The 144,065-nt window shown below is 46.8% G+C and overlaps 1 protein-coding gene, 2 long non-coding RNA genes and 1 pseudogene across 3 annotated transcripts; all 4 read left to right on the plus strand.

The window, feature by feature from the left end:
• Window positions 1–6,833: 6,833 nt before the first annotated feature.
• Window positions 6,834–32,557, plus strand: LOC142279224 (uncharacterized). The gene is made up of 3 exons (XR_012741920.1): window positions 6,834–6,989; window positions 32,276–32,399; window positions 32,483–32,557. It is a non-coding gene; the product is annotated as an uncharacterized LOC142279224 (long non-coding RNA).
• Window positions 7,063–11,527, plus strand: LOC142279223 (uncharacterized). The gene is made up of 3 exons (XM_075332672.1): window positions 7,063–7,195; window positions 7,279–7,392; window positions 10,416–11,527. Exons 1-3 carry the CDS (start codon window positions 7,063–7,065, stop codon window positions 11,525–11,527), a joined length of 1,359 nt encoding a protein of 452 aa, XP_075188787.1.
• LOC142279225 (uncharacterized) lies at window positions 28,045–31,790 on the plus strand. Its single transcript, XR_012741921.1, has 3 exons — window positions 28,045–28,093; window positions 28,587–28,698; window positions 31,737–31,790. It is a non-coding gene; the product is annotated as an uncharacterized LOC142279225 (long non-coding RNA).
• A 6,128-nt stretch (window positions 32,558–38,685) lies between the features above and the next one.
• On the plus strand, window positions 38,686–75,693 carry LOC142279230 (uncharacterized; annotated as a pseudogene).
• Window positions 75,694–144,065: the final 68,372 nt, after the last annotated feature.

Here is a 144,065-nt window from a genome sequence, read left to right on the forward strand (position 1 = left end):
CCCCAACATCCCGAGCAGAGGACCGAGCCCCCCACTGCCCCCCAGCACTGGACCCCCAACATCCCCAGCAGAGGACCGAGCCCCCCACTGACCCCCCATGCCGAGAAGCAGCGTCCACACATGCCGAGAAGCAGCGTCCACACATGCCGAGAAGCAGCGTCCACACATGCCGAGAAGCAGCGTCCACACATGCCGAGAAGCAGCGTCCACACATGCCGAGAAGCAGCGTCCACACACGCCGAGAAGCAGCGTCCACACACGCCGAGAAGCAGCGTCCACACATGCCGAGAAGCAGCGTCCACACATGCCGAGAAGCAGCGTCCACACATGCCGAGAAGCAGCGTCCACACATGCCGAGAAGCAGCGTCCACACATGCCGAGAAGCAGCGACCACACATGCCGAGAAGCAGCGACCACACACGCCGAGAAGCAGCGTCCACACACGCCGAGAAGCAGCGACCACACATGCCGAGAAGCAGCGACCACACATGCCGAGAAGCAGCGTCCACACACGCCGAGAAGCAGCGACCACACACGCCGAGAAGCAGCGTCCACACACGCCGAGAAGCAGCGTCCACACACGCCGAGAAGCAGCGTCCACACATGCCGAGAAGCAGCGTCCACACATGCCGAGAAGCAGCGTCCACACATGCCGAGAAGCAGCGTCCACACACGCCGAGAAGCAGCGTCCACACACGCCGAGAAGCAGCGACCACACACGCCGAGAAGCAGCGACCACACACGCCGAGAAGCAGCGTCCACACACGCCGAGAAGCAGCGACCACACATGCCGAGAAGCAGCGTCCACACATGCCGAGAAGCAGGAGGAAGTGGCGTCTCCTCGTGCATTGTGACATTAGACCACGCCCCCGAACACGCCTCTAACACGTGACCGTGGTGACGTCATGCCGGGAAGGAGCCTGTACACTCTAGCATTTACCGTGCGGCTCTGCAGGTGGAGGTGTGTGGAGATTCTGGGGCGGGCGGCATTAACCCCTTCAGCTCTGAGACTTTCTTTGAGTTTTTCTCTCGCTGATTTCTATGAATCGTGAGGTTTTTGTTCCTTTTCCTCTGATAGATACAAACGCCCCAACTATGAGAGGCCGGAAGTGAGGAAACCCGTCTGCCCTCAGTCCTCGGCCCCTTTCTGCCCTCAGTCCTCGGCCCCTTTCTGCCCTCGGTCCTCGGCCCCTTTCTGCCCTCATTCCTCGGCCCCTTTCTGCCCTCGGTCCTCGGCCCCTTTCTGCCCTCGGTCCTCGGCCCCTTTCTGCCCTCGGTCCTCGGCCCCTTTCTGCCCTCGGTCCTCGGCCCCTTTCTGCCCTCGGTCCTCGGCCCCTTTCTGCCCTCGGTCCTCGGCCCCTTTCTGCCCTCGGTCCTCGGCCCCTTTCTGCCCTCGGTCCTCGGCCCCTTTCTGCCCTCGGTCCTCGGCCCCTTTCTGCCCTCGGTCCTCGGCCCCTTTCTGCCCTCGGTCCACGGCCTTTTTCTGCCCTTGGTCCTCGGCCCTTTTTTCCCCACACAGTATTATGTTCCCCAGAATGTTCTCATTATATGTTTCCCCTTATTCTCTCCAGTAATTGTATTATTACAGCGGATTCTCTATGATGTTACATCGTCATCTTCTCCCCATTCAGGTCTCTACAATATCGGATCCTCTCAGTGGAGATCTTCTATAGAAGAGAATTCTCCTGATTGCCCCGTGAAGGATGGATATGGACAGGGACAAGATGGCGGAGAGGATATTACACCTCACCCTAGAGATCCTCTTCCGGCTTACTGGAGAGGTGAGAGATTCTGATGACGTCACATTACATCATTCTTATCTATGGGAATAACAGATGGACAGAACTGGAGAGGTGAGGACTCTGGAAATGTCTGGAGTGAGATTTATTACTGTGTCTCTCTATATCCAGGATTACACAGTAGTGAAGAAGACCTCTAGTGAGCGCTGTCAGGCCCCTGTGTCTGAGGGATGGGGAAGACCCCTGAGCCCAATCACGGGGCCTCCACCTCACCCCCCGATACATGAGGACATCAATGACCAGAAGATCCTAGAACTCACCTACAAGATGATTGAGCTGCTGACTGGAGAGGTGACACTGCTGGGAATGCTGGGACATTATACAGTAACGCTATGAAGGGATCGGGGGTGACGGTATCATTGTATATGTCAGGTTCCTATAAGGTGTCAGGACGTCACCGTCTATTTCTCCATGGAGGAGTGGGAGTATTTAGAAGGACACAAAGCTCTGTACAAGGACGTCATGATGGAGGTTCCCCAGCCCCTCACATCACCAGGTAATAGACAGGACTAAATACACACGGCCTATAATTATCTGTATGTAAGGAATGAATTCAGTCCCTGTATGTGTCTCCTCCAGGTCTATCCAGTAAGAGGACAACACCAGAGAGATGTCCCCGTCCTCTTCTCCCACAGGACTGTAAACAAGAAGATCCCGATGTTCCTCAGGATCATCAGGTAGATGGAGAGAAGGAGCCGTGAAATCTCCCTATGATGTGTAGACGGCTGTGAAGGTCTTGTGCTCAGTCTTGTTTTATCCTCCAGTATTATATGGTTTATACTTGTAATGAGAGCCAGGGTTGGTCTGGCCCACCAGGGTAGCGGGGAATCCCCCGGTTGGCCCCGTGCCCTTAGGGGCCCCCGTGCATTATATAGTGCGGGGCGGCTGTACAGGGCTGCGGGGCCGCCTGTGTCTCAGAGCCGGCGTTTATTGGTGGGCAGACTCAGCAGCTCATCCAGGGCCCCCACGCTCTAAGGGGCCCCCAGCCTTTCAATCATTAACTTCAGTGATCGTACAAGTTCTGTACGATCACTAAAGTTTCTGCAGTTGCAGGACTTTTAGTGACATCACATGTGTCATGTGACTCACCAAAGGTCCTAGCGGTGCACTGCGGGAGTCCCCAGGCCTGCACTGATGAGGTGTGCAGGCCTGGAGACCGCTCCGGTATTCAAATGTATGCGCGTCTTTCAGGCGCGCGTACATTTGTACAGTGCGGCCAGTGACAGGAGGCAGAGCAGCGCTGCAGAGCCCGCACCGCAACGGGACGTCATCACCAGGGGAGGAGGACGCGACCGGACTGAGGCAGAGGAGCGCGCCTCAGTCCTGCACCGACATCATCATCACCGGGGCTGCAGCTGCAGGGATGAAGAGGAGGACGTGCAGGCACAGGTAAGCGCTCCAGAGGAGCCGAAGATGTACAATAATTTTACATGAGGGGCTGCGGGTGGGGGAGGGACGGTGTTATTTTACAAGGGGCATAAAGAAGCGGTGGGGGACTTTATGGATCATATTATGGGTCAGTGTGGGACATAATAGGGCAGTGGGGGACATTATAGGGCAGTGGGGGACATTATAGGGCAGTGGGGGACATTATAGGGCAGTGGGGGACATTATAGGGTAATGGAGGACATTATGAAGCAAATTGGCGCATTATAGGTCAGTGGGGGATGTTATGAAAGAAATTGGGACATTATAGGACATCACGGATTGTGGAAGGCAGCGTAGTATAATGAGGCGTGGGGGGGGATTTATACAGCAATTTAGTATGGGGGAGATATTATAGAATGAGCAAATTTTTGGGGGACATTTTGGAAAGGGGCTCTTTGTGGGGCTATTTTGGAGAGGAGCAGTGTGTGGGGGATATCTTGTGCAGGAAGCAATTAACATCCCCTTCTGATTCCACTTTGTTTCCCCAGACATTAAATAAAAGGGGCCAGGATGAGAAACATACATTATTTGTTTATGGTGGCACGTGGGGCATCATTACTGTAGGGGCAAATAAGGGGACATTATTACTGGTGAAATTTGGGTTAATTTTGAGGATATTGTCTTCCGTGGGGGAACAAGAGTCTGACGTGGTGTAGAAATTAGGGAAATAGTGAGGAATGTGCTCTGGGAGTGATCGGCTATAGGTGACTGTTATTTTCTGCCGAGTCGCGTCATGGCAGGAAGAAGTGATGGCGGTCAGCTCCGGATGAAGAGAAAATGTGAAGATGAATAAAGTCAGCTAGAGACGTCACTGGTAAGTCAGTGTGTTACACATACACACACACACACACACATACACACACACACACACACACACACACACACACACACACACTATACTGTACACTGTATACAGAGCTCCTGTGTATAATGTCACTGGTGAGCACTGTATTACCTATACACTATATACAGAATTCCTGTGCCTTATGGCACTGATGATAATATTAGTGTTATTAGTGTTGTAGTTTTTATTCCTGATCGTTATTGTAGTATTATATGTCCTTGTGTGGTAGTAATATGTTCTGTGGTCATGTTGTACTGATATTTGTCTCATGTGCGGTATTATTTGGTCAGTATGTGGTGTGGTTAAAGTGTTGTGGTATTTCTCCCTTGTATGTGGTAATATTCGGTTACTATGTGGTCTAATTATGATGTGGTGGTTTTACTCTCTGGTATGTGGTTGCTTTTGATCACTATGTGTTGGTAGTATGTTATCTGGTCATAGTGTCGCGGTATTTCTCCCTTGTATGTGGTATTATTCAGTCACTTTGCGGTCTGGTCATAGTGTGGTGGTATTTCTCCCTTGTATGTGACTGTATTTGGTCACTGTTTGGTGGTAATATACGGTCTGGTCACTGTGTGGCGGTATTTCTCCCTTGTATGTGGAATTATTGGTTGTGTTGTGTATGGAGGTCACTTTTTCTCTCTATAAGGGGGAGATTATTTCCAATAGAAATTAAATACTTAAACATTTAACCCCTCCCTGTCCTGTGACTATTACACTGCAGCACATATGCAGAGGTACTCCAGTGAAAGAAAGTAATCACCTTTACTAAGGCTACGTGCACACACTGAGTATTCAGTGCGTTTTTTACCCCAGTTTTTTAAGCCAAAACCAGGAGCGGTAAAATCAGAGGAAAAGTGTAATAGAAATACGGGCACCACTTCCTTATTTATTACCCACTGCTGGTTTTGGCTACAAATACTGATGTAAGATACTGACCAAACACTGAACGTGGCCTAAGGATAAGTGATAACTTATTCATCAGTGGGGTCTGATTGCTGGGACCTGCACCGATCGTGCAACTTTTATCCCCCATTACACTGGAGCTTGTGTCCGACTCGACCCCTGATCCATTCATTCCCTCAGTGGCTGCGAGCGCTGGGCTTGTTATTATCTGGCTGCTCCACAGATGATGAATGGAGCTGCGGTCACACACCCCACCCCACAGAGGATGTATGGAGCTGCGGTCACACACCCCACCTCACAGATGATGAATGGAGCTGCGGTCACACACCCCACCCCACAGATGATGAATGGAGCTGCGGTCACACATCCCACCCCACAGAGGATGAATGGAGCTGCGGTCACACACCCCACCTGCCGCTGCAAAAATTTCCCCAATCTTCCGATTGGTGCGGTTTCCACTGGTCTGGTTCCACCGATCAATAAGTTATCACCAACCGAACCTGTAGATCAGTGATAACTTATTTTCACCAAAGACCCCATTACTGCAAACTACTGTAATTGTACATCCCAGTTATGGTGCACAATATAGATGTGCAGGATCCGCCTGTGTATGTGCCGCCCCCACGCCTGTAGCAGCCTGGCTGCTCGGATCCGGACCCGCTACGTGGCTCGAGGGATCCTCCGGACCCAGGGGTCACGCGGACACGCCAAATAAAAGAGGGATGTAGTTGTACAGGCTTGGCTGTACTCTGTTCGTGACACCACCCATGGTGTGTGATGAAGTGAGACACCACTGCTGCTGTTGTGGGGCACCTGGGGGAGATGTAGTGGCAGCTGGATGTTAACCCCTTCGTGGGTAGCGATGGTTGCCCCGGGGCCCAGTGTCTCTGTGCAGGGTATGGCGAGGACAGGGGGCTGCACGCCCGAACGTATCAGGGGACAGTTTGTTACTCACAGTCACTGAACCACACGAGTCTTTTAGTAAACCAAGGGTGCCGGTGGCCAGCTGCCGCGGCCAGTTGTACTCTGGTCCCCCACCCGGGCTGGTGGTCGCCGTCTTTCGCCTCTGCACTGTGTTTCCGTAGATTTGGACTTCCCGGTCCTTTCACTACAATTGCTGCTCCCAGTCTCTTGGAGGATGTGTCTACCAGCTTTGCACATCTAGAGGTCACATTTTTGCCCCTGCTACTTTATAAAACAGCTCTATCTCAGGTAAATTGGATGAAGGCGTCTGTGAAGAAATTTTCAATTCTTATTCTTTTGCTTTTAAAAATATCCATTATTCTATAAAGACCAAATTTGTAAAGTTTATGACTTGTAGTTGTCCTGTGGACAGATTCTCCCCCTGAGCTCTGGATCGCTCCTGCTTTTCCTCTGACCATAGGCCTCTTGGCTGCTTCTCTATAATTAGTGCTCAGGACCAGACCAGGACTTGTCTTCTCCTTCATGTCATATATGTTAGCGTTATTTCAGCGGCCAGTGATCGGATATAAAGTCTCCAGTAATTATGTTACTATACAGGATTCTTTCTGATGTCACATCGTCATCTTCTCCCCATTCAGGTCCCTACAATATCGGATCCTCTCAGTGGAGATCTTAGAATTCTCCTGATTGACCTATCAAGGATGGATATGGACAGGGACAAGATGGCGGAGAGGATATTACACCTCACCCTAGAGATCCTCTTCCGGCTTACTGGAGAGGTGAGAGATTCTGATGACGTCACATTACATCATTCTTATCTATGGGAATAACAGATGGACAGAACTGGAGAGGTGAGGACTCTGGAAATGTCTGGAGTGAGATTTATTACTGTGTCTCTCCATAACCAGGATTACACAGTAGTGAAGAAGACCTCTAGTGAGCGCTGTCAGGCCCCTGTGTCTAAAGGATGGGGAAGACCCCTGAGCCCAATCACGGGGCCTCCACCTCATTCCCCGATACATGAGGACATCAATGACCAGAAGATCCTAGAACTCACCTACAAGATGATTGAGCTGCTGACTGGAGAGGTGACACTGCTGGGAATGCTGGGACATTATACAGTAACGCTATGAAGGGATCGGGGGGTGACGGTATCATTGTATGTGTCAGGTTCCTATAAGGTGTCAGGACGTCACCGTCTATTTCTCCATGGAGGAGTGGGAGTATTTAGAAGGACACAAAGATCTGTACAAGGACGTCATGATGGAGGTTCCCCAGCCCCTCACATCACCAGGTAATAGACAGGACTAAATACACACGGCCTATAATTATCTGTATGTAAGGAATGAATTCAGTCCCTGTATGTGTCTCCTCCAGGTCTATCCAGTAAGAGGACAACACCAGAGAGATGTCCTCGTCCTCTTCTCCCACAAGACTGTAAACAAGAAGATCCCGATGTTCCTCAGGATGTGTTTCCTCCAGCTCTATCCTGTAAGAGATTTCTACTCATGTACTTTCTGCACTAATTTTGTGTTTACATTTTTAGGCTTTCTGCTGTTTTTTTTCAGCTGTATTTTCTTTGCTTCTGCTTCTTCTGATGTTTGTTTCTAGTGCCTTCTCTATGTTGTTATGAAGGCAACTCAAAGACCTGCAGAGGGTTCATGAATACCCTGTTTCCCTGAAAATATGACCTAGTTACAGTCAGGGCCAGCATCAAGAGGAGTCAAACTGCGCTATTTCTTAGAAACCCCAGTCTCTTAGGGACCCCATCAGTTGTAATCTAAGGTTGATTGCTTAAGGACCTTTGATGATGTTGCAGGCGGGGAATTGACCTTCAGCAGGAGGGGCGGCGCTCGAGACGCTCGGATCCGGGCGGTTCATGTGGCTCTAGTGGCAGCCAGACCCGGGCGCAGCCATCCGTCACCCGCAAGTGAAAAGGGGGTAGTTATTATACAGGGGAGGTTTGTCAGTGACGCCACCCGTGGGTTGCGGTGATTGTTGGTGACACCGCCGCTGCCTTGGTATGGGGGTGCTCGGGGCTGATGGAGCGGAGCAGCAGGATGTTATCCCCTCCACGGGTATGGGAGGTGTTGTCCCGGGGGCCCAGGTGTTGGTGGGATGGAGTGATGGGGCACAGTCTGCGGGGTTGGACCGGATGATACCAGTGTGCTCACTGTTTGAATAAAGTCACACAGAGTCCAGATAGTAAACCAACTGACGATAACCGGTAGCCTCCGGAGGGGTGTGCTTGGGTCCCGCACACCAGTTGACAGAACAGGGGCCCTTCCTCCTGCACTTTTGGTTTGTGTCTTGTGTGTTGACTAGTCCGCATGAAACGGGGAAGTCCACTCCCGGTGTCTTTTCTGTGGGAGCTGTGGCCCGCGAGAACTGACCCGTGGGATCTTAACAGGAACTTGCAGACGCCCTATCCCCCTCATTGGGCTTCCGTCTCGCTCTATCTGGGCTGTCGGTGGGACAAGACTTGGAATCTTGTCCCCTGCTGGTTAATTAGAAAGGTGCTTGAAGCTGTCCTCGCTCCAGGGTCCAGGGACCCCGACTGTGCACAGCCTCCGGACCGGATTCCCGCTGTCGGCACCGGCGAGCTACAACCCTGCCCCGGTCCACTTAAGGTCTCCCTCGACCGGATCTCCATCGCCTGTGGCCCAGCTCTGCCGTTTGCCACCTAACCTAGTCAGGTTAAGTAGTCCGGGGCTCCAACCCCTGAGCACCACTTCACAATCCTCTCACTTCAACTGTCTAGCACTGTTCTGTGTGTTTCCCTCCCCTGACACCTCAGAACCCCTAGGTGGGCGTCACCATCTGCCTGGCCCCACCCACTGGTGTGTCCCTATTGTCTTGGGGGGTGACTAGGGTTTGATGGCTGGTGTTGGATACCTGTGTGTGGGGTTTTGTGTTGGAAGGCCAAGGAGGAGGGAGTCCTGCACCTGGAAGATGGATGCAGTCCTCTGTGACAACCTGATTTTGTCAGGGCGTCACAATGACTTCAAAGTCATGTGGCATGATGTAACCAAAGGTCTTTTAATTGCAGGAGTCTAAATGAACTGAACAGGACACAGGCTGGTATGTAGGACTGGCATTAGGGGAAAGGGAGAGTAAACTGGGCAATTTCAGAGGGCTCCCATTTTCCTAGGGGCCTTAGTGTTTATATGCCAATTATAGGACTGTTTAAGGACCTTATTGACAACACGTCATGTGACCAAATGTCTCAGTTGCAGGAGTTTCAAGCAGAAGAGGAGACAGGCTGGTGTGTGTGTGTGTGTGTGTGTGTGTGTGTGTGTGTGTATATGTGTGTGTGTGTATGTCAAATGTCAAAATGGGCAGAGCTTGGCCAGAACAAGGGTGTGATGCCACCGGTTCTCTAATTCGTAACAATTGCTGCGTTCCCTATGCCAGAAATCGTACTCCAGTCCCTAATGTCATTTTCAGTGTACATAGCCGGTCTTGATGAATTGGAGCCCAAATGTCTATCTGCACAGACAGCAAGACCCTGCTACCTGCTTTCGTTACAAAGCCTAAGAATAGGCCATCAACGTTACAGTCCTGGACATCCCCGTTAAATTTTCACCATTTGTCTTTATTTTATTTTCGTCTTGGAAAAAAAATCTCTTTAAAATTGTTTATGTTGTGGATCAATGTCACAGATGTTTGCAGGTTATTCAACTGTCAAGGCGGTGTCAGGATCTGTGGAAACTACACTCTGCCTGCTAACGTCTCTTATGTCTGTGAGCAGCGCAGGGAGACACAGGCATCAAACCACAGATTTAGGCAGGCTAGCAAGAGTTAACCTCTGCTGGTTTGCTAGTTAGTGTATTTGACCAAATGCTGCGGGAAGCCAGTATCATTCTCTCCCCTCCTGTATAAGCTGGCTGGGCTATTCCATTAATGCTAGCTATAGGTTACCTATACTGGTCTGGTGAGGTGTTGTGATCCAGACTTACGATTGGTTGTTGTGCATTATTACTGTGAACTGTTGTGGTGTTAACCCTTGTTGTCTTTTTGTTGCTGCCTATTTATTTCTGTGAGTTTGCTATTTGTCTCGTCTGTCTTAATTTGTGTTTCCTGTCTGTTTTAATCTGTGTTTCCATCCTACTCCTGCCAATCAAACGCCAGGGTGTATGCTATGGACAATTATACGCTTCTGTCGTTGCCGGAATCGTTGGGAGGAATGCTGTGTGACTGTGTCCACACGACCTCCTTGGTCAAACAATATATTGCTGAACGATGTTGCGTCGTTTGTGAGATGGGTACGTGTGACCGCTACAAAACGACCTATGAGCGATCTCGGCAAATCGTAGCAGCGATCTGGGCGTGTCACATCGCTAACGAGATCGCTAGCAATATCGTTGTGTGTAAAGCGGACTTTAGATGTCGAAATTGGACAACAGATTCAGAATACATTTTTTCCTAATTTAATTTCTGATGTTATGGTTTAAAAAAATAAATATACTTTCAAGATATTAAAAAAATAATAACATTGTGTTTTTTATTTTTAGCAGATGACTGTATTGGGAATTCAGATGGAAATCTAATATCTTCAGAATTTATAACACATGATGAAAATATCACACGTGATACATATGACGAGCAAGTCCAACAGAATTGTAAGCAAAATAAAAGTTACAGAAGGGATGTGGAAAATGAAACGGCTTCCACAGGAGAGAAGCCATTTTCATGTTCAGAGTGTGGGAAATGTTTTATTCAGAAATCAAGCTTTGTTAGACATCAGAAAATTCACACAGGAGAGAAGCCATTTTCATGTTCAGAGTGTGGGAAATGTTTTATTCAGAAAACAGCTCTTGTTATTCATCAAAGCTCTCATACAGGGGAGAAGCCATTTTCATGTTCAGAGTGTGGGAATTGTTTTATTCAGAAAACAGCTCTTGTTAGTCATCAAAGATCTCACACAGGGGAGAAGCCATTTTCATGTTCAGAGTGTGGGAAATGTTTTATTCAGAAAACAGCTCTTGTTAGTCATCAAAGATCTCACACAGGGGAGAAGCCATTTTCATGTTCAGAGTGTGGGAAATGTTTTATTCAGAAAACAGCTCTTGTTATTCATCAAAGATCTCATACAGGGGAGAAGCCATTTTCATGTTCAGAGTGTGGGAATTGTTTTATTCGGAAATCAGATCTTGTTATTCATCAAAGATCTCATACAGGGGAGAAGCCATTTTCATGTTCAGAGTGTGGGAATTGTTTTATTCGGAAATCAGATCTTGTTAGTCATCAAAGATCTCACACAGGGGAGAAGCCATTTTCATGTTCAGAGTGTGGGAAATGTTTTATTCAGAAAACAGCTCTTGTTATTCATCAAAGATCTCATACAGGGGAGAAGCCATTTTCATGCTTGGAATGTGGGAAATGTTTTATTCAGAAAACTGCTCTTGTTTTGCATCAAAGATCTCATACAGGGGACAAGCCATTTTCATGCCTGGAATGTGGGAAATGTTTTACTCAGAAATCAGATCTTGTTAGGCATCAAAGATCTCACACAGGGGAGAGGCCATTTTCATGCTTGGAATGTGGGAAATGTTTTATTCAGAAAACAGCTCTTGTTAGCCATCAAAGATCTCATACAGGGGAGAAGCCATTTTCATGCTTGTAATGTGGGAAATGTTTTATTCTGAAATCACAACTTGTTAGGCATCAAAGATCTCATACAGGGGAGAAGCCATTTTCATGCTTCGAATGTGGGAAATTTTTTATTCGGAAATCACAACTTGTTTCGCATCAAAGATCTCATACAGGGGAAAAGCCATTTTCATGTTCAGAATGTGGGAATTGTTTTACTCGGAAATCAGGTCTTGTTAGTCATCAAAGATATCATACATAGGAGAAGCCATTTTTATGTTCAGAGTGTGGAAAATGTTATTTTACGAAATCAGAGCTCGTTAAACATCTGAAGAAGCTGCACAGGGAAGAAACCTTTTTCATGTTGTGAACATTTGAAATGTTTATTTAGTAAAACAATTCTTGTTGACCATGAGAAAACCCACACAGTAAAGGAGACATTCTTGCATTCAGAATTTGGTAAATGTTTTTATCATTAATCAGGTCCTGTTGTCAGATGAGTCACATGGGAGAAGGATTCATGTTATACCGTGAGTCAAAGGGTTTTATCCTAAAATCAATTGCTCAAGTAAGAATTGGTCAGGGAAAACACCATTTTCTTTTTAAACTTACCGTATTATTATGACCATAAGACGCACCTATGTTTTAGAGGAGGAAGATAGAAAAAAAATTGAAACAAAATATGTAGTCATGACGCACTGTTGTGAGGGGGAACCTGCTGCTGACATGGTAAGGCTGCTTTCACACATCCGGTTTTAGCAGAGCCGGCCAATCCGGTTCTAAAACCTATGCAACGGATGCGGCGAAAAAAACGCATCCTTTGCATACGTTTTTACATGCGGTCCGTCCAGTTTTTGCCGGTTGCGGCTGGCTACTGAGCATGTGTAGTGCAAAAAAACGGATGCGATTTTTGCCGCAGGACGCTTTATCCGGCGTCCATAGGCATGCATTGGAAATCGCGACGCATCGGCCGGATGCGGTGCGATGCGTTTTTTTTCGCCGGACAAAAAAACGTGCCAGGCAACGTTCCATCCAGCCACCGCATCGGCTAAATATGCCGCATCCGTCAAAAACTGGACGGAACGCAAGGCCATGCGGCACAATATGGCGCTAATGTAAGTCTATGCGGAAAAAACGCAACCGGCGGCAAAAAAAAAGGTTGCGTTTTTTCTGCAAAGCGCCGGATTGTGCCGCACAGGAAAAACGGATATGTGAAAGCAGCCTTATAGGGGTAATATCCCCCCCCGATTCTGTACTAATGTTCCCGATTTAGGCCCCTTCCAGTAATGTTTCTCTCTTCCTGGTGTATATGTCCCTCATCCGGGCATATATGTTCCCCATCTTTGTCCCATAATAGTATACATGATCCCCATCCTGGTATATATGGCTCTCATCTTTGGTATGTTGGTGTTGGGGTGGTTTTCGTGACGCTACCCACGGGTTGTGGTGATGCTGGGCACCACTGCTGCGGTGAAGGTGGCGGGCTTCCGGGAGCGGTGTCGGGGCGCAGCTTTGGTGTTAACCCCTCCGTGGGTAGGGGCGGTGTGTCCCTGGGCCCTGTTGCGGGGAGATATGGTGCGGGGCACAGTGCTGTGGTGTGATGCGGTGCTGCGGTACTCACGATTTAGTCACTCAGGGTCTCTGGTAAACCAAACAAGATGTAGAACGGGCAGCCCACAGCCGGCTGCAGCACTGGACGGTGTGACAGGGTCCCCTTTCTCCTGCACCTAACGTAAGTGGACCACGGTGCCTAAGCACGGGTGGTCCGCTCCCCGGCGGATATGTCGTGGGAGCTCCTTTGCCCGCAGGCGCTGGCCCTTGGATTTATGGCCTCTGGTGGTGGCTGCTATCCAGTCGGGTTGGGCTGTTGCCTTCAATCGGGTCTTTGGTTGGGAAAGGACCCCGTGAGGTCCAGACCTCAATCAGTAAATTCGACTATATGGTGGCCTACGGCCTAGTCAGGGTCTGAGTACCCTTCCTGGTGCTCCGGTAGACTTGTGGCTCCCCGGTTCGGGTCCGGCGGGCTCCAACCCGGTTCCGGTCCCTACGGTTCCACCGGTCGTGTTCCAGGTCTCCTGCAGGCGGCCCCTGCCGTCTGCCTGCCTGACTGTGTGAGGGTCCTAGGCTCCGACCCAGGCCCCTTGCAGCGCTGTGTGTCACACTCTGCTCTCCACTCAACTGTGCCAACTGTACTCCTCACTGTCCACAACTGGACTCTACTCCTTACTGTCCAACTCTGAACTTCACACTGCACTACTCAGACTACTGTCCACGACTGGACTGAGATGCTTCCCTGCCTCAGGCCAGCAGACTTCTCGGTGGGTGTGTCTTTCCGCCTGACTCCGCCCACCCGGTGTGCCTGTCTAACACTGAGAGAGGCAATCAGGTCTTGATTGACAGATGTTAACTTCCTAGTGTGGGGGGGTGTGTGTGTGGTGTCTACTAACCTGTGACCCCTGGTTGTCCAGGGCGTCACATATATGTTTCTCATCACGCTGCAGACATAAAAAAACAACTGATTATACTCACCATCCCTCTGCTCCCCCAGTGTGCGGTGTTGTCTTTGATGCTGGCAAGTGACTTCAGTGTATAAGCGGCACATCGCATGACGTCACTGCCATGCACCTACAGGTACACGCGGACGTCGGCTGCCGGAATATTCACTGGTCCCCACACCTAGGATTATGGGCGTGTGGAGCAGTGAATATTCATTCTCTAATAAAAAAACACGTGATCACCGAGCTGCAGCAGTTAGCTGGTGACTGGGTGATCATTTGTGCCTGCTATTAATGAATGAATATTCACTACTCCCCATGCTCATAATCCCGCTCATCTCTCGATGCCGGCTTCAGTGCGTTGAGGTAGACTGGATTATAAGTGAGGGGAGCAGTGAATATTCACTTTTATTATTAGCGGGCACACTGTTAGCCCTGGTTTCTGCCTCCTGTGACCCACTCCTCCACCGCCACCCCTCCAGTCACAGTCATATCAGGACTATGATGCACCCCCCCTTTCCCTAAGACCCCCCCCCCTTTTCTACACAATTTATTTTGGGGGGGAGGGTGTATCTTAAAGTCCGAAAAATATGGTAATTGGTTAACAAATCGTAAGAGTAAAAAAATTACAATACAATCAAAATCGTATAACATAAAAGTGCACAAATAATTGTGAATCTGTCTGACCGTTTCAGGTACCACTCTCTTTCACTAAACTTCTCTTACATTTCAGACTAAAAATGTCAAAACTCACTAAATGTTTGAACAGTTAAGGTGTGTGATGCACAAAATGTGTGACTTTTACACAATAGTTCTTGCGCAGTGAGATAGATGGATTTCCCCTTAAATAGTGCTTATCACAAATCTGTGGCTGCCTTTATTATTTACTAAAACAGTGGAGAGCCGCAGATAAGTGAATGTTCTGAATATAATCCAGCACAAAAACTTTTGGAAGTGTTCCTAATGTCCCCAAAAGGAACTTCCAGGTTGTGAGATCCCACAACCCTCAGCGATAACTGATCGTGTAAGAGTGAGCTCTACGACCCCAGCTATGCGGCATCCTTCTTAAGCAGTTCAGTAAAATCTTAACGGGAAGGTGTCGTCCAAAAAAAAAAAAAAATAATAACTTAAAAATGTAAAGTATTAATGTTTTGCTCAAATATTATTTGTTTTTAATTCAGCAAAATAAAAAAATAAAAAGTTTGATATTTTCCACTCTTAAACACTAGAGGGAGCAGCTGCTGAAATCTGAAACTGTAGAAATAGCCTGGATTACAGCTGCAGTAAAGTGGGCGGAGTCTACTCTCCTGTGTGTGATGTCACCTCCCCTCCCAATCTGAGGGTTTCCAAAGGATAACACAGAATGAAGTTTAGATCACAGTGCGGAGCCATTTTGTTGGTGACAAGAAATGTCTAAAGTGTCACCAAGGACAGCAGGAGTATCACACAGGATAGGATTAGATACACGGCTCAGCAAACATGTATCACAGAGGAGAGTATTAGATACACAGCTCAGCAGATAGTATCACTCAGGATAGGATTAGATACACAGCTCAGGAGACAGTATTACACAGGAGAGGATTAGATACACAGCTCAGCAGACAGTATCACACAGGATAGGATTAGATACTCAGCTCAGGAGGCAATATCACACAGGAGAGGATTAGATACACACCTCAGCAGACAGTATCACACAGGAGAGGATTAGATACACAGCTCAGCATACAGTATTACACAGGAGAGGATTAGATACTCAGCTCAGGAGGCAGTATCACACAGGAAAGGATTAGATACACAGCTCAGCAGACAGTATCACACAGGATAGGATTAGATACACACTCAGCAGACAGTATCACACAGGATAGGGTTAGATACACAGCTCAGTAGACAGTATCACACAGGATAGGATTAGATACACAGTTCAGCAGACAGTATCACACAGGAGAGGATTAAATACACAGCTCAGCAGACTGTTCCACACAGCACAGGATTAGATACATGGCTCACCGAACTCTTATCACACAGGATAGGATTAGATACACAGCTCAGGAGACAGTATTACACAGGAGAGAATTAGATACACGGCTCAGCAGACAGTATCACACAGGATATGATTAGATACACAGCTTACCAGACAGTATCACACAGGACAGGATTAGATACATAGCTCAGCAGATGGTACCACACAGGACAGGGTTAGATACACGGCTCACCAGACAGTATCACACGGGAGAGGACTAGATACACAGCTCAGCAGACAGTATCACACAGGATATGATTAGATACACAGCTCAGCAGACAGTATCACATAGGAGAGGATTAGATACCCAGCTTACCAGACAGTATCACACAGGATATGATTAGATACACGGCTCACCAGACAGTATCACACAGAATAGGATCTAAATACACAGCTCAGCAGACAGTATCACACAGGACAGGATTAGATACCCAGCTTACCAGACAGTATCACACAGGATAGGATTAGATACACAGCTCAGCAGACGGTACCACACAGGATAGGATTAGATACACAGCTCAGCAGACAGTATCACACAGGAGAGGATTAGATACACGGCTCACCAAACACGTATCACACAAGAAAGGATTAGATACACAGCTCAGCAGACAGTATCACACAGGAGAGGATTAGATACACAGCACAGCAGGCAGTATCACACGAGAGGATTAGATACACGGCATGGGGGGTAGCGAGGGGTGTCAATGGAGACGGTAGCAGCAGCTGCGGGGGAGGGGCAAGGAGAGTGGGGGGTATCATTGGAACATTGGAGACAGTAGCATCGGCGGTGGTGGGGGGAGGGGCGTAGGTACTCACATCCTCTGCATGCACACGCACACAAACACACACAGTTCTGCTGCATGCTTGCCGGCAGCGGCGGAGGGGGAGGAGAGTGGGGCTTGGTAGAGCGGGGGGAAGGGGTGTCATTGGAATTGGTAACGGCGGGGGGAAGGGAGGCGGCCCGGCGCCCCGTACTCATACATCCCGGTGGTTGACAGGGGTAAAGTGGAGCAAACATCATACGCTGTGTGCGCCACAATGATGGTGCTGATCTCCTCCCTCTGCTGTGATCTGGATAGCCCAGGGGGCGCGTGCATTTCACAGCAGATGCCTTCTCTAATGTTACTAAATGGGGTCAGAGCCCGACTATCAGTCTATGCACAGAGGGCTGCCATAAAGGAGGTATCTGTCGTTACAAACACCAAATCCAAGATGGCAGCGCCCAGTGCCTCCAGTAAAATTAGAATTAAATAAAAAATAAATAAGCAGTGATTTTAATTTTGTATTAAAAATACTTGTTTTCATAATCACTATTATTAATATAAAAATAAAAAACTGCGACACCTTTCCTTTAGACAAGTATATGACCGCGCTGGATTAGTAGAGAGAGCAATGTATCGTGCTTAGAGCAGCTGCAGAGATTTGTGGGATCCCGCTCTGCACACTGAGATCCCACAAAATGGAAATTCAGGTTCCACTTTGCAAGTAAGTTGGGTATTTTGAGAGCCTTTAGGAACATTTGTGAAAGGTTTTGATACTGGATTATATTTAGATAATTCACTAATCTCAGGTTGCCCACTGCTTTATTTACTAAAAAGCGCAGCCCCAGATTGGAGATAGGAACTCTGAAGTATATCACATTGTATATAATTGCATTTCAAAGCTTGTTTTGTTAATAAATGCTTGTAAATATATATTCTTCATGCCTGTCTTTCTCTATTGTCTAGATGTGATGATTTTGCCTCAGAACCTCTGGAGCTGAGGCAGAGCTGTAGACATTTCACACCAAAATAATGAGGGGAGAATTGAATCACACTGCATCCTAGATATGTGGAAGTTGTTAAGATGCTCTGATCCCAATTTATCAAAGCTTTTATGCCAAAAAATTGTCACAAAAACTCTGAAAAGTCTCAAAAATTTGGATCAATTCAAAGTGGTGCCAAATTTTGGCGGCTTTTGGCATTTTCACTTTAAAATTGGCAAAGTTTGGGTGGGACGGTGGCGTGACAGCACAGCTCCTTTGTCATTTTACCTGTTTACCAAAACATTTTCAATATACAGTTATGTAATCGATATGCGTTTTTAAGTGCTGATTCTCAGCTTTAATTTGAGGGTATTAACATACTAATTGGAGCCAGGGCTTAGGAATTACAGCCCATAAACATGTAGCGGTCTCTTTAAAAAGAGACCAAAAGTAACTGGACAATTATCTTAAAAGCTCTTTAATGGGCTGCGTAGGATATTCCCTCATGAATCCATTATAAATTAAGCAGATAAAAGGTCTGGAGCTGATTCCAGATGTGACATTTGCATTTGGAAGCTGTTGTTGTAAACCCACAACATGCGGTCAAAGGAGGAGAACATCATTAGGATAGAAATTGAGAGCTAGTAGTAATGTTAGGGGTGGCCAAATCATAAATTTGGTATAACAAATGAACGCACTCGAGAGCATGGGAACTCAGAGGTCTGGATGTTCAAGGAAGATAATAGTGATGGGTGATCACAGAATCCTTTCCTTAGTGAAGGAAAAGTCCTACACAACATCCACCCAAGTGAAAAAACATTCTCAAGAAAGTAGTCGTTTCAGTATCTAAGTGTGGCACCTGCTTTGGGAGCGATCTATAGAATTCCACCCACATTCACCTCTACAGATGTTGCTTCTTTGGTTGAACTGCAGAATACTACAACTCCCAAGGTGCCATGCAAATCTGGGGGAGGAGGAAACAGGACGGGGGGGGGGGGGGGGGGGGGGAGGGGGTGGAAGGAAGTTGAGCCATCTTGCAGGGGTGAAGCTGCCACTCTGTGTGATGAGAGACTGAGTTCTGAAGCTAGAGGATGCACTATTGGTAGGAGCTGCTGTCCTCCAGGTTTATCATGCCGAAGAAGGATTTTGCCTGCTGTACCCACTACTCTCTGCAAGCCATTGAATCCAGAAGCTCCAGTGTGGAATAGTCTGAGAAAACAGACCTGCTGCAGACAGAAGTGAGTAGGACATTGCTGTGACTTGTAGTTCTACAGTTTGAGAAGTGAGAACAAAAGAGAAATACGAGTATATATGCAAATACAAGAATTTTATTAATGGAGATAACACGCAAGACAGCACAAAATCACACTTAAAATTATTACAGAAAATCAAAACATCACAAGGGGTACAAGGTTTATATTCAGTTGGTTAATGTAAAAGTTTCCTGTCTGTCTGAAGTAGCCGTGGAAGAGGTGGGAAAGTCTAAATGACCGGACTAAATATAATGTAAGCAAGACACTTAATGACATGGACCAGACTCCATTGCATGATTTAATAAAATTACTAACAACTATGAGGTTGGGAATAGAAGGTCCTACAATGAGGTGACAGTAACAGGGGAAACGACAATGTCACCAGGTATGTATAAAACATAACCCATTCACTCATGCATAAGATTTGGTTAGAGGATTCTGACCCTCGAGTTCGAGAATCAGAATCATGGGAGGATAATCATCATGCAAGGAGAGTTTAGCCCCAGTATCAATAGACACCAATTAAATACAAGGATGTATGGAACAAATCAGGGGCCCAAGTACAGAGTACTAGTGTAGATGTTAACCTAGATTAACCTGTAGTATACCACGTGATAACAGGGTAAACCTGGATGAGATCATGACATTAAAATAGTAAAGTGCGTGTGCACATAGCCATCCATGAATAGTGGTAAGTATCTATACAAATACAGGTTAAAATAATTACCTAGAAAAACTGTGGTTCAGGTAATAAAACAGGGGACCCTGAGGCATAGTAACACCTATGTACACATACCCAGAAGAGTTAGGATCACCACCGACGCGTGTTTCACAGAGGTATTGTTGCTTTCTCAAGGAGGAAGACCCTAATGGCAGTATAAACCCAGTAGGTATAAATAGCCTCTGTTAATTATCATTGCTGTCAGGTGTAACAATCCCTCAGCCGAGGGATATGTGATGGAGAGAACAATAACGCCCATCAAGCAGGTGATAGGGCATCACCTAGATAGTGGGCGGAAACCTAAGACGGGTCACATGATGATCACTGAAAAAGGCGGATTATACGAAGATCACAAAGATTGTTAATAGTAATCGCAATCTGACGTGGCAGCACTAGTATCAGGGTACGCTACTGATAATGAAAAACAAATGTACAAGAGACGTGAAACATCTAGTGTAAGGTGAACCGGGGAGTATCTCACATTACCCAGATGTCCCGCCCTCCAGCCAAGTCAGGAAGGAACACGTGGTGCCAAAGACGCGTAACCCCGGCAATCACGCGATCCAACCCGGCATTAGACATAACAGGGCGTAACACAACACATGGTGGATATACTTCCAGGAGTCACGCCTCCAGCCAGTCACAAAGCAGACACGTAAAACGTAAGAGGTACATCTCCACAGTGACCACCCAGCCAATCCCAGATTGAGGACAAGTTTATAGAAAACATATATTAGTATAGATCAGCATGTTCTTCTGCCAACATATCATAACAAAACATAAATCTATCACATCCGATTCACGTCCCCACCGGGGCAGGTACATAAGATCATAAGTCACTTAGTGATCGCTTATAGGACACAGATTATAGAAAAAGCACACACCTTGCTAACCGCAATCACAGCAAGGCATAATAATACTAGTAGCACAGTGCACCGCTAAGGTAAGGGGACAGTTATATAAAACGGAAATCATTTAGCGCCAATGGTCTGGAAGTGTCCCACACTGCTGGAGTATCCAGCCCTCAGGCTGAGTCAGGAAGGCACACGTGCCGAGGACGCGTAACCCCGGCAACCACGTGAGCCAACCCAACATCAAGCATGTCAGAGCGTGAAACCACTCATAGTTGACGTAGTTCCAGAAATCCCACCCCCAACCAATCACAGAGCAGGCGACTATAGCGCCGGAGACGCATCAACACAGCAACTTCCGGGCCTATCCCCGATTGAGACGGGCATGAAAGGGGGTGTGTAGTAAGTGATGTAAATTAATACATCCTATTATCAGCAAAACACATTGCAAGACACAAATGCACCGCCCCAGGTGCACATTACGAGCGGGGCAAAACAATAGCCCCTGCGACGAACTGCCAGCAGACTAAGAACATTTGTATAAACATAGAGGTACAAAAATACCAAAAATAGTAAACATTAATGCTGCTTCAGCAGACTAAACTTGTAAAGTAGGGGGAATGAGATATATATTAAGGATAGAAAGATGGCTTATAAAGAACATGCTGATCATTAGATTATATGTCACGTTAAAAGTATACCATTGGTCATAGAGTATAAATACTTCAAATATAAATATAGTAAAAGGCCAATAGAAAAATAGATCAATATATATATACAGATAGGTCCAGAAATATTTGGACAGTGACACAATTTTCGCGAGTTGGGCTCTGCATGCCACCACATTGGATTTGAAATGAAACCTCTACAACAGAATTCAAGTGCAGATTGTAACGTTTAATTTGAAGGTTTGAACAAAAATATCTGATAGAAATTGTAGGAATTGTACACATTTCTTTACAAACACTCCACATTTTAGGAGGTCAAAAGTAATTGGACAAATAAACCAAACCCAAACAAAATATTTTTATTTTCAATATTTTGTTGCGAATCCTTTGGAGGCAATCACTGCCTTAAGTCTGGAACCCATGGACATCACCAAACGCTGGGTTTCCTCCTTCTTAATGCTTTGCCAGGCCTTTACAGCCGCAGCCTTCAGGTCTTGCTTGTTTGTGGGTCTTTCCGTCTTAAGTCTGGATTTGAGCAAGTGAAATGCATGCTCAATTGGGTTAAGATCTGGTGATTGACTTGGCCATTGCAGAATGTTCCACTTTTTTGCACTCATGAACTCCTGGGTAGCTTTGGCTGTATGCTTGGGGTCATTGTCCATCTGTACTATGAAGCGCCGTCCGATCAACTTTGCGGCATTTGGCTGAATCTGGGCTGAAAGTATATCCCGGTACACTTCAGAATTCATCCGGCTACTCTTGTCTGCTGTTATGTCATCAATAAACACAAGTGACCCAGTGCCATTGAAAGCCATGCATGCCCATGCCATCACGTTGCCTCCACCATGTTTTACAGAGGATGTGGTGTGCCTTGGATCATGTGCCGTTCCCTTTCTTCTCCAAACTTTTTTCTTCCCATCATTCTGGTACAGGTTGATCTTTGTCTCATCTGTCCATAGAATACTTTTCCAGAACTGAGCTGGCTTCATGAGGTGTTTTTCAGCAAATTTAACTCTGGCCTGTCTATTTTTGGAATTGATGAATGGTTTGCATCTAGATGTGAACCCTTTGTATTTACTTTCATGGAGTCTTCTCTTTACTGTTGACTTAGAGACAGATACACCTACTTCACTGAGAGTGTTCTGGACTTCAGTTGATGTTGTGAATGGATTCTTCTTCACCAAAGAAAGTATGCGGCGATCATCCACCACTGTTGTCATCCGTGGACGCCCAGGCCTTTTTGAGTTCCCAAGCTCACCAGTCAATTCCTTTTTTCTCAGAATGTACCCGACTGTTGATTTTGCTACTCCAAGCATGTCTGCTATCTCTCTGATGGATTTTTTCTTTTTTTTCAGCCTCAGGATGTTCTGCTTCACCTCAATTGAGAGTTCCTTAGACCGCATGTTGTCTGGTCGCAGCAACAGCTTCCAAATGCAAAACCACACACCTGTAATCAACCCCAGATTTTTTAACTACTTCATTGATTACAAGTTAACGAGGGAGACGCCTTCAGAGTTAATTGCAGCCCTTAGAGTCCCTTGTCCAATTACTTTTGGTCCCTTTAAAAAGAGGAGGCTATGCATTACAGAGCTATGATTCCTAAACCCTTTCTCTGATTTGGATGTGAAAACTCTCATATTGCAGCTGGGAGTGTGCACTTTCAGCCCATATTATATATATAATTGTATTTCTGAACCTGTTTTTGTAAACAGCTAAAATAACAAAACTTGTGTCACTGTCCCTGACTGTATATGCTTCCAAGATAATCGTTTGTTGTACCAAACACAATAATAATATGACAACAAATACACACATATGTCAGGAGTATATCAATGTGTGGTATTAAGATCGTAGAATAGCAGGAACGTCCATTCAGAAGATATCATTGATGTTCAGTGATGCCGGCACAAACTTGTAGGGTGATAGGAAAACAGGATCTTATATGATACGTCCAAAGATCAGAAAACGAATTTAGTATTGCATCAAAGATGGTTCTAATAAAAAGAAATAAACAAGAGAGGAATAAGTATACATAAAAGAAGACCACTGGGAAATACATTCGCCACAGACGAAAGCGGTAGAGTAATAAAAACAAAATTAAAACAATTATGGTATGTTAAAAACGACCAAGTGATATAAGAAGAACATTATGCTTGGAAAAGCTCAGATAAACCCTATAAAAAGACACAAAACTGATGTTTTCGTTCAGGCCTCCAGGTGTTAAAGTCCCAAGGATGGTGATCCAACGAGCCTCGACTTGGGCTAAACGTTTCTTGAGGTCACCACCCCTGGAGCCTCCATGAACAACATCGATACCCCGTACCTTGAGGCCGGATTGATCACATCCATGAAATCTCCTGAAATGTCGAGGAAGTGTCTTCAGGAGAGTGACATCGATCACATCGGAGGCAGCACGGATATCCCGTACATGCTCTCTGGTACGCACCCGCAATTCGCGTGATGTGAGACCAACATATACCAGAGAATATGGACAGGTAGCATAGTAAATCACGTGCGTGGTAGCACATGTGATATGATGTTGTATATTCATTGTCCGTGTGTCGTCCGATGATGAGAAAGTCGTGGCGCGGAGGATATTAGGACATGCGACACACCGCCCACAGGGAAAACATCCCTGTGTCGGGCCGGATTGGAAAGCGGAGGAATATAATGACTCCTTACCAGGATGTCACGGAGATTCTTAGCACGGCGAGCTGTCATAAGGGAACCTGAAGGGATTATGTCTGCCAAAATTGGATCTGTGCGTAGAATAGACCAGTGTCTATCAAGGATGCCCCGCATCATCTGCCATTGGTTGTTAAAGGTTCCTATAAGGCGAATAGGAGGGTCAATATGTGGTTGTTGTTTACAATTATATTGAAGGAATTGTGTGCGTGGAGTTCTTTTGGCACGTAAATACCCCTTCTTAATGCAGCGATTGCTGTATCCACGATCCTGGAAACGGCGTTTGAGTTCTGCGGCCTGTTTTTCAAATGACTGGTCAGAGGAGCAGATCCGCCTAATCCTTAAGAATTGGCCAATCGGGATGGCGCGTATGGTGGCAAAGGTATGGGCTGAGGATGCATGCAGCAGGGCATTGACTGAGGTGGATTTTCGATACATACTAGTTTGTATGAATGACAAAGGATCCACCTCGATGTTGATGTCCAAAAAGTCAATGCACCTGCTGCTATTTTTATATGTCAGTTTTATATTAAGATCATTAACATTCAATAAATGCATCAAGCTGCTCCACCGTGCCCTGCCAAAAAATAATACATCATCAATATATCTGAGCCAGCACTGCACATGGGAGCTGGCACTGATGCCCCCATCGACAAAAACCAACCTCTCCCACATGCCAAGGAAGAGGTTGGCATACGAAGGGGCACAGGCCGCCCCCATGGCAGTGCCATGCTGCTGCAGATAAAATGGATCTTTAAAAATAAAAAAATTGTGCGTAAGTACAAAGTGGAGCAGCTCAAGGATGAAGAGGTTCAATTTGCCATCACGACCGCCCATCTTAAGAAAAAGGCGGACTGCCTTCAGACCATCAGAATGTGATATGCATGTGTAAAGGCTCTTCACATCAGCTGTTACAATCAACATATCCTGATCCATAAAGATGCCGTCAATCCTCCTGAGGATGTCCGTCGTGTCACGGACATAAGAGGGCAAGGTTTCTACTAGAGATTTTAGATGATAATCAATAAATTTACAAATTGGATCACACAAGCCATCTATGCTGGACATAATAGGATGCCCCGGGGGATTAAGGGCATCTTTATGGATCTTAGGTAATAGGTAGAATGTAGGCACCTTTGGATATTTAGTGGAGAGCCCCTCCATCATTTTTTATCAATAATGCCGCTCTCGCACGCCGCCTCCAGGATCCCCAGAAGGTCAATAGAAAACCGCTGCAAGGGGTTAGATGGCAGCCTCATGTTGGTGTCCTTATCACGAAACTGCTGTAAAGCTTCTTTCTCGTAATTCTCCACTGCCCAGATCACTATATTGCCCCCCTTATCAGCTGGTTTAATAACAATGTCATTATAATTGCTCAGTTCAAAAAGAGCAGATCTTTGTTTATGAGTTAGGTTATCACCTTGTCTCTTAACCGTGATTTGTTTAAACTTATCCACCACTAATCTAATGAAGACCTCAATGGCAGGACAAGGGGGGAAATCTAGTAGATCTGGGCAGTAGCGATTTTGGGAACACACCTGTAGAGACACTGGACTGTTCAAGCAGAAGATCCTCAAGGGTCTGTAACGCCTCCCTCTCGGCCGGGCTATCCAAACCACTATTGTCTCGTTTATGATGAAGTTTTTTTGAAAACTATCTTGCGTGTGAATAAATGTACACCTTTAATGCTGAAAAAAAGTCGAAATGATTAGTTGGTGAAAATGTTAGGCCCCTGGACAGCATGTCCAACTGGGCATCAGAGAGGGTGCGTGGAAAGGTTAATCACCTGTAGTTTGTTTTTGCCGTGTTTGTCATTCGATTTAGCTGATGTTTGCTTATTCCGGATAGACTTAACACGGGCCCCAAAGGCTTTGTTCAGACTCACATACTCCACTTGACATCCCGGAGGACGAACCGCCAACAGAAACCAATGAAGACATAGAAGCTGATTGGCCATGAGACAAAGTCTTGGCTCGATAGCCCAGACGTGATCTAGAGTGCCACCTGTAGACCGTCGTATTGGTGTAATCTGACAGGTCCCTATTATATTTCTTTAATTTTAGGCCACTAATTTCCTTTTCTAACTTAGAAAGGCCTTGCTCAATCTCCGTTTCCATCCTGGTAATCCGCTCAACTGAGCAGTTATTTTTAATAGATTTTTCCAATTCCTCCAATTCTGTCTCCATCATGGTTAAAGAGGCACTGTTGTGTTTGAGAACTGTGCTGGAGCAAATTACAAGGCCTTGCTAAAGAGGACTTTTGATTTCACTAACTGGGAGTTTCCATAGGACCAGCCCTGGGGAAATACTGCCTTCATTACTTTAAGTGCACCAACGTACAGCAACTGGGGCCCCAATTTGGGACTGTGTCATTTGTGAGGCTGCAGCTGTTAGTTGGTAGATAGTAATTAGTCAGCAGAGTGCGTGGTGTAGGTTAAAGAGGAAGCATTACCCCTAACCTTCAGGTCTATTGCAAAGAGCCCCTCCTTAATTTTTGTAGAATACTGTATAACATTACCTGTTGTTCACTTTTATTTGCTTTTCCCCTGCAATTGTCAGTTTTCATCGTCCTGCAAATAAACCTGTTAAGATTTCTAACATCAGTTATTGTTAGTGTGTACGGAGCGTGGGCAGAGGTTTCCCGAGTCGACCCCTAGCAGAAGACAAAGACCTTTCTGCATTTCCCTAGAGTTCCTAGCAAGATTCGAGTGGAGGCACTGCTTCATATCAAGGTGAGAACTACCGAACACCCTGCCCCAGCGGCAGATTAAGGCTGGGGCCACACGGGGATCTACTGCGATCCTCTCTCATGACACTCGGCTCGCGCTGGCAGCACAGCAAAGCCGAGTGTCATGCGTGTGTCCTGCGACTGAGGTCTGACCGTGTGAGCGGACCTCAGCTGCGGGGGTCTGCCAAGCGCTGAGGAGGGGCGGGCAGGAGCTGCAGAGGGGAGGGAGGGATTTCTCTCCCTCTCTCCTCCTCTGTAGCCGGCTATTGCGATTCTTGCTCTGCACTTGTGAGACACCTGAATGGGTGCGAAAGAAAAGAGCCTCGCATTACAATCGCAGCATGCTGCGATTGTTTTCTCGGTCCGATTAGGGCTGAGAAAATAATCGCTCATGTGCGCTGACACACAGGCTAAAATTGGTCCGAGTGGAATGCGATGTTTTATCGCACTCCACTCGCACCGCTTTTCACGCCGTGTGGCTTAGGCCTAAAGGGGTGTTACATAAGAGTACCATAAAGAGAAGACGTCCTGAGTGCAAATACAAAGGGTTCACTAAAGGGAGCAAACCATTAATCAGCCTTAAAAATAGAAAGGCCAGCTTGGACTTTTTCAAAAATCATCTAAAGAAGCTGCCTCAGTTCTGGAAAAGTTCTATGGACAGATGAGACTAAGAACAATCTGTACCAGAATGATGGGAAGAAGCAAGTATGGAGGAGGCTTGGAACGGCTCATGATCCAAAGCACACCACATCCACTGTAACACATGGTGGAGGCAGTGTGATGGCCGGGCATGCAGGGCTAACAATGGCCCTGGGTCACTAGTGTTTATTGATGATGTGACTGAAGACAGAAGGAGGCGGATGAATTCTGAAGTGCACAGGGCGAGTCTGAGGCTTTCTGTTCAGGTTCAACCATTTGCAGCAAAGTTGATCGGATGGCGATTCACAGAACAGATGGACAATGACCCAAAATGTACTGCAAAAGCAACACAGGAGGTTTTTAAGGCAAAGAAGTGGAATATTCTGCAATGGCCGAGTCAATCACCTGATGTGAACCCCATTGAGCTGCATTGCACATGCTTAATACAAAACTTAAGGTAGAAAGAAACACAAACAAGCAACAACTGAAGTCACTACAGTAAAGGCGGCAAAATATCACAAAGGAGTGACTGTCTGAGGTCTCCAGTATCTCAGCTACTTGTCCTGGTCTCCCCAGACCTCTGCTACGTGTCTGTTTGTGGATTTCTGTGCCGCACTTTATGAGCCCCTGACATAAACGTCCCCTCATCCAGCTCCATGACACCCAGCACAGCAGAGTCCTGCATACACTGATGAGCTGACCATGTGACCCCTGACTCCTCCCCTCCATGTGACATCATCACAGGTCCTGGAAGCACAGAGCAGCCATATATCTAGTGTGCGGCTCTGCAGGTGGAGGTAGGTGCAGGGTATTATATATCTAGTGTGCGGCTCTGCAGGTGGAGGTAGGTGCAGGGTATTATATATCTAGTGTGCGGCTCTGCAGGTGGAGGTAGGTGCAGGGTATTATATATCTAGTGTGCGGCTCTGCAGGTGGAGGTAGGTGCAGGGTATTATATATCTAGTGTGCGGCTCTGCAGGTGGAGGTAGGTGCGGGGTATTATATATCTAGTGTGCGGCTCTGCAGGTGGAGGTAGGTGCAGGGTATTATATATCTAGTGTGCGGCTCTGCAGGTGGAGGTAGGTGCAGGGTATTATATATCTAGTGTGCGGCTCTGCAGGAGGAGGTAGGTGCAGGGTATTATATATCTAGTGTGCGGCTCTGCAGGTGGAGGTAGGTGCAGGGGCTCTATTATTTTCCTCTCCTTCGTTCTCATGTTATTGTCTTTTCTTTTATAACGAGGCTGAAGTCGGTTTCTTATTCGGGTTTTTCCTGGGTTTTTTTTTTCAGGTTTTTATCAACAAAAATAAAAAATCCCAACAATAAAATCCAGTGCAGTGCGGAGCCCGGATGTGAATAACTTACAGGGAAGGGAATAAGTATTGGATCCCTCGCTGATTGTGTAAGTTTCCCTCTGACAAAGACATGAACAGTCGATAATTTTAAAGGTCACTTAATTTTAACAGTGAGAGATAGAAAATCCAAAATAAAATCCAGAAAATCACATTGTATAAATTCTATACATTTATTTGCATTTTGCAGACAGAAATAAGTATTTGATCCCTCTGAGAAACAAGACTTAATACTTGGTGGCCATCCCCTTGTTGGCAGCGCAGCAATCAGACATTTTTCTAGTTGATGATGAGGTGTGTGCATATGTCAGGGGAATTTTGTTCCACTTCTCTTTGCAGATCATCTCTAAATCATTAAGATTTTGAGACTGTCGCTTGGGAACTCAGAGCTTCAGCTACTCCATAAGTTTTCTATGGGATTAAGGTCTGGAGTCTGGCTGGGCTTCTTTTTATGCTTGGATTTGCCATTTAAAAACAAAATCACCTAATGGTTTTAATCTGAGGCGCGATGTTATGTTTCATTATTAGAATTTGTTTATGCTGTTATACGTTTGTATGTATTTTTTAATATTTGTATATACATACAATTTTTTACTTATATCATATGTTGATTGTATGTTTTCCTTTTTCTTTTTTCCTTTTCTTGTGTTGATAACGTGTGTTTCTACTGATTAAGTCCACTCCATACCTGATTGGCTGGAGTGGACTTATTATATACCATATGGGTAAATGTTTCCATTGGGGTTGACAAAGAACACAGACCATGTTTGAAACGTGTTGCTGTTTCCCATGTCTTTCTGGCCCCATTTCATTATATCTTGATGTATGTCCATGTCCATTTTTTTTAAATTAATAAAGAATTGAATTTTATTTTTAAGTACAATTCAGAAGCTGGATCTCTTCTTCTCAGCCCCCAAAGAAAGCGGACACCCTCAAAGGAAAGCAGAACCCCCCAGATCAGACCCCAAACAATTACAGTTGGCAAGTACCGATGGTGGATGAGCTCTCACACAGAGATCTGTGTCGCTGTTAGGTCCCTCACCGTTCCAGCTGCATTGCACCGCAGAGCTGTGTATACAGTGACAGAGAAGGCAGAGGCAGGAATAAACCGTCTCTGGCTTATGTAGAGATGGACGGATTTCCTCTCCGTTGCTACATGTTTGCGTATAGATGCACTGCTATGTAATGACATTGTAGAACATCACTGCAGAGTAGGAGTCAGATGGCACGGACGTGTAAAGCCTATGAGCTCCGAAACCAGTTAGGAATATCTAAACTTTTTTATTTACATAATTTTTCTAGTTTAGGAGGGAAATATAATGTGGGCACATTTTGTTGTTGGGTTAATTTTCACTATTTTGCTGCCTTCATACAAGAAATGGGTGGTAAATTGTGCTCCTCAGGAAGTGCACAGATCTGTACACCATCTATGGAGCTCTGTGACCCTTGTATAAGAGGGACCCCGCTACGGTGTCTCCGTGATCTGATTTCCGTACAAGCGTTCTCACTGTATCACTAGAGTCTTGAGATGGGGAAACCGATTTGCAGGACCTCGATGCAGAGGCCAGGTCAGTAGTCCACGGGGGCTGAACAGGAGCCATGTGAACATTTTCTTTTATTCTTAAAATAAATAACAGAAAGAAATTGCACAGGCCCCATATGAATCAACGCCGGGCCCCTCTGCGTCCGTTAGAAACAAGGATACATCAAATCCTAATTGCATTGCCCTGTTCTTAACTGAAAAACTCAGAAATGTTTAGTTTTTGCTCTTTCGTATTCTCCTGCTCTTATTCCAGGAGCAATTGTCCTTTTATTTTTCAATCCACATTGCTGTATGAAATTTATTTATTTTTTTTTTTTTCCAGTAAATAATTTATTAAGTTTAAGGCAAAGTGAACAAAGTATCGCTCATACCACATATAAGATGTAAATGTACATCGGTTAAAGTTAATTCAAACATGTGGATCAGGCAAATGGCACTGTATTGTGAATACTTTTACCAAGATAGGAATGGTAAAATAAGAAAAGAAAACAGAAAAAACAGAGAAAGCAAATCAATTCAGATTATACCGTGTCATGGTAAGACTTCTCAAAACAGTATTATGGAAACTATTTTAACTATAAAGACTGAGTGAAGATAAGAAAAAGAGAAGAAGGAAGAAAGAGATAGGTATAGGAAAGAGGAGAGGGTATGAGGGGGGGGGATAGATAGATAGTGAAATTTTGTTTTTGAAGATGACTCATAGTTTTTCATTTTACCATAAAATGTACTGGAAATTAAGTAAAAAGTCAAAGTACGGTGAAATGGTGAAAAAAAAAAATAATAATAATAATTCCACCATGAAAGTGAGCGGTCAGCGTAATTCTCCAGGTCAGTGTGATTACGGCAATATCAGACTTCTATATTTTATTATTTAGCGGTGACTAGAGATGAGTGGACGTTCGGCTTCTCCTGATCCAGCTCAACTTTTGTAAAGATCGGTTCTGGACTTGGACTTAACCTGAACTTTATTTGAAGTCATTAATTGGGCAGGTCATGTCTCCACCCACATGCAGCCATACACACATCATTTCTGGCGGATAGTGGATTTTTTCCATTTATTTTTTTTTGTTTGTGCACACTACATCCAATCACGCTGTTGTTACTCCCAGTGTGAGCCGATCAAACGCTGCAAGCGGCTCACACTGGGCTGAGCACCGAGCGTACCCGAGCACCGCGATCCTCGCGATAGTGGTTTATATACGTAAAGCATCCAAACTCCGAACATGACTATTGTTTTCTGGGGTTCTGATTTTGTACCACAACTTCAGGTTCGCTCATCTCTAGTGGTGAATAAAAATCACTTTTGTAAACTTCTAACTTGTTTTTTTTCTTGATGAACCGACATTTTCATTGATACCATTCTAGATGCAATATGGATAATTGATCACTTTTCATTGTATTTATATTGCTATAAAAATAATGTGCTACTTTTATTGGTCGGTTTCACTACTTACATAGCACATTTCATATTGAAAATTTTTTTCTACCCAAATGATATCTTACCTCCATTAATTTTACATATGGGTTCATCTCCTTCCCATTCAGGTCCTTATAATATCGGATCCTCTCAGTGATTTTATTCTGTTTTAAGAAAATTTTCTATTTCTATCAAGGATGGATATGGACAGGGACAAGATGGCGGAGAGGATATTACACCTCACCCTAGAGATCCTCTTCCGGCTTACTGGAGAGGTGAGAGATTCTGATGACGTCACATTACATCATTCTTATCTATGGGAATAACAGATGGACAGAACTGGAGAGGTGAGGACTCTGGAAATGTCTGGAGTGAGATTTATTACTGTGTCTCTCCATAACCAGGATTACACAGTAGTGAAGAAGACCTGTAGTGAGCGCTGTCAGGCCCCTGTGTCTGAGGGATGGGGAAGACACCTGAGCCCAATCACGGGGCCTCCACCTCACCCCCCGATACATGAGGACATCAATGACCAGAAGATCCTAGAACTCCCCTACAAGAATATTTGAGCTGCTGACTGGAGAGGTGACACTGCTGGGAATGCTGGGACATTATACAGTAACGCTATGAAGGGATCGGGGGGTGACGGTATCATTGTATGTGTCAGGTGCCTATAAGGTGTCAGGACGTCACCGTCTATTTCTCCATGGAGGAGTGGGAGTATTTAGAAGGACAAAAAGATCTGTACAAGGACGTCATGATGGAGGTTCCCCAGCCCCTCACATCACCAGGTAATAGACAGGACTAAATACACACGGCCTATAATTATCTGTATGTAAGGAATGAATTCAGTCCCTGTATGTGTCTCCTCCAGTTCTATCCAGTAAGAGGACAACACCAGAGAGATGTCCCCATCCTCTTCTCCCACAGGACTGTAAACAAGAAGATTCTGATGTTCCTCAGGATGTGTTTCCTCCAGTTCTATCCTGTAAGAGATATCTACTCATGTACTTTCTGCACTAATTTTGTGGTTACATTTTTAGGCTTTCTGCTCTGGGTTTTTTCAGCTGTATTTTCTTTGCTTCTTCTGCTGTTTGTTTTTAGTCCCTTCTCTGTGTTGTTATGATGTCAACTCAAAGATCTCCAGAGGGTTCATGAATACCCTGTTTCCCCAAAAAGACGACCTACACCTAAAGTAAGACCTAGGATCATTTTATGGGATTTTTGGAGAATGCTTGAAATATAAGCCCTATTCCAAAAAATAAGCCCTAGTTACAGTCAAGGCCAGCGTTGGGAGGAGTCAAACTGCACAATTTCTCAGGAACCCCAGTCTATTAGGGTTCTCATCAGTTGTATTCTAAGGTTGATTGTTTAAGGACCTTTTTATGACTTCAAAGTCATGTGACTTGACGTAACCATAGGTCTCTTAAATGCAGGAGTCTAACCTGAACAGAAGACAGGCTGGAATTAGGGGAAAGGGAGAGCAAACTGGGCAATTTCACAGGGCTCCCATTCTCCTAGGGGTCCAGTGTTTATATACCAATTATAAGACTGCTTAAGGACCTTTTTGACATCACGTCATGTGACCAACGGTCTTTTAATTGCAGGAGTCTAAAGCTGAAGTGGAGATAGGCTGGTGCAGCGTCGGTCTTGCGTGCCTGGGTAGCGGGGAAACCCCCGGTAGGCCTCGACCTTGTCTTCAATCTAAGCTGTCTCCGCCCACCTGCAGGGGCCCCCGCCGCCGGGTGTATTAAAATGACCGTCGGGCCGCCGGCACAGGTGACGATACTGCATCTAGCAGTCAGATTATGTCATAATCTGACTGCTATATACACGTCCCGACAGTCATTTTAATACACCCGGCGGGGGGGGTCTGCAGGCTGCTGGAGCTACAGGGGGGCAAAAGGGACGGTCCTGACCTGGAGCTCATGAGCTGCAGCGCGGCAGGGGCAGAACAGAAAGCTCCTTCCAAGAAGAAGAAAATGCAGTGCTTTAGCAGCTAGGACCTGCAATGACTCATGCCCATGTGACCGTGTGGGAGGAGGCGGGCAGGGACTGCTGATGGAGATGTGCCCGTCAGTAGTGAGGTAATAACAGAGAGTGATAGAAGAAGGGTCTTAATTCCGCGCCAAGGACTCAATGGATCCAGGAAGAGATTAATGCTTCTTTAATAACATGCACAAGTCTACGCGTTTCTGGAGACACAGCTCCCTTCATCAGGACATTGGCAAGAGAACATCAAATCATCATTAAGATTTGATGTTCTCTTGCCAATGTCCTGATGAAGGGAGCTGTGTCTCCAGAAACGCGTAGACTTGTGCATGTTATTAAAGAAGCATTAATCTCTTCCTGGATCCATTGAGTCCTTGGCGCGGAATTAAGACCCTTCTTCTATCACTCTCTGTTATCAGCCAACTTTGGGACTGCTGCCTGGACCTGGATCTTATATATGCCTGTATAGTGGTTGTGACTGGCACAACCATTATAGGTGAGTGTGTTTTTATTACATATCTTCCTCCCCTTTTTGGGGTAAGACCCTATTGCGCTTTTCTTTCCACAGTTTCTCATCTACTTTAGTAGTGAGATAATGAGAGATGAGGGGTGCTTGGAGGGGAGGGGGTGTGCAGGGTGAGAGGCATATGAGGGGACAGACTGTGACAGAGGGGTGTTAAGTGATACAGGCTGTGTGGTACATGGGGTTTCAGTGTGTTTGAGAGAGGGGTAATTTGGAGTACAGCCAGTCTGTCTCAGATATGCAGGGCATGAGGGTGCTGGGTGTGATTTGGGGGGTGCAGGGTGTGTGTGAGATTTGGGGGGTGCTGTGTGTGTGTGTGTGTGTGTGTGTGTGTGAGATTTGGGGGGTGCAGGGTGTGTGTGATTTGGGGGGTGCTGGGTGTGTGTGATTTGGGGGTGCAGGGTGTGTGTGATTTGGGGGTACAGGGTGTGTTCTCCAGTCCCTGCTGTGTGACATGAGTGAAGTCCACACAGTAACCATATATCAGTAGGGATTAGGGAAAGAGGGATAGCAGCAATCGGAGCATGGAATGGGATTGGGAAAGCTGGGTGCTGGGCTGAAAGAAAGGCGCTCTCTTACTCATCACCCAGCTTTCCTATGTTCTGATATCCGTCTTGTCCACCACTCCCCAGCTCACAGCTTTCCCATTCCCTGAAGCACTGCAGAATATGTTAGCGCTATATAAAAATAAAGATTTGATTTGTTCATGGGAAAGCTGGGTACTGAGGACAAGCTGGCTATCAGAACATAGAAAAGCTGGGTGCTGAGGGAAAGAGCCAAGAATCAGAGTAATTATCCTGTACCCCCAGTGTCATTATCCCGTAACCCCAGTATCAGTGTCATTATCCCGTACCCCCAGTGTCATTATCCTGTACCCCCAGTGTCAATGTCATTATCCTGTACCCCCAGTGTCAGTGTCATTATCCTATACCTCACTGTCAGTGTCATTATCATGTACCCCAGTGTCAGTGTCATTATCCTGTACCCCAGTGTCAGTATAATTATCCTGTACCCCCAGTGTAAGTGTCATTATCCTGTACCCCCAGTGTCAGTGTCATTATCATGTACCCCCAGTGTCAGTGTCATTATCCTGTACCTCAGTCTCAGTGTCATTATCCTGTACCCCAAGTGTCAGTGTCATTATCCTGTACCCCCAGTGTCAGTGTCATTATCATGTATCCCCAGTGTCGGGGATATTATCCTGTACCCCCAGTGTCATTATCCTGTACCCCCAGTGTCAGTGTCATTATCATGTATCCCCAGTGTCGGGGATATTATCCTGTACCCCCAGTGTCATTATCCTGTACTCCCAGTGTCAGTGTCATTATCTTGTACCCTCAGTGTCAGTGTCATTATCCTGCACCCCAGTGTCAGTGTCATTATCCTGTACCCCCCAGTGTCAGTGTCATTATCATGTATCCCCAGTGTCGGGGATATTATCCTGTACCCCCAGTGTCATTATCCTGTACCCCCAGTGTCAGTGTCATTATCATGTATCCCCAGTGTCGGGGATATTATCCTGTACCCCCAGTGTCATTATACTGTACTCCCAGTGTCAGTGTCATTATCCTGTACCCCCAGTGTCAGTGTCATTATCCTATACCTCAGTGTCATTATCCTGTACCCCCAGTGTCTGTGTCATTATCCTGTACCCCCAGTGTCATTATCCTGCACCCCCAGTGTCATTATCCTGCACCCCCAGTGTCAGTGTCATTATTCTATACCCCAGTGTCGGTGTCATTATCTTATACCCCAGTGTCAGTGTCATTATCCTGTACCCCCAGTGTCAGTGTCATTATTCTGTACCTCAGTCTCAGTGTCATTATCCTGTACCCTCAGTGTCATTATCCTATACCCCCAGTGTCAGTGTCATTATCATGTATCCCCAGTGTCGGGGATATTATCCTGTACCCCCAGTGTCATTATACTGTACTCCCAGTGTCAGTGTCATTATCCTGTACCCCCAGTGTCAGTGTCATTATCCTGCACCCCCAGTGTCAGTGTCATTATCCTGCACCCCCAGTGTCAGTGTCATTATCCTGTACTCCCAGTGTCGGGGTCATTATCCTGTACCCCCAGTGTCAGTGTCATTATCCTGCACCCCCAGTGTCGGGGTCATTATCCTGTACTCCCAGTGTCGGGGTCATTATCCTGTACCCCCAGTGTCAGTGTCATTATCCTTTACCCCTAGTGTCAGTGTCATTATCCTGTACCCCCAGTGTCAGTGTCATTATCCTGTATCCCCAGTGTCGGGGGCATTATCCTGTACCCCCAGTGTCATTATACTGTACCCCCAGTGTCAGTGTCATTATCCTGTACCCTCAGTGTCATTATCCTATACCCCCAGTGTCAGTGTCATTATCATGTATCCCCAGTGTCGGGGATATTATCCTGTACCCCCAGTGTCATTATCCTGTACTCCCAGTGTCAGTGTCATTATCTTGTACCCTCAGTGTCAGTGTCATTATCCTGCACCCCAGTGTCAGTGTCATTATCCTGTACCCCCAGTGTCAGTGTCATTATCATGTATCCCCAGTGTCGGGGATATTATCCTGTACCCCCAGTGTCATTATCCTGTACCCCCAGTGTCAGTGTCATTATCATGTATCCCCAGTGTCGGGGATATTATCCTGTACCCCCAGTGTCATTATACTGTACTCCCAGTGTCAGTGTCATTATCCTGTACCCTCAGTGTCAGTGTCATTATCCTATACCTCAGTGTCATTATCCTGTACCCCCAGTGTCAGTGTCATTATTCTGTACCTCAGTCTCAGTGTCATTATCCTGTACCCTCAGTGTCATTATCCTATACCCCCAGTGTCAGTGTCATTATCATGTATCCCCAGTGTCGGGGATATTATCCTGTACCCCCAGTGTCATTATACTGTACTCACAGTGTCAGTGTCATTATCCTGTACCCCCAGTGTCAGTGTCATTATCCTGCACCCCCAGTGTCAGTGTCATTATCCTGCACCCCCAGTGTCAGTGTCATTATCCTGTACTCCCAGTGTCGGGGTCATTATCCTGTACCCCCAGTGTCAGTGTCATTATCCTGCACCCCCAGTGTCGGGGTCATTATCCTGTACTCCCAGTGTCGGGGTCATTATCCTGTACCCCCAGTGTCAGTGTCATTATCCTTTACCCCTAGTGTCAGTGTCATTATCCTGTACCCCCAGTGTCAGTGTCATTATCCTGCATCCCCAGTGTCGGGGGCATTATCCTGTACCCCCAGTGTCATTATACTGTACCCCCAGTGTCAGTGTCATTATACTGTACCCCCAGTGTCAGTGTCATTATCCTGTACCCCCAGTGTCAGTGTCATTATCCTGTACCCCCAGTGTCAGTGTTAGTGTCTTAGGCTATATGTAATTACTCTTCAGGGGGCCTCTATATGTGATGATAGTACAGGAGGGGCCTCAATATAAATACATGGGAAAAAAAGCCTGATCTGCCTATAGAGCAGAATTGTCAGAATACACAGGACTAGGGAATGGTTTATCCAACATGTAACACTAATGTGGAAACCATAGTGCGGCTTTTCTAGGCCTCTGTCCCCTCAGAGTGACTGGTCACATCCAGTGCAGACACTGGGGCCGATCATTACCTGGTAATGATGTAATGTGTGACGGTGGAAAGAGAAGAGAATTCACCAGAGTCTCCACATGGAAGAGTGTATGGAGGGTAATGCTTCACACCTCCACATACTGACTCTTAGGCCCTGTGCGCAATAGAAAATGGAATTTCCTTAAGAAAATTACTCACCCTCTGGCAGAATTCTGCACCCGCGACAAAAAAACGCACCAAAAACTGATGCGGATTTGCTGTGGTTTGTTGCATTTTTGGTGCGGATTTGCCACGGTTTTTCCGCGGGTTGGTCCCTGCAGTTTTTAACCATTATTTAATGGCAAAAACGCAGGTACCTGCGGAAATTAAGTGACATGCTCATTCTTTTTGCTGCAGAAATTCTGCAGCAAAACCTGGAGAGAAAAAAAAACGCAGTGTGTGCACAGCATTTTGATTTTCTCATAGATTTTGCTGGAGAAGGACTGCAGGAAGGTTACAGACAAATTCTGCAGCTTTTCTGCTGCAAAATCTGTGACAAAAAACGCAGTGTGCGCACAGGGCCTAATAGGGGATTTCTCAGATAGATGGTGGCAGAGGTGGATTCATTTTAGTAATCTTTTCCCTCTGAAGATGCTGGATAACATTTTGCTTCTCTTTGAATATTGTTTGGCTGATGGACTCAGTGATTTACCAAGGACAAGAAATGGCTGTGTGTAAGAAAAACTGCGACTGACTGTAAATAACAGATTCCATTATTAACTACAATAAATAGGCTACAAGAAATCCTGTAATATATGCAGGCACAGGACAGGTCTCTTCTGCGCACTGTAGAGTTTGCTAAAAGGCGCATGTTATACTGAGAGAAGCCGAAAATGATCAAGTAATAAAACTGTTTATGGCAGCTATAATGCGGGCCCCTAGAGGCAATTTCCCTGGAGGGCCCCTGGCACCCCAGTCCGACCCTAAGCAGATATGGCAGGTCCACCTGGTATAGATGGATGCAGCAGGTACGGTGGGCACAGCTAGTATAGATAGATGCAGCAGGTTTGCCGGGTACAGCAGATACAAGAATATAGTCACATGTTCACACACACACAGCATAAGGCTCAACAAATGGAACAGGAACTGACAACTAGCAACACTTACCTAAGGACAGACAATGTTGCCCAGACACCTCCCATAGGAGGAGGATGCCTTTATCACCTAGTGCCAATTAGCCATAAGTTGAAAGGCACTTCCAGGTTAGGGTACATTGGACGTTTAAGAATAGGTGCACAGATGCCTTAAGCACATTTCCAGGAGACCTGCATAGCATGTGCAGGTCTTGGAAGACGGCAGCAGGGACCGGGGCCATGGAAGCCACCATTGGGTGGCCAGGAATGTAAGTATGCGGGGACACCGATACCAATGTTACAAGCTATTTTATAAATGATATCCTTACATTTTTATATATCATAAAAAAAAATATTTTTATTCTTGGCAGATGAGTGTACCAGGAGATTAGAGGCACAACTGACATCTTCAATTTTTAAATCAGATGATCTTGATATTACACAAGATATAACTGAAGTGAATGCCGCTATTTCAGATATACCATCATCCCTTCACAGCAAAGATCTATCATCTGATTCTTTTAAACAAGTCCAATCTTCTGATTTATCACAGACTATTAAGAAAAATAAAAGTCACAAAAGAGGCATTAAAAATCAAAGTGCTTTTACAGCAAAAAAGCAGTTTTCAATTTCAGAATACGAAAAAATCCATAAAAAAATTCACACAAGGGAGAAAAGATTTTCTTCAGAGTCTGTTTTGTTGCAGAGAACTCCCACAGGGGAGAAGTCCTATTCATGTTCAGAATGTGGGATGTGTTTTACACATAAATCACATTTTGTTACACATCAAAGAATTCACACAGGGGAGAAGCCATATTTATGTTCTGAATGTGGGAAATGTTTTAACCAAAAATCACATCTTGTTACACATCAGAGAACTCACACAGGGGAGAAGCCTTTTTCATGTTCAGAATGTGGGAGATGTTTTGAACGTAAATCACATCTTGTTGTACATCAGAGAATTCACACAGGAGAGAAACCTTTTTCATGTTCAGAATGCGGAAAATATTTTTCAAATAAATAAAGTCTTGTTAAACATCACAGAACTCACACAGGGGCAAAGCCATATTCATGTTCAGGATGTGGGAAATGTTTTGCAGATCGATCAAGTTTTGTTAAACACGAAAGAATTCACACAAGGGAGAAACCCTTTTAATGTTCAGAATGCGGGAAATATTTTTTATATGAATCAAGTTCTTGTTAGACATCGGAGAACTCAGGGGAAAAGTGAGTGAATGTGAGAAATGTTTTGCACATCAATCAAATCTTGCTAAACACCAAAGTAGGCACACAGGGGGGAACTCTTGTGTTTAGAATGAGGGAAATATTTTACACACAAATGGTGTCATTTTAAATATCAAAAAACTCACAAGTGTAGAAGTCATTATGATACCTAGAAGGTAAATGTTTTACTTGAAAATAATTATTTGTTGACCACTTAGAAAAATTCACATTGGAAGAAATCATACACAGTCTTGCTCATCGTTATTGGCACCCATGAAGTTTAAGTACATAATGTGGAATATCTCCTGAAAAAAAATAATCAAGTGAAATAGCTTTTTTGTATAGAGCACTCATGCTAAATATAAATGAGCAAATGATAAACAACAATTTAAAACAAAAAACAATGGGAAGCAAAATTAAAATACCTAAAGCTGCTATGACACTGACATCTGCACCCTTTACATTAAATTGGTATGGAAACACATTTTGACTCGCCTGTGGTAAATTAAAAATGAGAATCACCTGTGATAAATTGTCAGTGCCCATGTGACATGAATTAGCCAATGAATGACTTCAGTGTTTTAAAAAGCCACATATTAGGCCCTGTTCCTTTGTAACAATGGTGAAGACAAAGCAGCTGTCTGAGGACATCAGAACTGCTATTATTAGCAAACAAAAGGTTTACAAAGGGTGTAAGACCATCTCCAAAGACCTTGGTATCCCAGTTTCAACAGTGCACAATGTTATTTAGAAGTTTACCAAGCATGGAATAATCAAGAGCCACCCTGGATGTGGGAAAAAGAGGAAAATTTATAAGCGATATCTTTGAAGGTTGGTGCGAATGGTGTAAAAAAACACCACGTCAAACATCCAAAGACTTGAAGGCCAACCTGGAACAGTCTGGGACGATTGTTTCTACAAGTACAATACATTTCACACTAAACCAAGCAAAGCTTTATGGACAAAGGCCAAGGAAGAAACCATTGCTGAAGAAAAAACATAAAAAGGAAAGACTGATCTTTTTCAAAAGAGTATATTGACAAACTGCATTCCTTCTGGGAACTGTTCTGGGGACAGATGATACAAAAATATACCTTTTTCCCAATGCAAAGCAACAGTTTGTTTACAGATGGCACAATTAAGCTTTTAAGGAAAATAATACCCTACCAAACGCTAAGCATGGTGGAGGATCCATAACGCTGTGGGGTTGTCTTGTTGCGTTTGGTACTGGAGGCCTTGACCTTATCACAAAAATCATGACATCAGAGAATTATCAAGAGATTTTAGAGCAAAATGTCCTACCAAGTGTAAGAAAACCTGGGTCCTCCAGCAAGACAATGACCAAGCAGCACACATTCAAAAGTAAACAGGAATGGGTGAAAAAGAAAAAATATACTGTTTTAAAATGCCGAGCAATGTGTCCTGACCTCAATCTCATTGAAAATCTTTGGAGTAAGCTGAAATCTGCCATTGGGAAAAAGAACCCTGCAAACATTCAAGAGTTTGAACAAAGTGGGAGAAAATAATAAAATACCAGCTGAGCAGTGTAAGAAGCTTATAGATGGCTACAAGAAACGTTTGGAGGCTGTCATCAATGCCAAAGGGTGTGCAACCAAGTATTAATTAGGGGGGCAACCAAGTATTAATTAGGGGTGCAATCAAGTATTAATTAGGGGTGTAGCCAAGTATTAATTATGGGTGTAACCAAGTATTAATTAGGGGTGCAATCAAGTATTACTTAGGGGTGTAACCAAGTATTAATTAGGGGTGTAACCAAGTAGTAATTATGGGTGTAACCAATTATTAATTAGGGGTGTAACCAAGTATTAATTAGGGGCCTTTATAGCTGCACATGCTGTTTATTTTGTTTCTTCTTTGAAATTGCAGCATGTTTTATTGTTGTATCACTTTGGATCACTAATTAACCCCATTACGACCGCGTTACGTTTTAAAACGGCACCAAAAAAGGGTCCTTATTCCTTTCTGCCGTTTTAAAACGGCGGGCAGAAATAAGTGTATAGCGCCCCCCAGCGTCAGAAAATCTCCGGGGTTTCAGCTACCGGGAGTAGCTGAGACCCTGGAGATCATGATTCGGGCCGGTTTTTCCGGTCCCCAGTCACGTGATGACCGGTATACACCGTATACCGATCATCAAGTTATAGTAAATGACCGCGCCGGTAAAAAATGATTTATCTCCCATCTGACATGATCAAACATGTCAGATGGGAGATAAATCTCTTTCCCGGTTCCCTCCGGTCCCCCGGTGTCCCCAAAGTGCTCCCCCCGACCCCCAACCACCTCCCGAAAATCCAAGATGTCCGCGCGCACCGGCGAGCACAGCAGCGCGCCGGCCGCATTCACACTTTTCTTATGGTTTCTGTCGTATGTGCCATAACACATGCGACAGAAACCTGCTCCCCAGGCCCTGCCAAGTCACCCCCTATCCCCACCCCGGTGTTCCCTGGTGTCCTACATACCTGTCGGAGCGCTGATCCCCCGCAGCCCCCTCCTCCGGCTCCTTCTCAGCAGACGCCGGTCACATGTGCAGAGCGCAGCTGTCAGCTTCCTGTGTTCAGAGACGCTGGCTGCTGCTGCTCGGCACACTGCAGCTGTGACCCGGGGAGAGTGGGTGCAGATTCTTTGTACCCACTCTCCTCAAATGGAGGGTCTGCACACCTAGAAAATGGGGGATACGTTCCCTGGACCCAGAAGGTCCAGAGTCGACGTGGGACGTCCAAATGGATTACAGCGGATTTTTTTTTCTTTTCTTTTCAATAAATTGGTTAATCAGGGAATGTTTTGGGGAGTGTTTTTTCAAATACATTTTTTTTTTGTTGTCAAATTTTTTTTTATTACTGTCAATTAGTTATGTCGGGTATCTGATAGACGCCGTGACATAACTAATTGCTGGGCTTGATGCCAGGTGACATTACACATCTGGTATCAACCCCATTTATTACCCCGTTTGCCACCGCACCAGGGCGCGGGATGAGCTGGGGCGAAGCGCCAGAATTGGCGCATCTAATGGATGCGCCATTTCTGGGGCGGCTGCGGCCTGCTATTTTTAGGCTGGGAAGAGTCCAATAACCATGGCTCTTCCCATCCTGAGAATACCAGACCCCAGCTGTCCGCTTCACCTTGGCTGGTGATCTAATTTGGGGGGACCCCACGTTTGTTTTGTTTTTTTAATTATTTATTTATAAATAATTAAAAAAAAAAAACAGCTTGGGGAGCCCTCCAAATTGATCACCAGACAAGATGAAGCTGTCAGCTGTGGCTTGCAGGATACAGCTGTCTGCTTTACCATAGCTGGCTATCAAAAATAGGGGGGACTCCACGTCATTTATTTTAATTCTTTTTTTTTCTTTTGGGCTAACTACAAGGCTAGGCACCCTTTAGTGTCACATGAAAGGCACTAAAGGGCACCAGCTTAGAATCTGCAGAGGGGGGTGGACATTATATATATGTTTGACATCTATCCATTCATCCATTATAGCATTTTACGCTGTGTGCCCACAATCAGGGTTTGCAGCGTTTTGGGCGCAGTGTTTTCCCTGCATCCATAACGCTGCATTGTGCAGTAGAAGCACAGTGGAAGGATTTTTAGAAATCCTGTGCCCACTGTGCTTCTTTTCTCCGCAGCATACACTGACCTGTGGCGCAGCTTCCCGAGCCTCAGCATGTCAATTTATGCTGCGGAGATGAGTGTTTTCTGCAGGTAGAATAGAGCTAAAGTCCACAGCAGCCTGAACCCAAATTGTGGGCATTGGCAGCTGCGTTCTCCCGTGGACAACACTCACATCTCTGCAGGAAGGCTGACACTGGGTACTAGACGCCGTGTCGCTGGATCATGGCCACATAGCCTAACAGTGAGAAATTTGTTGCTACAGCAACATTTTTGTGAAGTACCTGTGGATTCAAAATGCTTACTATACTCCTGAATAAAATCCTTGAGGGGTCCAGTTTCCAAAATGAGGTCACTTGTGGGGGGTTTCTGATGTATAGGTACCCAAGGGGCCCTGCTAATGTGACATGGTGCGCGCAATTTACTTCAACTTTTCCAAAATTCAAATGGTGTTCCTTCCATTCCAAGCCCTCCCATTTATCCAAACAAAGGTTTTTGGCCACATGTGGGGTATCCCTGCGCTCACAAGAAATTAGATAACAACCTGTGGGGTACACGTTTTGTTGTTGTGTGACGCCCTGGCAAAGCCAGGCTGTCACAGAAAGAGTTAATCCTCCTTGGTAATCTGATCTCACACCGGTGCAGCAGGACAAACCACAGCCCCCAGTGTAAGAGAAAAGCAGAGCAGAGGGGAGGGGCTTGAGCAGAGTGTTTGGAGAGACAGACAGAAGAGGAGTCTGGAGTTGTAGCTCCCAGGCTGATAGTGAAGCGTGCTCCGAGAGGGCCGGGACAGGCTGCAGTGAGGAAGGGGCCAGAGGTAGCCGGGCAGGGTAGTGGCCCCCCGGTACCTGGGTGACCCGGATCACTGCAGGGGAGTGGACTCCCCATTCCCGGCTGAGGAGGAGGAAGAGAGTAGAGAGAAAGGCACCTGGCTGCAGGGAAAGAACAGGAGCCGCTGCACCGTGTGTGGGACACTAACACCCCCGTACCGAAGGCTGCAGACACCGGCAATTCCTAGTTACCAGTGACTCTGTGTGAACTACTTGTGAGTACGCCCGTGCCCTCAGGCACCGCACCACAGCACTGCGCCCTGCTCCCTGCTTACCCCATCACCGGGCCCCGGGACAACCAACCCCCTACCCACGGAGGGGAGAAATAACATCTAGCTGCTCCATATCATCACTCCCGGGATCCCCGTCCAGAGCAGCGGTGGTGGTCACACAATCACCACAACCGTGGGTGGCGTCACGGACAATAAACTATCTCCCTTACCAATCCCCTTTTCACTGTGGAGCCTGGGATCACAGACCGGGTCATGCCACCGCGATACCCACAGAAGTGACCCTGTGGCCCGGATCTGAGTACCCCTGGTCCCCGGGCGACACATTTGGCGTCACGAACAGGATCGAACCCATCCAGTTACCTGGAGGAAGTGCGCCTTGTTCTGGACTGTCAGCGGTGTTCCGCTGCAAAAAATTTGAAAGTCGCCATCTTTACCGCCATTTTGGGCGTGAAAATCTCCCGCCCAGCGCCTTCTTCCCCAAGCGGTGGGCGCGAAAAAGAGGCTCCGCCCCCTGAGAACGCGGGCGGAAGTGAAGCTCCGGAGGACCGGAAGCGAAAGGAAAACTTTAAAAGTTGCTAGAAGGACTGCTCCCGAGTATCAAGGGGGAGCAGGAGGAAGGAACCGCAGTTTATGTGACCAGGACTGTAAAGGCAGGGACGCCAGGACTTTGCCTAATTCCGTTCCTGGACAAGCAGTAGCCGCAACCCCGATGACATCTTACCCGGCTCCGGCAGTCCGCCCAGCCGCCACGGTGATGACGTCGGCTCCGGCAGTCCGCCCGGCCGCAACGGAGGTGGCACCCGATTGGAAGTCTGCCCCAGATGTGGCGCCAGCCGCTCCCAGGTATCCAGTCACGGCTGCGGAGCAGCCGGAGTGCACCTGCAGAGAGCAGGAGCAGGCCAGTGAGAGATGGAGCCCTCGGCAGTTAGCGAGGCCGGTTTTAGCCGGCGCCGAGGGCATCCAAGTGGGCCTGGCTTCTGAGCAGGAGGCAGAGCACGGAACCCGTGCCCCGTACTGGGAGTGGCGGCAGCGGCAGTGGTAGTGGAGCATGGATGGCTACCCACAAGTTAAAAAGTTGACTGTTTTATTAACTGTCACCCCTGTTGAACGCCCTCAAGTTCAGGAGGAGGCCATCTGCTCCGCAGGTGTGGGGTGGCAGAACGGTTTAAAGTTTTAAAAAACGTACCTCCCGATGTGGGAAGATGTATGATTGTAATGTGTTTATTTTTCCTTTTTCCAGTTTTAATAAATGTTGGTGCCTAGACGGCCCGAGGACGGGCCGTGTTTTACTAAGGGGGTGTGTGACGCCCTGGCAAAGCCAGGCTGTCAAAAGAAAGAGTTAATCCTCCTTGGTAATCTGATCTCACACCGGTGCAGCAGGACAAACCACAGCCCCCAGTGTAAGAGAAAAGCAGAGGGGAGGGGCTGAAGCAGAGTGTTTGGAGAGGCGGACAGAAGAGGAGTCTGGAGTTGTAGCTCCCAGGCTGATAGTGAAGCGTGCTCCGAGAGGGCCGGGACAGGCTGCAGTGAAGAAGGGGCCAGAGGTAGCCGGGCAGGGTAGTGGCCCCCCGGTACCTGGGTGACCCGGATCACTGCAGGGGAGTGGACTCCCCGTTCCCAGCTGAGGAGAAGGAGGAAGAGAGTGGAGAGAAAGGCACCTGGCTTCAGGGAAAGAACAGGAGCTGCTGCACCATGTGTGGGACACTAACACCCCCGTACCGAAGGCTGCGGACACCGGCAATTCCTAGTTACCAGTGACTCTGTGTGAACTACTTGTGAGTACACCCGTGCCCTCAGGCACCGCACCGCAGCACTGCACCCTGCTCCCTGCTTATCACCGAACGGGCCCCGGGACCAACTGCCCCTACCCACGGAGGGGTTAACATCTAAGCTGCATCCCAACACCGTTCCCGGGAGTCCCGCACCTTCATCGCAGCAGTGGTGTCCACAATCACCACAACCGTGGGTGGCGTCACGGACAATAAACAATCTCCCTTACCAAATCCCCTTTTACTGTGGAGCCTGGGATCACAGACCGGGTCACGCTACCGTGATACCCACAGGAGTGACCCCGTGGCCCGGATATGAGTACCCCCTGGTCCCCGGGCGACACAGTTGCCTCTTGAAAAAGTGAGAAATGTGTCGCTAAATCAACATTTTTGTGAAAAAAATGAAAATTTCAATATGGCAACCTAAGCTTATCAAATTCTGTGAAGTATTCGTGGATTCAAAATGCTCAATATACACCTCGATAAAAGCCTTGAGGTGTCTTGTTTCCAGAATGGGGTCACTTGTGGGGGACCTCCACTGTTTAGGCACCTTAGGGGCTTTCCAAATGTGACATAGCGTCTGCTAATTATTCCAGCCAATTGTTCAGTCAAATGGCACTTTTTCCCTTCCGAGCCCTGCTGTGCACCCAAACAGTTGATTTCCACCACACATAAGGTATCAGCATACTCAGGAGAAATTGCACAATAAATTTTATGCTGATATTTTTCCGTGTACTCTTGTTAAAAAAAAGCTATCTGGTTGAAGTAACAATTTTGTGGTAAAAATATATTTTTTTTATTTTCACAGCTCAACATTATAAACTTTTGTGAAGCACCTGGGGGTTCAGGGTACTCGCCAAACATCTAGATAAATTCCTTGTGGGGTCTATTTTCCAGAATGGGGTCACTTGTGGGGGACCTCCACTGCTTAGGCACCTCAGGGGCTCTCCTAATGCAACATGGCGTCCGCTATTGATTCCAGCCAATTTTGCAGTCAAGTTGCACTCCTTCTCTTCCGAGCCCTGCAGTGTGCCCAAACAGTTGATTTCCACCACGTACAAGATACAGTTAGGTCCAGAAATATTTGGACAGTGACACAAGTTTTGTTATTTTAGCTGTTTACAAAAACATGTTCAGAAATACAATTATATATATAATATGGGCTGAAAGTGCACACTCCCAGCTGCAATATGAGAGTTTTCACATCCAAATCGGAGAAAGGGTTTAGGAATCATAGCTCTGTAATGCATAGCCTCCTCTTTTTCAAGGGACCAAAAGTAATTGGACAAGGGACTCTAAGGGCTGCAATTAACTCTGAAGGCGTCTCCCTCGTGTGTTTGGTGGGTTTTTGTTTTATATAATCTTAATCGTCTATTTTTGTAGTTTATTAGGTTACCATATATTTGGGCTATTTTTACCAATGGAGTGTGCCGCTTCTACATGTCCAGAGAAGGCTTTTCCTGATGATCATTGATGCCTAGGGGAAGGAGCCACTTTCTCAAGATGTCTGAAAGGAACGTCAATATAATGTATTATATGAATAATTGTTGCATATGTTATGGAGTAGTGTGCTCTCTAGTTATGTCATATTGATGGTGTGCCATAATGGGGGGTTTGTCAATAATTTATAAAACTATTTATGATTGTATAATAATTTGACTCTCTCCTATTCAAAGATGTGCCTTTGTTGACTGTATAAGGTTTCAATCATATTGACTGTATGTCATAATGGGGTGGTTTGTTAATAACTTGTCAAGCTACATATGATTGTACAATAATGTGACTCTCTCCTATTTAAAGATGTGCCTTTTTGTTGTCGATTGTGTAGTTTTCCTGACAATGGGCATCAGAATGGCCGAAATTTCTCTGTTGTGTGTTCTATTTTCTAAGTATCACAGATTACCCAGTGCGCATGACTCCTGTGCCGCCGACTGACCGTCCCACATCGCGTCAGATAGCGTTGTGTGGTTGCCATGGCTCACTACCATGTGGGTCATGGCGTCACGCTCACGTGATCGTGAACTGTGGGAGGTCCTTTTACGAGCGTCCGTGGCAACTGCAGTCATGCGCCGGTAATGGGATTAATCTGTTTCCTGCTCTGACGTTTGAATGTAATCAGAGTTCGGCACCCCTCATTGGTCACCCAGTGTTTTTAACCAGCCCGCCCCTCACCTCTGACACGCTCCTTGAGAAAGCTGTTTGTGAAACACGTGTCGGAGTGTGAGGGTCACGGCAGGACACTTCCCAGTCAGGTGATGTAATATTACGATACTAACATGCTCATTGTCAGCCTAACTATAGTAATCTCTATTTGAATATGGACTTATGTGGACGGTGTGGTCATCATCACGGATGGTTCACTAGTATATACTGCATTTCTAAAGTGTTATAGATCTCATGCATTTGTAGACATTTGTAGGCTCTGCTGATACCACCAGGTGCGCTCATTAGTAATTTACACTGCATTTAGTGGAATTAAGTTTTGTGCTTGGGGAACCTGTATACTCTTTTATTTATTTAGTCTTATGAGTACAGATTATTTATGGGGGAACCCTGCATGGAAAAATTTGTGTACTACAGATAAAAAAACGCAGGTGGAGCCGCAGAGTCTGCATTTGGTCCATATGATATATGATATTTGTACAAAAATTATATATGTGAGAACTTTGCAGTAATGGATTTGTCATGTTGGCAACAATAATATAGTTGTGACTACTGGGTCTACTTTCAGTCCATGTAATATACGATTTTTTGGCTGTAATTATATAGATACTCACCTGACTGGGTGTAAATATCCCAGTTACTAATACAGGGACTTAATTATTTTTCTGTCTGTGTCTCTCTTCTATACGGTACCTTTTTGCTAAAATATTTTTAAAATATATGTTTAAATAAAGATTGGTTTTATTGTAAAATGGCGCTACTCCTTTATTTGGTCATCTAGGGATGTCCAATAAATGTGTATAAACTATGTCTTTTGGAGTGCTAGTAATTATTAGGACATGAGGTGGTTAATAAGATACAGTTAGGTCCAGAAATATTTGGACAGTGACACAAGTTTTGTTATTTTAGCTGTTTACAAAAACATGTTCAGAAATACAATTATATATATAATATGGGCTGAAAGTGCACACTCCCAGCTGCAATATGAGATTTTTCACATCCAAATCGGAGAAAGGGTTTAGGAATCATAGCTCTGTAATGCATAGCCTCCTCTTTTTCAAGGGACCAAAAGTAATTGGACAAGGGACTCTAAGGGCTGCAATTAACTCTGAAGGCGTCTCCCTCGTTAACCTGTAATCAATGAAGTAGTTAAAAGGTCTGGGGTTGATTACAGGTGTGTGGTTTTGCATTTGGAAGCTGTTGCTGTGACCAGACAACATGCGGTCTAAGGAATTCTCAATTGAGGTGAAGCAGAACATCCTGAGGCTGAAATAAAAGAAAAAATCCATCAGAGAGATAGCAGACATGCTTGGAGTAGCAAAATCAATAGTCGGGTACATTCTGAGAAAAAAAGGAATTGACTGGTGAGCTTGGGAACTCAAAAAGGCCTGGGCGTCCACGGATGACAACAGTGGTGGATGATCGCCGCATACTTTCTTTGGTGAAGAAGAACCCGTTCACAACATCAACTGAAGTCCAGAACACTCTCAGTGAAGTAGGTGTATCTGTCTCTAAGTCAACTGTAAAGAGAAGACTCCATGAAAGTAAATACAAAGGGTTCACATCTAGATGCAAACCATTCATCAATTCCAAAAATAGACAGGCCAGAGTTAAATTTGCTGAAAAACACCTCATGAAGCCAGCTCAGTTCTGGAAAAGTATTTTATGGACAGATGAGACAAAGATCAACCTGTACCAGAATGATGGGAAGAAAAAAGTTTGGAGAAGAAAGGGAACAGCACATGATCCAAGGCACACCACATCCTCTGTAAAACATGGTGGAGGCAACGTGATGGCATGGGCATGCATGGCTTTCAATGGCACTGGGTCACTTGTGTTTATTGATGACATAACAGCAGACAAGAGTAGCCGGATGAATTCTGAAGTGTACCGGGATATACTTCCAGCCCAGATTCAGCCAAATGCCGCAAAGTTGATCGGACGGCGCTTCATAGTACAGATGGACAATGACCCCAAGCATACAACCAAAGCTACACAGGAGTTCATGAGTGCAAAAAAGTGGAACATTCTGCAATGGCCAAGTCAATCACCAGATCTTAACCCAATTGAGCATGCATTTCACTTGCTCAAATCCAGACTTAAGACGGAAAGACCCACAAACAAGCAAGACCTGAAGGCTGCGGCTGTAAAGGCCTGGCAAAGCATTAAGAAGGAGGAAACCCAGCGTTTGGTGATGTCCATGGGTTCCAGACTTAAGGCAGTGATTGCCTCCAAAGGATTCGCAACAAAATATTGAAAATAAAAATATTTTGTTTGGGTTTGGTTTATTTGTCCAATTACTTTTGACCTCCTAAAATGTGGAGTGTTTGTAAAGAAATGTGTACAATTCCTACAATTTCTATCAGATATTTTTGTTCAAACCTTCAAATTAAACGTTACAATCTGCACTTGAATTCTGTTGTAGAGATTTCATTTCAAATCCAATGTGGTGGCATGCAGAGCCCAACTCGTGAAAATTGTGTCACCGTCCAAATATTTCTGGACCTAACTGTATCACCAAACTCAGGAGAAATTTCGCAATAAATTTCATGGTGATTTTTTTCCTGTTACCCTTGTGAAAAAAAAAGCTACCTGGTTGAAGTAACAATTTTGTGGTAAAATTTTATTTTTTTATTTTCATGGCTCAACATTATAAACTTCTGTAAAGCACCTGGAGGTTCAGGGTACTCACCAAACATCTAGATAAATTCCTTGAGGGGCCTAGTTTCCAATATGGGGTCACTTGTGGTGGTTTTTTGCTGTTTACATACCTTAGGCTATGTGCCCACGCTGCGGATTTACCGCGGATTTTGCCGCGGATTTGCCGCGGATTTACCGCGGATTTGCCGAAAATCTGCAGCAGCGGCACTTCCAAGCCATTTCAATGGCATTTTGGAAATGCTGTGCCCATGCTGCGGATTTTTCCGCGGCAGATTTGCCGCGGATTTTGATCCGGAAAAATCTGCAGCATGTCAATTATTGTTGCAGATTTTGTTGCGGATTTTTCCCATGCAAGTCAATGCAAGGTGTAAAATCCGGAAGAAATCCGCAGGTCTGTTCCCACAGGCTCTTTTTCCTGCGGATTTGGTGCGGATTTCGCAAACAAATCCGCAGGAAGTGATGTAGGATAGTTCAGGAAGAGGAAGTTTCACCATTTTGTAGTGTAGAGTAGTGGCAGTGTAGTTGTGTTGTGTCCGGACTCTGGATTGCCAGCTAAAAGCAGCTAGTTACAGGCTGCTTGCTTTTAGCTGGCAAAACAGGATCCCAGGTCTTTTTTCACAATTCTTCTTAAAAAAAAAAAAATGTGCTCCGCTGTATTTTCACTGTCCAGCCCGATGCAAGCAAGCAACTGAGGGCTGTGCTTCTCAGCGGGATAAGGCTGAAGCATTCTCTGCCCCTCCCGCTGAGAAAAACAGTCCTCCGCTGCCCCTGAAAATGGCGGCTTCGTTGTGAAGCGCCATTCACAGGTGCTGTACCGAGGCTCATCCAGCTGCCCTGATGCATTGGCTGGCTGGGTAATATATTACGGGGTTAATGCCAGTTTTCTGCAAACTGGCACTAAGCCCGAGGTTCATAATGTCATGCCTGTGTAGACACGGCCATTATGAACCTCCGTTTGGTACTAAAGAAAAGAAAACACTTTTTTAAAAAATTTTATTTGAAAGAAAAACACACACACATCCCTGGTTGCCATCTTTATTACTCCCTGAATCCCCGACGATAATCCATGACAACTCCGAGCCGGGCTCCGATGTGCACCCGGCTGACCCGGGCACTGACGTCAGCCGGTGACAGCAGCCGTCAGTGTATTATTAAATGCTGCACAGCTCTTTTCCGGCAGCTGGGAACGTCTGATATCAGAGCCCTGGTCAGCTGACTTAATTCGCGAGCGCAGGCGGGTCAGCTGACGATGTGCACTCATGTGACCCGGGCACGGACGTCAGCCGGTCCCAGCAGCCGTCAGTGTTCGAGATGCTGCAAAGCTCTCTTCCAGCTGCTGGTACCGGCTGACGTCCGTGCCCGGGTCACATGAGTGCACATCGGAGCCCGGCACATCAGCTGATCGGTGTGCAGTCAGCTGACCCGCCCGCGCTCGCGAATTAAGTCAGCTGACCAGGGCTCTGACGTCAGACGTTCCCAGCTGCCGGAAGAGAGTTGTGCAGTATTTAATACACTGACGGCTGCTGTGACCGGCTGACGCTGTGACCCGGGCTCAGTTATGAACTGAGCTGACCCGGCCAGTGAGTTCTGCCGCTCACAGCAGCCGGCAGAGAGCAAACCAGTGATTACAATTGTCCTGGATTAACCTCTGAGGCTTGGGAGTAATAAAGATGGCAATCAGGGATGTGTGTGTGTTTTTCTTTCAAATAAAATTTTTCAAAAAGTGTTTTCTTTTCTTTAGTACCAAACGGAGGTTCATAATGGCCGTGTCTACACTGGCATGACATTATGAACCTCGGGCTTAGTGCCAGTTTGCAGAAAACTGGCATTAACTCCGTTATATTATCCAGCCAGCCAATGCATCAGGGCAGCTGGATGAGCCTCGGTACAGCACCTGTGAATGGCGCTTCACAACGGAGCCGCCATTTTCAGGGGCAGCTGAGGACTGTTTTTCTCAGCGGGAGGGGCAGAGAATGCTTCAGCCTTATCCCGCTGAGAAGCACAGCCCTCAGTTGCTTGCTTGCATCGGGCTGGACAGTGAAAATACAGCGGAGCACATTTTTTTTTTTTTTTTAAAAATAACAGTGAAAGGGAACATGGCACCACATTTTTTGGCTGTGAGCTGTGGCCACCACCACTGGGTTATTATATACAGCCTGTTAAAATGCTGTATATAAGAGCACAGTGGTGTTGGCCGCAGCTTTTTACAAAAAAAGTGGCGACAGGTTCCCTTTAAACATTTCTGCCCCTTTATTACAAAATGGGAGAAGAAAGGAGGGTTGGGACAGGAAATGACATAAAGAGCCTTTTTTTTTCCTTCAAAACAGACCAAGCTTTATTCAGAAACACAATAGAGTACAATGGACAAAATCCGCATCAAAATCCGCATCAAAATCCGCAACGAAATCCGCGTCAAATCCGCACCTATGCTAAGGTGCGGATTCCGGGGGAAAGCTGCGGATTTTGATGCAGAAAAATCCGCAGGTACTTTCTCCCGTGGACACATAGCCTTAGGCTCTGTGCGCACTGGGAAATGAAATTTCCTTGAGAAAATTCCGCATGCTCTCAAAGATTACCGCACCCGCGGTAAAAAACCGCGGGAAACCGCACCCGAAAACCGCATGCGGTTTGCCGCGGTTTTGCCGCGTGCGGGTTGGGATGTGCTTTATTGCATTCAATGCAATAAAGCACATTGAAAAAAAAAAAAAAAGTCATTTAATTCTGAGATAGTAGATAGATAGACAGAAGAATAGATAGATAGATAGACAGACAGATAGAGGGATAGATAGAGGACAAATCGCTGCATTTCCCACGGTCGGCAGTGAGTTCACATTACCGGCCGTGGGAAATGACCGGTAATTACCTCTGCTGTGTGCTGCATTCATTCAGCGCTGTGTCTGTGACACATCGCGGCTGGATGTCAGCAGTGCAGGACCCTGTGGATTATGCTGGAGCTGTGTGGATTACGCCGGAGCTTTGGTGTGGGAGGGGTTAATAAAAGGGTGAACGAGGCTTGTTGGTTTTATTTAAAATAAAGGATTTTTCTGTGTGTGTGTTTTATTCACTTTACTTACGGGTTGATCATGTCAGCTGTCTCATAGACGCTGCCATGATCAAGCCTGGGGTTAATGGCGGTAATCCACCACGATTAACCCCTTGTTATATTACCCTGACCGCCACTGCTACACGGCGGCAGGAAGAGCCGAGGACACTCCCGGTGCTGCCGCATAATGCATGCGACAGTGCCGGGGCAGCTGCGGCTGATATTCTCGGCTGCCGGAGGGGGAGTGAGGCGGGGGACATTAACCCTGCCCCTCTCCCTCCCCAGCCTGAGGATACCGGGCTGCCGCTGTGTGCTTACCTCGGCTGGTAAGGTAAATATACAGCGGAGCCCACGTTCTTTTTTTCCTATATTTCCGTTTTCTTTCTATGTGTGTTCTATGTGTCTGTGTCTATGTGTTCTATGTGTCTGTGATGTCTGTGTGTGTGTGATCTGTGTGTGTGTTTACTCTGCACGGCTTCCTCTTCCTGTAATGACATCACTTCCCTGCAAACCGCAGACAAGCGATGTACATTACCGGAGGTAAACCGCGAAATACCGCAGGGAATAACGCAGGAAAACGCAGTGAACCGCACAGAATTTGCTGCCTGCGTTATTCCCTGCGGGATTTCACGATTAACATTGGAGTCAATGGAGTGAAATCCCGCAGCGACGTGCGGAAAAGAAGTGACATGCACTTGTTTTTGCTGCGGAATTCCCGCAGCAAAACATGCAGCTGTCAAATTCCGCCCAGTGCACACAGGATTTTTTTTCTCCATAGGATTTGCTGGTGATTCACTGCAGAGATGTTATGAACATTTTCTGCAGCGAAACATGCAGCAAATCCGCGGAAAATCCGCGGCAAAATCCGGTAAGTGCGCACATAGCCTTACAGTTGGCAAGTAGCAATGGTGGATGGGCTCTCACACAGAGATCTCTGTCGGTGTCAGGTTCATCGCTGTTCTAGCTGCATTGCACCGCAGAGCCATATATACAGTGACAGAGAAGGCAGAGGCAGTAATAAACCATCTGTGCCGTCCTCTCCGTTGCTACATGTTTGTTTGTTGCTGTGCTGCTCTTTTATTTTTCTGCCCACAAGCCATATGCAGGATTTTTTTAAAGATGACTCATAGTTTTTCATTTTACCATAAAATGTGCTGGAAATAAAGTAACAATTTAAAGTACAGTGAAATGGTGAAAACATAGTGAGTGCACACTACATCCGATCACGCTGTTGTTACCCCCAGTGCGAGCCGATCAAACCCTGCTGACGCCTCACATCGGGCTGAGCACCGAGCGTACCCGAGCACAGCGATGCTGACGAGAGTGGTTTGCATACGCAAAGCATCCGATCTCCGCACCTTATTGGAAAAGTCTGAGTTCGTACTGAACACTGAACTTCAGGTTCACTCATCTCTAGTGGTGAATAAAAATCACTTTTGTAAAAAAAAAAACAGTTTGAGTCTCCATTTTCTGACACTGGTATCATTCTTTTTGCGTTAATGGAGTTGAGTGAGGACTTGTTTTTCTTGATGAGCCGACATTTTCATTGATAGCATTCTAGGTGCAATACGGATAATTCATCACTTTTCATTGTATTTATATTGCTATAAAAATGATGTGCTACTTTTATCGGTCGGTTTTACTACTTACATAGCACATTTCATGATGAAATTTTTTTTCACTACCCAAGTGATATCTTATCTCCCTTATTATCTGCAGTATTTTACATATCGGCTCATTTCCTTCCCATTCAGGTCCTTATAATATCGGATCCTCTCAGTGGAGATCTTCTATAGAAGAGAATTCTCCTGATTGCCCCGTGAAGGATGGATATGGACAGGGACAAGATGGCGGAGAGGATATTACACCTCACCCTAGAGATCCTCTTCCGGCTTACTGGAGAGGTGAGAGATTCTGATGACGTCACATTACATCATTCTTATCTATGGGAATAACAGATGGACAGAACTGGAGAGGTGAGAGATTCTGATGACGTCACATTACATCATTATTACAGTGGGGAAAAAAGTATTTAGTCAGCCACCAATTGTGCAAGTTCACCCCCTTATAAAGATGAGATTTGCCTGTAATTGGCATCATAGGTGACCACAACTATGAGAGACAAAATGAGAAAACAAATCCAGAAAATCACTATGTCTGATTTGGCAAGATTTTATTTGCAAATTATTGTGGAAAATAAGTATTTGGTCAATACCAAAAGTTAATCTCAATATTTTGTTATATATCCTTTGTTGGCAATGACAGAGGTCAAACATTTTCTGTAAGTCTTCACAAGGTTGATTGCTCTCAGTGAGAGAAACAAAATTAAAATTTTGTAGTTCTGATACCTTTTAATGGCTAACTAAAATAAAAATAAAATATGATGTTATAAAGCAGAACTTTGAAACTAAAAGATCTTCAGCTTTATAACATCATATTTTATTTTTATTTTAGTTAGCCATTAAAAGGTATCAGAACTACAAAATTTTAATTTTGTTTCTCTCACTGAGAGCAATCAATCATTTTTCAACTGGCTAACACGTTACCAAAACCTTTTTCTTTTCACAAGGTTAGCACACACTGTTGGTGGTATGTTGGCCGATTCTTCCATGCAGATCTCCTCTGGAGCAGTGATGCTTGTCCTGTCGCTGGGCAACATGGACTTTCAACTCCCTCCAAAGGATTTCTATGGGGTTGAGATCTGGTGACTGGCTAGGCCACTATAGGACCTTCATATGCTTCTTACAAAGCCACTCCTTTGTTGCCCTGGCGGTGTGCTTGGGATAAGTATCATGCTAAAAGACCCAGCCACGTTTCATCTTCAATACCCTTGCTGATAGAAGGAGGTTTGCACTCAAAATCTCACAATACATGGCCCCATTCATTCTTTTACATACACGGATCAGTCGTCCTGGTCCCTTTGCAGAGAAACAGCCTTAAAGTATGATGTTGACACCCCCATGCTTCACAGTAGGTATGGTGTTTTTTGGATGCAACTCAGCATTCTATCTCCTCCAAACATGATGAGTTGTGTTCCTACCAAACAGTTCTACTTTGGTTTCATCAGACCATATGACATTCTCCCAATACTCTTCTCGATAATCCAAATGCTCTCTAGCAAACTTCAGACGGGCCCGTACATGTACTGGCTTAAGCAGGGGGACACGTCTGGCATTGCAGGATGAGTCCCTGCTGGCGTAGTGTGTTACTGATGGTAGCCTTTGTTACGGTGGTCCCAGCTCTATGCTGGTCATTCACTAGGTACCCCCATGTAGTTCTGGGATTTTTGCTCACTGTTCTTGTAATCATTTTGACCCCACGGGCGGAGATCTTGTGTGGAGCCCCAGATCGAGGGAGATTATCAGTGGTCTTGTAAGTCTTTCATTTTCTTATTATTGCTTGCACAGCTGATTTCATTACACCAAGCTGCTTGCCTATTGTAGATTCAGCCTTCCTGGCCTGGTGCTGGGCTACAATTTTGTTTCTGGTGTCCTTCGACAGATCTTTGGTCTTTACATTAGTGGAGTTTGGAGTGTGACTGAGGTTGTGGACAGGTGTCGTTTAAACTGAAAAGTTCAAACAGGTGCCATTACTACAGGTAATGAGTGGAGGACAGAGGAGCCACTTAAAGAAGAAGTTACAGGTCTGCGAGATCCAGAAATCAGGCATGTTGTAAATGACTAAATACTCATTTTCCACCACAATTTAAAAAAAAAAAAAAATCAGAGAAGGTGATTTTCTGGATTTGTTATCTTATTTTGTCTCTCATGGTTGTGGACACCTTTGATGTCAATTACAGGCCTCTCATCTTTTTAAGTGGGAGAACCTGCACAATTGGTGGCTGACTAAATACTTTTTTTCCCCACTGTATCTATCGGAATAAGAGACAGAACTGGAGAGGTGAGGACTCTGGAAATGTCTGTAGTGAGATTTATTACTGTGTCTCTCCATAACCAGGATTACACAGTAGTGAAGAAGACCTCTAGTGAGCGCTGTCAGGCCCCTGTGTCTGAGGGATGGGGAAGACCCCTGAGCCCAATCACGGGGCCTCCACCTCACCCCCCGATACATGAGGACATCAATGACCAGAAGATCCTAGAACTCACTTACAAGATGATTGAGCTGCTGACTGGAGAGGTGACACTGCTGGGAATGCTGGGACATTATACAGTAACGCTATGAAGGGATCGGGGGTGACGGTATCATTGTATGTGTCAGGTTCCTATAAGGTGTCAGGACGTCACCGTCTATTTCTCCATGGAGGAGTGGGAGTATTTAGAAGGACACAAAGATCTGTACAAGGAGGTCATGATGGAGGTTCCCCAGCCCCTCACATCACCAGGTAATAGACAGGACTAAATACACACGGCCTATAATCTGTATGTAAGGGATGAATTCAGTCCCTGTATGTGTCTCCTCCAGGTCTATCCAGTAAGAGGACAACACCAGAGAGATGTCCCCGTCCTCTTCTCCCACAGGACTGTAAACAAGAAGATCCCGATGTTCCTCAGGATGTATTTCCTCCCGCTCTATCCAGTAAGAGATATCTACTCATGTACTTTCTGCACTAATTTTGTGTTTACATTTTTAGACTTTCTGCTCTGTTTTTTTCAGCTGTATTTTCTTTGCTTCTGCTTCTTCTGCTGTTTGTTTCTAGTGCCTTCTCTATGTCGTTATGAAGGCAACTCAAAGACCTGCAGAGGGTTCATGAATCCCATTTCCCAGAAAATAAGCTCTAGCATGATTTTATGGGATTTTTAGAGAATGTTTGAAATATAAGCCCTACTCCAAAAATAAGCCCTAGTTACAGTCAGGGCCAGCGTTGGGAGGAGTCTAACTGCGCAATTTCTCAAGAACCCCATTCTCTTAGTTACCCCATCAATTGTATTCTAAAGGCCACTTTACACACAGAGATAAATCTTTGGCAGATCATGAAATCATGGACATATTGTTCCATTTGTACACAGCCAGAAACCTGGCACTGATTGTCCACAATTTCACTGTGAAGCGACCGGTGGTAGGGCCGCGGGTGTGTGTGTATGCTCTATTCCAACAAAATCCCCATACTCAGATTTTACCGGTAGTAACATTTCTTTACTAGGAAACATATTTATAATACAATCAACCGAACTATCTGCGCACATGAGTATAGTGGAGTCCCTGGATTTTCACTCCTTCCGGGTACGCAGCAAGAAGAAAGGAAAAAAACAACAAAGAAATGGCGGCAACTTTCCCTAACTTTCCCTACAATCACGTACCAGTCTATCCCGGAAGAAGATGCCGCTCCCACGTCGCAGGCCTGGGGTCTCACGATGATGGGTCCCGGTGCAGCGCTGAAGGGATGTAGCTCCTCGGTCTTTTCCTTTGATCTTCCCCCGCTGGTAACGGATTCTAATCAGTCTTTTAGTCCCGGGGCACGCCGAACAGAAGAAGGGAGATCACAGCCCCTGCACTTGCACTCTGGGTGCGATGCTCTGCAGTCTGGTTAGATCCTTGGTGAAAACAAAGTCCTGCAGACCGGGAATGGCAGAAACCACTTCCACAGGGTGATTTCTCCAAGACTCCGGTGGCAAAAGAGCCCTCTGTTCAGGGAGACCACACGCAGCTCTCCTCTGGCTGAGCTCTGGAGCTGAACAACCTTCCCGCACTTTTTTTTCTTCCTGGTTTTCACACACAAGCTGCAATAGGGGATTTCCCACCTCTGTGTTTGTGATTGTACAGTCTGACACTGCTCCCTTGTGGGCAATTGCTGAAACAGTATTCAAATCCATTTCTACATTAATGATGCAGTCTGAATTGTTGATCCCATTACATACCCCCCCACTTAAAGGTTGGCAGTCCCTGTCAACTACCGTCGGTTCCCAGGCAGCGATGACTGCAGATGTCACCGGGGTTGGTTGAGAAGTGGGCCATACATACTGGTCCCTGTAAGACCGCCCGGGCGGGATCCCAGCAGTGGTGCGGTCAGTGCGTTTCAAGGGTCGGTTGTTCCCCTCCCTGTCACTGTCTTTACGCCCCACTTCAGTCAGCACTCCGGGGGAAGAACTGGGTTGTGTAGGTGGGTCACCGATCTCAGAGTCAACGTGATCACTATGCTGGGAAACGTCCGTGACGTCAGTCGTGTTGGTAGCGTCACCCCCTCCGGGTACTGTGGTAGGGGAGTCAGGCTGGGATCGGCAGGGACGCAACATATTTCGGTGCACAGTGCGGATGCTGCGACTGTCTTCACCCCGCACTCGGTATACATGCCCGTTGGGGTAGGGGCGTTCGATTACCCGGTAGACTTCAGTCTCCCACTTGGCTCGAAGTTTCCCTTGGGGCTTCTTGATACGGAGCAGGACTAGCTGTCCCAACTTCAAGGGCTGCTCTTGCACGGGGAGTGGGTCAGCATGTATCTGGCCCCGGATTTGTTGGCTCACCAGCCGGTGTACAGTCTCCATCTTCTGTCGGTGAGCATTTAGCCAGGAGGGGTAGTTATGGCAGACATCATCTCCAGGGCGGAATAGGTTCAGGTCATGGACCCCTTTTCCGGGGCGGCCAAAGAGAAGGGTGTGTGGGGTGTAGCCAGTCACAGAGTGGACCTGGTTGTTGTAGGCCCATACTAGATCAGGAAGGAATTGGGGCCATTGGTCTTTCTTATCATCGGCCAAGGTGCGGATCAGCTGGAGTAGGGTCCGGTTGAAGCGTTCACATGCACCGTTCCCTTGTGGGTGGTAAGGAGTGGTCCTCGACTTCTGGATCCCATACATCCGATGCAGCTCTTCGATGACTCGGCCTTCGAAACAAGCCCCCTCGTCAGAGTGCAACCTCTCCGGGCACCCGTAGACGTGGATGAACTGTCGACAGATGGCCCGAGCAGCCGATTCAGCCGTCTGGTCTTTGGTAGCGACAGCGACAGCGAATTTTGTGAAGTGATCCACCATGACTAGACAGTACTGATAGCCACTGCTCGCCGTCCCAATCAGCAGATAGTCCACCATCAACAGCTCAAGGGGCCTGGATGTTTTAATTGTCTGAACAGGTGCACGCTGCTCAGGGGACTTGTGTAGTTCGCAGGTGCGACAGGTCTGGCAGACGTCTTCAACCAGCTTGCGGAGCCCCGGACAATAGATGGACTGTTGAATCCACCGAAAGGTCTTGTCTATTCCGAAGTGTCCATTCCTTTTGTGGGCTTGGGCCACCATCTCACGGGCCAATTGATCAGGCACCACAACTTGTGTGCATTCCTCCAGCATGTGCGACAAGAGAACCTTCCGGTATAGCACTCCTTCTCTCAGAATCAGCCGGTCCCACTGACTGAGCAGGGTCAAGGTCCCGGTAGACAGTCGTGCCCGTATATCGGCGGGAGGCTTCTGCTGCCACTTCACCCATTGTTTGAGTAGAGCCCATTCAGGGTTCTGGTCCTGGATCCTGCACCACTCCTGGGGTGGCAAGGCGACTCCCACTGGAGTTCCAGCTTCGCCCACAACGAACTGGCGGTAATCCACCATCTGTTGGGCGAGCTTTGCAAAGTCAGGCGTCTCGTCCCCTTCTAATTCTTCATCCCGGTCTCGGTTGAGTAAGGGGCATGACACTCTAGACAGGCTGTCCGCATTTTGATTCTCAGCTCCAGCCCTATATTTGATCTTGTAATTGAACTTGGAGAGCCGAGCCATCCAACGCTGCTCCATGACTCCGAGCTTCGCATTTTCTAAGTGGGCCAACGGGTTGTTATCGGTCAGGACTAGTACTTCGGTCCCCGTGAGGTACCCTGCAAATTTCTCCGCCATAGCCCACGTTAGGGCCAACAGCTCCAGCCGGAACGAGCTATAATTGGTGGGGTTCTTCTCGCCCTCATGTAGGGACCGACTGGCATAGGCTATGACCCGTTCCTTGCCTTCTTGTACCTGTGAGAGTACTGCCCCTAGACCCTGTAGACTGGCATCGGTGTGTAGTTGAAAGGGCAGGTTGTAGTCAGCATATGCCAGGATGGGGGGAGACGTTAAGACACCCTTTAGGGCTTGGAAGGACTCTTCCTGGCTGGGTCCCCAGCTGATGGGTCGTCCTCTGGGGCTGTTGGTGGTCCCTCGAAGCAGGTCATGCAAGGGTGCAGCAAGTCGGGCGAAGTTTTTGACGAACCGGCGGTAGTAGCCGGCCAACCCCAGGAAAGCCCTGACCTCCTTGACGTTTGTGGGCTGCGGCCAATCCCGTACGGCGGCTATCTTCTCTGAAGATGGCTGGACACCTTCGGCCGAGATCCGGTGGCCCAGGTAATTGATCTCGGGCTGCAGAAGACGGCACTTGCTGGGTTTCAACTTCAGGCCATGTTCTCTCAACCTACTGAACACACGGCCCAGCTGCTGCAGGTGTTCTTCAAATGTGGCCGAATAGACTACAATGTCGTCCAGGTAGATGAGAGTGAAGTCGAAGTTGAAGTCTCCCAAGCAGCGCTCCATCAGCCGCTGGAAAGTCCCCGGCGCGTTGTTCAGACCAAAGGGCATCCGGTCGAACTCGTACAGGCCCATGGGTAAGATGAAAGCAGTCTTCTCTCTATCTTTCTCATGCATAGGTACCTGCCAATATCCGCTGGCCAGATCCAACGAAGAGAAGTATTTGGCTTTCTTCAGGGCTGTCAGGGATTCTTCGATCCTTAGCAAAGGGTACGAGTCCCGGATGGTGCAAGCATTCAAACGGCGGTAGTCCACACAGAATCTCAGGGATCCGTCCTTCTTCTTGACTAACACTACCGGTGCCGCCCAGGGGCTCTGGCTTTCTCGTACCACTCCCGCGTGTAACATGGAATTCAGGAGATTTTTCACTTCTTGGTATTGCTGGGGAGGAATTTGGCGGTACCTTTCACGGATAGGAGCAGTGTCACCGGTGGGGATTTCGTGCTTGACACTGGTGGTGCACCCAAAGTCGGTGTCATGCCGGGCAAAGGACGCCTGATACTCTTGAAGTAGCTCTTCCACCTGGGACACCTCCTGTTTGGAGTATTGGGATACGTCCAACTGACACTTCTCTCGTAGTTCTCGACCCGCGTTGGTGTCACCCGCGACAGCGGCCATGGCAGAGACCGTCACTGTCCAATCTCCCTCTGTAGATGGTACAAACTGGAGGGGGCTCATAGGGTTCACCTCTTCGGTTAGAGCGTAGACTCGGGCGAGCTGTGTCTCGGCTTCTAGGTCAACGCTCACGTTAGCCGTGTTGCCCAGCCTGACAGGAATTCTTCCCTTTCTCACTACTGCTAGAGTTCGAGCGACTAGTGGATTCAGCTTCCCTTCCTTCGGGGAGCGCGGCTCAATCAGCACCTCCACGCCTTCAAGCTGTCTCGTGGTGCTAAGGGGTAGTGAGATAACTGTCTCTTTCCCAGCTGGTAAGGTGATCCTAGTATGGCGGGGTACGGTGACCGTGGCCAGCGGCAGTTGTTCTTCTGTCATTCGCTGGAGGTTGCAGGTCCGGACCACTTGCTGAAAGGCACGGCGGGTGGCCCTATGTGCGGTCACTTCTTGCCAGTACTTGGGCCCCTTCTTGGTAAACAACACCAGATTCAGGTCTTTCAAGATGTTCATCCCAATAATCATGGGCGTTTCTGATCCAAAGCCTTCCCTGACCACGATTATCCCTCTCTTCCCGAGATCTTGGCCACAGATTTCGGTGTTCATCCAGGCAACTCCCGTCACCGGAATGGGTAGATTATTGGCTGCTTTGATCTTGATGGCGGTATCAGGGTCATAGGCAACCCGCAGCTTTAGACATTCTTCGTAGAACTGCTCGGAGATGGTGGATACCTGAGACCCAGTATCCATTAACCCTTGTACGGCGATCCCTTCCAGTAATACTTCCAGGGTGGGGCTATTTGATGCAAGTTTGTTCCGTGGCTGGCTCTGTTTCCCTACACCCCTCTCTTTGGCATCCCCTGCCGAGTGAGCCTCTTTGGCAGGGGCGTCTAGTTTAAAGGCGGCCACTGTTGTGGGACATGACTTGCTGGTTCTGGTAGATCGGACTGTGGAGGAGCTTGAAAGTTCTGGGGGCAACGGTTGGCTCTATGGCGGGATCGCCGCATGTCCAGCATCTTCCCATCGGCCGGCTGGGTTGTTGTCTCGCTTGCCGGCCCGCCTGTTGGTCTAGGGTGAGCTGTAACACCTGTTTCTGCAACTCTGCCACCATCTGCTTCAGTTCTTCCGTGTCGCTGTTCGGAGTCCCGATACCAGATATGGACCTGCAAGCCACGGTATATGTCTGTGTCTCCACGACAGGTCCCCTTGAACGTTCTATAGCTTCTTGTTTGGCCTCAGCGAACGTAAAGGCCGGATTTATCCGGAGTAGATCTTGCAATGAGCGGTTAAGGTACGGGTCTCTCAATCCGGTCACGAACTGATCTCTCAACACCAGGTCACGGGTACCCGTACTAGCTATCTGTTCTTCGTTTCTACTGACTTGTTCTAGTAGCACTTGAAGGGCATTGGCATATTGAGGAATGTCCTCCGACTCGAGTTGAGTACGCCGGAAGAACATATAGCGCAATGTTCCCGCATATGTGGTCGGCCCATAGGTGTTCTCCAGCACCCGCACCAAGTCATCCAACGTACGCTGGCCCCTAACCGTCTCCAGCCTGACTGTCGTCCACGCTTCCCCTTCTAATGTTAGCATGGCCATTTCTGCTAAGGTCTTAGGATCGGTGTTATACATTTCCCCCACTATCTTAAGTTGTTCAGTCCATTCAGTTACAGGATAGTTCCGTCCGTCAAACTTCCTCACCTGATTGACAATAGATGGCGGGGGAGCTGTCCGGTTATAAGTTACTACCGGGGGATGATTTTGTTGGTCACACATCCTGCCGACTACGCCACATGAAGCGACCGGTGGTAGGGCCGCGGGTGTGTGTGTATGCTCTATTCCAACAAAATCCCCATACTCAGATATTACCGGTAGTAACATTTCTTTACTAGGAAACATATTTATAATACAATCAACCGAACTATCTGCGCACATGAGTATAGTGGAGTCCCTGGATTTTCACTCCTTCCGGGTACGCAGCAAGAAGAAAGGAAAAAAACAACAAAGAAATGGCGGCAACTTTCCCTAACTTTCCCTACAATCACGTACCAGTCTATCCCGGAAGAAGATGCCGCTCCCACGTCGCAGGCCTGGGGTCTCACGATGATGGGTCCCGGTGCAGCGCTGAAGGGATGCAGCTCCTCGGTCTTTTCCTTTGATCTTCCCCCGCTGGTAACGGATTCTAATCAGTCTTTTAGTCCCGGGGCACGCCGAACAGAAGAAGGGAGATCACAGCCCCTGCACTTGCACTCTGGGTGCGATGCTCTGCAGTCCGGTTAGATCCTTGGTGAAAACAAAGTCCTGCAGACCGGGAATGGCAGAAACCACTTCCACAGGGTGATTTCTCCAAGACTCCGGTGGCAAAAGAGCCCTTTGTTCAGGGAGACCACACGCAGCTCTCCTCTGGCTGAGCTCTGGAGCTGAACAACCTTCCCGCACTTTTTTTTCTTCCTGGTTTTCACACACAAGCTGCAATAGGGGATTTCCCACCTCTGTGTTTGTGATTGTACAGTCTGACACTGCCCCCTTGTGGGCAATTGCTGAAACAGTATTCAAATCCATTTCTACATTAATGATGCAGTCTGAATTGTTGATCCCATTACAACTGCAACCACAGATCTACCACAGATCTACCACAGATCTACCACAGATTTATCTCTGTGTGTAAAGTGGCCTTAAGGTTGATTGTTTAAGGACATTTGATGACTTAAAAAGTCATGTGACATGATGTAACCAAAGGTCTCTTAATTGATTGCAGGAGTCTAAAAGAACAGAAGACAGGCTGGCTTGTAGGACTGACGTTAGGAGAAAGGGAGAGCAAACTGGGCAATTGCACAGGGCCCCCATTCTTCTAGGGCCCAGTGTTTATATGCCGATTATAGGACTGCTTAAGAACCTTTTCAACATCACATCATGTGACCAAAGGTCTCTTCTTAATTGCACGAGTCCAAAGCTGAAGAGGAGACAGGCTAGTGTGTGGGTGTTCACGCCAATTCTAACCAGCTTTGCCAAAATTGGCAGAGGTTGGCCAGAAGAAGGATGTGATGCCACCGCTTGTCTACTTCATAAAAAACTACGATGTTCCCTATGCCAGAAATCTCACTCCAGTCCGTCATGTCATTTTTCAGTCTACAGTCTTGATGAATTGGAGCCCTAATGTTTATCTGCACAGACCGCAAGACCCTGCTACTTGCTTTGGTTACAAAGCGTAAGGATAGGCTATCAGCGTTACAGTCCCAGACATCCCTATTAAATATCCAGCATCTGTCTCTAACAGAGGTGGCTCTTAGCCTTTTAAACTTAACTGTCAATTTTTGACAGCGTCATCACAACTCCAGTCGACACCTTGTGAGTCGATTGCGGGATACTGAAGAGTTACTAAGTTCCCTATCGCTGCTGTATTGATACTCTTTGGATGTTCAAAATATAAAATTAATTACAACAATCCATAAACGTTCAAGAAAAGTTGATGATATAAGATGTGTTTTTTCACTACTCCTCCCTGATCAGTCGCGCAGCATCAGGAACTACAGAATGGAGTAGACACGGGTGAATTGTCACATAGGAGATAATATATTTTTATAATGTGGCGCCCCAGCACCTGGTTTCCACAACAGTGTTGCCCCCTCAAAAGGGTTAACACTGAGCCTGGAGGTAATTGGGGAAATCATTGGCCATTAGGTACCCACATCCAGCGCAGTTTCTCCCTCAGGCCAGCAGGGGGAGCTCTGAACCTGGAGTTCCAGGGAGCATTCCTCAAGCCTGACCTGAGGGAGGAGTTAGTGTTCAGTCTGTGAGGGAAGTTTGGAGAGTGAAGACGCAGAGTAGTGCTGTCCTGTGGACTGGGGCCTGGAGCTGGAATAGCTTGGCCCAGTGAAGCAGGATTTGCAGAGAGGCACAGAAGAAGAATCAGACATCGAAGTCTGTGGTTGTCAGGGTAAAAACTCTTCCCTGGTAGCCGAATCCGGAGGGCAGGAGATCTGCAAGCGCCTGGTCCATAAGCAACCTGAAGGTACAGCTGCATTACCAGGGCCCGGTGTGGACTCCAGCAGAGAAGCACCAGAGAGGGCCTGCGCAGCCTACCACACAGGAAGAGGGACGTGCCAACGGTCCCAGCAGCAAGAGGGCCATTGCTAATCAAGAGTGCAAGGTCCTATGAAAGCAAAGGAAGAACAGGTAGTAGGCCTCATACTCAGCTGGCCAAAAGGAGCACCCCAGTTACTTCCAGGCCGACCGGAGCCCTCTACCACCTGTAACGGTCTCCCAGGACTAACCGTTTATCCAGTAAAAGAGGAAAAGGTAAAGAGACTGTTGTTTGTGTCCGGTCCTTTCACCGCCCCGCACTACACCGCAACTACATCGACACTTACAAGCACCAACCGATGCCCCGGGGTCCAGCTCCACCTGTGGGGAGCAGTACCACCATTGCTGCCGTTCCATCACCCCCGGAGGCCCTTATCCAGCAGCGGCGGCTTAATAGCCGCAAACCACAGGTGGCGTCACGAATATTATAAACTTTAATCACCCCCACTGAAGCCATATTAATTGACCCCACCAGGGTCACGGAGTCGGGCCCGCCACCACTGACTACCCCCAGACTAGTCCGGCCCGGCACCGGGTGTCCCATAGCCCTGGGGTGGGCGAGTCAATAACATGTGGCTTTAACTATTTTATTTTCACCTTCAAAAAATAATCTCTTTGAAATAGTCTATGTTGTGGATCAATATCACAAGGAGATTTTTGCAGGCATCGTCAACTGTCATGGCGGCATCAGGATCTGTAGAAACTACAGATTCTGGCACTCTGCTTGTTAACTTCTTTGATGTCTGTGATCAACACACTGAGTCTATTTAGTCTAGCAAGGTTATTCTCTCCTGGGCTGCTTGTTAATGTCTTTGATCACATGCTGTAGGGGAGCCAGTGTCATTTGCTTCTTTACTGTATATGCCATTAATGCCAGCTATAGTTTACCTATACAGGTGTGGTGAAGTGTTGTGATACAAACTAACTGGTGGTTGGTGTGAATTATTTCTGTGAGCAGTTGTGGCGTTAACGTTTGCTGTCTTTTTGTTGCTGCCTTCCTGCTCTTGCTTTTCTCCTTAGTCTCTTACTCTTTTTTTCTGTGAGTTTGCAGTATGTCTGAATTTAGTTTTTTCCATCTGTTTTAATCTGTGTTTCCATCATACTCCTGCCTCTTCCTTCCCTAGGGGGATAACAGATTAGATCTGATCAGGAGAATAGTAAGGCACAAGACTCTTGCATCTCCACCTTCAGGGATAATCCAGAGGTTAGGGATAGCCTAGGGTCTTCTAGTATGAGGGACAGTATAGGAGCCCTCTGTACCTTGTTATCCTGCAGTCACATTTTGACAATCACTTAGATTATTTATTATAGCACATTTCAGAGAACTGGTGCTATCGGAGACATATCTTGCAGACAGGAATGGGAGGTCTGAATTAACAAAGATGTAACTCTTAAAGGGAACCTGTCATCAGAAATTTCGCCCAAAACCTAAATGATTCCCCCTCTGCAGCTCCTGGGCTGCATTTTAGGAAGGTCCCTGTTATTATTGTGCCCCATGTGAGACCAAAATAAAGCCTTTATAAAGTGCTACCTTTTTGTATGCAGCTTCTGTAAATGGGACACGGGGGCGGGCTTTCTGCCGTCCGTTATTCTGCCTCCTGGTCCTGTATGCCGCCCCCATCGCTCCTTTCCATATCTGATGCACCGCCCACTGCTCCAGCCATCCCCGCGCATGCCCAGTGCCAGTCTCACAGGACTGAGCAGTGTGACCGCTGGTGACGTGTGCGCAGGCAAGTGATTATGGGCGGAGCTGTGACTGTTATCAGCAAGTACCCGCCCATAATCTCGTGAGCGCGCAAACCTCACCAGCGGTCACACTGTGCTCAGGGTAGTGCTAGACTGTATGGGCTGCTTCCAGGGATGACGTCCCTTTGTCACGTGATAGGGGCGTGTTCAAAATACTATCACGTGACAAAGGGACGTCATCCCTGGAAGCAGCCCATACAGTCTAGCATCTACACTGAGCTCAGTGTGACCGCTGGAGAGGTTTGCGCGCTCACGAGATTATGGGCGGGTACTTGCTGATAACAATCACAGCCCCGCCCATAATCACTTGCCTGCGCACATGTCACCAGCGGTCACACTGCTCAGTCCTGTGAGACTGGCACTGGGCATGCGCGGGGATGGCTGGAGCAGTGGGCGGTGCATCAGATATGGAAAGGAGCGATGGGGGCGGCATACAGGACCAGGAGGCAGAATAACGGACGGCAGAAAGCCCGCCCCCGTGTCCCATTTACAGAAGCTGCATACAAAAAGGTAGCACTTTATAAAGGCTTTATTTTGGTCTCACATGGGGCACAATAATAACAGGGACCTTCCTAAAATGCAGCCCAGGAGCTGCAGAGGGGGAATCTTTTAGCTTTTGGGCGAAATTTCTGATGACAGGTTCCCTTTAAGCCAGCTTTACACGTTGCAATTAGTTGTACAATCGCATTTGCGATGTGACACGCCCAGGTTGCATACGGGATCTTATGAGATTGCACGTAGGTCGTTCATTTGCTGTCACACGAGCGTTAGTAGTCTATGTTAAATTGATCAATTTTGTGTGCGATCCTTTATATCATGTGTTCTGTGACGTGTGCATTGGGCACCCTTTTTTTTTTTTATTTATTGACTTGCCAAGCGTGTGTAATGTGTAGGGATGCGTTTTTACTATGTCATCTGCCATTCAGCTCTGCTACATGGCCGCTGACAGCAGACACAGACAGCCATGTAGCAGAGCTGAATGGCAGATGACAGCAGACACAGACAGAGCCGCACTGTCAGAATGAACTCGGGTGAACCTCACCCGACTTCATGGTCATGCTGCGGCTCTGTCTGTGTCGCGCCCTGATTAGCGGTCACCTGTGAATGGCTCACCGGTGACCGCTAAACTCCTGAGTAACTGAATTGAGCAGCCCTCTCTTATATACTCACCGATCCCCGATCCCCGGCGCTGCACGGCATTCACACTGCTCCGGCGGCTTTTACTATTTTGAAAAAGCCGGCCGCCCATTAAACAATCTCGTATTCCCTGCTTTCCCCGCCCACCGGCGCCTATGATTGGTTACAGTGAGACACGCCCCCACTCTGAGTGACAGGTGTCACACTGCACCCAATCACAGCCGCCGGTGGGCGTGTCTATACTGTGCAGTGAAATAAATAATTAAATAATTAAAAAAAACGGCGTGCGGTCCCCCCCAATTTTAAAACCAGCCAGATAAAGCCATACGGCTGAAGGCTGGTATTCTCAGGATGGGGAGCTCCACGTTATGGGGAGCCCCCCAGCCTAACAATATCAGTCAGCAGCCACCCAGAATTGCCGCATACATTAGATGCGACAGTTCTGGGACTGTACCCGGCTCTTCCCGATTTGCCCTGGTGCTTTGGCAAATCGGGGTAATAAGGAGTTAATGGCAGCCCATAGCTGCCACTAAATCCTAGATTAATCATGTCAGGCGTCTCCACGAGATACCTTCCATGATTAATCTGTAAGTTACAGTTAATAAACACACACACTTGAAAAAATCATTTATTAGAAATAAAAAACACAAACATATACCCTGGTTAACCACTTTAATCAGGCCAAAAAAGCCCTCCATGTCCGGCGTAATCCAGGATGCTCCAGCGTCGCTTCCAGCGCTGCTGCATGGAGGTGACCGTAGCTGCAGCAGACACAGCCGCTCCTGTCACCTCCACACAGCAACTGAAGACAGCCGCGCGATCAGCTGAGCTGTCACTGAGGTAACAGTGACAGCGGGTAACCTCAGTGGCAGCTCAGCTGATCGCGCGGCTGTCTTCAGTTGCTGTGTGGAGGTGACAGGAGCGGCTGTATCTGCTGCAGCTCCGGTCACCTCCATGCAGCAGCGCTGGAAGCGACGCTGGAGCATCCTGGATTACGCCGGACATGGAGGGCTTTTTTTGCCTGATTAAAGTGGTTAACCAGGGTATATGTTTGTGTTTTTTATTTCTAATAAAGGATTTTTTCGGGTGTGTGTGTTTATTTACTGTAATTTACAGATTAATCATGGAAGGTATCTCATAGACGCCTGACATGATTAATCTAGGACTTATTGGCAGCTATGGGCTGCCAATAACTCCTTATTACCCCGATTTGCAAACGCACCAGGGCAAATCGGGAAGAGCCGGGTACAGTCCCAGAACTGTCGCATCTAATGTATGCGGCAATTCTGGGCGGCTGCTGGCTGATATTGTTAGGCTGTGGGGCTCCCCATAACGTGGAGCTCCCCATCCTGAGAATACCATCCTTCAGCCGTATGGCTTTATCTGGCTGGTTTTAAAATTGGGGGGGGCCGCACGCCGTTTTTTTAAATTATTTAATTATTTACTTCACTGCACAGTATAGACACGCCCACCGGCTGCTGTGATTGGGTGCAGTGTGACACCTGTCACTCAGCGTGGGGGCGTGTCTCACTGTAACCAATCATAGGCGCCGGTGGGCGGGGAAAGCAGGGAATACGAGATTGTTTAATGGGCGGCCGGCTTTTTCAAAATAGTAAAAGCCGCCGGAGCAGTGTGAATGCTGTGCAGCGCCGCGCCGGGGATCGGGGATCAGTGAGTATGAGAGAGGGGGGGAGAGGGATAGACTGACATGGACAGAGAGTGAGGGACAGAGATAGTGACCGACCGACAGAGATTACTGAATGACAGACATTGTGAGGCGCTTCAGAACGCAGCTTTTCAGCTGCGCTCTGAAGCGGACATTTTTTAAGCTGCGGTGCAGAGCGCACACCTGCGCACATAGCATCAGACACCAAAATCGTATGAGGGATGTCACACGTTACAATTGACTAGGTTCGTGCAACAAAACGCTCAATTCTAGACAAAGACACGATGTGTTTGCGATCAACGGTTTTGCGTTCAATCCTGATTGCACGTAGATGTCACACGCAGATACCTCACAAACGGTGCCGGATGTGCGTCACTTACAACTTGACCCCAATGACGGATTGTGAGATATATTGAAGCGTGTATAGCGGGCTTTAGATCTCGAAATTGGAAAACAGATTCAGAATATTTTTTTCCTTAATTTAATTTCTAATTTTATGGTTTAAAAAAATAAATGTACTTTCAAAATAATATCATTAAATAATAACATTGTGTTTATTTTTAGCAGATGACTGTATCGGGAGTTCAGATGGAAATCTAATATCTTCAGAATTTAAAACAGACAATCAAAGTATCACACATGATACATATGAAGAGCATGCTGCTGTCCCAGATATACCTCCAGTCCTTCCTAGGAAAGCTCTATCATCTTATCTTTTCATACAAGTCCAAAATTTTGATCATCAAAAAACTCACACTGTGGAGAAGCCATTTTCATGCTCAGAATGCAGTAAATGTTTTACTCAGAAATCAGATCTTGGTATACATTACAGAATTCACACAGGGGAGAAGCCATATTTGTGTTCAAAATGTGGGAAATGTTTTATTCAGAAATCAGATCTTTTTAAACATCAAAAAACTCATACAGGGAAAAAGCCATTTTCAAGCTCAGAAGGGGAAAAATGTTTTACTCGGAGAATAACCCTTTCTAACCATCAAAAAATTAACTCTAGGAAGAATCCATTTTCATGCTTAGAGTGTGGGAAATGTTTTATTCAGAAATCAGACCTTGTTAGACATCAGAAAAATCACACAGGGGAGATGCCATTTTCATGTTCAGAATGTGGGAAATGTTTTATTTGGAAATCACATCTTGTTAGACATCAGAAAAATCACACAGGGGAGAAACCATTTTCATGTTCAGAATGTGAAAAATGTTTTATTTGGAAATCAGAACTTGTTGTGCATCAAAGATCTCACACAGGGGAGAAGCCATATTCATGTTCAGAGTGTGGAAAATGTTTTATTCAGAAATCAGACCTTGTTAGACATCAAAAAATTCACACAGGTGTGAAGCCATTTTCATGTTCAGAGTGTGGGAAATGTTTTATTCAGAAATCAGACCTTTTTTTGCATCAAAGATCTCACGGAAGGGAGAAGCCATTTTCATGTTCAGAATGTGGGAAATGTTTTATTAGGAAATCAGATCTTGTTAGGCATCAAAGATCTCACACAGGGGACAAGCCATTTCATGCCCAGAATGTGGTAAATTTTTTACTAGGAAATCAGGTCTTGTTTACCATCAAAAAAAATCACACAAAATAAACCATTTTTATGTTCTGAATGTGGAAAATGTATTTCTCAGAAATCAGATCTTGTTAAACATGTGAAGAAGCCGCACAGGGAAGGAACCTTTTTTATGTTGTGAAATGTTTAACTAGTAAAGCAAGTCTTGCCAACCATCAGAACACAAACAGAACAGAGCAGCCATTCTCGCTTTCAGAATTTGGCAAATATCTTTTTATCATTAATCAGGTCCTGTTGTCAGATGAGTCACACGGGAGAAGCCATCATGATGTATTATAATTCAAAGGGTTTTATCCAAAAATCAGCTACAATTGCTCAAGTAAGAATTGGTGAGGGAAAGAATCATTTTCTTTCTTTTTAAACTTATTTTATTTTTTGGACGATAAGACACACCTAGGTTTTAAAGGAGGAAAATAGGGAAAAAAATTGTAAAAATGTGGTCATGACACACTTATTGGATGGATCTGCTGCTGACACTGTTAGTAGGGTAATATCTCCCAATTTCTAGTGCAATGATGTTTTTCTCTTTAAATAGTGATTATCACAAATCTGTGGCTGCCTTTTTTATTTACTAAAGCAATGGAGAGCCGCAGATTAGTGAATTTTCTAAATATAATACAGTACCAAAACTTTTGGAAGTGTCCCTAATGTCCCCCAAAAGGAACTTACAGGTTGTGAGATGCCACAATCCTCAGTGTTGTGAATGTTAGTTATGTTTTGGCTGCTGGGAGGCCTGCCTGCTACCTCTGGTGGCCAGGAATGGTTTGGACTTGGACCAGGTGTGTTGTGCAATGGGTGTTCCCTTTGCTAACTCTCTGCTTATTTAAATCCTGGTCTGATTGCAGGCTGTGCCGGATGTCAGTTCTTTGTATCTCCAGCCTGCTTCATTCTGCTCCACACCACATCTACCCCAGATAAGTGCTTGCTCTTTATTTATTGCCTGGTTCTTTTGCTCTTGTCTGGGTTTGTCATTTACTGTGGTTGTTTTCAGTTTATTTGCATGCAGGGATTTTCCCCCTCAGTTGCTTGGCTGGGGAACTCCCTGCAGTTCTGTTTGGAGTATAGCTCCTTTGGGTCCATGTGTTTGTGGCTTGTTGAATTTGTTATGATTCTTGTTTTCTGTTCATTGGTATGACAAGGGAACCTGGTATAGGACGGAGTTCAGATCGTGTGGTCTGAGGGCCTTTTTGTACTGTCAGGAATTTGGTATTTTGCAGGGTTTTTCTCTGGCCACCATCAGTCCCTTTCCTGTCCTTTCCTATTTTAGTCAGTGGGGGCCTCACCTTTTGCTAATCCTGTCATTTATCTGTGTATTGTGTTTTTCCTATATCATCGCAGTCTTTGAATGTGGGGGACTTGCTATTCTTGTCTATTTTCTGAGGCAGAGAGTTATTCATCTTTCCTTCTCTTAGGATAGTTAGTTCTCCGGCTGGGTTCGCGGTGCACAGGATGTTAGTTCACCCCTCGGCTACTTCTAGTTGTGATGGTTAGTAAGGGGATGGCGGCCAGATTAGTTGCCAATGCTCTTGTCACCTTCTACCAATGATTTGTGGTGGTCTTCCATGGTTCCGGATCATAACACCTCAGCTATCACCGGCAGTGAAAGAGTGAGCTCTACAACCCCAGCTCTACGGCATCCTTCTTAAGCAGTTCACTATAAGCTTAAAGTAAGTGACCACGCTGGATTAGTTGACAGAGAAATGTCTCGTGTTTAGAGCAGCTGCAGAGATTTGTGGTATCCCGCTCTACACTCTGAGATCCTACAAACTAGAAGGCCGAACTTTGCTAGTAAGTTGGGTATTTCGAGAGCCTTTAGGAACATTTGTAAAATGTTTTGATGCTGGATTATATTTAGATAATTCACTAATCTCAGGTTGCCCACTATTGCTTAGATGTGATGATTTTGCCTCAGAACCCCTGGACTTGAGGCAGAGCTGTAGGTATTTCGCACAAAAATAGTGAGGGGATGTCACAGAGGTGTAATGGCCGGCGGACAATCCAGTGGCAGTGAGTGTTAGAAATTCCCAAAGATTAACAGCATGTGTTGCTATCTGACAGTTCTCTGTTTCTGCAGCAGCGAACTCTATGACCCTGAACACCTGTCAGGTTTTTCCTCTCAGTTGTCAGCCTTTGACTTCCTTTATAAACCCCATTCTGGGGTGCTTTGGGTGTGGTTTATAGTTGCTCCTGGCTGTAGTCTGCAGCGGTCGATACTTCTGTGGTAGCTGCTCCTAAGAAAAGTTTGACTTTTGCTATGTACCTGGGCTCAGGTGGTAGAATTTGTGTTCCCCCTGTATTGTTTCCTTTTTTCTCCCTTAAAATTAGTGGTGTTGACAAAAAGCTCATAACCGCCATCCTTACTTAGGGCCCAGATCAGGGTTTGCCTAGGGTGAAGTATTCCTGCTCAGCAACAGGTGCAAAATCTGTACAGGATTAATGAGAGCAGTGAGGGTGAGCTGCAGGTTATTGTGAGGGGTCACCACTTCCCCCTTTCCCTAGTGATAGGGCATTCCTTTCCCCTTCCCTTTGTATTGAACTATACTGCTGGTATAGCTTCTATCACCAGCCATGACAGGGGAGAACTGAATCCTAGATATGTGGAAGCTGTTAAGACACTCTGGACCCAGTTTATCAAAGCTTTTATGCCAAATAGTGGCACAAAAAGTGACACTTTGAAAAGTCACAAAAATTTGGATCAATTCATAGTTGTGCTAAATTTTGTTGGCTTTAGCATTTTCATAACAAAATTGGAAGAGCTTGGGTGGGTGGAACGGCGACGTGCCAGCCCAGCTCCTTTGATTCATGAACAGCTGTGGCATTTCCTATGCCAGAGATCTCACTCCAGTCCCTGATGGGAGTAATATTTCTTGCATTGCAGAAAGAGGCACATGCCACTCATGAAATGCTCCGGATTCATGAAGAGACATACACCACTTCATCAATCAAGAGTGGTCCCCGCATAAATTGGGCCCTTTATGTTATCAAAACGATCCCTTTACAAAGGATAATTGTTGTTATAAAAAAAACAAAAGGATTTTATGTCTGATATCCAAGTGGTTATTTTTTTGATGGGACTTCCCACAAATAGAGATGAGCGTAACTGTGTTGAATTTCGGGTTCGGCTTTTTCAGACTGATTTTAGATAAAGTTCAGTTCGGGACCGGGACTTGACCTGAACCCCATTGGAAGTCACTGATTGGGTATTTCGGTCTTATAAATAGAGCATAAAAAAGGAGGATAGGACCTAGCATCACCTTAGACAGGTGCTCTGGGGTAATAATTTGTAGACAAGTAAAAAGGATAACCCCGGCACACTGTGTAGTTTCCCACAAGAAAAACAGACACAAGTTCAGTAATCTTGAGATTATTGAGCATTAAGAAGATTGAGAACCTCGGAGGTGGACTTTATACTATTGTACAGCACGATTTTTTTCACCTATTCACAATAAAAGAAAAAATAGATCAAGATTACTGAACTTGTGTCCGCTTTTCTTGTGGGAAACTACACAGTGTGCCGGGGTTATCCTTTTTACTTATAAACAGAGCATTTCTGGGGGAGTGACGTCGGGGTTTACACACTACATCCTATAACAATGTTTTTACTCCCATTGAAAGCCATTGAAACACTGCAAGCTGCTTGCACTGTGCTGAGCAATGAGTATACCCAAGCACATTGAAGCTAGATCGAGTGGTTAGGATACATAAAGCACCAGAACTCCGAACGAAAATGTGCCACCCCTGTTCCAGCAGCCTGCCGCTGCTCGGATCCGGAATTTCCGGAGTGGTGGCTCGAGGGTCTCCGGACCCGGTGGTCCTGCGGACAATCCGAATGAATGGGGAAGGATTTGGGGACATATATGTACGGGCTGAGCCGTATTAAGTTTGTGACGCCACCCATGGTGTGTGATGAGATTGGACACCACTGCTGCTGTTACGGGGCATCCGGGGGAGATGTTGTGCAGCAAGTTGTTAACCCCTCCATGGGCAGGGATGGTGGCCCCGGGGCCCGGTGGGCTTTGGTGCAGGGAGAAGGGCGACCGCAGGGGGTGCTGGTGTACTCACTGTTAAGAAAACACACAAGTCTCTGGTAAACCAAGGTGATGGTGGTCGGTGCCCGCAACCGGCTGCGTTCTGGTCCCCCACCCGGCTGGTGGTCTCTGTCTTTCTCCTGCACCGTTTTAGTAAGGTGGACTGCCTGTGTGTGAAACTCCAGGAGTCCACTCCCGGCTGGATGTGGCCTAAGGAGCCGTGCCCGCAGACGCTAGCCCGTGGGATCTCTGGGCCCTGGTGGTGACCTTCTATCCCCCTCAGTGGGCTGTTGTCTTCTATTAGGGACTTTGGGTGGGACAGGATCTCTAGTCCTGGCCTCAATCGGTTAATTAACCAGTTCCAGTCGCTTCTGGTCCAGGCTTCAGAGTCCGAGTACCCCCCTGTGTGCTCAAGTTTCCGAGTCGGTTCTCCGGGTTTGTACCGGCGGGCTACGACCCTGTCCCGGTCCACCTCGGTTCCACCGAGCCGTCTTCCCGACTCCTGCAGACGGAGACTGTGTAATACTTATTATATGTTTTGAGGATTTCGATAGCGTAGGGCAATGATCAGCAGAGACAAGTTTTTGATACAAGATGTTTTATAATCTGTAACCACGGTAGATAACAACGGAACAAACACAGCAGTACAAATACACAAAATACCTTCCCGAAACGGAGCGGAGGGAATTCCCGGGGCCACGCACCGGACTCCCCCAGGGAGACCACCAGAGCGAACCCCTATACAGGGACTGTCCGGCAATCACCCCGGAAGGCCTAAATGCGCAGCAGCCGGGACACAAGGGGCAAGCGGTAAAAGTCCAGGAGTGTCCGTACGGGATGATTGTCCAGAGTGGTTACGAACCAGAGAGAACCAGGCAGAGTGCTGACCGAAGATGGCAGACGGAATCCGGGCACAGCTTGAGAAACCGGGTAAGGTCCAGAGTCGGTCGGTCGGTAGTCTTTAGGAGGATCCAAAAGCAATCAGGATTAGCAGCAGCAAAGCAGGAGCACACAGCAAGCAGTATACTCAGGCACTGGACTGGGCTGAGAGGCGGCCTTTTAAGCAGCTGGACAGGAAGTAGGGCAACAGAACCTTAAACTCCATGTTAACTGAGGGCAAGCTCATTCAAAAGAGAACTGGAAAACCTGGAAACCTGACATTACTCCCCCCCCCAGAGACGGCCTCAGGACGGATCAGGGCCCGGCTTGTCCGGGAACAGTCGATGAAACTGAGCGATCTTCCGGGGTGCCCGAATGTTACCCACCGGTTCCCAGGAATCGTCCTCGGGGGCGTACCCCTGCCAACGTACCAGATATTGAAGCCGACGACGATGGAGCCGGGAGTCAATAATGTCCTCAACCACGAACTGCTCCTCGCCGTCGACCATCACAGGCGGAGGAGGAGGCACAACACGACCACGAAACGTATTAGGGGAGACAGGTTTGAGGAGAGACACATGAAAGACCGGGTGTACCTTTAGATGGTGCGGCAACCGTAGCCGACAGGCCACAGGGCTCACGATCCCGGTGATCTTAAACGGACCGATGAATTTTTGTCCCAGCTTCTGCGAAGGAACACCCAATCTCAGGTTTTTGGTGGACAACCATACAGAGTCCCCTACCTTGTACATGGGTGCCGGTTTCCGGTGAGTGTCGGCCGACCTCTTGTAACGCTCCTGGGCCGTAGCCACAGTGTCCTTCAGAACCTCCAGATTTTGTCGTAGCTCTGTCAATCTGTCCTCCACCGCTGGCACCGAAACCGCAACCGGTGACCTAGGCAAAACATTCGGATGGTAACCCAAGTTAGCGAAAAAGGGCGTTACCTTAGTGGAGCTGCTCTGAGTGTTGTTATATGAGAACTCCGCCAATGGAAGCATCTTCAACCAATCGTCTTGGAGATGGCTGACATAACATCGAAGGTATTGTTCCAGGGTTTGATTCGTCCGTTCGGTTTGCCCATTCGTCTGAGGATGGTATGCAGAAGACAAACAGACATCAATCTGGAGTGCCGTACAAAACCCCTTCCAGAATCTAGACGTGAACTGCACGCCCCGGTCAGAGATGATCTCGTCTGGTACCCCATGCAATCGGAATACATTCTGGATAACCAAATCCACTGTCTCTGCGGCTGAGGGAAGACCGGTACATGGAATGAAGTGAGCAGCTTTAGTCAATCGATCTACCACCACTAAAATGGTATTGTATCCGCATGAGACTGGCAACTCCACAATAAAATCCATGGAGATAGACCCCCAAGGGCGAGATGGCACGGGTAACGGTTGGAGGAGTCCCGTAGGAGCCACACGAGGGACCTTGCACCGGGCACAAACCACACATGAGTTGACATAGTCCTTCACATCCTTTAAACAAGTAGGCCACCAGAAAAAACGGCTCAGAAATTCTTGCGTCTTCTGTACCCCCCTATGACCAGCCAACACGGAGTCATGGACCAACTTGAGAACCCGAAGTCTTACGGCCTCCGGGACATAAATGCGTCGCTCTCTCAACCACACACCATTCCGAAGAACAAGAGTTACATCATTCGGGGGGGCAGCAAGAAATACGTCACCATCATAGGCCAGCTTGATGTCCTTCCACAAGTCCTGGTCCTGGAGTACTCCAACGAAATTGGCATCCGATAACACGGTCTGAGACGGGGTTCCAGGCACGGAGTCCATGGCGTGGATTCGGGACAAGGCATCGGCTTTCCCATTACGTGAACCTGGACGGTATGTAACGATAAAATTGAATTGGTTAAGAAATAGGCTCCAACGGGCTTGCCGTGGAGACAGGCACCTGGCAGACTTAAGAAATTCCAGATTACGATGATCCGTGAGTACTATCACTTGCTGTGCGGCTCCCTGTAAGTGGTGTCTCCATTCCTTGAAAGCGGAAATAATCGCCAATAATTCCTTGTCCGCAATGTCGTAGTTCCTTTCTGCAGGGGACAACCGGCGGGAAAAGAAGGCACACGGATGCAAGAGACTCTTGTCCCCGGTCCTTTGAGAAAGAATGGCCCCTAATGCATAGTCGGAAGCGTCGACCTCCACGATAAAGGGAAGTGCGGGATTCGGATGGACTACTATTGGCGCTGAGGTAAAACATACCTTGAGACGATGGAATGCTTCCTGGGCCTGGGCGGACCACACAAACTTCTGTCCTTTCTTGGTTAACAGAGTGATGGGACGGACAATCTCTGAAAAGTTACGGATAAAGCGTCGGTAAAAGTTGGCAAAACCGACAAAGCGTTGTACCTCCTTGATGTTTCCCGGTTCCGGCCAGTCCAGAATGGCTTGTATCTTGCTAGATTCCATGTTTAGTCCCTGAGGAGAGATGACATAACCTAAGAATTGTATTTGTGAGCAGTGGAACTCGCATTTCTCCAGCTTAATGTACAGGTGGTTTTCCCTCAGACGGGTAAGTACGGTCTTGACGTGCTCCTGGTGTTCCTGTAGAGAATCAGAAAAGATTAGGATATCGTCCAGATAGATCACCATGAATTGGTCCATGATATCCCTAAAAATATCGTTAACTAGATGTTGAAATGCCGCGGGAGCGTTACAAAGTCCAAAAGGCATCACTAGGTACTCAAAATGTCCGTACCGACATCGGAACGCGGTCTTCCACTCGTCTCCGGGACGTATACGAAGCAGATTGTATGCCCCACGGAGATCCAATTTGGTGAATATTTTTGCCTGTTGGACCCTCTCCAATAGCTCAGGAATCAACGGTAACGGATACCGGTTCCGGATGGTTATTTTATTCAGTTCCCGGTAGTCAATACAGGGTCTCAGAGTCCCCTCCTTCTTTTTCACGAAAAAGATGGGTGCCCCTGCGGGTGAGGTAGACGGACGAATAAATCCCTTGCCTAGGCTTTCATCAATGTACTCTTTTAGCGCTCCTAGCTCAGGTGCCGCCAACGGGTAGACATGACCAAACGGAATCTCCGCCCCTGGGAGTAAGTCTATGGGGCAATCATACGGTCTATGCGGGGGAAGTCGGTCGGCTTTTCTTTTGTCGCATATATCAGCGAAGTCACGGTAAACCGGGGGTAAAACAGGTACCTGTACAGTGCTCTCCGTATTTGGTGGTACTGGAACCGGAACAGTTGGACTAATGGTCGGAATATTCTGCGGTGGGAAGGATATTTCCTTAGTTTCCCAATCGATGACCGGATTTGTAGACCGTAGCCACGGAATACCTAAAATAATCGGAAAATGAGGAGATGAAATTAGCATGAAAACAAGGGTCTCCTGCTGACCTGGCTTCATGACGCATTCTAGCGGTACGGTTTCCCGATCGACTGGTCCAGAGATTAACGGAGATCCGTCTACCGTCTCCATGGTAACCGGTGAGGATCTTTGCTGAGTCCGGATACCGTGTTTCCTGGCAAAAGAAGAGTCCATGAAATTTCCCCCTGCCCCAGAGTCTATCATTGCAGAGGTAGGAATTAGTTGTCCCTCCCAACGGATCTGAATGGGGAGTGAGCAATGGGTATATTTCCCTTCTGAGTCCTTCGGTGAGGTTGACATTACAGTCAAGGGAAACACCGCATCCAAGTGTCCACTTGCCTCAGAGATATCGGACTCTGCGTCCGTGTTGTCACACTCTGCCATGGCTGCCAATACCTTATTTGGGCGATTCGGACGTTTCGGGCAGTCGATCAAGAAATGGTCCGATTGACCGCAATAGAAACACAAACGCTCACGGAGCCGGTGTTCGCGACGTTCATTGGTCTCTCGCTTTTGCAGAGAGTCCACTTGCATAGGAACGTCCTCGGCCTCCCGTGGCGTCCTGAGAGCGGGTTCTCTGGAAGGAAATGTAAAGTTGTTTACACGGTTTACAGCTGCCCATTTTTCCTGTCTACGTTCCGTCAAGCGGGTATCAATACGCACACAGTGCTGGAGAAACAGTTCAAAATCCCCTGGAGATTCGGAACGAGCTAACTCGTCCTTGATGGTACCGGACAACCCCTTTCTGAAAACAGACAATAATGCATTGTTTCCCCAGTCGGTGTCTACCACTAACCTCTTAAATTCAGTGGCGTATTCAACGACAGAACGCTTTCCCTGACGTAAGGAAAGGAGAGCCGATTCAGCGGTAGCACGGCGATTCGGATCATCAAACATCTGCGCCATTGCGGTCAGAAAATCATCTAGGTGATTTAAACGGATGTCCCGGTTCTCTATCATAGGATTAGCCCAAGCCAGTGCTCGTGAAGTTAATAACATAATTATACATAACACTTTGGACCGGTCAGAACGGTAATAATCAGCATGTACATCAAAAAACAGTATACATTGGTTCACAAATCCACGAAACTGACTACGGTCACCATTGAAACGGAATGGGGGTAACCTAGGCATACCGGCAGCTGATACGGACGTAGTGGGGACGGCTTCCTGAGCCTCCACTCTGACTTGCAAGTCCTGTATAGCCGGCCCCAGTACCTGGTGATCATGGCCCAGCTGTGCCTCCACATCTCTAAGTTTAGTCTGCACCACCTCCATCTCCTGCTGCAAGGAGTTAATCATAGAAAAGAGCTGATCTACTCCTCGTGTCTCAGTCATTGCCCCAGCGAATCCTCTTATGGCCTGAGTATAATGTAATACTTATTATATGTTTTGAGGATTTCGATAGCGTAGGGCAATGATCAGCAGAGACGAGTTTTTGATACAAGATGTTTTATAATCTGTAACCACGGTAGATAACAACGGAACAAACACAGCAGTACAAATACACAAAATACCTTCCCGAAACGGAGCGGAGGGAATTCCCGGGGCCACGCACCGGACTCCCCCAGGGAGACCACCAGAGCGAACCCCTATACAGGGACTGTCCGACAATCACCCCGGAAGGCCTAAATGCGCAGCAGCCGGGACACAAGGGGCAAGCGGTAAAAGTCCAGGAGTGTCCGTACGGGATGATTGTCCAGAGTGGTTACGAACCAGAGAGAACCAGGCAGAGTGCTGACCGAAGATGGCAGACGGAATCCGGGCACAGCTTGAGAAACCGGGTAAGGTCCAGAGTTGGTCGGTCGGTAGTCTTTAGGAGGATCCAAAAGCAATCAGGATTAGCAGCAGCAAAGCAGGAGCACACAGCAAGCAGTATACTCAGGCACTGGACTGGGCTGAGAGGCGGCCTTTTAAGCAGCTGGACAGGAAGTAGGGCAACAGAACCTTAAACTCCATGTTAACTGAGGGCAAGCTCATTCAAAAGAGAACTGGAAAACCTGGAAACCTGACAGACTGCTGTCTGCCTCCTAGCCAGTGGCACCAGGGCTCCTACCCTGGTACCGTTCAATTTGGGTTTTTCTCCGCTGGAGCTGCACACAGCTCCAGCCCACACACCTCTCCAACTTGAACCCTAAAACTAGACTGCTGCTGTTCCCGCCCCGGGCTGCCTAGACCCCTGGGTCGGCGTGCACCAACCGCCTGGTCACGCCCACTGGTGTGTCCGGCTGTCCCTAAGGGGGGTGACTAGGTTTTGTGTTCGGCTGCTGTTACCTAGTGTGGGGACGGTGTTCTGCAGGGGCCTACATGTGACTACCTGGCCCGGGCAGGGCGTCACACAAACACAGATTTTTTTTATATATATATAGTCTGTGTACGGTGCAAACTTTAAAGGGAACCTGTCATGAGAAATGTCCCCTAAAACCTCACAGATTCCCCCTCTGCAGCTCCTGGGCTGCATTCTATAAAGGTCCCTGTTATGATTGTGGCCACTTTCTGACCTAAAAAAAGTGTTTATAAAGTTGTACCTTTTTTGCTTCTGATTCTGTAAATACGTCCCGGGGGCGGGCTGCCTGATGGCCGTTAGTCTGCCCCCTGGTCCTGTATGCCGCCCCCCTCGCTGATTACAATAATGCTGGACGCCGCCCCCTGCTACATCCATCGCCGCGCATGCCCAGTGCCCATCTGTCGGGGATGAGCACTGTGCCTAGCGTCACCGCTGGTGACGTGCACGCAGGGTTAAGATTATGGGCGGTGCTGTGATGTTTATCGGCCTGCTTCGTTCTGCGCAAGCGCGCTGCTGGTAATCTGATCTCCGCGTCTCCTCCTGATCGGTGTAGTCACCGCTCCTCCCATCTATTTCCTGCCTCGGGGCAAGATGGGAAGGAGGTGACGTGGGGGTCAGCAGCAGCGCGCTTGCGCAGAACGAAGCAGGCCGAGGGGGCAAGCGCGGCCCCGCGATTATGGGCGGTTGCTTAGGAATAAACATCACAGCACCGCCCATAATCTTAACCCTGCGTGCACGTCACCAGCGGTGACGCTAGGCACAGTGCTCATCCCCGACAGATGGGCACTGGGCATGCGCGGCGATGGATGTAGCAGGGGGCGGCGTCCAGCATTATTGTAATCAGCGAGGGGGGCGGCATACAGGACCAGGGGGCAGACTAACGGCCATCAGGCAGCCCGCCCCCGGGACGTATTTACAGAATCAGAAGCAAAAAAGGTACAACTTTATAAACACTTTTTTTAGGTCAGAAAGTGGCCACAATCATAACAGGGACCTTTATAGAATGCAGCCCAGGAGCTGCAGAGGGGGAATCTGTGAGGTTTTAGGGGACATTTCTCATGACAGGTTCCCTTTAATGTTCAGGTTCGCTCATCTCTGCCCATAAACCTTTATTACAGTTTGGATTATGGGTGTAGAAGAATCTAGAACAGAAATGGGTCTATCTCTTCGTGTGGTGGTGTTTAATGAATTTAATGGTATTCTGTCAGTAAGTGTTATCCCTTAATTAAAAATCAGGATAATCTATATATAAAATTGCCTTATTCTGTCTGTCTGTCTTGTTCCAAAATGACGTCATTACAGTGACAACCATCCCATTGGCCGTTCGGCTCAGCCCGGCCACCCCCCCCGCACGCATTGGCCGCTCGGCTCTGCCCAGCCACGCCCCCGGCGTGCATTGGCCGCTCGGCCATGCCCTTGGCACACTGTGCCCGCTCGGCCACGCCCCCGGCACACTGTGCCTGCTCGGCCACGCCCCACCACACTGTGCCCGCTCAGCCATGCCCCCGCACATTGTGCCCGCTTGGCCACGCCCCCCTGCACGCTGTGTCCGCTCGGCCACGCCCCCGCACACTGTGCCAGCTCGGACACGCCCCCCGCACACTGTGCCCGCTCGGCCACACCCCCCGCACACTGTGGCCACTCGGCCATGCCCAGCATGCCCATGCACACATTGGGCACCTATACACCTCCCCCAGGACTACTTCATCTATTAACACCTTCCCCCCAGGACTACTCCACCTATTAGACACCTCCCCCCAGGACTACTCCACCTATTAGACACCTTCCCCCAGGACTACTACACCTATTAGACACCTTCCCCCAGGACTACTCCTCCTATTATCCTCCCCTCTCCCCAGGACTACTCCTTCTATCATCCTCCTCTCTCCCCAGGACTACTCCTCCTATTTGACTCCTCTCCCCCAGGACTACTCCTCCTACTAGACTCCTCTCCCCCCAGAACTACTCCTCCTATTAGACTCCTCTCCCCCCAGGACTACTCCCAACACACACACACACACACAGACTGCACAAAACATACCTCCCCCAAAACACACACCCACACAAACCGCGCAACACACAGCACCACACACACACACACACAACGCTGCAGACACACAGCGCTCCACAAACAACACAACACATACAACGCAACACACAAACAACACCGCTCTCACACACCCCCACAACACACAGAACATTTACAGCGCCCTACACAAACACTTGGCAACTACACACAACAACATCTATATATATATATATATAACAAAAATCATACATTAACTACACAATAAATTCTAGAATACCCGATGCGGTAGAATCGGGCCACCTTCTAGTATAAAGTATAAAGACAGTTTCACATTAGGTACATGGAAGTACCAAGCAAAAGGCGAAAGGGAAGGGAAACCCTGTGTTTAGGGTAAGGGGAGATGGTGACCCCTGACCAAGCCTACAACTGGGCCTGGTGAGGGGTTTCCTCACTGCCTTAGATAAGTTCCGCACCTATGCACCAAGACAGATACAGATACCGGACCCTAGGCTGACCCTGATCTGGGCCCTAAGTAGGGAGCAGATGGGATGAGCTTTTTGTCAACCTCACTAGCTACTAAAGGACACACAGGGATAAGAAATAAGGGGAAACAGTATACAACTTATCTCTAGACGACTCAGTAAGAAGTTCAGTAAAGAGCAACAACAATCCTACTGATGAGTGCAATCCGCCTGCTTGCATCCAGATCTTGTGAAGGAACTGAATAATATCACCTGCACAAGTCCAAGGAAAATGAGTGTATTTAAACCCAAGGGGAAATACAGATGATTAGCAGCTGAAGGGAAGAGCTCCCTTGGGTCCTAAAGGGAAAAGGATGAAAACACAATAGAGAAGATTCCTAGTACACTGAATACTGACAGCAAGAAAAATAGAAAGTCGGGGAACATTTTGCACAGCCAAACGCTTTGACCTTCTATCGCCGGACACCACAGGACTGTCTGTAACCCATGACGTAGAGGGACTCTGAGTCCAATGATGTGTCACTTAAGGCCCCGTCACACTAAGCAACATCGCTAGCAACATCGCTGCTAACGAACAACTTTTGTGACGTAGCAGCGATGTTGCTAGTGATGTCGCTGTGTGTGACATCCAGCAACAACCTGGCCCCTGCTGTGAGGTCGTTGGTTGTTGCTGAATGTCCTGGGCCATTTTTTAGTTGTTGCTGTCCCGCTGTGAAGCACAGATCGCTGTGTGTGACAGCGAGACAGCAACAACTAAATGTGCAGGCAGCAGGAGCCGGCTTCTGCGGAGGCTGGTAACCACAGTAAACATCGGGTAACCAAGAAGCCCTGTCCTTGGTTACCCGATATTTACCTTTGTTACCAGCCTCCTCCGCTCTCACTGTCAGTGCCGGCTCCTGCTTCTTGCACATGTAGCTACAGCACACATCAGGTAATTAACCCGATGTGTGCTGTAACTAGGAGAGCAGGGAGCCAGCGCTAAGCGGTGTGCGCTGCTCCCTGCTCTGTGCACGTGTAGCTGCAGCACACATCGGGTAATTAACCCGATGTGTGCTGTAACTAGGAGAGCAGGGAGCCAGCGCTAAGCGGTGTGCTCTGCTCCCCGCTCTCTGCACGTGTAGCTGCGTGCGCTGGTAACCAAGGTAAATATCGGGTTGGTTACCCGATATTTACCTTAGTTACCAAGCGCAGCATCTTCCACGCGGCGCTGCTGGTTGGGGGCTGGGACACTGGTTGCTGGTGAGCTCACCAGCAACTCGTGTAGCGACGCTCCAGCGATCCCTGCCAGGTCAGGTTGCTGGTGGGATCGCTGGAGCGTCGCAGTGTGACATCTCACCAGCAACCTCCTAGCAACTTACCAGCGATCCCTATCAGGTTGGATCGTTGTTGGGATCGCTGGTAAGTTGTTTAGTGTGACTGGGCCTTTACTGAGCTGCTTGCTGTAGTTTTGATAAAATCACTATTATCACTAGGGGATTATCACTAGAGAACTAGTAAACTGCTGCTATGTATCCTCTATCTCCATAAGCTATGTATAACCCCATCCCTGCGATTGGCAGCTTCTGTCTATGCTCATTGTACACAGCTGCCAATCAGTGGTGTGGGTGAGGTTATACACAGAGCAGTATTTCGAGAACTGGTAGATTTTAAACAGAGAAAACTGATTTTCAAAACTTCAGCAAGCAGCCAAGTAAGTGACACATCGCTGGAAACAGGGTCTCTGCTTATACAGGTCGATTGGACACACGTGGCTGGTTTCACACTACGTTTATTTAACATCCGTCCTTAACGTTATTTTAGCGGAAGTACGGATCCTGCTTTTACAGCAAATAACGTATGCAAACGCATCTGTTATTTTGCAGGATCCTGCACTGGATGTTTAGGGGCGGGCATTGGAGTCATGTGATCGGGAGTGAGGGGAACTAGACTGGGAGCCGGCTTCTGACAGCTGCAGACACTGGTAACCAAGGTAAACATCGGGCTTGGATACCCGATATTTATCTTGGTTACGAGTGTCTGCAGCTGCTAGGAGCAGGGCTGTCTGTACACGTAACCAACGTAAACATCGGGTAACTAAGAGAAGTGGTTACGCGATATTTACCTTGGTTACGAGTGTCCGCAGCTCTCAGGTGGGAGAGAGAGGAAGGGGGAAAGACATAGATAGAGAGAGAGAGGGTGAGGGAGGGAGTAGAGAGATAGACAGATCACGCGAGACTGGTTCTGGGCATGCTCAGTACTTTCTGGGCATGCTCAGTACAAAAGCAGGATCCTGTCTATCAGCACGCCAGCGTTCACCTGCGTTCGCGTGCTGTTTAGTCAGGATCCGGTGACTTGCAGTATTTTGACGGAGCTCAAAAACGCTACAAGTAGCGTTTTTGAACCATGTTAAAAAACTGCAAGTCACCGGATCCGCACTATAACGCACGCAAACGCAGGTGAACGCATGTTAACGCGAGTCCATTGCAAATGCATTGACATGAAAACGCATTTGCACTGGATCCGTACTTCCGCTAAAAAAACGTTTTCAACGGATGTTAAAAAGACGTAGTGTGAAACCAGCCTTACAAGTAGCTTTGTTCCTCTTAATCTATAAATCACATCCCAAAGCCATACGCTATTACATTTTATATATTTATTCTGAAAAATAGGCTCTGTTTATAAAAATACACAAAAGATAAAGCTCATTCCTAAAGGAGGAAAGAATTTAGAAGACAAGACCCATCTAGTTATGGCCCATCTCGCTGATTAATCAAGAATTAAAAATTTTGGTGAAGTTGATGGCAAATAGGTTAGCGGCAGTATTGCCAGAGATTATAGTTCTCCCCCAGGCTGGCTTTGTTAAAGGACGTTCAGTGGTGACAAACATTAGGAAAGTAATGCTATCAATTGATGTAGTAAAGCAGACGAGAGAAGGGGGGGAGGGGAATCCAGCCTTGATCACCTTGGACGCGGAGAAAGCCTTTGACAATGTGAGGTGGTCATGGCTGGAACAGGTGTTAGATCACCTGGGCTTACACAGAGCTTTTAGGAATTTTGTGAGGGTCCTTTATGCAAATCCTCAGGCAAGAGTGAGTACCCCGGGATTTCTGTCAAAAACATTTCCTTTGATGAAGGGAACCAGGCAAGGATGCCCGATGTCACCACTATTGTTTAACTTGGCTATTGAACCACTGGCTAGGCGTTTGAATGAGGGGGGGTGGTTTGAAGGGATCAAGGTAGGGAGGAAGTCATTGCACTCAGCCTTATTTGCTGATGATATAATCCTGTTCATGAGCAAACCTAAAACACAATTGAGTAGAGTCATAGAACAAATTGAGGAGTTTGGGAGGTTAGAGGGGTTTAGACTTAACAAAAACAAATGTGAAATTCTCTTCTTGGACGGAAAGAGAGCGGATGGGGAGAGGGGTGCATTATGTGCAGGGCCGTATTTGCCACTAGGCACCCGTGGTCCCGTGCCTAGGGCGGCACGTTGCGGGGGGCGGCACTTTCTGGCAGCAAAAAAAAAAAAAAAATATATAATTTTTTTTTTTTTTCTTACATCCCCGCCCCCCGTCCCTCCCTCCAGCGTCCAATGCTGCAGACGACACACGCCGCGGAGGAGGACGCGTCTGAAGCTGGAGCCAGCCAGAAGAGGAGCCAGCCAGAGCAGGGCGGCGGGCACTGGAGCAGGTGAGGCAGAGCCTAGAATGTATGGGCACCTTACAGGTTAGTTGATGATCGTTGCGATGCCTCTTTTTGTCCACTATAATCATGCAAGGGGAGGTTGGGGGGAGAGAGGCTGAGGCTGGGGGAGGCTGGGAAGAGAGGGAGGCTGGGAAGAGAGAGAGGCTGGGGGGAGGCTGGGAAGAGAGAGAGGCTGGGGGGGAGGCTGGGAAGAGAGAGAGGCTGAGGCTGGGGGGAGGCTGGGAAGAGGGAGGCTGAGGCTGGGGGGAGGCTGGGAAGAGAGAGACTGAGGCTGGGGGGAGGCTGGGAAGAGGGAGGCTGAGGCTGGGGGGAGGCTGGGAAGAGAGGCTGAGGCTGGGGGGAGGCTGGGAAGAGAGAGGCTGAGGCTGGGGGGAGGCTGGGAAGAGAGAGGCTGAGGCTGGGGGGAGGATGGGAAGAGAGAGGCTGGGGGGAGGCTGGGAAGAGAAAGGCTGAGGCTGGGGGGAGGCTGGGAAGAGAGAGGCTGAGGCTGGGGGGAGGCTGGGAAGAGAAGCTGAGGCTGGGGAAAGGCTGGGAAAAGAGGCTGAGGCTGGGGGGAGGCTGGGAAGAGAGAGAGGCTGGGAAGAGAGAGAGGCTGAGGCTGGGGGGAGGCTGGGAAGAGAGAGAGGCTGAGGCTGGGAAGAGAGAGAGACTGAGACTGGGGGGAGGCTGGGAAGAGAGAGGCTGAGGCTGGGGGGAGGCTGGGAAGAGAGAGAGGCTGGGAAGAGAGAGACGCTGAGGCTGGGGGGAGGCTGGGAAGAGAGAGAGAGGCTGAGGCTGGGAAGAGAGAGAGGCTTAGGCTGGGGGGAGGCTGGGAAGAGAGAGAGGCTGAGGCTGGGGGGAGGCTGGGAAGAGAGGCTGAGGCTGGGGGGAGAGAGGCTGAGGCTGGGGGAGAGGGAGGCTGGGGGGAAAGAGACGCTGAGGCTGGGGGGAGAGAGGCTGAGGCTGGGGGGTGAGAGAGGCTAAGGCTGGGGGGAGAGAGAGGCTGGGGGAGAGAGAGGCTGAGGCTGGGGGGAGAGAGAGGCTGAAGCTTGGGGGGAGGCTGGGGGGAGAGAGAGGCTGAGGTTGGGGGGGAGGCTGGGGGGAGAGAGAGGCTGAGAGGAGAGAGGCTGATGCTGGGGGAGGCTGGGGGGAGAGGTAGGCTGGGGGGGAGAACGGCTGAGGCTGGGGGGAGGCTGGGGGGGAGAGAGAGAGGCTGAGGCTGGGAGGAGAGAGGCAGATGCTGGGGGAGGCTGGGAGGAGAGAGGCAGATGCTGGGGGAGGCTGGGAGGAGAGAGGCTGATTCTGGGAGAGGCTGATGCTGAGGGAGGCTGATGCTGAGGGAGGCTGATGCTGGGGGAGGCTGGGAGGGGGAGGGGGAGGCTTGGAGGAGGGAAGCTGATGCTGAGGGAGACTTGGAGGAGGGAGGCTGAGGGAGGAGGGAGGCTGATGCTGGGGGAGGCTGGGAGGAGGGAGGCTGATGCTGGGGGAGGCTAGGAGGAGGGAGGCTGATGCTGGGGGAGGCTGGGAGGAGGGAGGCTGATGCTGGGGGAGGTTGGGAGGAGGGAGGCTGATGCTGAGGGAGGTTGGGAGGAGGGAGGCTGATGCTGGGGGAGGCTGGGAGGAGAGAGGCTGATGCTGGGGGAGGCTGGGAGGGAGAAGGTGAGGCTTGGAGGAGGGAGGCTGATGCTGAGGGAGGCTGATGCTGGAGGAGGCTGGGAGGGGGAGGGGGAGGCTTGGAGGAGGGAAGCTGATGCTGAGGGAGACTTGGAGGAGGGAGGCTGAGGGAGGAGGGAGGCTGATGCTGGGGGAGGCTGGAAGGAGGGAGGCTGATGCTGGGGGAGGCTAGGAGGAGGGAGGCTGATGCTGGGGGAGGCTGGGAGGAGGGAGGCTGATGTTGGGAGGAGGGAGGCTGATGCTGGGGGAGGCTGGGAGGGGGAAGGTGAGGCTTGGAGGAGGGAGGCTGATGCTGAGGGAGGCTGGGAGGAGGGAGGCTGATGCTGGGGGAGGCAGGAAGGGGGAGGGGGAGGCTTGGAGGAGGGAGGCTGATGAGGAGGGAGGCTGATGCTGAGGGAGGCTGATGCTGGGGGAGGCTGGGAGGCGGGAGGCTGATGCTGTGGGAGGCTGGGAGGAGGGAGGCTGATGCTGGGGGAGGCTGGGAGGAGAGAGGCTGATGCTGGGGGAGGCGGGAGGCTGATGCTGGGGGAGGCTGGGAGGTGGGAGGCTGAGGCTGGGGGGAGGCTGGGAAGAGAGAGAGGCTGGGAAGAGAGAGAGGCTGAGGCTGGGGGGAGGCTGGGAAGAGAGAGGCTGAGGCTGGGAAGAGAGAGAGACTGAGACTGGGGGGAGGCTGGGAAGAGAGGCTGAGGCTGGGGGGAGGCTGGGAAGAGAGAGAGGCTGGGAAGAGAGAGGCTGAGGCTGGGGGGAGGCTGGGAAGAGAGAGAGGCTGGGAAGAGAGAGACGCTGAGGCTGGGGGGAGGCTGGGAAGAGAGAGAGAGGCTGAGGCTGGGAAGAGAGAGAGGCTTAGGCTGGGGGGAGGCTGGGAAGAGAGAGAGGCTGAGGCTGGGGGGAGGCTGGGAAGAGAGGCTGAGGCTGGGGGGAGAGAGGCTGAGGCTGGGGGAGAGGGAGGCTGGGGGGAAAGAGACGCTGAGGCTGGGGGGAGAGAGGCTGAGGCTGGGGGGTGAGAGAGGCTAAGGCTGGGGGGAGAGAGAGGCTGGGGAGAGAGAGGCTGAGGCTGGGGGGAGAGAGAGGCTGAAGCTTGGGGGGAGGCTGGGGGGAGAGAAAGGCTGAGGTTGGGGGGGAGGCTGGGGGGAGAGAGAGGCTGAGAGGAGAGAGGCTGATGCTGGGGGAGGCTGGGGGGAGAGGGAGGCTGGGGGGGAGAGAGGCTGAGGCTGGGGGGAGGCTGGGGGGGAGAGAGAGAGGCTGAGGCTGGGAGGAGAGAGGCAGATGCTGGGGGAGGCTGGGAGGAGAGAGGCAGATGCTGGGGGAGGCTGGGAGGAGAGAGGCTGATTCTGGGGGAGGCTGATGCTGAGGGAGGCTGATGCTGAGGGAGGCTGATGCTGGGGGAGGCTGGGAGGGGGAGGCTTGGAGGAGGGAAGCTGATGCTGAGGGAGACTTGGAGGAGGGTGGCTGAGGGAGGAGGGAGGCTGATGCTGGGGGAGGCTGGGAGGAGGGAGGCTGATGCTGGGGGAGGCTAGGAGGAGGGAGGCTGATGCTGGGGGAGGCTGGGAGGAGGGAGGCTGATGCTGGGGGAGGTTGGGAGGAGGGAGGCTGATGCTGAGGGAGGTTGGGAGGAGGGAGGCTGATACTGGGGGAGGCTGGGAGGAGAGAGGCTGATGCTGGGGGAGGCTGGGAGGGAGAAGGTGAGGCTTGGAGGAGGGAGGCTGATGCTGAGGGAGGCTGATGCTGGAGGAGGCTGGGAGGGGGAGGGGGAGGCTTGGAGGAGGGAAGCTGATGCTGAGGGAGACTTGGAGGAGGGAGGCTGAGGGAGGAGGGAGGCTGATGCTGGGGGAGGCTGGGAGGAGGGAGGCTGATGCTGGGGGAGGCTAGGAGGAGGGAGGCTGATGCTGGGGGAGGCTGGGAGGAGGGAGGCTGATGTTGGGAGGAGGGAGGCTGATGCTGGGGGAGGCTGGGAGGGGGAAGGTGAGGCTTGGAGGAGGGAGGCTGATGCTGAGGGAGGCTGGGAGGAGGGAGGCTGATGCTGGGGGAGGCAGAAAGGGGGAGGGGGAGGCTTGGAGGAGGGAGGCTGATGAGGAGGGAGGCTGATGAGGAGGGAGGCTGATGCTGAGGGAGGCTGATGCTGGGGGAGGCTGGGAGGTGGGAGGCTGATGCTGTGGGAGGCTGGGAGGAGGGAGGCTGATGCTGGGGGAGGCTGGGAGGAGAGAGGCTGATGCTGGGGGAGGCGGGAGGCTGATGCTGGGGGAGGCTGGGAGGTGGGAGGCTGATGCTGGGGGAGGCTGGGAGGCTGATGCTGGGGGAGGCTGGGAAGAGGGTGGCTGATGCTGGGGGAGGCTGGGAAGAGGGAGGCTGATACTGGGGGAAGCTGGGAGCAGGGAGGCTGATGCTGGGGGAGGCTGGGAGGAGAGAGGCTGATGCTGGGGGAGGCGGGGAGGGGGAGGCTTGGAGGAGGGAGGCTGATGCTCAGGGACGCTGGGAGGCTGATGCTGGGGGAGGCTTGGAGGAGGGGGGCTGGGAGGAGCGAGGCTGATGCTGGGGGAGGCTGGGAGGAGGGAGGCTGATGCTGGGGGAGGCTGGGAGGAGGGAGGCTGATGCTGGGGGAGGCTGGGAGGAGAGAGGCTGATGCTGGAGGAGGCTCATGCTGGGGGAGGCTGGGAGGAGAGAGGCTGATGCTGGAGGAGGCTCATGCTGGGGGAGGCTGGGAGGAGAGAGGCTGATGCTGGGGGAAGCTGGGAGCAGGGAGGCTGATGCTGGGGGAGGCTGGGAGGAGAGAGGCTGATGCTGGAGGAGGCTCATGCTGGGGGAGGCTGGGAGGAGAAAGGCTGATGCTGGGGTAAGCTGGGAGCAGGGAGGCTGATGCTGGGGGAGGCTGGGGGGAGAGAGGCTGATGCTGGGGAAGAGGCTGCTGCTGGAGGCGGGGAGAGAGAGGCTGCTGCTGGGGGAATGGGAGAGAGGGGCCAATGCTAGAGACAGAGGACAAGGGTTGAGGGATAGAGCAATGACAATATCGATGGGGGGGGAGTGTAAGGACTCAGAATGAGAGGGGGGCAGCATTGGGAGCTCATTATGGAGAAGGGGCAGCATGTGTGGGCTCAGTATGGAGTGGAACAATGTAGGGGAGTCAATATCAAGAGTGGGGTAGTGTGTGTGTGTGTGTGTGGGTCTCAGCATAAGCGCTAGTGTGGTGGTCTTAGTATGATGAGTGGGGCAGCATGGAGGTGTCATTATGGAAAAGAGGAAGGCAGCATTAGGAGCTCATGGAGAGGGGCAGCATGTACAGGACACTGTGAGGAGGGGGCAGCATGCATGGGACATTGTGAGGAGGGGGCAGCATGCATGGGACACTGTCAGGAGGGGGCAGCATGCATGGGACACTGTCAGGAGGGGGCAGCATGCATGGGACACTGTGAGGAGGGGGCAGCATGAATGGGACACTGTGAGGAGGGGGCAGCATGCATGGGACACTTTGAGGAGGGGGCAGCATGCATGGGACACTGTGAGGAGGGGGCAGCATGCATAAGACACTGTGAGGAGGGAGCAGCATGCATGGGACACTGTGAGGAGGGGGCAGCATGCATGGGCTATTGTGAGGAGTGGGCAGCATGCATGGGACATTGTGAGGAGGGGGCAGCATGCATGGGACATTGTGAGGAGGGGGCAGCATGCATGGGACACTGTGATGAGGGAGCAGCATGCATGGGACACTGTGAGGAGGGGGCAGCATGAATGGGACATTGTGAGGAGGGGGCAGCATGCATGGGACATTGTGAGGAGGGGGCAGCATGCATGGGACACTGTCAGGAGGGGGCAGCATGCATGGGACACTGTCAGGAGGGGGCAGCATGCATGGGACACTGTGAGGAGGGGGCAGCATGCATGGGACACTGTGAGGAGGGGGCAGCATGCATGGGACACTGTGAGGAGGGGGCAGCATGCATAAGACATTGTGAGGAGGGAGCAGCATGCATGGGACACTGTGAGGAGGGGGCAGCATGCATGGGACATTGTGAGGAGGGGGCAGCATGCATGGGACATTGTGAGGAGGGGGCAGCATGCATGGGACACTGTGAGGAGGGAGCAGCATGCATGGGACACTGTGAGGAGGGGGCAGCATGAATGGGACATTGTGAGGAGGGGGCAGCATGAATGGGACATTGTGAGGAGGGGGCAGCATGCATGGGACATTGTGAGGAGGGGGCAGCATGCATGGGACATTGTGAGGAGGGGCAACATACATGGGACATTGTGAGGAGGGGGCAGCATGCATGGGACATTGTGAGGAGGGGGCAGCATGCATGGGACACTGTGAGGAGGGGGCAGCATGCATGGGACATTGTGAGGAGGGGCAGCATGCATGGGACATTGTGAGGAGGGGGCAGCATGCATGGGACATTGTGAGGAGGGGCAACATACATGGGACATTGTGAGGAGGGGGCAGCATGCATGGGACATTGTGAGGAGGGGGCAGCATGCATGGGACATTGTGAGGAGGGGGCAGCATGCATGGGACACTGTGAGGAGGGGGCAGCATGCATGGGACATTGTGAGGAGGGGCAGCATGCATGGGACATTGTGAGGAGGGGGCAGCATGATGTGAGGACAATGTGCAGATCATATTTCATAATTGAGGAAGGTGTGGTGGGTATAATTTATAAGGGAGGGCAGTGTGTAGTATATTAGGGGCAATGTGACAGTCATAGTATATAAGTGGGGACGGTGGGAATATTTTATACTCATGCTATGTTTTGATGTGCCTGTGGTGATCCCCATTGGGGGGGGTAGTGCCCTTCATTTCTCATTGATACTTTTTAAAGTGTTTTACAGAGTAGATCTGCCTTAAACAGATGTCGTGTGCGAAAACTCAGTTTTACGTTGTCAATAAGGGGCGCGACCACTTAAAGTGCCTAGGGCAGCACGAAGGCAAAATACAGCCCTGATTATGTGACATTCCTATAGTTAGAAATACAATTAAATACTTGAGAGTACAGGATGGGAGGAATACAATGACCATATATTCACTAAATTTTTCCCCTTTGATCGAGAAAATTAAGCGTGAACTGCAAGGATGGGCAAATTTGCCGTTGACTCTTCTGGGAAAGAATCATCTAATAAAAATGATGAGCTTTTCCAAGCTTCTCTATCCAAAGCAGACTAATATAGGAAGTCGCAGTATATACAGAACTATATCTCAATACAGAACCAACTAACTTAGGGTAAAGTGCTGCCTTTAGGGATCTTGACTGTAGGACCCTTGACTACTGGACTGTTCAGGGATATACTTACGTACTATGCCTTACTGACATTTGTTCTTGCACCTAAATAGGGGAAACACATAGGACTTCAATAATAAGGGGGATATATGTTTTGAATTCTTGTGTGGCACTATATGGATATTTTCTATACAATGTGGAAGTGTGTTTTTTAATTAATTGCTTCTGTTAATAAAATTAATATTTTATAAATTAACCCCTTCAGCCCCTGGGCACTTTCCGTTTTTGCGTTTTTGTTTTTTGCTCCCCTTCTTCCGAGAGGCGTAACTTTTTTTATTTTTCCATCAATCTTGCCATATGAGGGCTTGTTTTTTGCGGGACGAGTTGTACTTTTAAATGAAACCATAAGTTTTACCATATAGTGTACTGGAAAACGGCAAAAAAATTCCAAGTGCGGAAAAATTGCAAAAAAAGTGGGATTGTACAATAGTTTTTGGGATATTTTATTCACCGTGTTCACTATATGGTAAAACTGATGTGTGGGTATGATGCCTCAGGTCGGTGCGAGTTTGTAGACACCAAACATGTATAGGTTTACTTGTATCTAAGGGGTTAAAAAAAATTCACAAGCTTGTCCAAAAAACGTGGCGCACGTTTTGCGCCATTTTCCAAAACCCATAGCGTTCTCATTTTTCAGGATCTGAGGCTCAGTGATGGCTTATTTTTTGCGTCTCGACCTGACGTTCTTAACGGTACCATTTTTGCGCAGATGCTACGTTTTGATCGCCTGTTATTGCATTTTGCGCAAAATTTGCGGCGACCAAAAAACGTAATTTTGGCGTTTGGAATTTTTTTGCCGCTACGCCGTTTACTGATCAGATTCATTGATTTTATATTTTGATAGATCGGGCATTTCTGAACGCGGCGATACCAAATATGTGTGTATTTTTTATTTTTTTAACCCTTTAATTTTCAATGGGGTGAAAGGGGGGTGATTTGAACTTTTAGGTTTTTTTATTTTTTTTTAATTTTTTAAAACTTTTTTTTTTACTTTTTTTTATTTTACTAGTCCCCCTAGGGGGCTATTGCGATCAGCAATCCGATCGCTCTGCACTATCTGCAGATCTCAGCTACAGAGCTGAGAACTGCAGATTTGCTGCTTCACTTTCAATGCCGGCTGTATTCCGGCATTGAGAGGAAGTGACTCATGTTAGCTACAGGCGTCATCACATGACCCTGTGCTACCATGGCAACCACCGAAAGTCACGTGATCATGTCACGTGACTTCCGGTGGGGGCGGGGTAAGTCACTGTCATGGCGGCGCCCATATACATATCGCTGCCAAGACTTTGGCAGCGAAATGTAAGGGGTTAATGGCCGCGGGTGGAAGCGATTCCACCCGCGGCTAGCAGGCACACATATCAGCTGTTGATAACAGCTGATATGTGCGCGTCTCGCCGCCGCCTGCCGGCGGCAGGGGGCGGGGCTTACCGGCACACGATCCATGACGTATCTAGTACGTCATGGGTCGTTAAGGGGTTAAGGAGTTTTTAGTCTGTGAACCAGTTTTGAGCTCTCCTTGTATTAGCTTTTTTGTGAGAAATTTTGCTCGGGTCTAATGGCTGGTTTCCTTTCGGGACCAATTGATGGAGACCAAAGGGCCTGGGAGGCCTTGGAGGCCTTTTCAGGGACGGATCATGAACCAGGCTTAGATAGTCGCCCTAATGTTAGGAACCTCTTTTCTGACTTAACTAAATGTTATAAGGATAACGTAAGAAGCTGGTGGGAACTTAGGTCTTTAGAAAATTATATAAAGCATAAAATAGTACCAAGGGGGCTGAGATTAAGGGTTACTCCTGCTAAGAGAGCTAGTACTCCAGAATTACTAGCAAAATGAGAGAAAGATCACTGAAAGTTCAATTCGTTTAATGACATTGTTGGTAGCAGAGGAACAGGCGACATTTGAGAGGACCTCCAAAAATGTATCTGAGCTCACTAGTGAGACCTTGAAATTAAAAAATGACCCTAATTTTAATAGAAAGGAAGCCACCCTACAATTTACTATTGAGAAATTTCAGTCTTCTCTGAGGGAGAGAAAACAAAAACAATTTAGCAGGGATTTTAGTGATTTCAGGGAAAAAAGAGCCTACCCATTTTTGGGTGAGAACATCAAAGAGGTGCTCACTGAGGCCTCTTCCTCAGACATTGACATGTCAGACTCTGAGAGAAACCCCTCTATAGTTGGGAATAGGAATACGACGTATACTAATTCCCCTACTTCTACTGCTTTTGAATCTAGAAAACAAAGGCAAGGGAAAGGAAAATGGGGAAGAGGACAAAGACAATGGAATTCAGGAGCATCTTCATCATCCTCATACAATGCTCCCTCTTTTTTGGAACAGGGAAGACCCCCATACGAGTACGATCTGAGAAATCGCCGCACACAGCGAGCGAGGAAATAATTAGGGACAGTAAGATTATCAACCTGACCCCTCATCAATTAAAATCAACAGAGATTTCTGTCCTGAATAAAGGGTTATCCTTTGTTCCAACAAATAGATATGACAGTTTCGAATGGACCAAGGATATCAATTTATTTTGCAGCAAAATTAAATGGAAACTTTTTTTAGGTTACATGACAGGAAAGAGTGTGAAGCCCTTGGAATATCAGAGGAGGACCTCCCTAGTCTGAGGGTCCTGAATGACCTTTTAGAGGAAAATACAAGACCAAGTGGAGAAGGACCCTTTACTGAATTGAGGCTTAGGAGTACACGGATGCCACCCATAACAGACACCTCTAGTGTTGATATATTTTTAGAGTTAGTTACAAAAGATTTAGAGAAAGTAAATACCATAAATAAACAACATGATAATCTGACGCTAGAGGAAAGGAGGGTTTTGGATAACCTTTCGCAGAATAAAAACCTCATACTAAAACCATCGGATAAGGGTGGCAACCTAGTAATCCTAAGCCATGATCTATACAAGAAAATGTGTAATGATCTACTGAGTGACAAAAAGACGTATGTTACCCTTCCCAATGATCCAACTAGAATTTTTAAAAAAGATCTAGATGTTATCTTGAAGTGTGCTTTAGATAAGAAGCTTATATCCAAGAATGAGAATGATTTCATGAGTACCCTACATTCAGTTGTGCCGGTGTTCTACTGCCTACCTAAAGTACATAAAGGGATGGACCCACTTAAGGGGCGTCCAATAGTATCTGGGGTAGATTATCTATCCCAAAACAGCAGTATCTATGTAGATAAGGCTTGCGTAGCTTCGTCCTCTCCCTTCCCTCGTACCTAAGGGACACCATGGACCTGCTCAGAAAATTAGAGGGGGTTAGCCTGGGAGACGGCGTACTATTGGCACCTATCGATGTAGAAGCGCTCTACAGCTCGATACCTTATAATTGGGGTCAGATTGCTGTGGAGCACTTCTTGAACTCGAGGAGTATACAGTTTAAACCACATAATGACTTCATACTTTCCCTTCTCAAATTTATCCTGACTCATAACTATTTTTTGTTTGAGGGGCGGTACCACCACCAGACCAGGGGCACGGCTATGGGGACCCCTGTGGCCCCCACATACGCCAACCTGTTCCTGGGCTGGTGGGAGGATACCATCATTTTTGGAGGAGAGGAACAACCCTGGTGGAATGATAACATCATATCCTGACATCGTTTTATCAATGACATCCTCATTTTTTGGTCAGGTGACGAGGACTCCTTCTGTAGGTTTGTCTCAGAGATTAATTGCAATGATTACAATTTAAGGTTTACATCGGAATACAATAGGAAGAGTATAAATTTTTTGGATCTCACAATAAAAAAAGATAGCACAGGACAGCTGCAGACATGTACATTCCGTATACCTACAGCATCCAATAGCTTCCTACAATGGGACAGCCACCATCCCCTCGGCCTGAAACGAGGTATACCCAGAGGACAATACCTAAGAGTTCGCAGAAACTGTTCACGAGATGTGACTTTCTACAAACAAGCCTCAGAATTGAGGGAAAGATTTTCTGCACGTGGTTACCCCAGTGGCATTCTAAGTGAAGCATTTAAATCTGTGGAATTAAAATCTAGGGAAGCACTTTTAAATGTTAGGAAAAGAGAGGAGGAGGGGATCACACGGATCATAGGGAGATTTGATAATCAGGCAGAAGAAGTACGCAAGATTTTGATCAAACATTGGGGAATTCTTATGGCAGACCCAATACTACATGATATTATTCCAGGAACTCCAGCAATAACATACAAAAAAGGGAGGTCCTTAAAGGATCAACTCATACACAGTGAATATATGGCAGTTAAGAACATGACATGGTTGGAGAATAGGCGTAAAGGCAGTTTCAGATGTGGGAAATGCTCTTTTTTTTTTTAAATCAGATCTTTTTTATTAAACAACTAAGAATCAATACAGAGAAAATATATTGCATCTTATATAATTATATATAACTAGTAAAAGTGTACATTGAAAAAACATATGTTGTCTATAAATCAGGTTCTTCCTCTGAATATAAAAAAAAAGGAAAAAAGGATTCTTAGATCAGTTATATAAATTGAGCCTACATATAACATGGCTCCGTAGATAAACAAAAGTTTAAATTATGCAATAATACCTCAGTCTAATAGAAAAGTCTCCTCCATTAGTCGTGTCGCTCCACATCATATTTCCATACCCGCTTGCCTCTCTCTCCCCGTTTAGTCATCAATCGCACCCTTCCGGCCCCTCCCACAGCGCCACTCAAAGTCCACTCCGCTACGTAAAACACTAGTTTTAACTTTTAAGGCTGCTTTACACGAGTCGATCTATTGTGCGATGCATCGTTGGGGTCACGGATTTTGTGACGCACTTCCGTCATTCGTAACGACATCTCCTCATGTGACAGCTCCTTGCGAGTCCAACCGATGCCTAATCGTTTGAAATTCGGCCATCGTGTACTCATCGTTTAATTCCATAAAATCGTTCAGTTTAGTCTTAATGAACGACACATTGCAAAGTGTGACACCGTGTAATCGGCCATCCTCGTAGTTGTTTGTGACGTCAGTAAACGTTCAGGGCGTATTTGTGGTTTTAAATAATCACGCCTAATCTAATCGGATTGGTTGTTGTTGATGCGTTTTGATTGGTTATTACTGTTATAAAATACGGAGCTGTAGTCATGATGTGTGAACATTCAGCCTTGGCGTCATGCACAGTGTTTTATAGTGCATTACTCCTAATTTTTCTTACGTTTGTTTGTTCGCTGCCAATCGCCCCATTTTGTGACTCCTGAATGGAAAGCATACTTATTGATGACCTTGGAATCTCTTGATCTCTTGTGAAGTCAAGTAGATCAAAATACCACAGCCGTGGGACATAAAGATCGGCAGTCGCAGCCCCTGAACGTCGTGACTCCTCGACTTTATTGAGTTCCTTTTTATATACAGTGCGTATTATTTGTATTTTTTTCTTGATAAGATTTACATCCACAGGCTCATTAGGAAAATGTTTTTTATAGATAGTAATCAGATCCGCATAAGCTGCTTGTTTGATGAGTTTGTTACTATATTCAGGCGATTTAATTTTCCAAAGACAGGTTAATGTGCGATATTTTTAAATGAAATCACGCAAAAATAATTCGTTTTGATGAGCCGTCATCTGGGAATGAATATATGAGAACATTTTATTTGACACTGTTATAATAAACATGTAATCTTTTTTCTTTTTAAAAGAACAAAAAAGAAAAAAAAAGAAAAAAAACAACAACAAAAACATTATTATGTTTCAAAAAACATAATACACGATAAAAACTACACAAATAAAAATAAAAAATAAAAAAAAAAAACCATTGTGAACGGCTAAATGACACAATAAATAAACCATAAAAAAACAAATTTAACCCACCTTTGGAAGATAGATACTCTGAATTCATCATAAACCAGACCACAAACAACAAACAAGATTGATGCTAAGGACACATGAGGCAACAAAGACAGACGCAGAAGAGAAACTATATATATGGGATGTAACCAATCAACCACATTAGCAGAACTGGATTGAGCAGGTCAGAAGAATTCAGGGCGTGCAACAATCCAGACAACGTCACGGAGGGCTGTATAGTTTGCCTAATTACGCCCATACAAAAGACAGATTGACCAAAGGAAAACATGTGTGAAGCCTTTTGGACATCCGCCATGGCCAATCAATATATCGATGAGCGCTTTGTGGTCGTTTGACAACACTCAACGTGTGACACATGGACAACTACCTATCAGCGATACAAACAAACAAAAAAAAAAAAAAAGACTTTGCCAAACAAATCGCACGATGAATTGACTCGTGTAAAGCAGCCTTTACTCCCCAAACGTTCCATTCACTGCAAGCACAACAGTAACTGGTCCAACATTGCATCCTGCACTAGTGCCCCAGAGGGGAGACCTGGCAACTCCATCCATGGCTGCCAGATTTTGTAAAACTTTCTCAGTGTTTTTCTCTTTAAATAAACTCCTCTTTCCAATCTAATGACATTATTTAATTTATTTTTAAGCTCTGGTAATGTTGGTGGTAGATGATCTAACCAATGGTATGCCAGTATCTTTCTTGCTTGATACAGGATACGGGCTATTCCCAGGGCTGTTGGAGAGTCCGGGTCTACTCCTCCCTCCCACAGACTCAACAAACATAAACGAGGTGACGGCTGTATTGTAATATGATATATTTGGTCTATGAGTCCCAGGGTTTGTTTCCAGAAATCACCAATGTGTCCACACTCCCACATAACATGCATCAAATGGGCATCATCCTGTCCACACCTAACACATTGTGCATTTGGTCTAAGTCCCATCCTGAATAATAGGCTGGGAGTTTTATATACCCTGTGGATGAGATATATTTGGGAAAGCCTTTGGCACTCAGAGACCACCAGTTTAGGGACCTGTTCTAGAATGTCGGACCACTGGTCTTCCATCAGGGGACCAACGTCCCGTTCCCATTTACTTTTAACAGTCAGTGGGTATGTCTCCAGATGGGCAGGTAATAATCTTTTGTATAGTTCTGAAATAAGACCTTTAGAGGACTCAGATGTAAGTAGCATATGTAATGTTTGATTATGTGTCACTGTCACCGGATTTGTCCTCCCCTGTCTTTCCAGTGCGTGCCTCAGCTGTAAGTATTGATAAAAGAAGACATGCGGGAGGTGAAACTCCGTTCTCAATTGCTCAAAACTCTTAAGAATATTATTTTGTAGTACTTGTGACACTAAATGGATCCCTTTATCTTCCCATCCTCTGAACCCCACTAATTTTTTAATTTCTGGCAAATCCGGGTTCCGCCACAGTGGCCAGAGCTCCTTAGGCCCATTTATCTTCAAAAGAAACTTACCTCTGTCCCATACCCGAAATATCATAGCCAACGTGGGATATCGTGCCCCATTTATCTGTCTTTGTCTCACATCCAACCGGCAACCGGGATATTTCCATACCGATCCCTCTCTCACTATATCACCACTGTTATCATACGCTCCTTCTTTGCCCCAACCCCTAAGATGTTGCATCTGGGAGGCTAAATAGTATATATATGGGTTTGGTACCGCCAGTCCTCCCTCCTTCTTTCCCTGCTGTAGCACTTCCAGTCGAATCCTAGCCTGTTTTTTCTTCCAGATAAGTTCCCAGAATAATGTATTAATTTTTGCAAAAAATTCCCTACGTATCCACACTGGAGAATTATGTATAAGGTATAGTAATTGTGGCATCATTACCATTTTGATTAAGTTGGACCTACCGATATTTGATAGCGGCAAGCGACACCAGGTGTGTACCTTTGCTCTGAACCGCTGCAACAGGGGTTCCAGATTTAGGGCCTGGAAATCCTTCGGATTTGGGCTAACAGTTACTCCCAGATACTTAAACTCTCGGACCACAGGAACCGGTATCTGTAAGTCCAAGAAATCCACTGTGAGAGGGTCTATTGGCATTAAAGCCGATTTGGACCAATTAATCCGAAGGCCAGACCTCCGCCCAAATTCTTGAATGATATCCATTGCCGGAAAAATCGAGGAATGTACCCTGTCTAAATATAAAAGTAGGCCATCCGCATATAATGATACTTTCTGCTCCACTGTTCCACACCTAAATCCCGTTATCTCCCTGGACTTCCGTATTGCAACTGCCAATGGCTCCACTGCAGTAGCAAATAGCAAGGGCGAGAGTGGGCACCCCTGTCTAGTACCTCTTCCAAGAGGAAAAGACTCAGAGACCCTGCCATTAGCCCTAACCTTCGCCACCGGTGAGTCATATAGCAGCTTCACCCAATTTATAAATCTGTGTCCAAAACCCATTTTCCGAAGTACCGCCCACAAATACCCCCATTCTAAGCTATTGAACGCCTTAGCGGCGTCTAAGGACAAAATTGCCCTTTCCCTGGCTTCTCAGAACTATGCTGAATCCCTAAGTATAATTTTCTAAGATTCATAGATGTGGCTCTACATGGTATAAATCCTGTTTGATCATTCTGTATAATACAGTGCCTACAAGTAGTATTCAACCCCCTGCAGATTTAGCAGGTTTACACATTCGGAATTAACTTGGCATTGTGACATTTGGACTGTAGATCAGCCTGGAAGTGTGAAATGCACTGCAGCAAAAAAGAATGTTATTTCTTTTTTTTTTTTTTTAAATTGTGAAAAGTTTATTCAGAGGGTCATTTATTATTCAACCCCTCAAACCACCAGAATTCTGTTTGGTTCCCCTAAAGTATTAAGAAGTATTTCAGGCACAAAGAACAATGAGCTTCACATGTTTGGATTAATTATCTCTTTTTCCAGCCTTTTCTGACTAATTAAGACCCTCCCCAAAAGCACTCATACTTGGTCAACATGGGAAAGACAAAGGAGCATTCCAAGGCCATCAGAGACAAGATTGTGGAGGGTCACAAGGCTGGCAAGGGGTACAAAACCCTTTCCAAGGAGTTGGGCCTACCTGTCTCCACTGTTGGGAGCATCATCCGGAAGTGGAAGGCTTATGGAACTACTGTTAGCCTTCCACGGCCTGGATAGCCTTTGAAAGTTTCCACCCGTGCCGAGGCCAGGCTTGTCCGAAGAGTCAAGGCTAACCCAAGGACAACAAGGAAGGAGCTCCGGGAAGATCTCATGGCAGGGACATTGGTTTCAGTCAATACCATAAGTAACGTACTCCACCGCAAATTTCTCCGTTCCAGACGAGCCCGTAAGGTACCTTTACTTTCAAAGCGTCATGTCAAGGCTCGTCTACAGTTTGCTCATGATCACTTGGAGGACTCTGAGACAGACTGGTTCAAGGTTCTCTGGTCTGATGAGACCAAGATCGAGATCTTTGGTGCCAACCACACACGTGACGTTTGGAGACTGGATGGCACTGCATACGACCCCAAGAATACCATCCCTACAGTCAAGCATGGTGGTGGCAGTATCATGCTGTGGGGCTGTTTCTCAGCCAAGGGGCCTGGCCATCTGGTCCGCATCCATGGGAAGATGGATAGCACGGCCTACCTGGAGATTTTGGCCAAGAACCTCCGCTCCTCCATCAAGGATCTTAAGATGGGTTGTCATTTCATCTTCCAACAAGACAGCGACCCAAAACACACAGCCAAGAAAACCAAGGCCTGGTTCAAGAGGGAAAAAATCAAGGTGTTGCAGTGGCCTAGTCAGTCTCCTGACCTTAACCCAATTGAAAACTTGTGGAAGGAGCTCAAGATTAAAGTCCACATGAGACACCCAAAGAACCTAGATAACTTGGAGAAGATCTGCATGGAGGAGTGGGCCAAGATAACTCCAGAGACCTGTGCCGGCCTGATCAGGTCTTATAAAAGACGATTATTAGCTGTAATTGCAAACAAGGGTTATTACACAAAATATTAAACCTAGGGGTTGAATAATAATTGACCCACACTTTTATGTTGAAAATGTATTAAAATTTAACTGAGCAACATAACTTGTTGGTTTGTAAGATTTATGCATCTGTTAATAAATCCTGCTCTTGTTTGAAGTTTGCAGGCTCTAACTTACTTGCATCTTATCAAACCTGCTAAATCTGCAGGGGGTTGAATACTACTTGTAGGCACTGTATATATTCAATGATTTTCCTTAATACAATACGTAAGCACATGTGATTTAAAGATGGCTCCTATATCCTGGCCACCACCCAAGATTTCTCAACGTATGGACTGACCAATCCAGCAGAGACTATGCAAATTCCTATACTTCCTGAGCCCGACCTGCAATACTTGATTGGACTATATATTTTGTCTACACCCTTTTCTTATCTAGAACTATAAAATTTTCTGAACAATAAACTGACACAGAACCCGTGGCATCTGTCATGGAGATAGTTATAACTAACTCGTAGTCTGTTATTTACTTCTCCAAGTAAACATATGACAATATAATTTGTAACAGCAGTCAGATCCCGAGAGACCACTTGAGTCTCATCCTCAATAGTAATACTCTTGTCCATATAGTGAATATATAAATAGGTGAAATGTTCCATGTACATGGAATATCGATTATTTGATTTTTAGAAAACAGACGTCTATTAGTAACTGTATATATTATAATTCTAATGTAGCTTCTAGCGTGCTTTCCCTTTCTTCTTTACTTTCTTTCCTTTACTTTTATTGTCTCTTTTGTGTTTTCTTGTTCAGTTTCTCAAATCTAGATTTTCTCCCCATGTGAATTTCTTTTAGTGGTCAACAAATTATAATTTAAGTGAAACATTTCCCACCTTCTACATATGCTAATGGGTTCTACCATTGTGAGTTTTGCTATGTTTAAAAAGATTCCATTTGTGTGTAAAACATTTTCCACATTCTGAACATGAAAAGGGTTTCTCTCCTGTGTGAATTCTTTGGTGTTGAGCAAGAACTGATTTCTCTGCAAAACATTTCCCACATTCTGAACATGAAAAAGGCTTCTCCCCTGTGTGACTTCTTTGGTGTTTTGCAAGATTTGATTTCTCTGCAAAACATTTCCCACATTCTGAACATGAAAATGGCTTCTCCCCTGTGTGACTTTTTTGATGTGTCACAACTTGTGATTTTCGGTTAAAACATTTCCCACATTCTGAACATGAAAAAGGCTTCTCTCCTGTGTGAATTCTCTGATGTGTAACAAGATGCGATTTATGGGTAAAACATTTCCCACATTTTGAACAGGAATATGACTTCTGCCCTGTGTGAGTTCTTTGATGCATAACAAGACTTGATTGATCTGCAAAACATTTCCCACATTCTGAACATAAAAAAGGCTTCTCCCCTGTGTGAATTCTCTGATGTGTAACAAGTTGTGATTTTCGGTTAAAACATTTCCCACATTCTGAACATGAAAAAGGCTTCTCCCCTGTGTGAATTATCTGATGTGTAACAAGATGCGATTTATGGGTAAAACATTTCCCACATTCTGAACATGAATACGGCTTCTGCCCTGTGTGAGTTTTCTGATGCATAACAAGACTTGATTTATCTACAAAACATTTCCCACACTCTGAACATGAAAAAGGCTTCTCCCCTGTGTGAGTCCTCTGGTGTTTAGCAAGATTTGATTTCACTGCAAAACATTTCTCACATTCTGAACACAAAAAAGGCTTCTCCCCTGTGTGAATTCTCTGATGTGTAACAAGATGTGATTTTCGGTTAAAACATTTCTCACATTCTGAACATGAAAAAGGCTTCTCTCCTGTGTGAGTTCTCTGGTTACTAACAGACTCTGAAGAAAATCTTCTCTCCCCTGTGTGAATATTTTTATGAATTTTTCGATATTCTGAAGATGAAAATGGCTTCTTTCCTGTAAGAACACTTCCATTTTTAATGCCTCTTTTGAGACATTTATTTTTCTTCATAGTCTGTGATGAATCAGAGGATAAGACTTGTTTAAAAAAATCAGATGATATATCTTTGCTGTAAAGGGATGATGGTATATCTGGAATAGTAGCATTCACTTTAGTTATATCTTGTGTGATATCAAGGTCTTCTGATGTTAAAATTGAAGATGTCAGTTGTGCTTCTAATCTCCTGTTACAGTCATCTGCCAAGAATAAAAATAATTTTTAACATATTCAAATTTAAGGATATTTATAAAATAGCTTGTAACGCCTTTACCGGCTTCCTCACAATATCCTGCAGCCTTTTCCCAGAGGGGACTCCACCACACTTACCCTCCCGGTCACTCAGTGGTGGCTTCCATGACCTCAGTCCCTGCTGCTGTCTCCCAGGCCCTGCACACACCATGCAGAACTTTTGGGAGTGCACTTAGGGCACGAGCACCTAATCTTAAAAGACCAGCATGCCCTAACCAACAAGTGTCTCTCAACCTATGGCTGAGAGGCACTAGGTATTTAAGGCATCCTCCCCCTTTGGTAGGTGCCTGGGAAACGTAGTCTATCTTTAGAGACTTGTTGCTAGTTGTCAGATCCATTTCCTGAGTCTTATGCTGTGGGTGTCTGCATCCTATTATCTGCTGGGCTTGGCATACCTGCTGCATTTATCTATAACAGCAGTGCCTGCAGACCTGCAGTGACTATCAGTATCCTATCCCCAACGCCTGAGGCCAGCTGTCGCAGTACTGGGACTCCTTGAAGTAGCACCAAGCGGCTACCTTCCAGCACAAGCCTATCCTCACCATCACAGCCTCTAGTGAAGACAAGGTAGTCAAGTAGTTATGCTCCTCCTGGTTGAGCCAGCGCTGCGGCCCAGTAGGTCCACTCCCATTCGCACCTGCGAGCATAACATAACTAAAGAAATTGCAAGCTATATAAATTTTAATTCTTTACTAAAATAAAAACACTTTACAATCTAACTGTACACCTCCGTAACCAGGAGATCATGATGTTCAACCCTCTTTGTTAATTTTGCCTCCCGTATATTTGAATATTGAGCCATCAAATAATATTTTGTAGGCCAAGAATGTACCAAACTGCTAATCCATCAGCAGTGGTGGTCCGCCAACATAGGAAGGGCACATCACTGGTATGGGGCCTGTGGGTCAGCTCCGACACTGGTCCCTCCGCCCAGGATCGCACTTTCAAACATATCAGCATCACAGATGCTGATACAGTTGAAAGCAATGATGAGACAGAGCGCAGTGCTCCCTCTCATCATTGTTCCGCTGTGTCTGTGCTCTGACAGCTCAGCACAGCGGTGACATCACCAATGGCGTGCCGCCAATAGAGGCAGGCCATGTTACTGTTATGGAGCCTGCGAGCTGGGGGCGGCCGGCCGTGGCTTCCCACAGCAATGATGAGACAGAGTTCAGCACTCCCTCTCATTGTCCTGCTGTGTCTGTGCTCTGACAGCTTAGCACAGCAGTGACGTCATGTGTTGATATGTGCAGAGGACAGACACAGTGGGCAAATAAGGAGCAGCGTCGGGGGAACAAGGAGAGGTGAGTATGTATTTATTCAGTACACGGTTGTTCGGTTGGGGTTGCATAATGCTATGGGGGGTGTATAGTCCTATGTGAGAGTGCATAATGCTATGTGGGCGGTGCACAATGCTATGTGGGGGTGCATAATTCTATATAGGGCTGCATGATGCTACGTGAGGCAGCATGATGCTACGTGGGCCTGCATAATGCTACGTGGGGCTGCATAATGTGTGTGTGTGTGTGTGTGTGTGTGTATATATATATATCTATATATATATATATATATATATATATATATATTGTGAGGTAGCACGGTCGGCTGCGCAGCAGAAGACACGGGATCCAGGCATTAAGTTTCTCAGCACACGGTTTAATGTCCAAACAAAAGTCCACACCAATATACATGTGCCTCTCCAGCAGAGAACTCAGGGAGTTGTGTTCACTCCCTCGCACCCGGCACACCTGCCCTTGTTCCTATTTCCATTTAACCCTTCCTTCAGCCTGTAGGGAAACAGCATTAACCCTAGAGTGGATTTACTTTCTATCATGGAGTGAGCACAACCGGGGCGAGACATACCGGCCGTCATAGATAACCCCGGTCACAGTCTCACATATCCGCCCCCTCAGTTCAAGCGTGCGGGGTTGAACTCCCGCCATCAAACACGGGCCGCGGGACAAGGCATCGGCGTTGCCCTGCAACCTACCGGCCCTATGTTCAACCGTAAACCGGAAGTTCTGCAGAGAAAGGAACCACCGGGTAACCCGGGCATTCCGTTCCTTGGCGGACCTCATCCAGACCAGTGGAGAGTGATCCGTCACCAAGCAAAACTGCCGTCCCAGCAGGTAATAGCGTAGGGACTCCAAGGCCCACTTGATCGCCAGGCACTCCTTCTCCACTACGCTATAATTCCGCTCGGGAGGGGTGAGCTTCCTACTTAAGAAGGTGACGGGGTGTTCCTCCCCCTGAACCACCTGAGACAGCACTGCCCCCAGGCCGACCTCTGAGGCGTCAGTCTGTACTATGAACTCTTTCCGGAAATCAGGGTGTACGAGAACGGGCTGTCCGCACAGGACCCCCTTCAGGGCCCGGAAGGAGTCCTCGGCCTGCGGAGTCCAGCGCATCATGACGGACTTCTTGCCTTTGAGAAGGTCCGTCAAGGGGGCTGATAGACCCGCAAAATCCTTTACAAACCTCCTGTAGTACCCCACGATACCCAGGAAGGCCCTAACCTGCTTCGTGGTCAGGGGTCTAGGCCACTTCTGGATCGCCTCAACCTTGTTAATTTGGGGCTTAATCACTCCTTGGCCTATCACGTAGCCCAAGTAGCGGGCTTCCGTGAGTCCCAACGCACATTTCTTGGGATTGGCTGTCAATCCGGCTGTTCGAAGCGCGTCCACCACCGCTTGTACCTGTTCCAAGTGGGTCTGCCAATCGGAGCTGTAAATAATGATGTCATCAAGGTACGCTGATGCATACGCCTGGTGGGGTTCCAGCACTAAGTCCATCAACCTCTGGAACGTGGCCGGAGCGCCATGTAACCCAAAAGGCAAGACAACATAGTGGAAGAGACCCTCTGGCGTAACAAAAGCGGTTTTCTCCTTGGCGGACTCCGTCAGTGGCACCTGCCAGTACCCCTTGGTCAGGTCGAGCGTGGTAAAATATCGCGCCTGTCCCAGCCTATCAATCAGCTCATCCACCCTGGGCATGGGGTAGAGATCGAACTTGGATATTTCGTTCAATCTCCTAAAGTCATTGCAGAACCTTAAGGAGCCATCGGGTTTTGGTATTAGGACAATCGGACTAGCCCATTCACTCCGGGATTTTTCGATGACCCCCAGGCGTAACATTGTCTTTACTTCCTCCGATATGGCTTGTCGTCGAGCCTCCGGTACCCGGTATGACTTCAGGCGTACCTTCAGGTGGGGCTCGGTGACAATATCATGTCGTATCAGACTGGTCCTACCGGGCAGCTCGGAGAAGACATCGGGGTTCTGCTGAACCAACCGTCTGGCCTCTCGCCTCTGAGTCTTGGTGAGGGCTTCTCCAATCCTTACTTCCGGTTCGTCCTCTCCGGAGGTCGCTGGAGCCGGAGGTGAACGACCCGAAGAGGAGAGAGATGGGGAAAAAACAGCCATCAGGCTTTCCCGTTCCTGCCAAGGTTTTAATAGGTTGACATGGTATATTTGTTCAGGTTTCCGCCTACCGGGCTGCAATACTTTATAGTTAACCACCCCGACTCTTTCCTTTATCTCGTAGGGGCCTTGCCACTGAGCCAGGAATTTACTCTCCGCCGTGGGGATTAATACCAACACCCGATCCCCGGGTTTAAAGGTCCGCACGGTGGCTTGTCTATTGTAGCGGCCGCTTTGCGCGGCCTGAGCCTCCTGTAAATGCTCCTTCACAATTGGCATGACCGCGCTTATGCGGTTCTGCATACCCAAAATGTGTTCAATCACACTTTTATGGGGGGTGGGCTCCTGCTCCCAGGTTTCTTTTGCCAGGTCCAACAATCCCCGGGGATGTCGCCCGTATAACAATTCAAAAGGCGAAAACCCAGTGGATGCCTGTGGCACCTCACGGATGGCAAACATCAAATAGGGAAGCATCATATCCCAGTCTTTCCCGTCTTTTGAAATTACCCTTTTGAGCATGGTTTTCAGGGTTTTATTGAAACGCTCGACTAAACCGTCCGTTTGAGGATGATACACAGACGTACGCAACTGCTTGATCTGGAGTAGCCGGCATAGCTCTTTGGTCACTTTAGACATGAATGGGGTCCCCTGATCCGTAAGGATCTCCTTGGGCAACCTCACCCGGCAGAACACAGCAAACAACTCCCGAGCTATAAGCTTTGCTGCAGTATGTCTGAGAGGTATCGCCTCGGGATACCGGGTGGCATAGTCAACGATCACTAGGATGTGTTGGTGCCCTCGAGCGGACTTTACGAGGGGCCCCACCAGATCCATCCCTATCCGTTCAAAAGGGACTTCTATAATGGGTAACGGTACCAACGGACTGCGAAAATGGGTCAGGGGTGCGGTAAGCTGACACTCCGGGCAGGTTTCGCAGAACCGTTTTACCTCCCCAAAGACTCCGGGCCAATAGAACCTTTGCAATATTCGCTCCTGCGTTTTCTTGACCCCTAGGTGGCCACTCATCAGGTGTTTATGAGCCAAGTCGAGGACCCGCCGACGATGCGGCTGGGGCACCACCAACTGCTCTACCCCCACGCCCCGTATTTCATCTACCCGGTAGAGTAAATCCTGCTTAAGAGCGAAATGGGGGTACCTTACCTGGGCACCGGGCAGCTGTGCCACCCCGTCAATTACTGTCACCCGACTCCGGGCATGTATTAATGTAGGGTCCTGGAGTTGGGCAGTCCCAAACGTATCCGGGGACGCCTCCAACTCCGGGATGGGTTCGACCGTCTCAGCCTCTCCTGCCAATACCTCTAGGGGCGACCTATCGGGTTCACATTCTGTCCCTATCATGGGGACCACTACGGCAGGTGTCCCGGATTCAGGATTGTAGGGCTCAGGCCCCGGACTGACCAATATCTGAGGAGACTTAGGGGGTCCCTTCCATAAAGTCCAAAAATAGGGCAGATCCCTTCCTAGGATCACGTCATAGGGAAGAGTGTTAAGAAGTCCCACCTCATGTTGCACCTGACCGCAAGGTGCTGTGATGGTGACAATCCCTGTGGGATAGTCTCGGCGGTCCCCATGTATGCAAACCACCCCCACGGTACGTCCTGTGGCCTTTACTTTAGCCCTCAAGGTGGATCGCACAAGGGTCACTAAGCTTCCGGAATCCAACAATCCTGTAACCGGACATCCATTCACCTGTATTTGGCACAAGTGGGGCTCAGTCTCTGGGGAGACCAGGTCAGCGGTACACACCACCTGAGCATACATTGAACCCCGCCGGGTAACCCCACAATCCATGGGCTCCGTGGTGAGTGGACACTGGGCTTCCATATGTCCCACCCGCTGGCATCGCCAACATCTAATGGGGACGGAAACCCCCTTGACGGGTTGTCGTTTAGGGTACAGAACCTTCCGGACCTCAGGATTGGTGGCCGCGGCCTCAGACGGGACGGTAGGGGACTCCTGCACCGTTGTCAGCGGTGGGTCCTTGGCCCTAGGCTTGGAGGGGCCGGACCGACGGGCGGTACGCAAAGTCTCAGTGTCCCGTATCAAGTCCTGCGTAGCCACATGCCGCTCTACCAGGGACACTAATTGGTCCAGGGTACTCGGGTCACCCTGTCCTACCCACCGTTGAACGGTGACGGGTAAAGTGCGCACAAAACGATCCACTACTACCCTTTCCACCATCTGCGCAGGGCTCAGAGTGTCAGGCTGCAACCACTTTTTTACAAGATGCAATAAGTCATAGGCCTGGGAGCGTACGGGTTTGGCTTCCTCATAGAACCACTGATTTACCCGCTGAGCCCGTACATAGGTATTCACCCCCAACCGTGCCAGTATTTCGGCTTTTAGGGTCACATAGTCAATGGCGTCCTTGGTACAGAGGTCCAGGTACGCTTTTTGGGGTTCCCCCGTCAGATAGGGCGACAATACCTCAGCCCACTGGGGGGTCAGCAGCTTTTCCCGCTCGGCCACCCGTTCAAACACCACCAGGAACGCTTCCACATCATCCCCCGGGGTCATCTTTTGCAACGCTTGTCTCACCGCTTTCCGGACGCTGCCGTCATCACCCGGTCCCGGGGTTGTTGCTGCCGGTCCAGCACGGATCGACTTGGCCAGGAGAACCATCTGTTCTTGATGTCTTTGTTCCTGCAATTGTAAGGCTTGCTGCTGACGTGCATTGGCCTGAACCAGCTGTTCCTGGTGTCTTTGTTCCTGCGATTTCAAGGATTGGAGCAGGTGTGCATTGGTCTGTTGCTGCTGCGCATTAGCCTGTTGTTGCTGTGCATTAGCCTGAGCCAAATGCTTTAGTATGTCCTCCATGGCGTCGCTGGGTTTGGGCCGTAGTATAGCCGCTTGAATCCAGGACATGTGCTACCGGTGTTGAGGAGAGCCATAAAATGAAATACTTAATTAACCTCTGGACATAGAGCATTGTGAGAAATATATCGATTTGCCTTACATAATTCAGGTTTCAGATCATATACATGACACAGATATAAAGATGGCCGCTATTTCCTGTTATCCACACCTTGCTTGGAATGCAAGGAATGTCCAGATGAAAGAAGACCACCATATAAGGGAAGACTGGTCAAGCTGGAAGACATCACAGACCAAACCATCAGCATGGATGCACTAGATGACGTCCCTCCCATCGTCATGGTTTCATCCACTGGAGTCAGACCCGCCTACAATGACGCCTACCAATCAGCTCATGGACTAACACATTGTTCGACCCACTGACCAATGAACACATCCGGACATGCCCCTTTGCAAGGTTATATCAGAGCAAGCTCAGTTGTAATAAAGCAGAGCATGGGTTGACTTCTGTCGAGGAAAGATGAATATCCGACTGTGTCTGATCTCATTTTTCAAGCATGCACTCGACCCACACCAATTAGACCAGGCAGTAGGCAACTAGTGATCTCTGGTTAAGAGTTCACCTTAACATTATTGGTGCCCAATGTGGGGCCAGTATAGGAGAAACTCTACAATCTTGAGGACCGGCGATTGGAATGGCAGGACGTGCTGGATACCCTGATCCAAGAGTCTGATCCGCTCTTTATACGAGAACATGGTAAGTCTGCTGATTTTTATAATCTGAAGTCTTACTCGTGTGTCTCAGGGTATGTGGCACTGATTGCCTGACCGTGTCCGGTTTTTGCGATCTCTGTGACGGCAGAAGAGTTTCTCCGCTGCTGGCCATATTAATCTCGGAAGAACCGTCACGTATTCAGTTGCCTGCTGTCTGTTGTGTGTATTTGTGAAGAGGGGAAATTAAGAGAGCATGTGGGTTTGTGAGTTCTGTTAGTTGTCGCCTGTGATATGGTTTGTGGTTCTAGTGGAGACTTAAGTAGTTAATACGGTTTGGTACAAGACCTAGAGATATAGGGCAGGTTTTAATTGGTCAGGTTAGGCACGTGTTTTTCACGGGCTCTCAAATTTGTTGATATGGTAAAGGAATTTTGTCTGTGGTATAGTATACGGTTGTCGCCTGTGGTACAGTTTATGGCTCTGTGAGGAAATACGTGGGACTGCTGGTACGTGGTAATCTTGGGGCCTAGCGCAGTGTAGCGTGGAATGGCTGGTACGGATACCATTGGGGCATAGCGTTTAAGTTGCGCATTGTGGCTGGTACGTGGTAGTCTTGGGGCCTAACGCTGGACGTGAAATGGCTGGTACGGATACCATTGGGGCTTAGCGCAAGCTTGGGTGATATAATTGGTATGAGGTGTCTTGGGGTCTAGAAAAAGCGCTGGACGTGAATCGGCTGGTACGGGCACCTTGTAGCCAGGGGTGACACCATTGGTGTCTTTATGAATTACGGACCATGTAGAAACTGGGCAGGGACACCGTGACGAGGCGCCTGCTGCAGACTTTACAAAACTTTACTTAGTGTTCAAGTTGTGTGTCAGTTGTGAGTCATCTACTCCTGTGTTTGTTTGTTGGCTTTGTTGGTGTTGTTTATCTTGAAAGAAAGATGGAAAAATTGATGAAGCGGTGTCTAGTTGTGCCGGAAAGATCCGGATGAGTGGACTGTGTTGAGATGTGGGGACTCTAGGCCGCAATCCTGTGATAAACCATGTGCTAGTCATGGAGGCAGACATTTTAGGTAAGATTTTAAAATGGTGGACAAAGCACATGGCTGAGGCATGCATGGTTTAAAATGGTGGACGAAGCACATGGCTACAGCATGATTGAGACAAAGAAAACAAAGTGAGTCAGGGGTTTGTGTGAAGAAGACCATGTTTGAGCAGATGTGAGGTCAGTTTTCCCTTTTCTCTGCCACATGTTCCTACAGATTTTAAAATGGTGGATGAAGCACATGGCTGAATGGAGTAGTACATACTTAGACAGAAAAATTAGTGTTTTTAACTGTAGTTGGACCAGGACTGTGGATATGTAAATCTGTGTGTATATGTATAGAGTATGGAATATAGGCAGGAAGGATAATTGGTTAAACTTGTAAGTTTAGCAGAAGTAAAATCAGTTTCTCCCTTCCCCCTCTCATGTGGTTCAACCGCCCTTACACAAAGAGGCCATGTGCTATTCTGGCAGTGGCCATTTTGTTAGTAAATCTGTGTAAAGTTGACAAAACTGCTCCCACCAAATAACATATGAAGTGTTAGTAAATGTTTATAGCACTAAAAGATGGAATATTGTATGATTGGGGAGTTGTGGAAGACACTTAATATAGATCCAGTGTGCAGGTTGGATTGAGTCAGGACAGTCACAAGGAGCAATATCTTATTGATTACTAAGCAATAAAATTAGAAAAAAAAAACCTTTAAATAAAGTACCTTTGCAGTAGAGGTCATGATAAAGAGGTAAATAATACATATTTCCGTTATGGATCTGATAGATTTATCCTGAGAGTTGCATGTTTTAAAAAATAAAAACAAATAAATCAACAGAAGGGAAACTTGACTCTTGCAGCTGAAAAAGCCTCTTTCCATCTGGTTTTGGGGGGAGGAGCAATCTTAAAAACTTGTGGAACAGGGTTTTTTGTCTCCCTTTGGAACCTATTGTGGGCCTGCTGTGAAAAGAGAGAGCCACCCAAACATGGTCATGTTTCTTTAAATAAAAAAAAATAAAAAAAAAGGGGGCTTTCTACATTTAATTCATTGTAAAGTGTATCAGAAAACATTATTGAAACTAGTTTTTTATTTTACTAATTTTATCCCAAAGAAATAAAAGTTAACTGTGGACATGTTTAGAATCATTGATAGCTTTTCAAGCATAGAGGTCTGTTGGATAATTTTTCTATGGCAAATCAACATTTTGTTTTCCCACATGGCCAGTTTATTTGTTCTAGATTCTTTTATCTCTTCAAGTTATAGGACAGTATCAAAGAGATGCTGATAATGTCCTCAATGATTCAAAAATGAGCGCCCCTACATCCAATATCCAAAGGTGTGCTACGTTATTATAGTTAATAATAATAATAATAATGATAATAATAATATAATAATAATTTATTAATATATTTATTAATAATTACAATAATTTGTTTTAAGGAATGTGGATGATTTATGGAATTCTGTGTTTTATATTTCATGTATTGAATAATCTGCTTTCTTTTTATAGAAAGAATGATTGCAATGCAGATTTCTGTGGTTCAAGCAAAGGTTATAAAAGCCATTGAAAGGGTTTTCCATTATTACGTTACAGATAAAAACAATATTTCTGCTGTTCCTGATTAGGTACAATCTATACAATGTGACTTGTATGCCTAAATGTAGAGCTCTGGGGCCACACAGTTTTTGAATCTAATTATGTTTTGGATAATAGATTCAAAAAGGGGGGAAAGATGGTGTGGAAAATCACACGTATTATTTAAGGTTTTAATTTGTTCATCGATTGAGTTTTTCTATTAAGTTTTCTTTATATTTTTATCTATAATGGAGGATACAGCAGACATACATATATCTCATGATTGCTCTGATGTAACAAGAATCGTCAGGTTTTGAACAAGTCTCAGATGAGGCCATTGCTAATGCAGATTTTGAGTTTTTCCGTAGATGGATCCAGATACCAAGATGCTGGTTGATTCTGCACTGGATATGCTGAGGTTACACAACATGAGGTAATAAAAATCAAACCACTCACTCCTCTCTCATCGTAATAGGAGAACGAGATGAAGATTTGCGATCGCTGTGGTTCGTAGAGGGGAGGGGGATATAATAGAAAAATGTGCATATAGGCAGCGGATCTTTTCTAGTGTGACGTGATAAATCTATAAGGACCGTAGAGAGTGTGTATGAGCCCAGGTGGAGGCGCTCTCCTGTTATCAAAGGAGCCGGTGACTAATGGAGCAGACAACAAAGAAGCAGTGAATGGGCCTAGAGTTGAGAGTCCTTATACAAAGCAGACCAGTACCTCGGTGGCTCCTGTCATGTCCGTGACATTGGTCACTCCTTGTGTTCTTAAATCCTTACAGGAACAAGCGATTCAGCAAGGAACGGAGTGTGAGACGCAGGGAGCCAGTGACTGAGGAAGGTCTGTGGATAAAGGGCGGTAAGCTTTCTCTGCCATGAGAGCTCTACTCAATAATGGCCCAGGTAATCAATAAGCACGTGACAAAGAGTGTGGTGGTAGACAAGATATGGGAAGCACCACTGCTCAGTACCCTGGTGGCCAGACACCTCCAGTCTTGTAAAATGTGTGCACATTAAGGTAGAAAAACTGAAAAGACCTCGTAGAAACACCCCCCTCATCCGCTCTACTGCTCCAGTGATTGCAGATTAGTCATATACATCTACCATGAGTAGGTTTATATGAGTTTTGTGCGTGTTGTGTGAATTTCTTTTCAGGTCTGCTCTGAAACATATCCAGTATGGAAAACGTTACTGCTGAAAAACTCATGATGCTGGTGGTATGTAAGAATAGAGTTCCAGAAAGTGGTAAAAGTGCATGTTCTATAGCAAAGGTGATTATAGAGATCAGTACCTGGGGATGCCTCTGATGAACCCCTGTCTTCCACTGAAGAGGGGAGAAACGCGTTGGGCTTATTTCAAGCTAAATGTCTGACAAATATGTGTTTATTTTATTAGCCTGAGTGTGAATTGGACAGTGGAGAGTCTGTGATGGGACAAGATCTCCTCATGACTTTACCTGGCCTTATTATTATTATATTGATACAGTGGGTACATGTTATACATGTGGGATATTTAATTTATTTTAGGGTTTGGTCCTTCAATTTTGCTATATCATATTTATTTAAGCTACCAAACAGCTATGTAAATACAAAGTGTGAATATTTAATCTTTGGGAATGAATTGGATATATATAATTGCATATTGACGCCTCTTTATCCCCTGTATCTCATGGTTTCTATATTCCCTCACTGACATTAGCAGCACGTATTAGCTTAGTAGTGTAAGGATAGGAAGGGTGAGCGGGGGCGCCAATTCGCCTTATAGGGTGCCGACCTCCGCTGCGTGGTAGGGAGAGTTTAGGGCTATTGCCCCAATCCCTGCCCCCTCCTTTATTGGAATATCTAATTGTGTCTATACTCACATGGGTGTATGTTGTTTGGAATTTTAATGATTATAACATAAACATGTAATGATCCACAAGATAATGGTGGACGCTGGCAAATCATGTAACAAATGTTCGTTTTCCTTAATAATTCGATCTTTACATAAGTATTTCTCACAGATACTTCAGATACAGTGTGATATCCTGACTAGTGATGTACGAGCCGTATACAACTGCCTATATAGTGTGTTAAATATGTGTATCCTCCAATTCCAGATCCTAAATCAGTGTCAGGAGCACGTGGTCTCCAGCCAGGAGACTGGGTGATGCTAAAAAGACAAGTCAGAATGAGCCATGAGTCAGAATCAGGTGGACCGATCCAGCTTATCCCAACCACAGCAACTTCCATGAAGCCTGAGGGAAAACCCATCTGGAGACAACAACCACTGTAAAGAGTCCATCGTACCAATAGAATGAGGGTCACAACACACATAGTGCTGGATTGTCTTACATAGAACCTTATGGAGAATTTCTAGATTGGGGATGATACATGGGAAATAACCGTAAGGGAACAATGGGTACAGGAACATTACACAAATAAGGGCTCATGGTGGGAAAAACATTATCTGACCTGAACCAATCAATTATTTTAAGGGTTTAAGTGACTTTTTAAGGATAACATACACTTGTAGGTAACTGGTATTGTTTTATTTGTTGGTATTTGAAGCCGTAAAAGTGCTACTCTGTGTTACTGAAGGTAATCGGATCCATGTGTAAGGGAAATCTTGTTAAAGGCCTCCTGGAGGTAGATTATAGACCCGAGGCAAGAAGAGATCCATTAGTGTTGTGATACAATCAGGTGTATTCGGGTAGAAAAGTCTCAAACGCGGACAGCACTCTGATATTGACTGAGAATCAGCCTTTCAGAAACAGTAATGCTAAAAGCTGCAGCATAACAGTAAGAAGCTTATTCTTACAATTGCCTTACTCTTTCTAATCGATTAATCTCAAATTCTGAGTAAGCTCTTCAGCATTAAATAAATCTGTTCTAGTTACCTGTGCCTCTGTGAACTGTGTGTGTGGGATGTGATCAACTCTCTGATCAGCAGTCTGTATCAGTGGGGGCAAAGGCTTAGTATTGCTTGTATAGCGGATAGCAAAACGAAAAAAGGTTGCAGTTAAAGCATTAGAGCTGATGTGTTAGAGGACCACGGTAGGGTCAGAAGGTTAATAAAGTATTTAGGGGGGACTGTTGAGGAGAGCCATAAGATGAAATACTTAATTAACTTCTTGACAAGGGATTGTGGGAAATATGTGATTTGCCTTACATAATTCAGGTTTCAGATCATATACATGACACAGATATAAAGATGGCTGTCATTGCCTGTTTCTCCACACCTTGCCTGGAATGCAAGGAATGTCCAGATGTAAGAAGATACCATATAAGGGAAGACCCCTGGTCAAGCTAGAAGACCAACCCAAAGATCAGATGACATCACAGACCAAACCATCAGCATGGATCCACCAGATGACGTCCCTCCCATCACCATCACCATGGATCCATCCAATGATGTCATAGACCCGCCTACAATGACGCCCACCAATCAGCTCATGGACTAACACATTGTTCGACCCACTGACCAATGAACACATCCGGACATGCCCCTTTGCAAGGTTATATCAGAGCAAGCTCAGTTGTAATAAAGCAGAGCATGGGCTGACTTCTGTTGAGGAAAGATGAATATCCGACTGTGTCTGATCTAATTTTTCAAGCATGCACTCGATCCACACCAATGAGACCAGGCAGTAGGCAACTAGTTATCTCTGGTTAAGAGTTCACCCCAACAACAGATGGCCTTGCGCTGTATCCGCCGCTCGACAGATCGACTGACCACCGGTGGGGAGGAACGCTGCATGCAACGTTTTTCGGTGCGTCACAAGCAATGCACCGTGTCTCTCTCTCCGTCTCTACCTCTCTCGCTCGCTCTCTCCCCTGTTCCTAAAAGGTTAAAATAAACTTTTCAGGAAAAAAAACAAAAAACGGTACCTGTTCAACGCTACATGTACTTGTACACAATTAACCTTCCCAACGTCACAAGCCATCAAGAGACGGATTGTGACACTGGGAAAATAGCGGAAATGTGAACTTAGCCTAAAGGCCGCTTTACACACTGCGATATCGTTACCGATATCGCCATCGTGCGTACCCGCCCCCATCGGTTGTGCGACACGGGCAAATCGCTGCCCGTGTCGCACAACATCCCCCCAGACCCGTCACACTACTTACCTTCCCTGCGACGTTGCTTTCTAAGGGGGCGGTTCGTTGAGCGTCACAGCGATGTCACAGCAGCGTCAGTGAACCGCCGCCCAATAGAAGCGGAGGAGCGGAGATGAGCGGGACGAACATCCCGCCCACCTCCTTCCTTCCGCATTGTGGCCGGGAGGCAGGTAAGGAGAGCTTCCTCGTTCCAGTGGTGTCACACGGAGCGATGTGTGCTGCCGCAGGAACGAGGAACAACCCCCATGTCACCGATGAGCGATTTTGCACGTTTTTCCGACGATGCAATATCGCTCATAGGTGTCACACGCAACGGCATCGCTAAAGCGGCCGGATGTGCGTCACCAATTCCATGACCCCAACGAGACCACTTTAGCGATGTTGTAGCGTGTAAAGCCCGCTTAAGGCTTTGTTCACATGCAGCGTTTTCTGCAGTGTTTTTTTTAATACAAATTCCATGATGCTTTTAACATTACAAGAAAAAGCTGTGAGATTTCAGAAATCTCATGCACGTTAGGTTATTTTTTATTTCCTCACTGAATTTGTGACTTGCAGCATTTTTTTTAAATCTGCAGCACATCACTTCCTACAGCATTTTTACACTCATAGAAAGCAACAAAAAAAGTAAAAAAAACTGCAATAGCTTTTTTCCCACAGTATTTTTGAAGTGTTTTGGTGAATAAAACTATCTTTATCACACATGTACTGTAGAAAAAGCACACACGTAATCCACACCCCAAAAATGCCACAAAAATACCGGAAAATGGACATTCTTACTGCCGAGAAAGCAGGTTTTATCTGCAGAGAAAAAGAACACGCTGAGTATGAATATAGCCTAAGCTTGGTTTTGGTGCCAAATCTGTGTACTAGGCTTGGCTCATTTACTGCTTCTTTGGCCACGTTCACGGGTTACATATTTGGTGAGTTTTTTTACCTCAGTATTTGTAGCCAAAACCAGGAGTGGGTGATAAATCCAGAAGTGGTGCCCGGGTTTCTATTGTACTTTTACTCCGATTGTTCTACTCCTGGTTTTCACTTATTTTATTGGTGATTTATTGGTTAATAAAGTTGATTCATTTTGAAAAAGTTTATAGACGTATGTTATTCCTATATACAATACAGTAACTGCATGGAGCTGGCCCCAAGATTGATTTTTCCTGGTGGCCTCAGGTACTCCAATCCACTGCTGTGCACAGCGACCGGTCTGCGGTCTCCAGGACGTCTCCTGCTGCGGCTTCTTCTGCTGCTCGTCCCCGATCTTCCCACACCTCTGCTAATGTCTGATTACAGCTTCCAGCGCCGCACTTTATGACCCCCTGACAACACTTATATATACAATTAAAACTGGGAACACATCAGACATCGTACACACACGGCTCCGCTCCGTACACCTCGTACACACACGGCTCCGCTCCGTACACCTCGTACACACACGGCTCCGCTCCATACACGTCATATACACACGGCTCCGCTCCGTACACCTCGTACACACGCGGCTCCGCTCCGTACACCTCGTACACACACGGCTCCGCTCCGTACACCTCGTACACACACGGCTCCGCTCCGTACACCTCGTACACACACGGCTCCGCTCCGTACACCTCGTACACACGCGGCTCCGCTCCGTACACCTCGTACACACGCGGCTCCGCTCCGTACACTTCGTACACACGCGGCTCCGCTCCGTACACCTCGTACACACGCGGCTCCGCTCCGTACACCTCGTACACACACGTCTTCGCTCCGTACACCTCGTACACACGCGGCTCCGCTCCGTACACCTCGTACACACGCGGCTCCGCTCCGTACACCTCGTACACACGCGGCTCCGCTCCGTACACCTCGTACACACGCGGCTCCGCTCCGTACACCTCGTACACACGCGGCTCCGCTCCGTACACCTCGTACACACGCGGCTCCGCTCCGTACACTTCGTACACACGCGGCTCCGCTCCGTACACCTCGTACACACGCGGCTCCGCTCCGCACACCTCGTACACACACGTCTTCGCTCCGTACACCTCGTACACACACGGCTCCGCTCCGTACACCTCGTACACACACGACTCCGCTCCGTACACCTCGTACACACACGGCTCCGCTCCGTACACCTCGTACACACACGGCTCCGCTCCGTACACCTCGTACACACACGGCTCCGCTCCGTACACCTCGTACACACACGGCTCCGCTCCGTACACCTCGTACACACACGGCTCCGCTCCGTACACCTCGTACACACACGGCTCCGCTCCGTACACCTCGTACACACACGGCTCCGCTCCGTACACCTCGTACACACACGGCTCCGCTCCGTACACTTCGTACACACGCGGCTCCGCTCCGTACACCTCGTACACACGCGGCTCCGCTCCGTACACCTCGTACACACACGTCTTCGCTCCGTACACCTCGTACACACACGGCTCCGCTCCGTACACCTCGTACACACGCGGCTCCGCGCCGTACACCTCGTACACACACGTCTTCGCTCCGTACACCTCGTACACACACGGCTCCGCTCCGTACACCTCGTACATACACGGCTCTGCTCCGTACACCTCGTACACACACGGCTCCGCTCCGTACACCTCGTACACACACACGGCTCTGCTCCGTACACCTCGTACACACACGGCTCTGCTCCGTACACCTCGTACACACACGGCTCCGCTCCGTACACCTCGTACACACACGGCTCTGCTCCGTACACACACGGATCCGCTCCATACACCTCGTACACACACGGCTCTGCTCCGTACACCTCGTACACACACGGCTCCGCTCCGTACACCTCGTACACACACGGCTCCGCTCCGTACACCTCGTACACACACGGCTCTGCTCCGTACACACACGGCTCCGCTCCATACACCTCGTACACACACGGCTCTGCTCCGTACACCTTGTACACACACGGCTCTGCTCCGTACACCTCGTACACACACGGCTCCGCTCCGTACACCTCGTACACACACGGCTCCGCTCCGTACACCTCGCACACACATGGCTCTGCTACATCCACACTGTAAACTCCTCCTGACCCCACACATAAACTTCCCCTCATCCAGCACCATGACAACCAGCACAGCAGAGTCCTGCATACACTGAGGAGCTGATCATGTGACCCCTGACTCCTCCCCTCCATGTGACATCATCACAGGTCCTGTAAGCACAGAGCAGCCATATATCTAGGGTCGTGGCTAAATCCCAGTGGCTAGAAGGACCTGGTCCCTCTGCCCACTGGGAAATAGCCGACTCTATAGAAAGAAAGCTAAATCCCAGTGGGCTAAAGGACCAGGTTCCAATGAGTGTTTTAATACAATTCTTAGTGGGAAAAAGGACCAGGTCCTTCTGCCCACTGGGATTTAGCCTGTTCTACATAAGAAAGCTAAATCCTAGAGGGCTAAAGGACCAGGTCCTAATAAGTGTTTTAATACAAGACTTAGTGATCTAATGGATCCTTCCACTGGGATTTAGCTTTCTCTATCCAGAGCCAGCTATTTGCCAGTGGGCAGAGGGACCAGGTCCTTCTGCCCACTGGGATATAGCCTGCTCTCTATTAGAAAGCTAAATCCTAGTGGGCTAAAGGACCAGGTCCTAATGAGTGTTTTAATATGATTTTTAGTGGGGAAAAAAGGACCAGGTCCTTCTGCCCACTGGGATTTAGCCTGCTCGCTATGAGAAATCTAAATCCTAGTGGGCTAAAGGACCAGGTCCCAATAAGTGTTTTAATACAATTCTTAGTGGGAAAAAGGACCAGGTCCTTCTGCCCACTGGGATTTAGCCTGTTCTCTATGAGAAATCTAAATCCTAGTGGGCTAAAGGACCAGGTTCCAATAAGTGTTTTAATACATTTCTTAGTGGGAAAAAGGACCAGGTCCTTCTGCCCACTGGGATTTAGCCTGTTCTACATAAGAAAGCTAAGTCCTAGTGGGCTAAAGGACCAGGTTCCAATGAGTGTTTTAATACAAGACTTCGCGATCTAATGGATTGCGTACTTCTGACCACTGGGATTTAGCCTGTTCTACATAAGAATGGTAAATCCTAGTGGGCTAAAGGACCAGGTTCCAATAAGTGTTTTAATACATTTCTTAGTGGGAAAAAGGACCAGGTCCTTCTGCCCACTGGGATTTAGCCTGTTCTCTATGAGAAATCTAAATCCTAGTGGGCTAAAGGACCAGGTTCCAATAAGTGTTTTAATACATTTCTTAGTGGGAAAAAGGACCAGGTCCTTCTGCCCACTGGGATTTAGCCTGTTCTCTATGAGAAAGCTAAATCCTAGTGGGCTAAAGGACCAGGTCCTAATAAGTGTTTTAATACAAGACTTAGTGATCTAATGGATCCTTCCACTGGGATTTAGCTTTCTCTATCCAGAGCCAGCTATTTGCCAGTGGGCAGAGGGACCAGGTCCTTCTGCCCACTGGGATATAGCCTGCTCTCTATTAGAAAGCTAAATCCTAGTGGGCTAAAGGACCAGGTCCTAATGAGTGTTTTAATATGATTTTTAGTGGGGAAAAAAGGACCAGGTCCTTCTGCCCACTGGGATTTAGCCTGCTCGCTATGAGAAATCTAAATCCTAGTGGGCTAAAGGACCAGGTCCCAATAAGTGTTTTAATACAATTCTTAGTGGGAAAAAGGACCAGGTCCTTCTGCCCACTGGGATTTAGCCTGTTCTCTATGAGAAATCTAAATCCTAGTGGGCTAAAGGACCAGGTTCCAATAAGTGTTTTAATACATTTCTTAGTGGGAAAAAGGACCAGGTCCTTCTGCCCACTGGGATTTAGCCTGTTCTACATAAGAAAGCTAAGTCCTAGTGGGCTAAAGGACCAGGTTCCAATGAGTGTTTTAATACAAGACTTCGCGATCTAATGGATTGCGTACTTCTGACCACTGGGATTTAGCCTGTTCTACATAAGAATGGTAAATCCTAGTGGGCTAAAGGACCAGGTTCCAATAAGTGTTTTAATACATTTCTTAGTGGGAAAAAGGACCAGGTCCTTCTGCCCACTGGGATTTAGCCTGTTCTCTATGAGAAATCTAAATCCTAGTGGGCTAAAGGACCAGGTTCCAATAAGTGTTTTAATACATTTCTTAGTGGGAAAAAGGACCAGGTCCTTCTGCCCACTGGGATTTAGCCTGTTCTCTATGAGAAAGCTAAATCCTAGTGGGCTAAAGGACCAGGTCCTAATAAGTGTTTTAATACAAGACTTAGTGATCTAATGGATCCTTCCACTGGGATTTAGCTTTCTCTATCCAGAGCCAGCAATTTGCCAGTGGGCAGAGGGACCAGGTCCTTCTGCCCACTGGGATTTAGCCTGCTCTCTATTAGAAAGCTAAATCCTAGTGGGCTAAAGGACCAGGTCCTAATAAGTGTTTTAATACAATTCTTAGTGGGAAAAAGGACCAGGTCCTTCTGTCCACTGGGATTTAGCCTGTTCTCTATGAGAAATCTAAATCCTAGTGGGCTAAAGGACCAGGTTCCAATAAGTGTGTTAATACAATTCTTAGTGGGGAAAAAAGGACCAGGTCCTTCTGCCCACTGGGATTTAGCCTGTTCTACATAAGAAAGCTAAATCCTAGTGGGCTAAAGGACCAGGTCCTAATAAGTGTTTTAATACAATTCTTAGTGGGAAAAAGGACCAGGTCCTTCTGCCCACTGGGATTTAGCCTGTTCTCTATGAGAAATCTAAATCCTAGTGGGCTAAAGGACCAGGTTCCAATAAGTGTTTTAATACATTTCTTAGTGGGAAAAAGGACCAGGTCCTTCTGCCCACTGGGATTTAGCCTGTTCTACATAAGAAAGCTAAATCCTAGTGGGCTAAAGGACCAGGTTCCAATAAGTGTTTTAATACAATTCTTAGTGGGAAAAAGGACAAGGTCCTTCTGCCCACTGGGATTTAGCCTGTTCTACATAAAAAAGCTAAATCCTAGTGGGCTAAAGGACCAGGTCCTAATAAGTGTTTTAATACAATTCTTAGTGGGAAAAAGGACCAGGTCCTTCTGGCCACTGGGATTTAGCCTGTTCTACATAAGAAAGCTAAGTCCTAGTGGGCTAGAGGACCAGGTCCTAATAAGTGTTTTAATACAATTCTTAGTGGGAAAAAGGACCAGGTCCTTCTGGCCACTGGGATTTAGCCTGTTCTCCATGAGAAATCTAAATCCTAGTGGGCTAAAGGACCAGGTTCCAATGAGTGTTTTAATACAAGACTTCGCGATCTAATGGATTGCGTACTTCTGACCACTGGGATTTAGCCTGTTCTACATAAGAAAGCTAAATCCTAGTGGGTTAAAGGACCAGGTTCCAATAAGTGTTTTAATACATTTCTTAGTGGGAAAAAGGACCAGGTCCTTCTGCCCACTGGGATTTAGCCTGTTCTCTATGAGAAATCTAAATCCTAGTGGCCTAAAGGACCAGGTTCCAATAAGTGTTTTAATACAATTCTTAGTGGGAAAAAGGACCAGGTCCTTCTGCCCACTGGGATTTAGCCTGTTCTACATAAGAAAGCTAAATCCTAGTGGGCTAAAGGACCAGGTCCTAATAAGTGTTTTAATAAAAGACTTAGTGATCTAATGGATCCTTCCACTGGGATTTAGCTTTCTCTATCCAGAGCCAGCTATTTGCCAGTGGGCAGAGGGACTAGGTCCTTCTGCCCACTGGGATTTAGCCTGCTCTCTATTAGAAAGCTAAATCCTAGTGGGCTAAAGGACCAGGTCCTAATAAGTGTTTTAATACAATTCTTAGTGGGAAAAAGGACCAGGTCCTTCACAATTCTTAGTGGGAAAAAGGACCAGGTCCTTCTGCCCACTGGGATTTAGCCTGTTCTCTATGAGAAATCTAAATCCTAGTGGGCTAAAGGACCAGGTTCCAATAAGTGTTTTAATACATTTCTTAGTGGGAAAAAGGACCAGGTCCTTCTGCCCACTGGGATTTAGCCTGTTCTACATAAGAAAGCTAAATCCTAGTGGGCTAAAGGACCAGGTCCTAATAAGTGTTTTAATACAATTCTTAGTGGGAAAAAGGACCAGGTCCTTCTGCCCACTGGGATTTAGCCTGTTCTCTATGAGAAATCTAAATCCTAGTGGGCTAAAGGACCAGGTTCCAATAAGTGTTTTAATACAATTCTTAGTGGGAAAAAGGACCAGGTCCTTCTGCCCACTGGGATTTAGCCTGTTCTACATAAGAAAGCTAAATCCTAGAGGGCTAAAGGACCAGGTCCTAATAAGTGTTTTAATACATTTCTTAGTGGGAAAAAGGACCAGGTCCTTCTGCCCACTGGGATTTAGCCTGTTCTCTATGAGAAATCTAAATCCTAGTGGGCTAAAGGACCAGGTTCCAATAACTGTTTTAATACATTTCTTAGTGGGAAAAAGGACCAGGTCCTTCTGCCCACTGGGATTTAGCCTGTTCTACATAAGAAAGCTAAATCCTAGAGGGCTAAAGGACCAGGTCCTAATAAGTGTTTTAATACAATTCTTAGTGGGAAAAAGGACCAGGTCCTTCTGCCCACTGGGATTTAGCCTGTTCTCTATGAGAAATCTAAATCCTAGTGGGCTAAAGGACCAGGTTCCAATAACTGTTTTAATACATTTCTTAGTGGGAAAAAGGACCAGGTCCTTCTGCCCACTGGGATTTAGCCTGTTCTACATAAGAAAGCTAAATCCTAGTGGGCTAAAGGACCAGGTCCTAATAAGTGTTTTAATACAATTCTTAGTGGGAAAAAGGACCAGGTCCTTCTGGCCACTGGGATTTAGCCTGTTCTCTATGAGAAATCTAAATCCTAGTGGGCTAAAGGACCAGGTTCCAATAAGTGTTTTAATACAATTCTTAGTGGGAAAAAGGACCAGGTCCTTCTGCCCACTGGGATTTAGCCTGTTCTACATAAGAAAGCTAAATCCTAGTGGGCTAAAGGACCAGGTCCTAAAAAGTGTTTTAATACAATTCTTAGTGGGAAAAAGGACCAGGTCCTTCTGGCCACTGGGATTTAGCCTGTTCTACATAAGAAAGCTAAGTCCTAGTGGGCTAAAGGACCAGGTCCTAATAAGTGTTTTAATACAATTCTTAGTGGGAAAAAGGACCAGGTCCTTCTGCCCACTGGAATTTAGCCTGTTCTCTATGAGAAATCTAAATCCTAGTGGGCTAAAGGACCAGGTTCCAATAAGTGTTTTAATACAATTCTTAGTGGGAAAAAGGACCAGGTCCTTCTGCCCACTGGGATTTAGCCTGTTCTCTATGAGAAATCTAAATCCTAGTGGGCTAAAGGACCAGGTTCCAATAAGTGTTTTAATACATTTCTTAGTGGGAAAAAGGACCAGGTCCTTCTGCCCACTGGGATTTAGCCTGTTCTACATAAGAAAGCTAAATCCTAGTGGGCTAAAGGACCAGGTCCTAATAAGTGTTTTAATACAATTCTTAGTGGGAAAAAGGACCAGGTCCTTCTGCCCACTGGGATTTAGCCTGTTCTCTATGAGAAATCTAAATCCTAGTGGGCTAAAGGACCAGGTTCCAATAAGTGTTTTAATACAATTCTTAGTGGGAAAAAGGACCAGGTCCTTCTGGCCACTGGGATTTAGCCTGTTCTACATAAGAAAGCTAAGTCCTAGTGGGCTAAAGGACCAGGTCCTAATAAGTGTTTTAATACAATTCTTAGTGGGAAAAAGGACCAGGTCCTTCTGGCCACTGGGATTTAGCCTGTTCTCTATGAGAAATCTAAATCCTAGTGGGCTAAAGGACCAGGTTCCAATAACTGTTTTAATACATTTCTTAGTGGGAAAAAGGACCAGGTCCTTCTGCCCACTGGGATTTAGCCTGTTCTACATAAGAAAGCTAAATCCTAGAGGGCTAAAGGACCAGGTCCTAATAAGTGTTTTAATACAATTCTTAGTGGGAAAAAGGACCAGGTCCTTCTGCCCACTGGGATTTAGCCTGTTCTCTATGAGAAATCTAAATCCTAGTGGGCTAAAGGACCAGGTTCCAATAACTGTTTTAATACATTTCTTAGTGGGAAAAAGGACCAGGTCCTTCTGCCCACTGGGATTTAGCCTGTTCTACATAAGAAAGCTAAATCCTAGTGGGCTAAAGGACCAGGTCCTAATAAGTGTTTTAATACAATTCTTAGTGGGAAAAAGGACCAGGTCCTTCTGGCCACTGGGATTTAGCCTGTTCTCTATGAGAAATCTAAATCCTAGTGGGCTAAAGGACCAGGTTCCAATAAGTGTTTTAATACAATTCTTAGTGGGAAAAAGGACCAGGTCCTTCTGCCCACTGGGATTTAGCCTGTTCTACATAAGAAAGCTAAATCCTAGTGGGCTAAAGGACCAGGTCCTAATAAGTGTTTTAATACAATTCTTAGTGGGAAAAAGGACCAGGTCCTTCTGGCCACTGGGATTTAGCCTGTTCTACATAAGAAAGCTAAGTCCTAGTGGGCTAAAGGACCAGGTCCTAATAAGTGTTTTAATACAATTCTTAGTGGGAAAAAAGACCAGGTCCTTCTGCCCACTGGAATTTAGCCTGTTCTCTATGAGAAATCTAAATCCTAGTGGGCTAAAGGACCAGGTTCCAATAAGTGTTTTAATACAATTCTTAGTGGGAAAAAGGACCAGGTCCTTCTGCCCACTGGGATTTAGCCTGTTCTCTATGAGAAATCTAAATCCTAGTGGGCTAAAGGACCAGGTTCCAATAAGTGTTTTAATACATTTCTTAGTGGGAAAAAGGACCAGGTCCTTCTGCCCACTGGGATTTAGCCTGTTCTACATAAGAAAGCTAAATCCTAGTGGGCTAAAGGACCAGGTCCTAATAAGTGTTTTAATACAATTCTTAGTGGGAAAAAGGACCAGGTCCTTCTGCCCACTGGGATTTAGCCTGTTCTCTATGAGAAATCTAAATCCTAGTGGGCTAAAGGACCAGGTTCCAATAAGTGTTTTAATACAATTCTTAGTGGGAAAAAGGACCAGGTCCTTCTGGCCACTGGGATTTAGCCTGTTCTACATAAGAAAGCTAAGTCCTAGTGGGCTAAAGGACCAGGTCCTAATAAGTGTTTTAATACAATTCTTAGTGGGAAAAAGGACCAGGTCCTTCTGGCCACTGGGATTTAGCCTGTTCTCTATGAGAAATCTAAATCCTAGTGGGCTAAAGGACCAGGTTCCAATGAGTGTTTTAATACAAGACTTCGCGATCTAATGGATTGCGTACTTCTGACCACTGGGATTTAGCCTGTTCTACATAAGAATGGTAAATCCTAGTGGGCTAAAGGACCAGGTTCCAATAAGTGTTTTAATACATTTCTTAGTGGGAAAAAGGACCAGGTCCTTCTGCCCACTGGGATTTAGCCTGTTCTCTATGAGAAAGCTAAATCCTAGTGGGCTAAAGGACCAGGTCCTAATAAGTGTTTTAATACAAGACTTAGTGATCTAATGGATCCTTCCACTGGGATTTAGCTTTCTCTATCCAGAGCCAGCAATTTGCCAGTGGGCAGAGGGACCAGGTCCTTCTGCCCACTGGGATTTAGCCTGCTCTCTATTAGAAAGCTAAATCCTAGTGGGCTAAAGGACCAGGTCCTAATAAGTGTTTTAATACAATTCTTAGTGGGAAAAAGGACCAGGTCCTTCTGTCCACTGCGATTTAGCCTGTTCTCTATGAGAAATCTAAATCCTAGTGGGCTAAAGGACCAGGTTCCAATAAGTGTGTTAATACAATTCTTAGTGGGGAAAAAGGACCAGGTCCTTCTGCCCACTGGGATTTAGCCTGTTCTACATAAGAAAGCTAAATCCTAGTGGGCTAAAGGACCAGGTCCTAATAAGTGTTTTAATACAATTCTTAGTGGGAAAAAGGACCAGGTCCTTCTGCCCACTGGGATTTAGCCTGTTCTCTATGAGAAATCTAAATCCTAGTGGGCTAAAGGACCAGGTTCCAATAAGTGTGTTAATACAATTCTTAGTGGGGAAAAAGGACCGGGTCCTTCTGCCCACTGGGATTTAGCCTGTTCTACATAAGAAAGCTAAATCCTAGTGGGCTAAAGGACCAGGTCCTAATAAGTGTTTTAATACAATTCTTAGTGGGAAAAAGGACCAGGTCCTTCTGCCCACTGGGATTTAGCCTGTTCTCTATGAGAAATCTAAATCCTAGTGGGCTAAAGGACCAGGTTCCAATAAGTGTTTTAATACATTTCTTAGTGGGAAAAAGGACCAGGTCCTTCTGCCCACTGGGATTTAGCCTGTTCTACATAAGAAAGCTAAATCCTAGTGGGCTAAAGGACCAGGTTCCAATAAGTGTTTTAATACAATTCTTAGTGGGAAAAAGGACAAGGTCCTTCTGCCCACTGGGATTTAGCCTGTTCTACATAAAAAAGCTAAATCCTAGTGGGCTAAAGGACCAGGTCCTAATAAGTGTTTTAATACAATTCTTAGTGGGAAAAAGGACCAGGTCCTTCTGGCCACTGGGATTTAGCCTGTTCTACATAAGAAAGCTAAGTCCTAGTGGGCTAGAGGACCAGGTCCTAATAAGTGTTTTAATACAATTCTTAGTGGGAAAAAGGACCAGGTCCTTCTGCCCACTGGGATTTAGCCTGTTCTCTATGAGAAATCTAAATCCTAGTGGCCTAAAGGACCAGGTTCCAATAAGTGTTTTAATACAATTCTTAGTGGGAAAAAGGACCAGGTCCTTCTGCCCACTGGGATTTAGCCTGTTCTACATAAGAAAGCTAAATCCTAGTGGGCTAAAGGACCAGGTCCTAATAAGTGTTTTAATAAAAGACTTAGTGATCTAATGGATCCTTCCACTGGGATTTAGCTTTCTCTATCCAGAGCCAGCTATTTGCCAGTGGGCAGAGGGACTAGGTCCTTCTGCCCACTGGGATTTAGCCTGCTCTCTATTAGAAAGCTAAATCCTAGTGGGCTAAAGGACCAGGTCCTAATAAGTGTTTTAATACAATTCTTAGTGGGAAAAAGGACCAGGTCCTTCACAATTCTTAGTGGGAAAAAGGACCAGGTCCTTCTGCCCACTGGGATTTAGCCTGTTCTCTATGAGAAATCTAAATCCTAGTGGGCTAAAGGACCAGGTTCCAATAAGTGTTTTAATACATTTCTTAGTGGGAAAAAGGACCAGGTCCTTCTGCCCACTGGGATTTAGCCTGTTCTACATAAGAAAGCTAAATCCTAGTGGGCTAAAGGACCAGGTCCTAATAAGTGTTTTAATACAATTCTTAGTGGGAAAAAGGACCAGGTCCTTCTGCCCACTGGGATTTAGCCTGTTGTCTATGAGAAATCTAAATCCTAGTGGGCTAAAGGACCAGGTTCCAATAACTGTTTTAATACATTTCTTAGTGGGAAAAAGGACCAGGTCCTTCTGCCCACTGGGATTTAGCCTGTTCTACATAAGAAAGCTAAATCCTAGTGGGCTAAAGGACCAGGTCCTAATAAGTGTTTTAATACAATTCTTAGTGGGAAAAAGGACCAGGTCCTTCTGCCCACTGGGATTTAGCCTGTTCTCTATGAGAAATCTAAATCCTAGTGGGCTAAAGGACCAGGTTCCAATAAGTGTTTTAATACAATTCTTAGTGGGAAAAAGGACCAGGTCCTTCTGCCCACTGGGATTTAGCCTGTTCTACATAAGAAAGCTAAATCCTAGTGGGCTAAAGGACCAGGTCCTAATAAGTGTTTTAATACAATTCTTAGTGGGAAAAAGGACCAGGTCCTTCTGGCCACTGGGATTTAGCCTGTTCTACATAAGAAAGCTAAGTCCTAGTGGGCTAAAGGACCAGGTCCTAATAAGTGTTTTAATACAATTCTTAGTGGGAAAAAGGACCAGGTCCTTCTGCCCACTGAAATTTAGCCTGTTCTCTATGAGAAATCTAAATCCTAGTGGGCTAAAGGACCAGGTTCCAATAAGTGTTTTAATACAATTCTTAGTGGGAAAAAGGACCAGGTCCTTCTGCCCACTGGGATTTAGCCTGTTCTACTTAAGAAAGCTAAATCCTAGTGGGCTAAAGGACCAGGTCCTAATAAGTGTTTTAATACAATTCTTAGTGGGAAAAAGGACCAGGTCCTTCTGCCCACTGGGATTTAGCCTGTTCTCTATGAGAAATCTAAATCCTAGTGGGCTAAAGGACCAGGTTCCAATAAGTGTTTTAATACAATTCTTAGTGGGAAAAAGGACCAGGTCCTTCTGCCCACTGGGATTTAGCCTGTTCTACATAAGAAAGCTAAATCCTAGTGGGCTAAAGGACCAGGTCCTAATAAGTGTTTTAATACAATTCTTAGTGGGAAAAAGGACCAGGTCCTTCTGGCCACTGGGATTTAGCCTGTTCTACATAAGAAAGCTAAGTCCTAGTGGGCTAAAGGACCAGGTCCTAATAAGTGTTTTAATACAATTCTTAGTGGGAAAAAGGACCAGGTCCTTCTGCCCACTGGAATTTAGCCTGTTCTCTATGAGAAATCTAAATCCTAGTGGGCTAAAGGACCAGGTTCCAATAAGTGTTTTAATACATTTCTTAGTGGGAAAAAGGACCAGGTCCTTCTGCCCACTGGGATTTAGCCTGTTCTCTATGAGAAATCTAAATCCTAGTGGGCTAAAGGACCAGGTTCCAATAAGTGTTTTAATACATTTCTTAGTGGGAAAAAGGACCAGGTCCTTCTGCCCACTGGGATTTAGCCTGTTCTACATAAGAAAGCTAAATCCTAGGGGGCTAAAGGACCAGGTCCTAATAAGTGTTTTAATACAATTCTTAGTGGGAAAAAGGACCAGGTCCTTCTGCCCACTGGGATTTAGCCTGTTCTCTATGAGAAATCTAAATCCTAGTGGGCTAAAGGACCAGGTTCCAATAAGTGTTTTAATACAATTCTTAGTGGGAAAAAGGACCAGGTCCTTCTGCCCACTGGGATTTAGCCTGTTCTACATAAGAAAGCTAAATCCTAGTGGGCTAAAGGACCAGGTCCTAATAAGTGTTTTAATACAATTCTTAGTGGGAAAAAGGACCAGGTCCTTCTGGCCACTGGGATTTAGCGTGTTCTACATAAGAAAGCTAAGTCCTAGTGGGCTAAAGGACCAGGTCCTAATAAGTGTTTTAATACAATTCTTAGTGGGAAAAAGGACCAGGTCCTTCTGGCCACTGGGATTTAGCCTGTTCTCTATGAGAAATCTAAATCCTAGTGGGCTAAAGGACCAGGTTCCAATGAGTGTTTTAATACAAGACTTCGCGATCTAATGGATTGCGTACTTCTGACCACTGGGATTTAGCCTGTTCTACATAAGAATGGTAAATCCTAGTGGGCTAAAGGACCAGGTTCCAATAAGTGTTTTAATACATTTCTTAGTGGGAAAAAGGACCAGGTCCTTCTGCCCACTGGGATTTAGCCTGTTCTACATAAGAAAGCTAAATCCTAGTGGGCTAAAGGACCAGGTCCTAATAAGTGTTTTAATACAATTCTTAGTGGGAAAAAGGACCAGGTCCTTCTGCCCACTGGGATTTAGCTTGTTCTCTATGAGAAATCTAAATCCTAGTGGGCTAAAGGACCAGGTTCCAATAAGTGTTTTAATACAATTCTTAGTGGGAAAAAGGACCAGGTCCTTCTGCCCACTGGGATTTAGCCTGTTCTACATAAGAAAGCTAAATCCTAGTGGGCTAAAGGACCAGGTCCTAATAAGTGTTTTAATACAATTCTTAGTGGGAAAAAGGACCAGGTCCTTCTGGCCACTGGGATTTAGCCTGTTCTACATAAGAAAGCTAAGTCCTAGTGGGCTAAAGGACCAGGTCCTAATAAGTGTTTTAATACAATTCTTAGTGGGAAAAAGGACCAGGTCCTTCTGCCCACTGGAATTTAGCCTGTTCTCTATGAGAAATCTAAATCCTAGTGGGCTAAAGGACCAGGTTCCAATAAGTGTTTTAATACAATTCTTAGTGGGAAAAAGGACCAGGTCCTTCTGCCCACTGGGATTTAGCCTGTTCTCTATGAGAAATCTAAATCCTAGTGGGCTAAAGGACCAGGTTCCAATAAGTGTTTTAATACATTTCTTAGTGGGAAAAAGGACCAGGTCCTTCTGCCCACTGGGATTTAGCCTGTTCTACATAAGAAAGCTAAATCCTAGTGGGCTAAAGGACCAGGTCCTAATAAGTGTTTTAATACAATTCTTAGTGGGAAAAAGGACCAGGTCCTTCTGCCCACTGGGATTTAGCTTGTTCTCTATGAGAAATCTAAATCCTAGTGGGCTAAAGGACCAGGTTCCAATAAGTGTTTTAATACAATTCTTAGTGGGAAAAAGGACCAGGTCCTTCTGCCCACTGGGATTTAGCCTGTTCTACATAAGAAAGCTAAATCCTAGTGGGCTAAAGGACCAGGTCCTAATAAGTGTTTTAATACAATTCTTAGTGGGAAAAAGGACCAGGTCCTTCTGGCCACTGGGATTTAGCCTGTTCTACATAAGAAAGCTAAGTCCTAGTGGGCTAAAGGACCAGGTCCTAATAAGTGTTTTAATACAATTCTTAGTGGGAAAAAGGACCAGGTCCTTCTGCCCACTGGAATTTAGCCTGTTCTCTATGAGAAATCTAAATCCTAGTGGGCTAAAGGACCAGGTTCCAATAAGTGTTTTAATACAATTCTTAGTGGGAAAAAGGACCAGGTCCTTCTGCCCACTGGGATTTAGCCTTTTCTACATAAGAAAGCTAAATCCTAGTGGGCTAAAGGACCAGGTCCTAATAAGTGTTTTAATACAATTCTTAGTGGGAAAAAGGACCAGGTCCTTCTGGCCACTGGGATTTAGCCTGTTCTACATAAGAAAGCTAAGTCCTAGTGGGCTAAAGGACCAGGTCCTAATAAGTGTTTTAATACAATTCTTAGTGGGAAAAAGGACCAGGTCCTTCTGGCCACTGGGATTTAGCCTGTTCTCTATGAGAAATCTAAATCCTAGTGGGCTAAAGGACCAGGTTCCAATGAGTGTTTTAATACAAGACTTCGCGATCTAATGGATTGCGTACTTCTGACCACTGGGATTTAGCCTGTTCTACATAAGAATGGTAAATCCTAGTGGGCTAAAGGACCAGGTTCCAATAAGTGTTTTAATACATTTCTTAGTGGGAAAAAGGACCAGGTCCTTCTGCCCACTGGGATTTAGCCTGTTCTCTATGAGAAATCTAAATCCTAGTGGGCTAAAGGACCAGGTTCCAATAAGTGTTTTAATACAATTCTTAGTGGGGAAAAAGGACCAGGTCCTTCTGCCCACTGGGATTTAGCCTGTTCTACATAAGAAAGCTAAATCCTAGTGGGCTAAAGGACCAGGTCCTAATAAGTGTTTTAATACAATTCTTAGTGGGAAAAAGGACCAGGTCCTTCTGTCCACTGGGATTTAGCCTGTTCTCTATGAGAAATCTAAATCCTAGTGGGCTAAAGGACCAGGTTCCAATAAGTGTGTTAATACAATTCTTAGTGGGGAAAAAGGACCAGGTCCTTCTGCCCACTGGGATTTAGCCTGTTCTACATAAGAAAGCTAAATCCTAGTGGGCTAAAGGACCAGGTCCTAATAAGTGTTTTAATACAATTCTTAGTGGGAAAAAGGACCAGGTCCTTCTGCCCACTGGGATTTAGCCTGTTCTCTATGAGAAATCTAAATCCTAGTGGGCTAAAGGACCAGGTTCCAATAAGTGTGTTAATACAATTCTTAGTGGGGAAAAAGGACCGGGTCCTTCTGCCCACTGGGATTTAGCCTGTTCTACATAAGAAAGCTAAATCCTAGTGGGCTAAAGGACCAGGTCCTAATAAGTGTTTTAATACAATTCTTAGTGGGAAAAAGGACCAGGTCCTTCTGCCCACTGGGATTTAGCCTGTTCTCTATGAGAAATCTAAATCCTAGTGGGCTAAAGGACCAGGTTCCAATAAGTGTTTTAATACATTTCTTAGTGGGAAAAAGGACCAGGTCCTTCTGCCCACTGGGATTTAGCCTGTTCTACATAAGAAAGCTAAATCCTAGTGGGCTAAAGGACCAGGTTCCAATAAGTGTTTTAATACAATTCTTAGTGGGAAAAAGGACAAGGTTCTTCTGCCCACTGGGATTTAGCCTGTTCTACATAAAAAAGCTAAATCCTAGTGGGCTAAAGGACCAGGTCCTAATAAGTGTTTTAATACAATTCTTAGTGGGAAAAAGGACCAGGTCCTTCTGGCCACTGGGATTTAGCCTGTTCTACATAAGAAAGCTAAGTCCTAGTGGGCTAGAGGACCAGGTCCTAATAAGTGTTTTAATACAATTCTTAGTGGGAAAAAGGACCAGGTCCTTCTGGCCACTGGGATTTAGCCTGTTCTCCATGAGAAATCTAAATCCTAGTGGGCTAAAGGACCAGGTTCCAATGAGTGTTTTAATACAAGACTTCGCGATCTAATGGATTGCGTACTTCTGACCACTGGGATTTAGCCTGTTCTACATAAGAAAGCTAAATCCTAGTGGGCTAAAGGACCAGGTTCCAATAAGTGTTTTAATACATTTCTTAGTGGGAAAAAGGACCAGGTCCTTCTGCCCACTGGGATTTAGCCTGTTCTACATAAGAAAGCTAAATCCTAGTGGGCTAAAGGACCAGGTCCTAATAAGTGTTTTAATACAAGACTTAGTGATCTAATGGATCCTTCCACTGGGATTTAGCTTTCTCTATCCAGAGCCAGCTATTTGCCAGTGGGCAGAGGGACTAGGTCCTTCTGCCCACTGGGATTTAGCCTGCTCTCTATTAGAAAACTAAATCCTAGTGGGCTAAAGGACCAGGTCCTAATAAGTGTTTTAATACAATTCTTAGTGGGAAAAAGGACCAGGTCCTTCACAATTCTTAGTGGGAAAAAGGACCAGGTCCTTCTGCCCACTGGGATTTAGCCTGTTCTCTATGAGAAATCTAAATCCTAGTGGGCTAAAGGACCAGGTTCCAATAAGTGTTTTAATACATTTCTTAGTGGGAAAAAGGACCAGGTCCTTCTGCCCACTGGGATTTAGCCTGTTCTACATAAGAAAGCTAAATCCTAGTGGGCTAAAGGACCAGGTCCTAATAAGTGTTTTAATACAATTCTTAGTGGGAAAAAGGACCAGGTCCTTCTGCCCACTGGGATTTAGCCTGTTCTCTATGAGAAATCTAAATCCTAGTGGGCTAAAGGACCAGGTTCCAATAAGTGTTTTAATACAATTCTTAGTGGGAAAAAGGACCAGGTCCTTCTGCCCACTGGGATTTAGCCTGTTCTACATAAGAAAGCTAAATCCTAGTAGTCTAAAGGACCAGGTCCTAATAAGTGTTTTAATACAAGATTTAGTGATCTAATGGATCCTTCCACTGGGATTTAGCTTTCTCTATCCAGAGCCAGCTATTTGCCAGTGGGCAGAGGGACCAGGTCCTTCTGCCCACTGGGATTTAGCCTGCTCTCTATTAGAAAGCTAAATCCTAGTGGGCTAAAGGACCAGGTCCTAATAAGTGTTTTAATACAATTCTTAGTGGGAAAAAGGACCAGGTCCTTCACAATTCTTAGTGGGAAAAAGGACCAGGTCCTTCTGTCCACTGGGATTTAGCCTGTTCTCTATGAGAAATCTAAATCCTAGTGGGCTAAAGGACCAGGTTCCAATAAGTGTGTTAATACAATTCTTAGTGGGGAAAAAGGACCAGGTCCTTCTGCCCACTGGGATTTAGCCTGTTCTACATAAGAAAGCTAAATCCTAGTGGGCTAAAGGACCAGGTCCTAATAAGTGTTTTAATACAATTCTTAGTGGGAAAAAGGACCAGGTCCTTCTGCCCACTGGGATTTAGCCTGTTCTCTATGAGAAATCTAAATCCTAGTGGGCTAAAGGACCAGGTTACAATAAGTGTTTTAATACATTTCTTAGTGGGAAAAAGGACCAGGTCCTTCTGCCCACTGGGATTTAGCCTGTTCTACATAAGAAAGCTAAATCTTAGTGGGCTAAAGGACCAGGTCCTAATAAGTGTTTTAATACAATTCTTAGTGGGAAAAAGGACCAGGTCCTTCTGCCCACTGGGATTTAGCCTGTTCTCTATGAGAAATCTAAATCCTAGTGGGCTAAAGGACCAGGTTCCAATAAGTGTTTTAATACAATTCTTAGTGGGGAAAAAGGACCAGGTCCTTCTGCCCACTGGGATTTAGCCTGTTCTCTATGAGAAATCTAAATCCTAGTGGGCTAAAGGACCAGGTTCCAATAAGTGTTTTAATACAATTCTTAGTGGGAAAAAGGACCAGGTCCTTCTGGCCACTGGGATTTAGCCTGTTCTCTATGAGAAATCTAAATCCTAGTGGGCTAAAGGACCAGGTTCCAATGAGTGTTTTAATACAAGACTTCGCTATCTAATGGATTGCGTACTTCTGACCACTGGGATTTAGCCTGTTCTACATAAGAAAGCTAAATCCTAGTGGGCTAAAGGACCAGGTTCCAATAAGTGTTTTAATACATTTCTTAGTGGGAAAAAGGACCAGGTCCTTCTGCCCACTGGGATTTAGCCTGTTCTACATAAGAAAGCTAAATCCTAGTGGGCTAACGGACCAGGTCCTAATAAGTGTTTTAATACAAGACTTAGTGATCTAATGGATCCTTCCACTGGGATTTAGCTTTCTCTATCCAGAGCCAGCTATTTGCCAGTGGGCAGAGGGACCAGGTCCTTCTGCCCACTGGGATTTAGCCTGCTCTCTATTAGAAAGCTAAATCCTAGTGGGCTAAAGGACCAGGTCCTAATGAGTGTTTTAATATGATTTTTAGTGGAGAAAAAAGGACCAGGTCCTTCTGCCCACTGGGAATTAGCCCACTACATAGGAAAGTTAAATCCTAGTGGGCTAAAGGATCAGGTCCTAATTAGTGTTTTAATACAATTCTTAGTGGGAAAAAGGACTGGGTCCTTCTGCCTGCTAGGATTTAGCCTGCTCTCTATGCGAAAGCTAAATCCTAGTGGGCTAAAGGACCAGGTCCCAATAACTGTTTTAATACAAGACTTAGTGATCTAATGGACCAGGTCCTTCTGCCCACTGGGAATTAGCCTGCTCTCTATGCGAAAGCTAAATCCTAGTGGGCTAAAGGACCAGGTCCCAATAACTGTTTTAATACAAGACTTAGTGATCTAATGGACCAGGTCCTTCTGTCCACTGGGATTTAGCCTGCTCGCTATGAAAATGCTAAACTCTAGTGGGTAAAGGACCAGGTCCCTAGGGGCGTTTTTAAAATGGACACACTTGGCTAAAAACCATGTCATCATGCCAATTGGGATTTATTCTACTGTATCTGTAGATTATCTGCAGTAGAATCATAGAATGTTATAGTTGGACGGGACCTCCAGGGTCATCAGGTTCAACTCCCTGCTCAAAGCAAGATTCACTATATCATCCCACACAGGTGTCTGTCCAGTCTCCTTTTTACGTCTTCCATTGAAGGGGAACTCACTACCTCTTGTGGTTCCAGTCATTGATCACCCTCACTGTCAAAAGGTTTTTATTCCAAAATCTAATCTGTGACGCTTCCCAATCAGTTTCATTCCATTGCTTCTATTCTTTCCTTGTCCTTGTCCTTGTCAACCCTAGTTCGACAGCCTTTGAGATATTTGCAGACGGCTATTAAGATTCCACTCCGTTTTCTTTTTTTCAAGCTAAACATTCCCAAATCCTGTAACCATTCCTCATCGGACAGTTTATAGACCGGTCACCATTCTGACTGCTCTTCTGTGAACTTGCTCCAATTTGTTGATGTCTTTTTTTAAGACATGGTGCTCAGAATTGCAGATGAGGTCTGACCAAAGAGGAGTAGAGGGTGATAATTACTTCACGTGATCGATGGCTGGACCATATATGACAAGCTTTTCTCCCCCCATTCACCTTTTGTGTCTCCCCTATTTCCTCATAGAATGTAAGCTTACGAGCAGGGCCCCCACTCCTCCTGGTATCTTAATTTTGTTATTTTGTATTCTCATATTGTCTATACATGTCCCCTCTGAATTGTAAAGCACTGTGGAATATCTTGGCGCTATAGAAATAAAACTTATTATTATCTGTGCTTCTGTTAATACATTGCACAATTGTGCTTGTCTTTTTTGCTGCTGCATCACACTGTTGACTCATGTTC

Source organism: Anomaloglossus baeobatrachus, unplaced genomic scaffold (genome assembly GCF_048569485.1).
Source record: "Anomaloglossus baeobatrachus isolate aAnoBae1 unplaced genomic scaffold, aAnoBae1.hap1 Scaffold_428, whole genome shotgun sequence".
In the NCBI taxonomy this organism is placed as follows: Eukaryota; Metazoa; Chordata; class Amphibia; order Anura; family Aromobatidae; genus Anomaloglossus; species Anomaloglossus baeobatrachus.

Bases quoted from the DNA above. Each gene is read 5' to 3' on its own strand.
- LOC142279223 (XM_075332672.1), top strand. From the start codon at position 7,063: ATGTGTCAGGTTCCTATAAGGTGTCAGGACGTCACCGTCTATTTCTCC. The intron at 7,196-7,278 runs GTAATAGACAGG...TGTCTCCTCCAG, and splicing joins CCAGCCCCTCACATCACCAG to GTCTATCCAGTAAGAGGACA. The intron at 7,393-10,415 runs GTAAGAGATTTC...TTTTATTTTTAG, and splicing joins GTTTCCTCCAGCTCTATCCT to CAGATGACTGTATTGGGAAT.